At 44.5% G+C, this 144,179-nt stretch overlaps 1 protein-coding gene across 1 annotated transcript in view; it reads left to right on the top strand.

Annotated features, from left to right (window-relative positions):
- Nucleotides 1–4,270, top strand: part of Tshz1 (teashirt zinc finger homeobox 1) — a 74,252-nt gene extending 69,982 nt beyond the window's left edge. Inside the window, exon 2 of the mRNA XM_029471877.2 lies at nucleotides 1–4,270. This exon is cut by the window's left edge and continues 355 nt beyond it. Coding sequence (XP_029327737.1) covers nucleotides 1–2,866 — 2,866 coding nt within the window. The 3' untranslated portion in view covers nucleotides 2,867–4,270.
- The last annotated feature ends 139,909 nt before the right edge of the window (nucleotides 4,271–144,179 follow it).

The following is a 144,179-nucleotide window of genomic DNA, read 5'->3' as shown; positions in this document are numbered from 1 at the left end:
AGCATTGGATTTAAAAAAGTCCAGTTCTGCCACCAGCAACAATGATGCCAGCCAGAAGGAGAGTTCCACACCTACCCCCACGCCTCCTACTAGTACCGCCAGCACAGCCTGTACCACGGCCACCACGGCCATCACCAGCTGCAGCACCAGCACCAGCCATAGCAGCACCACCAGTAACAGCAGCAGCTCGGGGTATGACTGGCACCAGGCCGCCCTGGCCAAGACACTGCAGCAGACGTCGTCCTACGGACTGCTGCCTGAGCCCAGCCTGTTCAGCACCGTGCAGCTCTACCGACAGAATAACAAGCTGTATGGCTCCGTGTTCACGGGGGCCAGCAAGTTCAGGTGCAAAGACTGCAGCGCGGCCTACGACACGCTGGTGGAACTGACGGTGCACATGAACGAGACAGGCCACTACCGAGATGACAACAGAGACAAGGACTCTGAGAAGACCAAGCGGTGGTCCAAGCCCAGGAAGCGGTCCCTGATGGAGATGGAGGGGAAGGAGGATGCCCAGAAGGTGCTGAAGTGTATGTACTGCGGACACTCCTTCGAGTCCTTGCAAGACCTCAGTGTCCACATGATCAAAACAAAGCATTACCAGAAAGTGCCTCTGAAGGAGCCCGTGCCAGCCATCACCAAACTGGTCCCTTCCACCAAGAAGCGAGCACTCCAGGACCTGGCATCCCCTTGTTCCCCAGAGCCCACGGGCATGGCCACTGAGGTTGCACTGAGTGAGTCAGCCAAGGACCAGAAAACGGCCAACCCGTATGTGACTCCGAACAACCGTTATGGCTACCAGAATGGTGCTAGTTATACGTGGCAGTTTGAGGCCCGCAAAGCCCAGATACTCAAGTGCATGGAATGTGGCAGCTCCCATGATACCTTGCAGCAGCTCACAGCCCACATGATGGTCACTGGCCATTTCTTAAAGGTGACAACCTCTGCCTCCAAGAAAGGAAAGCAGCTGGTGTTGGACCCCGTGGTGGAGGAGAAGATCCAGTCCATCCCATTGCCCCCGACCACTCACACCCGGCTGCCTGCCTCTAGCATCAAGAAACAACCGGACTCTCCTGTGGGCTCTGTAGCCTCAGAAGAGAAGAAGGAGCCTGAGAAGGAGAGGGAGAAGGAGAAGGAGAAAGCCCCTCTGGCAGCTGGGGATGCAGAGAGAAAAATCAAAGAGGAGACTGAAGACTCCACTGAGAAGTTTGAGCCCACTGCCCTTTATCAGTACCTGCGTGAGGAAGACCTAGACGACAGCCCCAAGGGAGGAGTAGATATCCTAAAGTCACTGGAGAACACTGTGTCTACGGCCATCAGTAAAGCCCAGAATGGGGCACCCTCATGGGGTGGGTACCCCAGCATCCATGCAGCCTACCAGTTGCCAGGCACAGTGAAGCCGCTGCAGTCTGCTGTACAGAGCGTGCAAATACAGCCGTCTTACGCCAGCAGCGTGAAGTCACTGTCCTCCACAGAGCACAATGCCCTCCTACACTCCCCAGGGAGCCTCACGCCCCCACCCCATAAGAGCAATGTGTCTGCCATGGAGGAGTTAGTAGAGAAGGTCACGGGCAAGGTCAGCATCAAGAAGGAGGAGAGGCCTACTGAGAAGGAGAAGAGCTCCCCTGTCAAAGCCATCTCCCCTGTGGTGAAGGAGAATAAAGATCTTCCTAAGACAGAGGAGACTGGGAGCAAGCCACAGAAGAAGGGCTCGGATTCAGAAACTGGGAAGGCCAAAAAGGAGAGTACAGTGGACACTCACACCCCAAATGGTACAGAACCTCTTAAAGCCAAGGTCACCAATGGCTGCGGCCATCTGGGTATCATCACGGACCACTCTCCTGAGCCCTCTTTCATCAACCCTCTAAGCGCTCTGCAGTCCATCATGAACACCCACCTAGGAAAGGTGTCCAAGCCCGTAAGCCCCTCTCTGGATCCACTGGCGATGCTCTACAAGATCAGCAACAGCATGCTGGACAAGCCCGTCTACCCCACGACCCCTGCCAAGCAGGCTGACGCAATCGACCGCTACTACTATGAGAACAGCGACCAGCCCATTGATCTGACCAAGTCCAAGAACAAGCCACTGGTCTCGGGTGTGGCGGATGCTGTGTCCTCGCCTCTGCGGGAGAGCGCCCTCATGGATATCTCGGACATGGTGAAGAATCTCACAGGCCGTCTGACTCCCAAGTCCTCCACACCCTCCACGGTGTCAGAGAAGTCAGATGCAGATGGGAGCAGCTTCGAGGAGGCCCTGGACGAGCTGTCACCCGTTCACAAGAGAAAGGGGCGCCAGTCCAATTGGAACCCACAACACCTGCTCATCCTGCAGGCTCAGTTTGCCTCCAGCCTTCGAGAGACGGCAGAAGGGAAATATATCATGTCGGACCTGGGCCCTCAGGAGCGGGTGCACATCTCCAAGTTCACGGGCCTCTCCATGACCACCATCAGTCACTGGCTGGCCAATGTGAAGTACCAGCTGCGGAGGACAGGGGGAACCAAGTTCCTTAAGAACCTCGACACAGGGCATCCTGTTTTCTTTTGTAATGATTGTGCCTCTCAGTTCAGAACTGCCTCCACGTACGTCAGTCACCTGGAGACGCACCTGGGCTTCAGCTTGAAGGACCTCTCCAAGCTGCCACTCAGTCAGATCCAAGAGCAGCAGAGTGTCGCCTCCAAAGCCCTCACCAACAAGACTCTGGGCCCGCTGGGCTCCTCCGAGGAAGACCTGGGCTCCACATTCCAATGCAAGCTCTGCAACCGGACCTTTGCGAGCAAGCACGCAGTAAAACTGCACCTTAGTAAGACGCACGGCAAGTCGCCAGAGGACCACCTGATCTACGTGACAGAGCTGGAGAAGCAATAGTGTGCCGGTGTACGGGTGGCTGCAGAGTACTGTACTCCCTCTCTTGCTGCACTAGGCCTGGCCTGGCCTGAACCTCGGAAATCAGTCTCTCCTTTGTTGCTGACCTGCCTATCTGGACTTGGTTTTTCTCACACATATTTTGTAGTTATATTTATATGCTCTTTGTCTGATCTGTGCATGTTATTTTTCTTTTGTTTTTTTTTTTTTCTTTCTTTCCGTGAGTCAAAGTCTGACCTTTATTTTCAGCATCCGTTCTTGTTGTTAAGCTATCTTTTGTAGGAAATAGTGGGGGCACGCTTCGGAGACATTGTTTAGCAGTAAAGAAAAAGATACAAATAGCAGCGATAAAGAGACATCCTAAAATTACAAAGTTGCCATGACAATAAAGGTCACAGGACCTGGTAGTGTCAAGTTTAACCCTTTGAGGACTTTATCTCTGTGCCTTTCACTCAAAAATTAAAAAAAAAAAAAAAAAGAAATTTAAAAAAAGAAAGAAAAAAGGGGGGAAAGGCGCTTAAAGGCATTTCATTCAGATCAAAAGCTGTGTCAGACACAAAACTTATTTAATAATTAAAAAATGAGCTATTATATGCAGGACTGGTTTGTGACAAGACATGCATGCAGCGGTTGGAGACGGAAAGCTGTCTAGGACTCATGGGGTCAGGAAGCCACAACTTTATATGTTCAAAACAAAAACAATGAACACCCCAGTTGCCACTATGCCCAAACCCTCTGGATGCTGAAAAATGCCACTTTTGGCAAAAAAAAGTATGCAAGCTTATTATTTAAAAAAAAGTGTAAAAAATGCTATTTCTTTTTTTTCCTGTAATATACTGCAGTTTATAGTTATTTACAAATGTAAGCTTTGGTATCAGCTGACCTTTCTATAGCGTGATGCATTGGTAAATGAAAAAAAAAAAAAACCACAGAAAAAAAACCAAAAAAAAAAAAAATGGGGCAAATGTTGGATTCTTTCCTTGTAAACTGCCAGCATCAGCTTACACACGCCTGTACGTTACATATCATATCATTTTAATCTACCCAACTTTCTTTGTACCTTCTGGCTGTATGCTTTCTCTTTTAACTTTTTATATTGTCATTTTATATTAAATTTCTGTGTATATAATGTAAAACCACAATTTTTGGATAAAATTTAGTTCCTGCAGCTTGATTTAAATAGAGAAAAATTACCTGCCCTTGCATCTTCTCAGATGCATGTACTCAGAGGAACTATCAGACAAAAAAAATAAATAAACGGAAAAAAAAAACAGAGCAAGCAGTGCACTATTAATTATACATTTTGATGTCCTGTCATTAATATTGTACAGTCCGTTTTGGTTCACACAATTAAATCCACTGTTTTCTCAAATGTAAAATAAATCCACACGCAGTTCTTGATTTACAGAGATTGTCGTGGCTGTCGTTACTTTCCCTTCGAGATGTTATTTCACCCACAAGAGGTATTGCTTATGCGACCAACCAACAACAGTTCTATTCAGACGCATCATCCCTGATGTGTGTGCTGCTGGCGTGCTTCATTCAGATGAGAAGAATCGCAAGTTTAAAGGGGATAATGAACATGTTTACCTCCACTGGGTGTCGAGGATTCCCAGAGTTCAGTCCTTCCGTGGTGGCTGTTTGGTCCATTGATAGGCTGTGCTAGTTCTTTTAGAGGGTCCTTCCAGACTGTTAGAAATAGTTGCCTTTAGCTTCTTGTGTCCATCTGGGGACTTGCTGGCCAGGGAGCAGGCCAGGCCTCACGCAGCCCGGGCCCTGGGGATCTTGGACGTGTATGGCTGGCTTGTGAGTGTTTGGTTTACTGTCACCTGACAGTTTTTCCATTCCGTCACTGAGTGGAGTACTTGCTTTTGTCATTTCCAAGGCACATGAGGACTCCACCCTAAACAACCAGCACTGGTCTGAGGTGTCATATCTCAGCTCCTAGGTCCCTGAACTGGTTACCATGGCCTACTTTCAGCAGCTGAGGACACCAAGACCCCTGATCTCGTCCCTCAAAACACTTAGTAACATAAGGGTTTTTGTTTGTTTTTATTTGGTTTTTTGTTTGACCATTTGCTTAAGTCTCTATAGAATTATGTCCTCAGAAAAGTAAGAACTCACACTGTGTTCAGAAATGCCTATGCAGTTAGAATGTTTTGATGACTCCCTGGCTTGCTCTAAAGGTGAGGGTCCTTCCTGTTTCTGCTAATGGCTGAAGGAGGTGGCACAGGGCAGGCCTGGCCAGTCATGTTTGCATAAGGATGCTTGCTGACTTTTTCTAACTTTTTTTCATTGGTAAATAACTGTTTCAGCCATTTAGACACACCACTGGGAGACTAGAAACCTTGGGCTGAAGGTTGACACTGGAGCAGCAATCAGGCCTGTGGTGTGCAGGCGGACATGGGATCCTTGCAAAACCATGTCTGGGTGATGAATGTGTTTTTTAAACCGCAGATCTGCAAACATTTTGCCCCACGTAAGAAGAGCTGTGAAGCCACAGTTTAACGGGAGATGAGAGTTCTGAGAAAAAGCCTGCTGAGGGCAGTCCCAGAGTCAAGGTCACTTGCAGCTTGAGTTCTCAGCACTCAAGTGGAGAGGTACAGAACTCCAGCTTTCTTAGCGTTCTTCTTTGTCATTCCTCGCCTCATTGGTACATTGTCACCATTCTAGTTTCCCAGTTGGTGGGCAGATGTTTCCTCAACACCAGAGACCCTGACCCCAGTTAAGGTTACTGAGTCCCTCTAGAATAACAAGTCCTACTGTGTGCTCTGCATGTGTGAACTCATTCCTTGCTTACAGTCCTGTACCAGGTCCTGGACTGTCAGCCAGTCACAGCAAGGGGCAGTCATAACACGTGGCTTATGATGGACTGAAGTTGGACTTTGGACCCCGGAGTACTTACTGCAGTGGCCTTGCTTTGTATTCCCAGAGGACAAGCCCCCAGCGGGAACAAAGCTCTGATTTGGCCCCTGGAAGAGGCCAGGGAGGTTTTCTTTTACAGGGTGATAACATAGAACCTAGCTCTAGACAATGGAGTGCTGAGGTTCAGTCTGAGTTAGTAGGCAGCTACCAAAGGAGACACCTTACCAAGCTTCCAGCCACCTCCATATGTGGCTGCAGTAGGTCCCAAGCTTCAGTGACTTTATCTTCTGCTGGATCTGGAAATAAGTCAAAATGATGTCGGTTGTGAGTCTACAACTGGAGTTGCATAGAAGATGCCTGGTGAACCAGAACCTCAGCCAGGATAGACAGAAACAGATCCAGGGCTACAGAGCAAGCTCAGCTGGGAGAGTGTTTGCCTTGTTAGCAGAGTCCTAGAGTTGGATCCCCAGAGCCAGGTTAGAGAAGTCAGGTGTGGTAAGCTTAGCTTGTATGCAGAGCAGGAGAAGAGGGAAGGCGGGTCCTCTGGGCTCACTGGTCTACCTGCCTAGCCTGCTGCTGAGTTCCAACCAGGGGGAAGACCCCGTCTTATACAACAATGTGGATGTTGCAGAAGAATGGGGCCTGACCTCTGGTCCTCCACATGTACATACAGGTACCCACACAGGAGTATACATATATACACACATAGAATAACCTGAGGGATAAATCAAAGGCCCACAGTTCAAAGACTTAATGTGTCTGCTGCTTTCACTGTGCTGGGGCAAACATCCAGCATCTTTTATCTGGCCCAGGATACACACTTCTGTGTACCATGAGCCCCTGTCTCTCCCACCGTCTCCCTTAGTCCTGAGCAATGAATGGGCCCCAAGCGGTTGGAGGGTAGGTTGCTCGTACCCTTAGGATGTAGAGGGAAGCAGGAAAGACGGCAGGCAGCTACTCACTCAGTTCAGAGCTCTTCTTGGGTCAGGCTGGTGATTGTGCATTTAAAAAAAATATAATTGTGGTTTGCATTTTATTTGCAGTTTGACCATGAGGTTTAAGAACTCATTAAACACTTCCTGCCTTTGGAAGTGGGATGTTACAAATGTGAGCTGTTTCTCTGCATGTGGGTTTTGGTTATTTAGTCAGTATTTGAAGTGGGATCCAGCCTGTGAAATGATAGACAATAGTTTATATAGGAGAAACTAACATTTAGGTAGTGTGCAGAAAAAGGCGTGTTTAAACATTTCAAGATGTATGTCCCTAATGACTGGGAGATAGACGGGTCAAGCGCTTGTTGGAAAAGCATAAGGGCCACAGTAGCTCATCTCCAGAACCCATGTGAGAATGCCAGACATGTGGCCATGCCTGTGTAAATCCAGCCACTGGGGAGGCAGACACAGGCGGATCCCAGGGGCTCACTGTCCAGCCAGCCTCACCTTATCTATGAGTTCCAGGCCAAGGTGAGGCCACACCTAAAGGAGATTGATGGGATTTCTAAGGATAACACCCTTACTTATATACACATGTTCATATACAAACGCACACAGCAAACGTGCGCGCGCGCACACACACACACACAGTTTATGCCTTTTCATTTCTGTAACTGAAAATCTTTAAAAAGCTGTTGAACTGGCCGTTGTGGTACACATCTGGAATCCAGCCCCGAGGAGGCCAAAGCAGGTAGATGTCAGAGTCAGAGGCCAGCCTGGTCTACATAGCAAATTTGAGGCCAGAGTTACATGCAAAGACCCTGTCTCGTTTCTTTTTAAAAGTAAGCTCTCATTATCAGACAAATGCATATCTTAGCCAATTCCAAGAAACCAGCACACACAAATAATGGTCTGGGTATTTTTACTTAGGTAGAGATTTTTGTTGTTGTTATTTATTATAATTTCTTAGAAGACAGCAGATTCTATTGAATCTAATCATTGAACTAAACACACAAGAGACATGGGAGAGTAAAAAAAAAGACATTAGAAATTAAGAGAACTTGTGATTTTACTTAGCTTTGACGACAGTGATTGAAGTGACAGCTCACCACAGGAAGTGTGAACAACAAGAACACAGAGGGAAACAAAACCACCACCATTTGCAATTTAGAGATGATCATTGACATTTTAGGGCTAGCATCTTTCCCCCCAGTGTGTTTCCACAAAATAGAGGTCACACTGAACATAATTCCTTGTTTTTCTACCTCCACTGTTAATGGATTGATTCTTATCTTTCTGATTCTTTTAAATACTGATTATTTGATATCTTTTTGGGATATGAGGTAACACAAGCAAGTGCCTAATTGTTAAAAATTTTAAAAGCAACCCCTAGGCTCATTTTTAGACTTTCATCATTTCTCTTAATATTTTTGTAAATAGTTCTGGTCACCACCTTTAAGCCCAGTACTTGGAATTGAGATTTCCCTCGCAGCGCAGTGAAACGTGTGGTCAGATCATCCACAGGCGAGCTCATGAATCTACCCCGAAGACAGCCTGTCCTGATCCACTCCGCTTTCTACACAGGGGAGGGTTTAAAACACTATTTTGGGTATTTTCACTAATTGTCTAACAATGTTTTAACTGAGAGAGCTTTTCGGATGTATCGCCTATTGAAGCTATCTAAAGGAAATGCATAAACACACGTGGCTGTAGGCATGTTTTCAGGTGAGTTATAACTTTACTTAAATTCAGGCAATTTTCTTTACAAACACTTCAATAATGAGGAGAAGCATCCACAAATTACCTGGGACTGGGGCTAGCTTGTGGGCAGCTGTCTTAATCTCAGGCACCCATTTCTATTTTACCATAGCTCATTTGTTGGCAGAGTGCTAATCTAGCTTCCCCGAGCCCTGGGTTCCAACACCAGCCCTGCACAAACTGGGTGTGCTGGTATAGGTTTTCAACCCTAGCATATAGAAAGTACAGGCAGGAGGATGGAAGTTTAAGGACATCCTCCATTACAGAGTGAGGCAGGTGGCCTGGACAAGAAGATACTCTGTTTCAAATAAAACAATCAAACAGAGCACAAAATAGCAACACTAACAATCATTTAAAAACAAAGCAAACAAAATCTCCAGTCAACTGGGCTTGGTGGTGTAGGTTTATAATCCCAACTACATGGAAAACTGAAGCAAGATTGCAATTTTAAGGCTTTGTAAGCTCTAGAGTGAGTTCAAGGGAAACTTAGTAAAATGCTATCTAAAAATAAAAAAATAAAAAGTGGGCTTGGATTTTAGTTCATTGAAAGACTACTTGAGTAGCACACGTCAGACCCTAGGTTCAGTCCCTAGTACTAAAACACTAACAACCTATTCCAAACAACTCCCAGGCAATCAAGAGAGTACTTCTGGTCTACTTCCAAAAGCCCAACCTGCTCACAGAAAGTCAAGTTGAGAATCCTATGATTTACATGTAGTTAATTTTTAATGTTAGCAAAACAAACAAAAAAAATCAGAATCAAATGGTAAACTGAGACAGACCACTTATGGTTGGTGCCATCAAATGCAGTTCTTTTACAGTCATTAGCAGGCATGGGTCTTCCTGCAAAACCTTGTTGGTTATTTTTTCCCATAGCTGAATTACTTCCAGAGTTGAAGTTCAGGGGCACTGCTGAGGGCCTACCTTCATGACCAGGTGTTTCATGACCAGGCCCCAGGAGCTCACTGCAAGGTGAGCAGGACCTGGGAGGCTCATGGGTTACAATCAGGAGGCTCCTAAGCACATACAGATGGATGCTTTCCCATAAAGAGCAGGAGATGTTTCGGGGCCAACCCCATTTTTTGTCACGTGATTGACTTGAACCATCACCCCAGTCATCCCAGCATGACTGACTGCAGCAGAGGATGATGGGTCTCGGGACTTTTACTTAGAATAAAGAGTAGAAGTGATCCCACACATCTGACCACATTTTGTTACATGGCCTCCTGCACATTTAAACAGAAGCTTTAAAAAATAGGGAGTTTCTGCCTGGGAAGAGGCACATCTTGGAGGTAGATTTAGCATGTATTAAAGTATGAACATTATAAGCATTAAAGTATGACGCATTATAAACAAAACCACCATCCCAGGACAGTTTTCTTTGAAAACTTGCTTGACCAAAATGTCCATTATTAGCAAAGGACTAGGGACAGGAATATTGGGAGCACCAGTTTCTAAATAGGTAAACAAGAAGGAGACCCAGTTCTGCATAAATAGAATGGCCAATCATGTTCTAGTGACTCCAACTCAGCCGCTTTCCCAGCGGGCTGTCACAAAGTATCAATCAGGCCCAACAGGAAAACACTTTTTTTTTTTCATCAGTAAGTTTTCTCTTTTTAATACAATTGAACTCATTTTTCTTTTTTAGAGTGGTTTCTCAGGTTTTCACAGACTGGACATTAAGAGTTCTCTTTCCTCTTTAAAATACACCAAAAATATGTAGTGGACACTCTAGCACAGCAAAACCAAGGGGACTTTTAAATCTGTTATCCTCAGGATAGGTTAAAGCGATGCAGTGACTACTCTTTGTATGTGTTTGTGTGCACTGGTGCATGCATGTACACGTGTATGCTCACCCTTGTGGAGGGTAGAGGTCAAGGTCAACTGTCTTTTTCTATTCATTACTTTTCTCAAGACAAGGCATCTTACTGAACCTGGAGCTCACCAGTTTGGCTTGGCTGAGTTCCAGCCATCTACACGTATCCACCTCTCAGTATTGGGATAACAGTTGGGTACCGCTGTGGGTACCAGGCATCTAAACTCAGGTCCTAATGTGTGCATGGCAGCTACTTTCCTGGCTTATCCATCTCTGCATCCCTCTAAGGGACAGCTTTCTTTATATGTTTCATGATAGTCTGCCCAATTTATACCGATTAACTATCAATAAATCACTAACATCAAACTTTAAATCTTAAATATTAAAATAGCAGGTGTCAGATTCTGCAGTTATGTTCCGATCTGTTAACTAGAGAGAGACTAGTGCCACAACACCCTGTATGTCATCTGTAAAATGTTTACTGATAACACAGACCTAGTTTTCACTTTCAAAGCAGTGGATTGTCCTCTTGGCTCTTTCCCTGTGCCTGCTCCGTGAGAGACATGGAGTTCACAGGTCATCAGTGCGAATCAGCCAGGCCCACACATGTGCTCAGGCAGCTGTTACTGGCTAGGACTGGAAGCCCTTGCGAGGTGGATTGGTGGGACAAGTGACTACCCCTCATGCTGTGTCTGGCGCATTGGTTGGGAACTTGTTCGTTTTTTCTGCCATTCTTTTACCAACGATTAGAAACTGGTGGCATTAAAATCTGAAGTAATTTTCAAGAGGAAGTCAGAATGAAAGGACTGTGTTCATATGACAAAGGGTTAGAAAAAAATAATAAAAAAAAAAAAACCAAGGACATTTAAATAGTAGTTCTTCGAATGGTGAGGGCATTCCTAAACTCATGTGAATATTCCCCTTTAGTTCTGGGTAGATGGTTAGAACCTGGCAATAAATGATATCTTATTTGTTGTCATGGAAGCATTGTAATACCCTCCTCACAAAATCCTTCGAACAAAACAAAGAAGGCTGGCACAGGTGCAGTTTCCCAAATCTACGCTGCTCAAAGGAAAGCAATAGATTTATAAAAGAGATACCAAGAGACCTATCTCTTACTTTCCTTAAAATGTGCACCCATAAAAATGTCACCCCCCTGGTTTGGGGGGCACCTAGAGTTTTGAGTTCCACTGGACTGCTTTTAGCAGCTGTGTTGGAGAGTGGGGCCTGCCTGGAATATGGGAAGTGGGCTGTCTGCAAGCTGGGTTCGAAGTCCCCCCCGCCTTTGCTGAGGGTTTCCATGCTAGGAGAATGATCTCATTGCATTGTTTTGACATGAATAGATGCATGAACTTTTAAAAAAGTCTTTTCGGTGTGAAATTGGCAATAAGCTTGCTTGATGCAATTCTGGCAGATACTAGTGGGATGTGTTCATTTCTTCATGTTTCTCCCCAAGGGCACAGCTGGCCTCTCCTAAGCTTAATGCATTAAAGACAAAGTAAACTATTTATCCTGGTGCAGTAAGAACTGTCCTTAAAGGCTGCACCATCTAGGGTGCTTTGGATTAGGAAAAGAAAACACTTCTGTATTCTGGGGTTGGGGGCCAAGGGACGGGTGCTGTAGAGAGCAAGTACTTCATCAGCTGGCACCTCATGTGGGCCAAGTGTCTTCTGATGCCATGGTCAGCCCTTGCCATAGGAAGAGAGACACTGGCTCTGAATGTCAGATGGATCACTTGCTCTCTACAGCACCTGCCCCTCCTCCCCAACCCCAGAATGCAGAAGTGTTTCCTTTTCCTAATCCAAGGCACCCGAGATGGGGCAGCCTTTAAAGACAGCTCTTACTGCACCAGGACAAAGATGTTTACTTTGTTTTCAATGCATTAAGTTTAGGAAAGGGGTGGAGAGACTCTAAGAACCATAGGGTATCTGAGAGTTAGGAGAACAGAATTGTAGACAAGTCAGACAGCCTTGAGAGCTCTGGATTGTGGGGCAGCGTTCACCATGACCATTGTTATTTTTTCTTAAAGTTCATGGCAGCATTCTGTCAACTGCAGTGGAAGGAGAAAAGAAAAGTGAATGGTCACCAAGGCAAGAGAAGAAGAGAGAAAGAACAAAGCTAGAATCAAACCACCGATCCAGTGGAGCATCTGGTGAAAGCAACAGGTATAGCTATGCATCATGGCAAACATGACCAAGACTAGGCATGGGCATTGGCTTGGAGAAGGTGATGCTGGGTCTGAGACCATGAGGTCATACATGTTTGGTGGACAAGATACAAGTGATACGCCACAGATGGACAAAAACTAAACTAAGCAATTGGAAGGATTCAGACCTGACAGTTGTAGATGGTTCTGGTATGTCAGTTGGTAAAGAAAGCATCAGCGAAAGAGAATTGGAGCATGGCCTGTCTAGGGTTAAAGATCTTTAAGCTTTAGAGAGAATGTATAAAAGAAAACTCTTTCTGAAATAATTTATGGAAATGCCGTGCTCCCTTTGAAGGCTCCATGTCACTGTGTGGCACTACGCAGTGTTCTCTTTCTTCACCTGTCAGGCAAAGACCACCTCGAAGAGTCTCACTGCTGATTACTAGTTAATTGTCATTAATAAGTGACAACTGACATTATGGGGGCTTAATGCAGAGAGAACAGAAAAGAGCCGCAGATATTCTAATGAGCTGACTCCTACGTGCCCTCTATTGTTGTCGAAAATGAGGAGCTGTCGTCATTGTTCAGGAGATGGGCTTCGGCTGCTCTGGAAATATTCTCTCTAATTTCTTTATGCATAGATAATTCCTGGTGCTCTGTATCTCTCTCTCTCTCCGATCCCCCTCTCCTTTGAACACACGTTCACACACACATGGACACACATGGAGACACACATGGGCAAACATGAACACCCATATGGACATATATACACACACATTAGACCACATATACATACACACAAAGGCACACATGCACACACACATGGACATACATGTACACACATGTACACACAGGGGCAAATATACACACCCATATGGACACACATTCACAAATACACATGGGCACACATGCACATACACATAGGCACACATCTAAACATATATGTACACACATGCATGAACACACCTGGGCACACATGCATATACACATGGGCACAAACATGGGTAACATGCACATCCATATGGACACACATGAATACACACACGGGCACACATGGACACATGGGCATACATGCACACACACACACACATGGACACACACATGGGTAAACGTGCACACCCATATGGACACACATGAATACACACATGGTCACACATGTATACACATGGACACATGGGTACACATGCACACACACATGGGCACACATGCACACACACAAGGACATTCATATGTGTGCACATGGACATACATGCCCACATACAAGGGCGCACATGCACATACACATGGGCACACACATGGGTAAACATGCACACCCATATGGATACACATGCCCACATATAAGGGCACACATGCACACACACATGGGCACACATGCATGCAAACATACATGGCCACACATGTACCCACATGGACATGGATGCACATACACATGGACTCACATGCACTCCTTTTCAGCCTTTCCTTTGAGCACATTTTAAAAAGAAGAAAAGAAAGAAAGAGGAAGAAAGAAAGAAAGAGAGAGAGAGAGAGAAAGAGGGAGGGAGGGAGGAAGGGAGGAAGGAAGGAAGGAAGGAAGGAAGGAAGGAAGGAAGGAAGGAAGGAAGGAAGGAAGGAAGGAAGGAAGGAATGTAAGAACAGACGAGAGTTATTCCCGGACAAGGGATCAATATGCTCCAAAGTGCTTATCTGTATACAACAAGAAGATGGACAAGAGAAGCTGCTGCTTAGCATCAGCGTGCTCATTGATTGACATGGGAACGGAGGTTGAGAGGTCCAAGTGGAGAATGGAGGGTAGGAAGACAGAAGAAAGCAGGGATTAGCAAGCAGAGACAGGACAGTCATGGCTGCAGCACCAAGAGTGGTGATGGGGAACATATGAACATGTCACAGCCAACCTTCCAAAGAGATGCTACTCTTCCAGCCCTCTGAGCACACAACAAGAGCAATGAAAATCCCCACAGAGTCTTCCAGAAGAGAAGCCAGGGTTGCAGCAATTGTCATTCATTTTTGGTAAGCTTTATTCTCACAAAATTGGGCTATTAAATCCTTAGTCATAAGAACATCCAGAATTATTTTTGCCTGTGTGTGTGCATGCGCGCACGTGCATGTGTGTGTGTGTATCTGTATGTACATGCATCCATGCTATGTGATTTGGGGGAAGAAATTAGGTAAAAAGTCTACAGCAGACGCTCCCTCATTGTCTCTGCCCTCGTCCATTCTCCATCCTTCTACCTGTAGGAGTTTTAGCCTTTAGCTTCCACATGCGAGTTTTACATGGTCTCTCTGTGCCTGGCTTACGTTGCTTACCATAATGCTTTCAGACTTCATCTGGGTCTTCACAAATGACAGGATTTCTCACCTTAAAAAATCCAAGCAGTATTCCATTTTCTTCATATGCATATATGTACTCTGTGTGTGTGTGTGTGTGTGTGCGCACGTGTGCGTGTGCGCATGAAGTCTCTAGAGATAGCTCAATAGGCAAAATGCCTGCCATGCCCGTATGAGGACCGGAGTTGGATTCCCAGAACCTACATAAAATTGTTCATGATAGTGTGTACTTGTAATCCCAGTGCTGGAAAGGGGAGTGAAATAATCTGTAGGGCTTACTGGCCAGCCAGTCCAGCCTAATTAGTGAGTCCCAGATCCTAGTCTGTTTCAAAAAAACCAAAATGAACAGCCCACAGGGAACAACATCAGTGGTTAACTATGGCTCCACATGTGCATACGTGTGCGTACACACAAATGAGCGATATATGAATGTGTGCATATCTGTATACAGTAAACAGACAGGTGATGAATATGCTAGGTAACCTCATTTGCTCTCTCTACGATGCATACGTGCATCAGAGCATCACATTGCACCCTTAAATATATACAGTGATCATTTGTCAATTAAAAATAAGCGGAAACAAGAAGGTAAGCCCAGCAGAGCCTGTGCGACAGGAGGCTCTCACTGATTCTCAGTGTTGTGTGAGGAGAGGGCAGGTGTCAGGGTGCGTGTTGCGCTCACTATCAGTTCTAATTCTAAACGGGAGCATGGTATCTGGGTGAAGGCTCAGGCTGACACCAACAGGGAAGAGATGTGTTGTTTTCCGAGTGCCAACACCTCCTAACAACCATTTTCCGTGCTATCAGATCATTTCACACCCGCCGTCCCACCTTCTCTCAAGTCTCATCACACACAGGCAGTTCTGAGCCAGAACCTGAAGCCTGCGCTGGGAAGAGAAAGGCCCTGCTGTCTTAAGACTCAGTTGCTCTGTCCTCCCCATGTGCTCTCCCTGCCTTTGTCTCTTGTCCTGTGGTGGATTTGGAAGACCAGTGGCAGTGAGGTCTGCCTGTCTCTGCTTGCAGAACCATTCTTGGCTTGCTAATGAGCCAGGGCAGGCCAGAAAGTTATAGCTCAGGATGACCCTTCTTCTTACGGATCACTGGAGCTAGCCAGCTCCCTCTGCCCACACGCGTGTTCTGTTCTAGCTAATGAGTGTGGTGCTATGCATGTCTGATGCTTAGCACCATTGGACACCTATGTGCTCTGAGTGTGAAATGTTGCCTACTGGCTCATGTGTTTGAACACTTGGTCCACAGCTGGCGGTGCTATCTGGGGAGAGATTATGGAGCCTCTAGGAGGTTGATGGAGTCTTGCTGGAGAACATAGGTAACTGTGGGTAAGCCTTACTACTTTGTAGCCAGCTGTACCTCCTGCCTGCTCTTAACTTACAGATGAGGATTGCAGTGTGAGCAGCTGGGCAGGAGAGCTTGTGGAGGAAGTGTGCTGGTCAGGAGGACTTGCTGGCCTTTATAGACTCCAGCAGAAGCATTCTGCCCTTTACCAGGGATCCAGCTTTTGTCCTTAGGAGTGAGGAACTGACCATTTCTAAGGGGAGCCCACCAAAATAAACAGGGGAACTGGATTCTGCTCTATTTCCACCAAAGTCTCACCAAATCTTGTTAATTGTATCTGGCCCTGGTGTGAATTCAGGCTCCTCTCCATTGGGTTGGTATGGGCCAGGGCCAGGGCCAGGGAAGTCCGTGGCTCCCCCTGGCTTTGGGGGTGAAGCTAGTAGGTGGGAGAGTTGGCATCAGGCAGGGAAGACCATACACTGCCATGGTGCAGCTAGAGGACCTGAGCTGGTGAACCAGGGAAACGATGATCCCATTCTCCAAATGCATTGGTCGTTTCCACTGTGGTGTCTTGACGATGTTCTCCTTCTATTCCTGGAAGGTCCTCCATTGCATGTCTTTGCCACTCTGGCCTCACCTTTCTTTGCTCTTTAATTTTAATTCTTGAAATGTATTGGTTGTGCCTGTGTCTGATGTGCAAATCTCTCACCCTCTGCGTACCCCCCCTCAAGTGTGTGTGTGTGTGTTGTTCCTGAATGTAGGTGCAGGAGCACATTTGCCATATAGGGCATATAGAGGTTGGAGGACAGCCTTCTGGAGCGGGTTCTTCTTTGTTTGAGGTAGGGTCCATTGCTACTTTATAGCCAGGCTTCTGGAGACTGCCCTGTCTCTGTCTCCCATCTTCCCATTGGGTGCACAGGCATCACAGATACGGACATCACTGCATCCAGTTAGGTTTTCATGGTTTCTGAGGATCAGAGCTCATGTCAGCAGCCTTGTATGTCAAGGCTTCCAGCTGTTGAGCGGTCTCCCGAGCCCCCGGCCTCTCTGTCACTTGTCTGCAGTTGGGTGTCTCAGCTATTTGAGTCGTTTCTAATCTTGGCTTGTCATCTACTGTAGTTTTTGTCACTTTTTCTACAGTCTGCCACCTGGTCACCAAGGTCTGCTCATGAAAATCTTCTCATGCACTTTTTGTTCTTTAATTAGCATGAATATAGATTTAGTTCATTACAAAACAACCTTCAATGTCCATTCTCCATGGAGGGGATGTCACGCTCCAAACCACGCTGCTGTCACATCCAGCAATGGATGCTGAGAGCCACTTCCCGTGACAACAGAACCATAGTCTACAGCATCCTAACTTTGGATGTCACATCACTGCTTCACAGCAGAGTGAAGACTCCTCCTTCTTTCTGTTGCTCTTCTATGGTGTTTGCTTGGCACTAAGGCACACACAACCGCCACAGGCATAGCGGCGATCAATAGCCTTCTACTGACTACAGGTTTAGTAGGGTCTCTTTGCTCATAGGCTCAGCAGGTGCACCTACACCTCTGAAGCATATGATCTCAATGAGAGATCCTGTCTCAAAAAATAAGGAGGGTGGCATCTGAGGAATGACACCTGCGGTTGACCTCTTCCCTTCACACATATGTACATACACACATGCTCTTACATACAGGATACAGAGACACATGCATACACACACACACACACACACACACACACACACACACACACACAAGCACACACAGATAACTAAGGGGCTACTAAACATCCACTGTGAAGTTATTTCCAGACTTTAGATCTTACAAGTTACAGATGCCTCTTCCATGTTGGTAATTGTTGGTTTGCCAAACAGTTATAATTATAATATAACTATACTCCAGCTAAATAAATGAGAGACTGTTGAATCGTTAGCAGTCTAGGAATTCCTAGAATACTTTGATAGAAGCCATCTAGCTCATGTGATAACTCAGCGGTGGCGGTCTCAACTATATCTGTGGTGTTCCTTAACTGTGGCTTGGATGCTAGCGTGGCTAAGTCAGAGCTCATCATCCAGGGTTCTCCTGGTACCATATGTGCCGCCAAACCTGGGTGAGAGATTGTCTCACATGTCCCTGAAATGTCACATCCAAGTGTGACCCTCACCAGGATCTGACTGCTGCATCATCTAGAGGCCCCAAGCAGGGGGAGTTATTTGTTCGATGTTATTATTTCTGCCAGTGGAGGAAGGGAAGGGTAAGCTTTCCTTTGTGTAGACACTGATTTTTGTCAAGATATTTTAAAAGTGTTCATTTGGGGAGATGGGATTGCAGTGGGACCGGGAAGGAGGCAGGCGCGTGCCGGGCGGGCTGCGGGAACGTTTCAAAGCTCACCCTTCCCTTTCCTCTGCTCTTGGCCGGTGTTTTGATTAGTTTGTCCCTTAGGCTATCATTAGTGTCTTTTAGGGGAAAGTACTCAGTCCATAAATATGAAAATAAGCCCATAATTGACCCTTGGACCGAATTTGTTTCCATTAGGTTTTGCTGTTGAAAGAGGCGACTGTTGCAGAGCGACATGCTTGTGAAATAAGCGGACAGTGGGGTGCCTGGAGCAGCTGATGACAAAGGCACGGGAAGGAAGGGGGGAAAAGAGCCGGAGGAGATGGCGCGGAGGCATTGCTTCCAGCTGGAGGCATAATCCGGTACAAGTGAATGGAGCGTGCCTAGAGAACATCCTAACTAATTGGATGTCCATGGCAGAGCAACCATACGAGGCCAACATCATCGTCCACTCGTGTAAGTAGGATCCCATCTAGGTGCACCTGTAGAAGGCCAATGTAGCAATGAAGTTGCTCAGTGGAAGATGCAGGCTAATGGAAACACAGGAAGGCGGAGGGCAAAGGAAGCACCGGGCACAGGATTACCCGCCCCACTTTCAGGGTTTCCTGGGGACCCTCCTGGGATGAGATCAAGTTCTCTTCTCTCCAGGGACCAGGCACACTGTGGCATCTGTGTGGGCACCACAGGCTGGACTGCAATGCTCCAGTTGTTGCTTTGGTTCTGGGTCTGGCTGCAGAGTCCTGCTGCCCATTAGAAAGTGCATCTCCTCCCGTTATCTTTTTCTCTCCCAGGAATCCCTACTTCTGAATGAGAACACATGGCCTCACAGTTATGAATGACTGCAGCATTAGGGTGATGCTGAGCTCGCATGAGAACTCAGAAGGAAAGACACAATTGGCTCAGAGTACTGGGGGCAGAAAGTCTGGTATCTGAAGTCCATGCCCTTCCCAGAAAGATTCATGGTGGGTTTAGAATCCATGGGGAGGCTGGCTGGAGAGGGAACCCATCAGGAATCGGGCAGGGCCTCAGGGATGCTCTGCTAGGGAGACCAGCTGGAGTTCCTCCCCAGAGTCTGCCAGTTCCTCGCTCCCCAGACAGGCTCTGCTCAGCAGCTCTCAGGGATGCAGGGCACTGCTGACTGGGCTCTGTCATACGGATGATGTCTCCTACCTGTTGACGAGGGATGCAAGACAAAGGCAGAAGGTGTCCTCAGGACCAGAGGAGTCTTTCTTCTTCCCAAGCCCAACCCTCCCTCCTCCTGTTATTTTTTTTCTCTCTCTGCTCTTCAGAACCATCTTTATATAAAAGTATTTCATTGTGCTTCAAATCTGATGTGTTGCAGTAGGTGGTTAACGCTGCTCAAAATGCCCCAGAGGCCACGGAGAGAGTTCCTCGCTACTTGCCCCAGTGTTCTGGATTCCCAAATGAAACACACTTGCATACACACACACACACACACACACACACACACACACACACACACACACAGAATCTTATACTTAATATGCCTTAATCAGCTCAATGGTTGGGCCACCTCAAACATCCACATGTCTAACACTTCCCCTCCGATATTCCTGAGTTATTACTTATTAAAATTTATATTCCGTTCTTGTTGCCCTAGACCCAGTGTGGAGGTAGGGTGGGAGGTGGTGGTGGTGGTGGTGGTGGTGGTGGTGGTGGAGGTGGGGTGGGAGATGGTGGTGGTGGTGGTGGTTGGAACTGCTCTTCCCTGGCTCTTACATGATTGCTATGCTCTCTTTTCTGCACCCCACAGGCCTAGTCCTTCCTTTCCCAGAATGGTGATTCTCAATTCTCCTTCCTCTCTGTCCCCTGGCCCACAAGTTCTAAAGTCCCGCCTCTGTTTCCCTGCCCAACCATTGGCCGCTGACAACTTTATCTACCCATTGAAATCAACTGGGAGCAGAGACCTTCAGCATCTTACATGCAGATTCCTGCACAATCTTGAGGGACCCAAAATTAAGATCATACAAGTGTTAAGTCAAATCCACAGCACTGATTCCCTAAGGAATCTGGCTTGATGATCAAATCTCATCAAGGCAGTGTTTGAAACTGTGTTCCCCAGACCAGTCATTGCCCAAGGTGTGTGTGTGTGTGTGGGGGGGGGCTGGCAATACATAAGCCAGGAGACTGTTTTCTGGCCAAATGGCTTTAGGAATCACTAGGCTAAAGAGGCCTTCTTTGTAGCAGGCTTTCATGGTGACTTCTAAGTAAAGTCTATGAACTATCATACTTGGCTAAGGTTTTATTTATTTGTTTTGTGGCAAGATTTTTTATATGTAGTATAACCGTTATAGTTCCAATTCTGTTGATGTAATAAAATATGACAAAAGGCAACTTAAGAGAGAAAGGGTTTATTTTGGCTCACAAATCTAGGTTACGGCCCATCATAGCAGGGATTCGAGGTGGTAGAGACTCACAACGTTTAGTCAGATCATATTACAGCTAAGCAGAGAAGTGGATGCATGCACGCATGTATGCTTGCTTGCTTGTACTCAGATTGCTTTTACCACTCTTAAGAGAGTTATACATCTGCACACCGCCTAGGGAATGGAGTTGCCCACAGTGGGCTAGAGAAAAATCCATCCTCTAGCTATGTGCACAGGCAAATCAAATGCAGACAATCAATCGCTCACTAAGACTCCCCTCCCAGGTGATTCTAGTCAGGTTGTATCGACTTGCCAATCCAGAACAAGTATCACAGTAACACATAGCACTTAGTCATTTTAAAGCATGCAGTTCAATGACATCAAGTCTATGTATAGGGATATGTTATCATTACCACCTTCCAGTTTTGGAACCTCCCCAACTTCCTGAACAGACGCCTTCTACCTACCGAATACTAACTCCCTGTCAACTCGCACTTTACTTTTTATAGGAGTGATTTTGGCCATGCTAGGTGACTTATATATTGTTAGCTATAATGGAAGCATATAGCATTTGTTAATTGGGCTTGGCTTTTTCCACTTAGAATAATGTCCTAATGGTTCTTTTTTTTTTTTTTTTTTTTTTTTTTTTTTTTTTGGGTTTTCGAGACAGGGTTTCTCTGTGTAGCCCTGGCTGTCCTGGCACTCACTTTGTAGACCAGGCTGGCCTCGAACTCAGAAATCCGCCTGCCTCTGCCTCCCGAGTGCTGGGATTAAAGGCGTGCGCCACCACGCCCGGCCTAATGGTTCATTATGTTGTGGTATATAATAAAATTTCTACCTTTCTAGGACCAATTGACACATACAGTGTGCGTGTCACACACACACAGAGTGCCGTGTTTATTCATTCAGTGCAGATGTAGATTGCTCCTGTATTTTGGATAGTATGGCTAAAGCTTTTGTGAACATTGGTGTACACATGACTATTTGAGTTCTGATTTCTAATTTCTTTGGATATAAACTTAGAGTGGAACTTTTTGAGGAGCCAACAAAGCATTGTCCATCCTGGCTATATGTTCTGTGCAGTCCTGAGAATGATCTATGATGGATACACTTTTAGTTTTGAATGAGTGAGCGAGTTCCTTAGGTAGATAGGAAGCCAAAGTAAAAGAATATATAGTCAGTCAGTCAGTCAGACAGACAGACAGACAGCAAAATGTCATTATGTTCTTAAAATATTCAAGAGAAATTGGGGCTAGATAGACTGTCCAGTGGCTAGGAATACTTGTTGCTCTTGCAGAGAACCTAGGTTTGGTTCCCAGCACCAACACTGTGACTTATGATCATTTGCAACTCCAGTTTCATGGAGTCAGACTTCTCTATCAGTTTCCCAGGGCATAAAGTATGAATATGATGTACAGACATGCATGTAGGAAAAACACTCATAGATATAAATTATATCTGAAAAAAAATCCAGCAGAAACTGCCTCAGTTAGGGTTTTATTGCTGTGCACAGATACCATGACCAAGGCAACTCTTATGAGGACAACATTTAATTGGGGCTGGCTTATAGGTTCAGAGGTTCAGTCCATTATCATCAAGGCGAGAGACCATGGCAATATCCAGGCAGGCATAGTTCAGACAGAGATAAGAGTTCATCTGAAGGCTGCTAGTGGAAGACTGGCTTCCAGGCAGCTAGGATGGTTGTCTTAAAGTCCACACCCACAGTGACACACCTACTCTAACAGGGCCACACCTTCTAATGGTGCCACTTCCTTGGCAGAGCATAAACAAACTTCCACATTCCACTCCTTGTCCCCCATAGGCTTGTTCAAACATATGAGTCTATGGGGGGGCATACCTAAACATAGCATAATGCAAAACTACATTTAGTCCAACCTCAAAGGTCCCCATAGTCTATAGCAGTCTCAACAATGTTAAAAGTCGAAAGTTCAAAGTCTCTTCTGAGATTCATCCAATCACTTAACTGGAAGCCCCAAAGCAAGACAGGAAACCAGCTAGACAGACTCCAAACTCTGCATCTCCATGTCTGATGTCAAAGCAGTCTTCAGATCTTCACTCCTTTTTCATCTGCATTGACTGCAACAAACTTCTTTCTGATAGGATGGTTCCACTCCCTGTTAGCAGCTGTCTTCAGCAGATAGCCAATGGCTCTGGCATCATGAACATCTTGGGGTCTCCAAGGCAGCTTCTTGTTTCAATGTCTGGGATACAGACATGATCTTCTGTCTTACTCAGGGTTTGTATTCCTGCACAAAACATCATGACCAAGAATCAATTTGGGGAGGAAAGGATTTATTCAGCTTATACTTCCACACTGCTGTTCATCACCAAAGTAAGTCAGGACAGGAATTCATATAGGGCAGGAACCTGGAGGCAAGAGTTGTTGCAGAGGCCATGGAGGGATGCTGCTTACTGGCTTGCTCAGCTTGCTTTCTTATAGAAGCCAGTACTACCATCCCAGGGATGGCACCACCTACAATGGGCCCTCCCACCCTTGATAACCAATTGAGAAAATGCCTTACAGCTGGATCTCATGGAGGCATTTCCTCAAGGGAGGCTCCTTTCTTTGTGATAACTCCAGTTTGTGTCAAGTTGATACACAAAACCATTAAGCACAGAAACGGGCGAGGAAGCCCTGTGAAGGAGAGTCTGATATCCAGCAGACAGGGACTAGGGAAGCCTCATTCAAGCTGCCAGCTGGAGCCCTGATGAAGCTTCCTCCCCATGCTGAGCTCATCTTGGCTGGGCTTCCAGTTTTGCTTTCCCACTGCAGGCATGGTTTACCATCTAGCTGCTTTGACTCTTGCTATGTTTTGCTGTTCTCTTTCTTCAGTGTCATAGACTTTGGGGGTAGCCTATCTCTACACAGGAGGTCTTAGGGGATACCTAGGGTCTGCAATGAGGTAGCCAACCCCACTTCTGGAGTCAGTTATTCAGTGAGCTCAAACAAAATGTGATAATCTACCAATATAATTAATATCACACTATACCATCCACACTCATCAGTAGTCCACAGGAATTCCAACTTCTCCTTTTCTTCATGAACACCTGTGATTGTTCGTTGCTTTCTTCCGTTCATGGCTATGTAAGTGCGTAGGAGGCATAGCTCATGGTGGCTGTGCTTTCCCTTCCCTGAGGATTGATGATGCTGGCCACATTTTCATGCATCACTGATCATTACATTTTTCTCTCAGGAAATGTTTGCTCATGTCTTCTATCTAAGATCCACCGCCAGGTCCATTGTCTACAAACACTCTCTACAATTTTTCTTCTAAGAGTTCTGTAGTTTTTACTTTGATGTGTATGTGTGTGGCTCACCTTGAGTTAATTTCTATATGACGTATGGCAAAGGTTAATTTCTTCTAGACAGCACATGGCCTCCTACTGGTCTTATACCACACACTGGAGGAAGTGACCTATTATTCGCTTTGAGTGGGGTTGGAATCACTGTCAAAGTCTTCTGGGAATTGCATGAAACTTTATTCAAGTCCATTGATCAATATATTTGTCCCCATGGTAGTGCTACACGAGATCTCTATAGAAAATTTGGAATAAAAAAGGAGAACATTCCAACTGTGTCTTGATTTTTAAAATTAGCAAACACTCCCTGACCCTGGACTTATTGGCATCTCTTAGATAGCTTCTAAAATTCAACTTCAAGGGTATTTTTTTTCCGCTTAGCTATAATTTATTATTCAATAGTTTTAAAGAAAACCATTTATCTATTTCCATTCAGGTTTAACAGTTCAATATAATAAAATAGTAGTTGAGACAGTTTAAAATGTAGAAAATTGAAATTTTATGCTTGTCTCTGAAAACTCATTGCTATGTAAGAAGCAGAGTCCCCTTAGCTTCCTGAAATGAAATAATCGAACTCTCGTGTGCCTCACCTTTCCCCTCCCCAGTCACCAGGGTAGATGGCAGCCTGAGAAGGATGTTGTGACAGTTAGTGAAATGGAATCCCCAAAATGCTCGGATGAAAGAAAACTGTCGTCTGCATTCAAGTAAAAGCTCCGGGACAACTCCTGAACAGGTCCCACACAAGCGATCCAGATCACTCCATGGAGTATATGAAACGATACGTAGCCACCGTCTCTGGAACTTCTGAGATTATCTGAAACCCGAGACAAGCACCTCTGTCTTCAGTTGTGCATTACAACGCAGCTCACCTTGGCCGAGAGTGAAAGGAAACTCGGAACTGTCCATCAGTGGATGGATGGATAAAGCCTGTGGTACGCATATGGCACCGGGTGCCATTCACACACACACACACACACACACACACACACACACACACACAGAGAGAGAGAGAGAGAGAGAGAGAGAGAGAGAGAGAGAGAGAGAATGTCTATCCTGGCATGGTTGGAACTGGAGATAACTGTGCTTAAGGAAAGAAGCCAGTCCCAGATAATCAAGCATTGATTCAATCAACAGGCCATTGCAGTTACAGAGTCTGAGAAGGTTGACCTCACTGAAGTTGAGAGTCGAATGGTAGATACTGAAGGTTGGTATCAAAGAGAAAGGGGCTGGCGAAGGGTTGGTTGATGGGTATTAAGTTACAGTTAGAAAAGAGTAAGGCGTTCTAGAGTACTCCTGTACAGTAGGGTGATCGCTGTGGAGAACAGCAATGCACTGCACACGCTTCACAAAGGTAAAATAAAGGATTTGAAAGTTATCACCATAAAAATTACTTAAAGAGATAAATAGATTTGGCTTGATTTCAGTGGTTCAACATATAAAATCTTATATATGACCCTATAAATATATACTTTTTAACCTGTCAGTTTGAAAACAAATTTAAATTAAGCCAGGTATGTTGACACACTTGTAACCCTACTACTTTGAATGCTGAAGCTGAAAGACCTTGAAGTTCTGGGGCTCACTAGAGTGGGATGAGTGATTTGTTTGTTTGTTTGGTTGGTTTTTTTTGTACTCTGGGACTTCTGTGTGTGACATAGTCCGTTAGTTACATTTTTCTCGTTGCTCAGATCACTGTTCCTCTTTCAGTGTCTGGATGTGCGATATCCAAGAGAGGGGTGAGTGGTGAGAGGGTTTGTTTTATTTTATAGAATTGTCTTGAGGGCTACAGGTTCAATGCCTAAGCTTTTGACAGTGCACTACTATGTGTGTGAACAGACACGAGGCAAGGGTCAGCACATGCCTCGCTGGTCCTCTGAGTCTCTGCAGCCTTCTGGTCGCAGAGTCTAGTCATTGTACCTTAATGAGCTCTTATAGACTCAAGGTTAGGGATGATAACCCTTCGGAAGGTGAGCCTGGTGAGGTTCTTGGCTCCTTGTAGTTTATATACAGAAGAAGCTATGCTTTTTAAAGCACAAAATTCCATAGAGTTTATTATTTGTTTGTGCATGTGACATACATGTTCCTGTTGTCATTAGCATATGTTTGTATAGGTTTGCATGCACACATACTGGCAAAGGCGTGGTAGCCAGGTTGACTCCCATGGCAAGACTTATCAAAGCATGCTCCTTCCATACGTCAGGTGTTACGCATTAATTATAACATGTTCCTTGGGCCATGACCTGGCCTTGGGATTAAGAATTTCCCAGCTTTAACAGGATTGATCTAAAAACATATCATCAGTGGAAAGACAATGGAAAGATTGTTTGAGAAATAGACTTCTGCTTATGTTCAATGCCCCCTCCATGGGACCGTTGCCAAGTATTGGTGGTTAGAGACATTTAGGGTATGAACACCTGTGTGCATGCATGCATATGTGAGCACACACATACTCACATGTATGCACAAAGGCATGCACACACATAATTTATTCTCAACAAGGAGTTGCCAGTGGAAGGGGAGCATACAGCCTCTATTAACAATAATAAGAACTATGTGAGAAACTCCAATCCCAGTCTTGCAGTTCACCCCCAGGCCCACATCAATTTGAGTGGTTGACCATTTGAAATGTTCTTTTATAGGTAATAAAGGCAGAAACAAGCAGCAACATGTTTTCTAAACCTGGCCACCTACTGGGAGCTGTCTTCATAATTCTTCAGGTTTTCTTTCTTGAGTCCAAATGCAGTGTACACTTTGATGCCAAGGGGTAGTGATCTTCACAGCTCAGCCCCAGGTTCAGACAGTGCTACTAGGAATCCTCTTTCTAGATGCTTTGATTAGCAGTCCTCAAGCTGATCAATGAAGCTAATTCTATTCTCCATTTCTGTAACTTGTATAGCATTTATAGAATAGCATGTGAAAATGAGAATCCATGATGCAAATAGTCTTTTATCCAAACTCAATCCAACACTACCACTCACAGTGAGTTCACACATGCACTCACAGGTGTTCACGCACTCACAGGTGTTCATACTTGCACTCACAGGTGTTCACATATGCACTCACAGGTGTTCATACATGCACTCACAGGTGTTCACATATGCACTCACAGGTGTTCATACATGCACTCACAGGTGTTCACATATGCACTCACAGGTGTTCATACATGTACTCAAAGGTGTTCACACATGTACTCAAAGGTGTTCACACATGCACTCACAGGTGTTCACACTTGCACTCACAGGTGTTCACATATGCACTCACAGGTGTTCATACATGCACTCACAGGTGTTCACATATGCACTCACAGGTGTTCACATATGCACTCACAGGTGTTCACACATGTACTCAAAGGTGTTCACACATACACTCACAGGCATTTACACATGCACTCACAGGTGTTCACACATGCAGTCACAGGTGTTCACACATGTACTCACATGTGTGTTCACATGCAGGTGTTCTCACATGTGTTCACAGGATTTCACACAGGTACATACAGGTGTTCACACATGTATTCACAGGTATTCACAATGCACTCATAGGTGTTCACACATGCACACATTTGCATGTGCACTGGCAGACTCCTGCACTCTCATCTCTATGGATACATCTAATTATAAGAAGATGGTGGGTGGGCCTGTCCAGTAATATGCAGATTAGTTAATTAGTTGATTTCCCTTAAACAGCTCTATTGAAATATAGCTAACTAAGAAGACTACACATATTAAAAAGCTCTGGATATATTCATACACTTTGACATCATCACCAATACAGGTAAGACACAGGCCCATCCCAGAATTTTCTGTACGTTTAATATTTTTTTCTATGACAGAAACACTTAACATGAAATCAACCCTGTTAGCAAATTTTGAAGCACACAACTGTCTACATTATTAGCCTCTACCATGCCCTCAAGCACTTGGATTTAAAAAATATGTTTCTGGATCTTATTTATTTATTCACTCATTTATTTATTTCTCTATATTGCTGTGAGATATGTTCGGTTTTCATCAGTCATATAAATAATTTCTCAGTATCCCAGGGCAAAACAAACAAACTTGGCAGTCTGATTGAAGGTCTCACCTACAGGCCAGTGGCCTCGGTGTAGAGTACCCGGGTTCCCAGTGCAGCTTGTGCCGAGGGTCCTCCTCACAGGGCTATAGCGTGGAGCCAGTGGTCTGGGCTTTGGAGGAACTCACCATTCTCCTCCTGCTCAGCCTTTCGTTGGGAGGCAGAATAGTCTGCATCTCCATTGTCTTCAGTTTGGCCTTATCAGAATTGGGAGATTCCTCCATGTTCTGGCATATCTGTCTTTTTTCTGTGCCCGAACTCCCACTCAAACTACTGCAGCAAGAGACCCAGACTAGTTTTATAAATATCAGCAGGGCTAAGAAGAAGGATTAGTGGGGTTTATGGAGGGAAACGAGTCTTCTGATTTGTACCTCACTTCTTCAGTGCTTCCTAGAGGCGTCTCAGCTGGGGGAGTTCTCATACAGCTCGAACCAGCCTACTCCCTGTTCTCATTATCTCCCCTGTCTTCCCAACAGCCCACAGAACCAGTCCTCCCTCCTGCCTGTCCTCAGCTGAGAGCAATCATGGAGCAGGTGACGGGTGCTCTGCAGGCAAGAGGATGGTTTGAGAAAAGTAACAGGTCATGTGTGTCTGCTGATGTCTTCCTTGGTGCCAGGCCCTCTGCATAGAATGTGTGTGAACATGTATATTTCATGTTCACACACACACACACACATACACACACACACACGGGGAAGAGAGAAAAGCAGCAGAGGGCCAGCATCACTCTTCTCTGCTTCCTGTTGGCTGGCCATGAGGAGACCATGTTTCGTGATGCGTTTTTCATCATGAAGGACTTGGGTTTGAGGCCATGAACTAAAATAAACCTTTGCTCCCTTACGTTACATACCTCGAGTGTATTGATTGATAACAAAGAGTAATAGACCGCAGATAGACAATTGACATCCAGCAACACTTTTTCTGAAAGAAGTTATCTCAAACCAAGAGCCCTACGAGTCCCAATCTGCCCTGTGGGACAGCTAAGTGTCAAATCTGCTGATAAGGCACAGCACAGCAAACAGGAGCACATGAAGACAGAGCCAGTGTTCTAAGCATTGCTAGCACCCTTCCTCATTCTTAAAGCAAGCATTGCCTTTCTCGCAGCGGATGCTGCCTTCCAAAGTTCCCTCTGAAACTAGACAGATCTGAGAGCAGAGATGCACGCCACGGAGGCTTCTCCTTGTTGATTTGTTGATGTGATGCTCCACATTGCCTAAGCTTGCATCAAACTTTCTATAAAGCCGTTGATGACCATGAACCTCTGATCCCTTTGGCTCTCCTTTCCAAGTGCTGGGTGTACAGGTGTAAGCCTCCATGCCCAGTGTTTTACATAATGCTGCTCATCGAACCCAGCACATTGTAGGTGCTTGGGAAGCACTCTACCACGTAAGATACGGTCCAAAAGGGTTCTCAGTTTACCTGATTTTGTAATTTGAGGAGATGCTGTGTTTTATCACTATGGGTCTCTTTCTCCTCTCAACCATCTTCCCTTTGCACATCTCAGGTTCCATCACTCATTCAGTGGGCATTCCTTCCTGAGTTTCCAAGCAGGAAACCTGTTGTCATGTGCCTCTAGGATCCTTCTTTCTCCAAAGCAAGGATTGGTGATAATGACCCTATGCAACCATCAGTTTCAGGCAATGATGTCTGGCTAAATAATTCATGTGAAGTCTCCTAGACCTGTAAGCACATTGTCTCTTTCATGACATTCTTAGAACAGTCTACAGGGGGTATTTTTTAACCAATGTTGAGATCTGTAGGGAATATCTTGTTAGCTTCTGCATGCATCTGGTACCTCCAGGATTTAGTTATTTATCATGAAAACAAGTCAATATGATGTTGCTTGTATGATTCAGGCTTCTGTATGCACTCTAAAGACATATACACACATATGCATGTGTAGTCACGGCAACGCGTATACATTATACTAGTAGATAAACTTTTCTCCATCCCCAACATCTTGCCAACTAGGTGGATACTACCTCATTTCATAGATGTGAGGGATGAAGATTTACCTTCTCTGTGGTCACTTAGCCCTCTGGACTCTGTCCACTCTTGTGCCTGCAACATCTCCTGGCTCATGTCTCTACAACCGTTCTAATACAGCATCCTTCTGATGTGCCTGTATTTGTCTTCTCCTGTGTCTCTGTGTCTTCTATACTCATAAAGACATAGAACCTCATTCCAGTAGATCCTAGATTTACTAATTACAGTGGCAACAACTCTATTTTCAAATAAGGCCACAGAGTGAGTGTTGCTAGTAGGCCTTCAACAAATAGCTAAGAAGGGAATACTTCCACCTCCAGCAATGATTTCCAAGACATCTAGTTCTGCCAGCTAGTCCCTCACCAGAACAGCCCTTATAGAGCCCCAAGCTAAACACAGCATGAACAAGACCTGCCATTTTCAAAGCCACTGCGATCAACCAATGTAAATATCAATACACTTTCAGATTTATTTTTGGTTTGTAATTTATATGACATATACTGTACATTGTGTTAAATCCTGACAATTACCCATCAGCTATACTGTCTCTCCTGAGAAATATGAGGCAGCCCTACTGTAGTGTTGTTTCACCAATGAGGTATGGGGGGGAATGAAATTTCTGGGTATCATCCAGGAGAGGAACCCGATGTCCTTTCTTCCCCTTTTCCTTCACGGGAGCTGAGAGGGTAGCCAGATTCCTTCCAGCAAAGGAAAGCAGCACTGAAGCAAATGGTGGAGCCTGGAAGGGGCAGGGCCCTGCTTCCTGGAGTGCCAAGGGAACGCACAGCTGTCTACTATGCTGGACTATCCACCTGTCCTCTCACTGAGATGGGAACCAGTAGTTTTCCTGTTCAAGCCCTTGATGCCCTATGATACCTCATGGCAGCAGCCTCGCTTGCTCTTTAAGCAATGTGCTTTCCAGTTGGGAAGCAGAACCTGGTTTCTTCCAGCTTATCTCCTCCTTCCGGCATCTTCCCATTGTTGGGTGTTTCTGTTCTTGCTTTTGGTTTTTCTTACGGCTGCTTTTATGGCTTTAAATAAAAGGCAAAACTCCCCTCTACGCTGCCACTCTTCCTCCATCAACCTGAATGCCCGATTTGTAAGATGAATAGACGAAGGCTTCTATTTCGTCCTCACCATCCTGCTTTCTGTCAGCTGCAACGTCACAAGGTTGCTAACATTTACATTATATCCGACAACCACAAACAAATTTGTTCAGGTGGATTCCCAAAGTTTAAAAGGAAAAGGCTGTGTTTATTGCACTGTATAAATAGTGTTCACCGAGGGCCAAGTAGAACAAGAGAAACATTTCCTTCTTGGTGGTACAAAGAGTGTAAGGTGACACCTGGGCCACTTGAACCAGGGCAACATCAATTGGATTGTTCAGTGATGTCCGTTCCCTAAAATCCAGTGAACTTATTTGCTCACACACACTTAGTATGCGCCGATTTCAGATGCTGTGAACCACATTGGGAACCGAGTGGTAAATGGGATTGTTCTGAATCCCTGCCCAGCGAGGTCCCAGTTCACTAAGGAAAGATAGACAGAAACCCAACAAAGCCTGCAAGATGTTGATACAAACAGTAGGACAGGGAGAGCAGGGAGTCAGACGGTGTGTCCTTGCAAGTGTCCCAAGATTGCAGCCTCACAGTCAGAAAAGCCTCCTCGATCGGAGGGCAGAAGAATAAACCTCACAGCAAAGGTGAGCCTGTCAGCCTAGACGGTGCGAGGAGAAACTTCACAGAGGAAAGTTTTCCGGAGAAAATAGTCATTTCTGTGGCTATGATCAAATACCTTGACAAAAGGCAAATTGGGAAGGCAAGGTTTATTCTTGTGTGCAGTTTCAGAGAAACGGAGTCATGGTGGGGAAGATCCTGGCGGACCACATTTCACCTAGACTCATTGAAACAGCTAGTCAGGGCAAGAAGTCGGGTGAGGCTATCAACTCTCAAAGCCTAAGCTCAGTGACGCACTTCCTCTTGTATGGCCCCACCCCCTCGAAGCCTACGTCCCATGACATACTTCCCTCCCAATGAGGTACTTCCTCTTGCAGGGCTCCACCTCCGTAACCTTTCCAAACAGCACGACCAGCTAGGGAACCCATATTCAAGCACACAAGACTTTGGGGGATATCTATATTCAAATCACAACAGGAAGTCAGTGGAGTGTGAGGAGGATGGCAGATCATGAGTACAAGAGTCGTCTCTGGTCAATCGGTTGTAGGTCCTGAGTTATTGACCAGTTACTAGAACGATGGAGCAGAAAAGGTAGGTCTTACACCTGACCCTGGGCTGAAGAGGGGAATGGTCAAAAATAATCCACGAATTTAGAACCCATCACCGAGGCAGGGTAGGGACACAAGTCCATGGACGTGGGGAAAATGGTCACCAGAATAGTCCCTGTGGCTTTCTTAGGGCAACGCTGCTGTTCTGTTTGCAGTGACTGTCAATTTTTCACTTTTGCTTTCTTGTTTTTCCTCTGGTCTATAATTGCTTTCAATTTTAATCCAGAATCGATGTTCTTCTGACGGGCCTCAAGGGACCCTCTGGTGGAATAAAGACATCATATTTCTCTTTCTGGTTGACAAATATCCGTGGGATTCCTATCTGCACTGAACAGTCAGCCTTTACCAGTCATCTGTGTTTGTGCTCATTTCTATCACTTATTTAAGTGCTATGATTTAATCACCTGTTTTTAAGTTCACCACAGATTCAGTAAGGATGGCTGCCACCCAGTTTCACATGCTGCTGCCCAGCTAAGTGCCTGGAAATGATTGGCAAGACACGGGTGAGCCTGCAAGAATTCTATTTTCAGTTCACCAGAAAAAAGATATTTCCTATTTCTTCCCAGTGTAGCATGAGCTGTGTCATCATGAAGGGGAGTGGCTTTGATGACCTACAGAATACCTGGCTGTAATTGTGGTGCGTGATGGTGATAGCCATCTATGGTAACAGAGATGGGGCTGTTAACACTCCATGCAAGAAGGATACGGAAAGGGTCAGAAGGCCCTCATCTGAGGTTCTAGAAATCACTGTTGAGATGCATGTAGTCTAGGCAGAGTACAGTATACAGGCAGTAGAGCTGACGTGGGGGGTCTAGTGGTCCAACTTTCCTGAATCGAACCCATGCCTGGATGAAACATTTTGGTGGATGTGGGCTACCTGTGAGTCGTTCATGATTCTGTAAATGACTCAAATAATCCCATTGGCTCACCAAGCTGGACTGACACAGAACTGGGTCTTTTATATGTGTCATGTACTTCTAGATCTTTATTAATATTTCACAACCCCCGGGGATGACAACACTGAGCAGACCTCCTTTTCTCTCTCCCTCCTTCCTTGTCTCCTTATCCCCCATTTTCTATCCTTCCATTCCCCACCCCCTATTTCCCCCATCCTCCTATCCCCATCCTCCCATCCATCCTCCCATCTCCCATCCTCCCATCCCTCCATCCTCCCATCCTCCATCCTCCCATCCCCTCATTCTCCCATCCCTCCACCCTCCCATCTCCCATCCCTCCATCCTCCCATCTCCCATTCCTCCATTCTCCCATCCCCCATCCTCCCATCCCTCCATTTCTTCATCCTCCCATTCCCCATCCTCCCATCCCTCCATTTCTTCATCCTCCCATTCCCCTATCCTCCCATCCCCCATCCTCCCATCCCTCCATTTCTTCATCCTCCCATTCCCCTATCCTCCCATTCTCCCATCCCTCCCTCCCCCCCCCCCAGCCCTTCATTTTGCTCACTCTGCTTGGTTTTGCTCTTCTGTGCTTTGCCTTCTGGGACATCAGAAGAGATAGGAGATATAGCCACAAGAACCTGTCTTACCACTGGACCTGCAAGTCCTTTTTGCTATTTTATCATGTTCTTAATGACGTTGTTCCAACTGTGTCATCTCCCAGAACCCAGACATTGATTTTAAATGTAAGAGGGTCAGTTCTAAACTGCAAATAATAACCAACTCTGTTTGCTTGTCCAGTTTGGCGCTCCCCTGCCTGTCACTGCTGTTCTTCCTTCTTCCCTACAGGGTTTCACTCTCTAGTCTAAACTGGCCTGAAACCCACTGTACTGCTTAGGTTAGCCTTAAACTCAGAGCGATCCTTCTGCCTCACTCGCCCCCGGCTGCTATATTTAGAAAGTGTCAGGGAAGTGATCGGATCTGCCTTTCCCTCCTAACTCCTTAAAAAGAGAACGTATGTGTTCTTCTATGCTGAAAAGTATCAGACTGGGGCTCTGACGGAACATTTACAGTATTTTGATAACAGAATACTCATTAGCAATCAGTTGAGGGAACGGGTATCGATCACTTGTGTTGGTAAAAAGTTTTGTGAGTTAAGCGTGGTGGCTTAATCGACCTTTCCCGTTCTGATCGCCGTTCAAACCCACCAGAAACACCAGCAGACGGTTTCTAGAGCTATTTACTTTGTAATGGAGGTTATTGCTGCCTTAAAAACCGCAAAATGCGTTAGGGGGTAATTGCGAGACATTCGGGATGGGAGAAACTTATTCGGATGACTTTTAATGGCAAAATAGTCTCTCTTCCACTGGGTGCAGGTGTATTGTGTTAGTGATGCTGACTGTTCAAGCAGCCCTAAATGGCTTAAAAAAAATCCCTGGCAAACACTTGTCTAATACCTCCAAGCAGATGGACAAATTTCTAATTAAATCTAAATTTATTCCTTACGTCTCACTTCCTACAAAAAGAGGAAGATCTTGGTACACTTCGCCTCTGGGGTGAGCCCACCGTCCTCCGCTCATTCACGCCCCAGCAAAGCATCCACTCAAGGAGAGTCTCAAACTTCCTGTTCCGATTAGAAATTAAGCTGATCAGGAATGTTTGTCTTATCAAGTCCTGTATTAACTGCATACACTCATTTTATTAGGAGAGTTAGGTTTCTCATCTCTGGAATCAAACACTTGCCAGGACACATCACAGATGGAAGGATGTCTGCTGGCTCATGCTTCCGGAACACAGGCCTTTACAGTGAGGGACGCCATGGCTGCAAAGAAACAGAGAACTCGAACCCAGAGCCCGCCAGGCTTTAACTTTCAAGGCCTACATCTGGTTGCCCACACCAACCAGCCAAGTCCTGTTCTAAAGGTTCTACAACCTCCCAAACCAGCACCACCAGTTAGGGCCCACACGTTCAGACACGTAAGCCCGAGGGAGACATTTTACATTCAATCTGCACAGATAGCTGCTTTTTAAATTTTTTAAAATTTGTCAGTAACAAGAGTGATTGACATAGTTTTTCCTACTGTTCACTAATGTTGTTATTCTTTCTATTTTAAAAATTTATTTATTTATTTATTTATTTATTTATTTATATGTGTGTGTGTGTGTGTATTTGTGTGGGTGTTTGCACACACATGTGTGGGTCGATATACTTATGGAGGGGAGGCCAGACCAACCTGCGGGACTCAGTTCTCTCCCACTGCGGTGTGGGTCCTAGGCTTTGAACTCAGGGCATCAGGCTTGTTGGCAAGTACCTCCTCGCCTCTTTCTCCTCCCTCCCTCTCTCTTCCCATTCACCTCTGTCTCTGTCTCTCCCTGTGTGCCTCCCTTTATCTCTCTCTCCTCTCTCTTTCCTCTCTCTCCTCTCTTCCCTCCTCCCCTTTTCTCCTCGCTTTCTCCTCTCTCCCCCTGTGTATATGTTTGTGTGTGTCTATGTGTGTCTCTTTAAAACTATTTCAAGATTTTGTTTTACATTTCATTGTGAGTGATTTTATTCCCTGATTGCTGACCTTATTCTCTGTACTGAGAGGCACGTGAAGTTTGAGTTTTTATTGGGAGGCTTGTGATGGTTCATTATTCAAACAGTCAACTTGATATCTAGAGTCAGTTGGGAAGCAGAACTGGGGCCATGTCTGTGGGGGGACTGTCTTGATTGTGTTGACTGAAGGGAAGACCTGCCCACTGTGGGTGGCACCATCCTATAGGCAGGGGATTCTAAACCATGTAAGGGTGGAAAGAAAAGCTGAGGGCTTGCATACATGAATCCACTGCTCTCTGTTCTTAGCTGAAGCCAGGAAACTACTTTCTTCAAGTTCTTACTGCTTTGACTTACACACAGTAATGGCTTACACACAGTGATGGCTTACATACAGTAATGGCTTACACACAGTAAAGACTTACACACAGTAATGGCTTACACACAGTGATGGCTTACACACAGTAATGGCTTACACACAGTAATGGCTTACACACAGTAATGACTTACACACAGTAATGACTTACACACAGTAATGGCTTACACACAGTAATGGCTTACATACAGTGATGGCTTACACACAGTGATGGCTTACACACAGTGATGGCTTACACACAGTGATGGCTTACACACAGTAATGGCTTACACATAGTAATGACTTACACACAGTAATGGCTTACACACAGTAATGGGTTACACACAGTAATGGCATACACACAGTAATGGGCTATCGCTTGGAAATGGGCACCAACTGAACACTCTCTCTTTTAAGTTGTCCTTTTCAGGGCAGCCTAATTTTATTTTATTTTTTAAATTTAATTTAATTTTAATAAGTTAATTACTTTATCATAACAGGAAAGGAAGCGAATAGAAAGCTTTTTCTGAGAACTTTTCTCTGTAGTTTCTCTGATCTTACTTCCTCTGGCCTAACGGTCATGCACAGGAAATCCATCTCGTCTCATTTGGACACTGCAGATTTCGCTCTGAGCCAGGAAGAGATCTGGCCTGGTTCTGGTCAGGTGCTTTCTCTGTGTCTTCTCACCATTGGAGGGATGAAGCTCTCTGGGAATAAGTGAGTTCAACAGTCTCTGTGTGTGCTTGATGGAACCCTATCTTAGTTCTTAAAGTGGGGTGGTGTCCACCATCTTCCACACAATCTGGAGGCACTTCAGACACCTAGGAAGGGAATCATATACCTGTGAGTGGGAAGGAAGTCTCAGAAGAATTCAAAACACCTTGAACTAAGTGATGAGAATACAGCGTACAGACTATGTGGGGCACAGTGAATCATGCCGAGAGAGAGATTTACAACACCAAATTCATATACAAGAAAAGCGGAGAAGTATCAAATCAATTCTTAAAACCCTCATCTCAGAAACATGGCAGCCAGCGAAATAAATCCAAAACAAGCAAGAGGAAGGGAAGTAAGTGGAAAGGTAGAAACCTATAATGGTAAAAACAGAAAAGCAGTAGAGAAAAGGTATGAAATCAAATCCAGTTTTCTGTGAGCAGATCAATCAAAATGATAAAAAGAAAAAGAAAATACTGACATAAACAGGGATCAGGAATAAAATGAGAATCTACTAACTTATGGGAGTACAAAGCATAGTAGAAGAATCTTACTAACAGTTCATTAATGTAGCAATTATTCTAAAACACAAGTTGCCACAACATACTGGCCTGAGACAACAATTAAGCCCTGTGGTTAACTAGGAAAAATTAATTCCTGGTTTGTTTGTTTGTTTGTTTGTTTGTTTTTGAGTCAAGTTTCTAGTATCAGAAACATCTTTGGATTTTTTTTATCAAAATTTCAAAGAAAAATGGTGTCACTTCTATAAAGATCTATCCTAGAAAATTGAAGAGGGGTGTGTTGTAATGTTTTATGAAGCTTGTATGATACAGATGCCCACACAATGCAGCATAAAAATCACTACCGACCAGAACCCTTCATGACAGTAGATGTTAGAATTGTCATGTAGAGTCCAACCACATGAGAAGAATAGTGTGCCATGATCGATCAAGTTCCACGTGTATGAATCTGACTCAATGTTCAAGAATCAATTAATGTAATTTGCCACTTGAACAAAGGAAAACGGAGAGCACACACTCATATCAATCAATCAGAGGTAGCTTTGACAAAATCCAACAGCCGTTGATTAAAAAAAACAAAAACACCTAAAAATAATAAGGGTGAATAATAACATCTTGAACTGTAAAGGACCAAGAGCCAATGAATGTTGTGTTTAATGCTAAAGGAGTGGATATCCACTCTCTAAGGTTGAGAGCAAGGTAAGCACATCTCTCGTGTCCGAGTAATAAAATCATACTGAAACTATAAAAAACCCACTTCTCAAGGAATACGTGAGCTAGGCAAGGTGGTTCTATCCAAGAGGAACACACTAAAGTCAGCTATATTTCCTTTCAAAGCATTATATTTAGTGCAATTTTCAACCATATGTCCAAATAAAATACTTAGATGCAAATATCATTAAGTGTATTGGCATGCATATAAAATTATATAAAAATCAAATCATATACAAATGAAGGAAGAGACACCAAATTTATTTAACTTTTTAAAAATGCTACCCCACCAATATATATTCAAGGTTTTTTTAAAATCCTTACAGAAACCCCAGAAGTATTTTTGTAAATGTTTATTCATTACTGTGACATTAACATTGCATCGCAAAGAGACTAGAAGGTTTATTTATTTATTCATTCACGTATTTATTTTAAAGAAGAATAAAATTGGAAGGATCATTCCAGCCAGTTGTAAAACTGCTATAACTACAGTGATCTAGACTGTATGACTTTGGCGGAGGCAGGAAGCATAGATCAGTGAGACAGAATAGGGAATCGAGAATAAAGACGAGTGAAGCAAGGTATCCATAGACACACTCTGATGAAGGAAAGATGACCTTTTCTATATGGAGAGAAATACGACATCCATATGTCAGTAGGAGGACCTTTCACCTAAATGTCAGCACACATACAAAAATGTCATGTAAAACAGATCAAGGGTTTTAGTGTAAAATCTAAAATTCTGAAAATAAAATAATAGGGAAATTATTTGCAAATTTAGGGCCATCCGAAGAGTTCTTAGATCCTAAACCAAAAGTGCAACTCATAAAAGAAATCTGGGTGACTTGTATATACTGAGGATGAAAACCTGTTCTGTGAGAGATTCTCTCAAGGGAAAAGAAGATCCGTTTAGAGTGTGAGAGATTTGCAGAGCATGTAATGGAAGGACTAGTAGACAGACTCTATAAAGATCTTTCAAAGCCCAATACTAAGCAACCCAAGAGAATAAAAGAGAGACATTCACTCAAGAGGACGTATGGATGGCAAATAACAATAAGAAAAATTGTGCACAACATTATCAGCCACAACACTAATAACAGTTAACCATAACGAGTTATAAAACCATGGGAATGGTTAAAGCCAAAAATGATGATAGCATGTGCTACTAAGGGTGAGAATAAACTGGATCACTCAAGCTTACTGGGAGGGATGTGAAATGGTATAGAAACTTCAAAAATGAGCTTGGGTGTTTCTTAAAAAAAAAAATGAACCCTGCAGCTACCATATGACCTAATCATGTCACATTTAGGCATTGATCTCACCGACGAACTTACACACACACACACACACACACACACACACACACACACCTAGTACTTTTGATGACCACTTCCTAAGCTATAAACAAGGCAGAACAAAGACTGGTAAAGCAAGGTATCCACAGCATGGCCCAGGAGCCCCACCCAGCAACAGCAAGGAGAGAATCACCATCAGGGCAACAACTTGCACACTACCTCTTCCTGTCGCTGTGGGTAAGCATCGTGGCCAGAATGAAGGCTCCATCCCAGAAGGATGAGTCTATCATGGCTGGGAGACATCACAGCAGGTGGTAGGCATGGTGGCAGCAGGGTGCCAAAGGGATGTGAGGACTTCACCTCTCAAAGCCAGTCCCCAGTGACACATTTCTTCTGGAAAGACAAAAACCCCTAAGCATCTGCAAACAGTGCCACAAAGCAGGGACTGCTTGTTCACATACATGAGCCAATAGTGGGCATTTCTTCACCAGACCATCACAGCTCTGACAGAGCTCCAGGACTTCCACTATTCGTGAAAGCCCTTCTAGAAGGTTATATTCTGTGTGATTCCATTCACACAACTTCATTGAAATGATGAAATGATAGAAGCACAGGAGAGATCAGGGTTTGTGGGATTCGTGATGGGATGGGAGGGGAGGCAACTGGGGCAGGTGGATCTTGGACAGTACACATGTCAATGTCATAGGAAAACCCAGACACGTTGTAGTGCTGGGTTTAGTGCAAGAAGGGGACAATGTGAGCTTACAATGGCCTTTGCCCAGATGCGGACAAACATATTAGCTAAGCTCAGTGCTAAATCCAATTATTGCCTTTATAAGGAGGTTGCAGAGCCGAGTGCTGACCTAGCAGCGCCAAGGAGGGAAATGGTGGTACATGAAATGAATGACTGATAAACAGCCTATCGTCTTCCACACAGATGTCCCTGGGGCAGATACCACAGAATACAAAGGACTAGAAACATTACTCTGCTAACACTCACATGGATCCATCCCTACAGGACATATGGAAATCACAGAGTGAAAAGGGATGGGTTAAGCTTTGAGAGGGAGGCTGGAGAGATGAGTCAGTGGTTACAAGCACTTGGCTGCTCTTCCAGAGGACCCGAGTTTTATTTTCAGCATCCATGTTGGACATCTTACAACCACCCATAACTCTAGCTCCAGGGCCCCCTGTTGCTTCTTCTAGCTGCCATGAATATCTGCCTACAAAGACAAAGGACACACACACACAACATACACACACACACATATACATACATACATATACACACATAGATACATACAGCATACACACATACATACACACAAATAAATAAAATAAAATCAAAATTCACAGACACAAATATTAAGAAAATAAATGAAGAGAACCCCTGGTATTTATTTCATTATGTGCTTCCCCCACCCCCATCAGGCAAGGCAAGAAGGGTGCCTTCTTGTCCATCAGTCAATGATTTTATCTTTAAATTGATATATGTACTCATCTCTGTTTAATCCTGTGGATCTTAATACACCCATACAATTTCCCTTCTCTTTATTTACCTTTAAGTTTTCTTTTTGGTGTGAGCTCGTGTGTGGTCATGTATGTGCATATGAGGGTGCATGTATACTTGTGTGTGTGTACCTGTGTGTTGGCCAGAGAGCAGATTCAGGTGTGTTCCTTGGGTGCCGTATGCCTTGGCTTTTGAGACAGGCCTCTTGCTGGCCTGGAATCTGGCTAGCAGCCTAAGCCGACTGGCCGGGGAGCTCCAGGGATCCGTGGTGTCTTCTGCCCAGCTCTGGGGTTATAAATACTTGCAGAGGCCAGAGGGTATCGTGTGTCTTTCTCTATCTCTGGCCATCTTATTTTTGAGACAGAAACACCATTTTGTTGAGGCCGGCCAGCCAGTGAGCTCCCAGGATAGGGCTGTCTGTCGCCCAGTGTTGTCATTGTAGGCATGTAGGCATGCTCAACATTGACCTGTATGCTGGATCCAAAGCAGGTCCATTCATTCACATAGGAAGTAGTCTCCAGTCTCCCACAATGCTCCACGGTCCCAGCCCACATACATCTTCTCCTTTGTGAGTTCTGGGGTGGGTACCCGGGTCCTCACACATGCATGGCAAGAACTTTACCAGCTGAGCTGTTGTTTTGTTTTGTTTGTTTTGTTTTTCCAGCCCCGTTTCAGTGTTGAACAAAGAGCTTTCTTTGCTAGAGAACGCATGAAAGCTCTATGACCTGCCCTGGGTTTGCTTGGATGTCTCAGTCCCTGAACACCCTGTTACAGCCAACATCTACATACCCAGTCAACTTGTTTTTAAAACCCTCAGTTGCAGGGAACCCTCCCTGATTTATTGTCCTTTGCTTCTCTGCTTTCCTTCCTCTTCCTCTCCTTCTCCATCCAGCACCCCCCCCCCCCGTTTCCTCTTCCCTTTCCCCGGGAGACATGGATTTCTTTGTGGTTGGGGTGAGTGATTGAATTTTACCTGTGCTAAATTATAGTCGCGCGTTCTCGTAATTGCAGAGGGCCATGCGGAGGAGCAGAGCATTGCGTGCTGTTGTGCTGGGATTTCCCAGATGTATAATTTCAAATTGCTATGGAAAAAAAAAGCCTTGCAATGCATTAATAATAGCATAAAATGTAACTTGCTTGGCCGAGGGTGAGCAAGGGCTTTATTTTCTTAGCTGCAAAACAAGCTATGGACCTCGGGTGACTCGCATTTATTGTTAGAATGGGTTTTCTATTGCATACCTTCCCAGACACAAAATAAGAAAAGATTTATATCAAATCCCATCCTCCTTGGCAGCGCCCCGTGCCACACACCCAGAGAGCACGTGTAAGATGTTAAAGCACACAGTTGTTTTTATCCCCCCCCACCCCCTCTTACTCAGTCGCTCAAAAGCAGAGGGCTTTTCCCTGTAATTCAAAAGCACCCATCCACATCCAGAGGAAGAAGCAGGTCACCCGGGCTATTTCTTTTATATGGAGTCATTATTCTCTACCTAGCATCTGACAAACACTCCTCTCATGACTTAAAAAAAAAAAAAAAGGAAAAAATAAGGAAAAGGCAAAAAAAAAAAAAAACTCTGCAGGAAGCTGTATCGTTTTCTCAGCATCAGAAGGTACTGAGCTGTAAAGCTCACTTGGAGGCTTGTGAGCAGGCACACATGGACTTACTTGCCTGGCCTTCTGAGTACAGGCAAACATGGGTTCTGAATCAAGTCTGAGGGACAGGGATGCTGCTAGGTCTAACTATGTATGGTGCCCCAATCCAAGTGTGTTTTACACGTGGCCAGAGGCTGTATGTCTATGCCCTCTGTGTGTTCTTCGCTTGCGTGGTAGGCTAGGGGGAACCACTGCAGTTTTAATAGAACTGAGTGTAAGTTGAATTGGTTAAAACAGTGTATTTAGGAAATAGTTCACACCGGTCACTCCTCTGGCCTCTTCCAACAACTGAGAGTGGCTTTATGGTTCCTATGTCATGGAACAATAGACACACAGACATTGTAATGCTTAGGGAGAGGCAGGTGCTGGCCAAGGAGATGGGAATACCAGCTTCCAGAGTCTGGGGTCTCCCTCCTTGGTGGATTTGGAGACTCAGCAGCTCCGTGCGGTAGCCAGGCCTGCTTGGGACTGCCTCCAGGAAATAGGGAATCATGTACAACTTCTTGTCTTGACAGTGTGGTTGATTGGAGGGTGGGATCCTTGTTTTGTCTGTTATCCTGAACCTCAATGGGGCACGCAAGGAGGCCGCTGGAGGGCCCGAAGCACTTCCTGGTTTGCACATAGGCCATGGTTCATTCTCATGATTCATTGAGAACATTGACCAGATCCCCGAAGGACCTCCGTGTAGGTTGCAGGCTGCAGAGGATGAAATCTCTCTGCATTGCTAGAAAGACCATAGAAGCCCATCTCTATGGAGCTTTGTGTTGATAAAAATAGAAAAGACTTCAATCCCTTCTTAATGGTGATAATAGATCCCTGAAGCGTCTGAGTAGACATCCTGGTATGGCCCATGGTGCTGTGTTAAGGGTATAGGAGGTAGACTCAACCAGCAAAAGGAAGAAGTGTTCTGTTCCTCCTAGCAAGGAAAGGGTAAAAATGGATGAAGCCAATCTTTGTAATCCTTGAAAAGTGTCCTGTGGCCCTTTTTATAGAAAGACCTCCTTGGATGACTTGCCCGGTGTGACCAGCTTCCATGCCCCAAAGCTCTGGCAACTGTAATCTATTATTTTCTTCTCTGTTTATAGACCTTATCTGAACTTGAGTTCTGGACACCATGTGAAAGGAACCACAGAGCTGCTGAATACCAGCCCCAGTCTGAAAGGGTGTTGGCCACTCTGCTAATACCGGAAAGAATGTTCAGAGTCCTCTGCAAACTGTTGAAATTTACCTGCTGAGATTATCCCCAGCCACGCAGGCATTTTAACTCCTGGTCTTTCTTTAGACTTTACCTTAATGAATTCTTTAAGGGATTTGCTATGGATTGTATGTAGAATGTCACCCAGAGCCTTGTATGTTGATGGCTTGGTTCTCCAATGTAGCAATGTTCAGAGGCAGACCCACTGAGGGTAGTATAGGTTCATGTAGTCTCTGATGTCATGAGTCGGGCAATCAATTGATGAGTTCATAGTTTCATGGGCTATTGAGAGAATGAGAGATACTTAGGGGAAGTTGATTCTGTGTTAAGGTTTTGAAGGCTGCCTTCTGTCTACCATGAGGTGGCTCCACCAGGGATGTTCTCTGCTATGATGTCTCATGTCAGGCCAGAAACAACGGAGTCAAATGACCATGGTCTCGGAACTTCTGAGTCTGTGAGCCTTTTAAGTAGTTTACCTTGGGTATTTCGTCAAGGCAACAGAGAGCTAACTAACATGATGTTAAATGATGGAGTTGGAATTATTAGTGGTTAAGAAGTGCTCCATCAGTCACAGCTCTCTCCCCAGCTGAGATTGTGCTTCTCATTACCATGGCAACCTTGCTGGACCTCAGAAGAGGGACCATTGCCAGGTCTGTGGGAGGAGAGATCCAACCTCTCCTGCCTTGGGGCCCACAAAACAGCATCTGTGTGCTATTTGCTCAAGGGTGGCTTTTATTGATTTTATTCATTTACTCTTCCACACTCAACACCGAGAGCAGAAGAAATATGTGTCACCTACGTTTTCCTGATCATAGAGCAGAGTGAAATATCCTAGACAGGGCACACACGAGTTTCTCAAGAACAACCCTCTGGAGGTCTCTATGGAATGCTGAGGGGATCCGTAGCTCACATTAGTATTTTAATAATAATGCTGACCTGATGACGCTTTCTTTACCTCACGAGTGTGCTGGAGGTTCCATGACAGATGGCACGGTAGCAGACCAAATGCAGGAGATATGAGATTCTATTAAGCCAGACTTCTAGAAAGATTCAGAAAGATGAAATATGATGCTAGTCTCCTTACTTTTAAAAATAGTTATTTTTCATAAAAGACATGGTCTCGTGTAATGAGTTTTCTATGGCTCTCTTCGATGACTTAGCAATTAACTTTCTCAGCCTTAGTTTGTAACATGATAAATTTCAGCACTAAGTCCATGGGCAGGGTTGTTTGTCGTCCTCAACAGAAAGGTATAAGTGGTCGATGAGGCCATAATACCCCAGGGTTGCAGTGGGAGAAGAGTCTGGAAGGAGTGCTGATCACGTGGCCGCCTCCTTTTAGTCTTCACTGGCTGAGGCAATGTATCTGTGATTACCCACAGGTGGAGATACAGTTTTCTCCACTGTGGAAGATTCTGATACAAAAATCACCCAAGCCCACGGCCAAAGGCTCCAAGGAACTCCCCAAAGACACTGGCTCTAAAGTCTCCACCAGTGAGTAGCCCCCAGAGGCCCCAGCCGGTTACACAAGTGAAAACCGTGTCATGGTTCTATACAGGTTGTTTGCATTGTGGCGTATGTGTGTGAGCGCACGCGCATGCACGAGCACTGTTGACATGTCCTGGACAGTGGCCATGGTTCATATTATATCCAGTGACAAGTCTAGGTCTGCATCTTCAAGAACTCTGGGGACAGTGTGTACTCCAGCTGGCCTCGGGCTCCTAGGATTTCCCCATCATGGCGGACTATAACTTCAGACTTGGAGTCAGACTCAACCTTTTCTTTCTTCCTGGTATTCTGTCTGGACTCCACCCCCACAGTTACCTGGCAACAGCCAGGTATGCTCCTCCCCACAGTTACCTGGCAACAGCCAGGTAAGACGGGCCCACTATAAAAGGGGCTGTATGCCCCCTCTTCTCTCTCTTACCCTCTTGTTCTTACTCTCTTAATCTCCTGCTCGCCCTCCTGCGCCCCCTACCTCTTCCATGTTCTTCTCCCTCTCTCTGCCTTTATAATATATGCCTTAAAACCACGGACTGCCTCTTCTCAATCAGGATCCGCTGTGCTAGAGCAATGGAGCAGGTCATCCCGCAACGAGCTGTGTTTCTAATCTCCCACAGGGAGGCCTCCCTGCACCCCAGCCATGGTCCCCACCAAACCAAGCCACCCACCCGACCAAGCCAAGTACTCTAGTCCCGGAGGTAACCAGCTGGAGTTGTCTTCCTGCCCTTTTCCCTTCAGACCCAGGCCAGAGACCACTTGCGGTCCCACTCTGTTCTCAGCTCTTCTGCAGCATTCAGTGGCATCTATGGTGCCCAAGAGTGAGAACCTGCCGGTCTTGGTCAGTTCCTGTCCCTACCTCAAGGAACTGGGTCCTGCAGTTTCTCACAGCCCGATGCCTGCCCGGCAGTACTGTGGGGGTGTGCATAGTCAAACTTCCTTCCATGAGTGGTCCTAGTCCTGTGGCAGGCTGGACACAGGACCCCATTTTTACTCCACAGAGAGATTTTTGTTTTAAATAAAAATCTTCTTTAATTAAATAATAAGACAAAAGGCTTTCATCTAAAAATTGGGTTTGGAAGCAGGTTTTTGGTTAGTGGTGGCTGGAGACTACCTTCTCATTATTTTTTTATAAACTGTTATAGATTTCCTAGGGTGATGGGGTTTTATTCCCACTAACCTTTAACCTCAAATAAAAAGAAAATACCTGTCAACAAAGGTAAAGACACCCAATTTGTGAGGAGTTGCAAAACAAACGTTCTGTATACTCCCAAACTGGCACTATCAGAGAAGCCTTGACAAACTAGAACCCTCTCCTCTCTGACTGGGATCCTGCAGAGGGAGGCTGTTTCTGAGACTGGCAGCCAGACTCCAAGCTTGTCTGAGAGCTTTTCTCAATCTCTAATTTCTGTGATCCCCGTCCGAGCTCATTACCTAGAAAGGCACATTAAAAATAATGAGAAAAGCACTTCAATATCTCTCACAAATTATAACAGGCGGATGTAATTCAGATTAGATAAAGTATGTATTTATTTCATGGAACAAACATGCAGACAATAAAATTTTGTTTAACAGTGAGCATATTATTCAGGGACTTGGTGATAGAATTCTAATCTTCATTATAGAAAATCACTTCCTAGGTGGCGGGACTGAGCTGATGTAATCCCTCAGGTGTCTTCACAATGGCTTCCCTCCCCTCTAATCAGGAGCTGGCCATTCTATAAGGCTACTTACCAGTGTGGATGGGCTTAAGAATTCTAGAAGCCTCAGCCACGACCCAGGGCAACAAGCTTCTCTCTCTCAGCTCAGATTCAGGCCAGATTAAGCTAGCAGGAGGGCAGGCACTTGAGTTCACCTCTGGGTGATCTGTCTCTAAAACAACTTGGTGGAGCCAGGGACCAAGACAAGAATGTGCTTCACACAGGGTTCCAGTGGCACACAAGTTCACCATCTGGAAGTTTCCTGGCTCTAAGGGTCATCCCATTCTTCCCATCTTGAACCCTGATACACAGACCACAAAATGTTTATGTCCTTTATTAGAATGGAGAAATATGGATCCCTAACATTTATATGAAAGTTGAGTGTTGAGGGGTGTGGAGGCAGGAAGGTTCCCAGAGCTCATGGGCAGCCATTCTCTAATAGATGAGCTACCTATAAGTTCAGTGAGAGGCTCTGTCTCAAAAATATGTCAAAAGAGATAGAAGACTCTTAATGACAACCTCTAGCCCCTCCCACAAAGTCCCCACAAGCACACACCTCTCTCCCTCTTCCCTCTTCTCTCTCTCTCTCTCTCTCTCTCTCTCTCTCTCTCTCACACACACACACACACACACAGAGACTAACAAATGGAGACACTTTTCTTCCTGCTCAAGTTTTTGGACTGGAGAAAGTTGGATTGCTTATACTGTGTTTATAAGGAGAGAGAAAATGAAGGAAGGAAAAAAATTATAAGAACTAAAGTTTCAACTTTTTGGGCAGGTATCTTTCAGAAATCTTTGAATAAAGATTCCTAGGTCAAGAGGCCCTTTGTCTGGGACTGCCATTGAGCGGGTTTGATGAATGTGGTTTTACCAATTAGCTAAAGAAGGCAGGTCTAGGAAGAGACATCCCCTCCCCCAGATCACTCACGGGGAATCTGTAAATCCTCACGGGCACAGTATCTGTTTCCAGTCACGGGGCGTTACTCTTTATGACTTTTATGAAGCAGAGCTCCTGTCGCACACATGCTGGAACACTGCCTCCATCAGGAAGTGACTCTGCAGGGGGCCTGGTCCATTGCATGGCTGTGGATGTGTGCCTGTGGGTCAGAGCACATGCAGGGCGGCTAGCTCATGAGGGCAACCACAGGCTGACAAGAAAGTAAGACACAGGTAGATTTCTAAGTCCAGAAAAAGGTAACAGGCCCCCAACACACATACAGTAGAGGACTGCCGGGTCTGTGTTCATTCAGAGATGATGCACCTAACCCTCAAGGAACTGGAGGCCCCAGGGAGTTTAGAGGTCAGGTGGGGTGGGGGTGGGGACATCTACATGGAGAGCAGGGGTGTGGGCAGGAGGTATGGGATGTGGAAAAGTTGGAGGGTGGACTGGGGCGGGAGGGGAATAAAATATGGAGCGTAAAAAATTAATTAATTAATTAATTAATTAATAAGAAAAAATGGGAAAAAAGGTAACAGGCCCCTCTCTATAATTATATACCTATAACAATAATACAGTGGACACACAGGCAACAACAGTGTGCGTCCTCTTTGCTAATGTGCTGCTGGACATTACAGTAGGTCACAGGTTCCTTGGAAGCTCACTTGTCGGTTCCTTCCCACACAGACTTCCCGAGGTAGGTTTTCTGACAGCACAGACAGCATGGACAACTGCATACCACATCCTTCAGTCTGCATTCTGACCAGTCCTGACTGAATCCGTAGACCACTCACATCTCTTAACTGTTGCTACACAAAGCTGCTTAATCACCTTTCCCGCTAATGCTAATCGTGAACATGTTCACTATGAACTTTTCCAGGGTTCCTCAATGCAAGGGAGAAAAATATTCCTGTGTGGGACTTGTGTAGAAAATCCCAAATACTGCCTGTGCACCCCTGGCAGGGTGATTTGCTGTTGTATGTAGCTCTGTATGGAGATGACATTGGTACAGCGGTTTGTATTTCCCCATTGTGAGGTGTGTAACTCCTCTCTGTCCAGCAGCATGACAGATTGGCCAATATCCAAGCATAAGCACCTTGTATGTGGCCGACGGCTTCACGGTGTGTCGTGGCCTTTGAGATGTTAAGGCAAGAAATGACCTGGTACAAGCCATGCTTGCACCACAGCCAGTCTTCTCACTTGCTATTAGAAGTGTCCCCTGGGATTGGGATGGCTGAGGTTGGCTGCTTTCAAATTCACATTCTTGTAAGGCTTGTGACCACATTGTGAATCTAATCCAACTTAAAAAAAACCAACAAAACAATAAAAACCAAAACAAACAAACACAGAAAAAAAGGCCTGCAAACACTTGAGGAGTCGAAAATGATAACATGAACCTTGCTGGCTGCTCATTTTCTTCCCTTCTCTGTGTATGATTTCCTGCAGACTGGCCCACCATGGCTCCTGTGAGAGTTAAGGCAGGAGTCTTCTGGGAGATAGCCCCTCACAGCTTAGGCAGCGGTTGATGGAGGCTAGCCCATTGCCACCAAATCACTGATTTGGTAACAGAAATACACATTTTCATGAGGAAATGACTCCTCCGAAGGACCTTGATTTACCAAGCAAACATTTACAAATGAGAAACAGAAAAGCTATTCCCAAGAATGCAGACATGCCTGAAGGTGCCTGGGGGCTCGGGCCATGAACGTAAAGTGTTGTCTGCCACCTTCCTGGTGCCACATGGCATCCAGTTAACAATCTTACCATAGGAATTGGTTCCATTGGTGAGAAGATCAGGGGAAAGGTCTCCTTCTGGAAGGACCATTGACCTTAGGTACCAGACAGGACCAGAGTTCTGACTGGCTCCTTTGGCGGATGTGATACCCATCTTCATGGCCCGGAAGGTCTAAGGACCTGCTTATCTGTCAAGAAATAACGGTGAAAATGTTGATTCATGATGATCTCAACAAAACGTGTCTCCCAAGATGAGTTCTGCTGCTCGGAGACTTCCGGTTTCAGCTCTATTAATTTTGCTAAGCTGTCTTGGATTGCCTATCTGTTTAAAGGTTAACTGCCTTCACACTTATGAAATGGGTATTTCTGTTTTGGTTCCTACTTTGCTCATGTTAATGATTTATAAAGCACCTAGTGTAAAAGCTACTGAGCTTTAAATCCGTACCATGAAAACCTCTACCTGCCCATGACTTAAAGACATGTTGTGCTGGCCAAGTCGTTTCTGTTGATGGCTTGGAAATTCCGCCGGCTTCTGCCCTTTTGAATAAAGGGACGGGAAAGTAGCTGCCATGCAGGAGTGCGCTCCGTGGGAAGGAGGCCTGCGTTGGTGAAGGTGGCCGGCTGAGTGGGTGGACGTTGGGGTTTTGGAGGTCTCGACACCATCTCATACTTTCTTCAGGTAGAGCGTTATCCAAATAGATTCTTTTCGGAATTGGGGCATTATAACCATCTTACATGGTACTCTTTTACCTTCTTGAGCTTTTATTTCTTCATATTAAAAGGATAATTCTTCCTCTTGTGATTGTTTGGAACTATTATGACAACTTGCTTGACGAATTCAGTTTTTACGTCCACTGAGTTAAGATTCTGTGATTTCGGACAACCTCTCACTCACGTCTTTTCACAAGTCATGTTGAGTAGGGTTCACTCACAGCAGAAGCTGTTTGTATTTCTCTCGACACAAACTGTCCTGGTGAATTGGAATGAGCACCAGTCGTCACCCACCAAAGGTCCCAGCACCTGATGTGTGTGTCTTGTGCCGCGTGTGGTGAAGCTGTGGCAGTCACAGTGCCGTTGGCTGAAAACAGAGCAGAGCTCTCTCCACTGTTGCCTCCCTACTTCCCTGCTGGCTTGCCAACATTTTACCAAACACTGGCAAAGGATTAGTGTTACCCTTGTTCCCTGAGAGCAGCCCCACAGGGCTCGGCTCTGGCACTGGTCTTCCCATGCAAACTTTCTTTGGTTGCACAATCCTGCCAGAAGGAGATCTTTAAACACAGCCTTCTGTAGGTGTTTGTTATTTACAAAACAGGCATGAATGTTGAAATCAATTTTAGATGCATCAGGAAGCACGCATAATATAGAAGCAAAAATGGTTATGTTTGTGAAATAAAATATTTCAAACTATTTTACTTAATATAGTTTTCCTTTGCCTTGTAGATTGCTGTCTCCAAACCCTGTGCGCTGATCTTTAGGGTGTTGTTATTTATAATGCGTTTCTGAAATCATTAACTGATCTTTCAATCTGTGATGAGCTCAGGTGGGGTCTCTAACAGCAGGAGAACGAATGTTTCTCCTTTTCTTTTCTGTGTTTTGTCTCACACTATTTCACACTGTTGTCCGAGTTGGCCCAAAACTCTTTATGCAACTCAAGGTTGTCTCAAATGTGTGGTTGATCCTCCTGCCCTCAGCCTCCAGAAGTGCCAATATTATAGGCACCAATCTGGGCTGTTTTCTGCTCACCTTTTGTTATCTTCCTGAGTAGGGAGTAGTCCTCCTTGTGTTTTTGTCTCTAGCTTTTGCAAAGTTGTGTTGTCAAGTGCCACAGCTCTTAACCTCTTCCTAAGTCACCTTTCCCATTGGAGGGCTAAAACAGATCAAATCTCCAGGCGTACCCCAGCCAGCTGCAGGTAAGTGCAGCGGTTAGCTGATTTGCCCTCTGCTTTGGCTCTCCTGGCCCTGGGGGAGGGCCCCATTGGTGCAGGCCTTCTGCTTGAAGGTTGCCATTTCAGCCAAGAAACAGCATGCTTAAAAAGGCTCCATGTTAGCCTGGGTGCTCTCCCTGCCCGCAGAGCATAGTCAGTGCAGACAGAGCTCCAGGCTGAGGACTGTCATTTTCTGGAGCAGAGACCTCAGTTTCTCCCTCGGCAGCAGCGTCACAAGAGTTTCCACCTCTTCTCATTTGTGATGAATAAACAGGATGCCGCATCCAGAGGGAAGTTGGGCCAGGAAGGCTAGTGTCTGCCACTGTCCCCACATCGGTGCTAATGGTATCTTGCCCTTGGTGTTGAATCTACATTATGGTGACAGAATAAGACAGATTAGGACCCAAACCTTAGGTATTTAATTTAGAAAACTGATCTGAATTCTCACAAAATAAACAAGAATTCTTACGATTTATTTTTATTTTTAATTATGTGTGTTATGTGCATCTGTGAAGTGAAAGAGGGTGTTGGATCCCCTGGATCGGAGGTACAGTTGGATATCAGTTGCCTGATGCGAGTCTTGGGAACTGACCTGAAGTGCCCAGAAAGAGCAATGTATTCGTTTGCTTGTTTTTGTTTTTTGAGACAGAGTCTCACTAAGTAGCCCTGGATGGCTCAGTGCTTGCTCTACAGACCAGGCTGGCCTCAAACTCAGAGAGATCCACCTGCGTTGCCTATCAAGTGCTGGGTTTAAAAGTGTGAGCCATGGCACCCAGTCCTAGTATGCGTTCTTGAGTATTAGACCTTTTTTTTCCCCCGAGTTAAATTCTTTACAAAAATTATTTATGTTTTTATTTCTTTCCAGACAGGCTCTTGTTTATAGTGGACTGATTTTGAACTCACTATAGATCCAAGGATGACCTTGAACTCCGGATCCTCCTGCCTCTACCTCCCAAGGCTGGGATGATAGGCCTGCTGCATTGAGCCTGGTTCCAATATCCATTCGTTAACTATTTAAGCAAAAGACTCACTTTGAGCATTCCCTGTCCATGTCCTTAGTCCTCACCCAAGATCCCCGGCTGCTCCCTGACCTGTTTCATCCAGCACAATAGAACAGGGTCTTCCTTTGGCAAGCAGCTTATTATACCCAAGATCCAGCTGTATCCACAGGCATCTGCTTGATATTCTGGCTCCAATCTTTCATCCTTAAAACTCAGTAAGAAGATGCCAATACTGGAAGAATTTAAAAAAGACATCTCTCCCTTTGAATAAAGTTAAAGGTAGGATAATTTTTGGTTAACTGTGCAGACAACCTGGGACACTCTTCCGACTTAACTCACCAGTTTAACTGTGGCTTCACAGGGTGTGTAGCTGTTGGTGTGGTAATTAATAATGAGCCAGCTGAAGATGTCAGACTTCTCCAGACAACAGCGGCTGGTGGTTACTTCTCTCTCTCTCTCTCTCTCTCTCTCTCACTCTCTCTCTCTCTCTCTCTCTCTCTCTCTCTCTCTCTCTCTCTCTCTGTGTGTGTGTGTCTTTTTTTTTTTTTTTCTTTCTGGCTCTGTTCTTTAAAACTTGCCTCCTGCAAGCATTCTCCAGCTGTTGGGAAATTGTTTTTCATCTGGAGCCGACGATTGTTTTTAAGAGATTAATTCAGATGCAGAAGGAGTCCCAGGGACTGGTGTCTACATCTGCAACAATAATCATTAGATGCTAAAGCCGTGGCTACATGAGGCAAGAATTTCTAATGATGCTCTATTATTCTGGCCCATCTTTTTCTGTGTTTCCGCCAGAGCTGCTGAGTGCTGAAGCAATGGGGAGACCAGGAGATGCTGCCAGGGTAGGTCTGGTTCTAGTAGCCCCTGAGCTGGTATCTCCAGGAGGCATCTGAACCAACCTTAAATTTGTTTTGGTTCACCCGGTATCCTAAGGATAGAATCATCTCAAAGCATTAATAGTGACATGACCTATGTCTTCCTTTGCCTTTTTTTTTTTAACAGTTAGCAGAGCCAGGCTAGAGGTGGGAATAACACACTGTAGCTCCTTTCCCTGGGCTGGCCCTTGAGGTGGTCCCAGGGGCTGGGATTCCACAGTCCAGTCTGGTGGCTTTGTGAACGGCATTGACATAGTCAATGTGAGTGTCTAGAGGGAAAAACCCTCATCAGATTTGGTGATGTCTGAACCCTGTGGTCCAATGCTCCAGTATCACATGGCTGCCTGGGAGAATTGTATCGAATTAAGATGTAAAACAATTCATGTCATTGCTACAGAAACACGTTCCCTGTAAGTAAGACAAAATGAGCAGTGCACGTGAGCACGAACACGGTTTTAAAGGAGGTTTTGCGCCATGAACTTCCTAAATTAGGAAGAACGGCACAAACTGGCTCCTTCCCTCCCATTAAAGTGCATCCTGTTTCAGCTGAACAAAAAAGATGATCAAGGATGTGTTCCGAGGGGAAGATTTCCCTTGAGAGCAACAGAGAGGTTTGTGTTCACATGGTCTCGGATGGGGAAGAAACAGAGGCCCCTACAGTTTTAGTTCAGGTCACCACAAGTATCCCCCAGAGAGTGGAGTCAGTCTTGTGAATCAGGTTGGGGGGCAGGCTTCCTCAGGAGAGACAGGCAAGATTTAGTACCTACTCCTGCCTCCCCCCATGGAGGCAGCAGAGTCCTGCAAGCAGGCTGGGGAGGCTGAGATTTGCATGGGTGTCTTGTGGTCCTGTCCCTCCGTTTGCCTAGGGAATGGCAGAAAAAGGATATGGTGGATAAGAGGAGACAGAGATTATGCCATGAGCCATGAGTCCTGTACTGAGGAAAATGGCTAGCAGGTCAGAAGTGTGCTTTCCACCCTGTCTGTCCTCTGCCCTCTGCCCTTAACACATGGCCACACCCAGACTGCCAAGTGTTTGGTATTCAGCCATATTAGTTTTGTAAAGAGGCCGAGGTGAAGGTCTGTGGTTAGAGGCGTCTCACACCCTCTATAGAAACACAAAGAGGTTCTGTGCTTATTCCTGGTTCTCATCAGCCTCTTACCTTTGGCTGCTGTGATACATGTACTTTGGCTTTGTCCCTGCCAGGACATCAGGGTCAACTGCTTACTGCTCTTCTCCATGCCCCGACTGTGGAGCTGTGACTCAAGGCCCAGGTTACACTTTGTGCAGCTGCAATCTTCTCAGGCCATAGCATCCTTCCTTAGTTAATATACAGATCCAGGGATAAGGGTAGACCACTATTGGTAGAATGCTTACTTACCAGGCTTAAAGCCCTGGGTTTGATCCCCAGTACCAACCCCATGTCAGAACTGTAATTCCAGCACTCGGGAAGTAGAGGGAAAAGAACTGGGAGTTCAAGGTTATCCTTGATTACATTTAAAGTTTGAAGCAGGTTTGGCCTACATGAAACTGTCTCTAAACAAACAAACAAACAAACAAACAAACAATCAGCAATTCCACAAACCACTACCACCCAGCTAGCCAACTGTGTCAGTGTAAAAAGGCCAAACTACAAAGTATCTGCTGAGATATGTGGGGCTTGCAGTTCACAGAGATAACACTGTTGCTCCCCTGAGCTGCTCAGGCACCGCAGGTTCACCTTCCTCAGGGCTCCTCCCAGAATCCCCTTCACTGCATCTCTAGCTTCAGTGACCCAGCTTTTTAAACCCATTGTTGACATGACTGTCTTAGTACAAATAACTCTAAGAAACTATTTTTGAAAGAACTAAACATTAAAAAGAAGGAAAGCAAGATCTGCCAGACAGAAAGCAGCAGGGCGGCCTGGTGGATGCACGCACGCGCGCACACCCACTCACCCACCCACCCACACACACACACACACACACACTCACACACACACACACACATACGCACGGCATTACCAAAGACTTTATAGACTTCAACCATAGGCAAGAAATGATTACCTGGGAAATTAATTCTAGAAAAGTCCCTCATTTAATTTGGTTGAAGATCAAGGGTCTCTTATTCTTCTCTGTTCTGACAAAGATACATGAAATTTGGGGTCCAGGATGGGAGCTGCCTACAAGGGAAGAGAAATAATAAACCGACTGCTAGAGATATGTGCTCCTTCAGTGTACCACAGACAAGAGTCAACAATATCAAGTATGTAGGAATTTAGAATGAAGCACAATTGTTTTCCTGATTGGCAAAACGCCCATCGCTTTGGTTTCTAACATACACGTTCAAGAAATACCCGATGGGGCTTTGCACACTCAGGGTGTGGCTCTGAGTCTAGGACCATTACAAAAGATGTATAATTCAGGAATTATTTATGCATTGCTTGTGACATTACAGTGGCTGCTGGGATCGGTAATTACAACACCCAGGGAGTGGGAACCTGACATCCTGCTATCAGAGTGGCCAGGCAGCCTTTCCCAAGCTGGGTGACAAGACCCATGATTTCCTTCTCTGTTTCCTACGCAGACCCAGGGCGGCAGCACTGGCTGGCCTGTTACAGAAGGACCCGATGTGGCATCTGCTGCATCCGGCATCCTTATGCAACCTTCAAGGTTGCTCGTCTCATTTGCTTTTAAAATAGGAGAACTCTAAAATAAAAGATAAATAAAACAAAACGGTCCAAGTCCCTCTTAAAATTCCTTTGCAAGTAGGCGAGGTGCAAAGATTTTCAAACCCATTTTAACCCAATTCCAGAAAGCATGGAAGGTTTTTTTTTTGCTTGTGGAGAGTTATTGTGTGGGGAAATTTGTAAATAGTAGGTGGCGTTTCAAAAACAAAAAATGGTGGATGAGATTGTGTCAAGTTTTAATTTATCCATCTTATCATGGTTAAGTTATTTTCTGCAATATATATATATATATATACAAACATATATGTGTATATATATACACATACATATGTGTGTATATATATGTATATATAAAATAAGGAAAACAGACTTCTTTAAAAATTAAGCAAATTAATGCTGTAATGTGTTGTCAGGCTTGGTGGGTGACTTCAATATGTGGGCATTTCTTCTTTTTTTCAATATTGGGCCAGATCAGACCTTCTTTTGTCTCAAACGAATGTATGCATTGCAAAGGCCACAGGCAGGAGATTGGTGGTTTTCTCCAGCCCCTTCTGGGAAATGCTGATTCTGCAGGTCAAGGACCAGCTTTGCAATGGCCTTTTTTTTTTTTTACCTTTGGATGCTTTGGACCATGTCTGGGATTCTTCTGTGAACAGGAGAGTCTTAATTATGGGGAACCATGAATCCTCTCAGCAATGGCCATTCAGCCTGGCGAGGAAGGGGTTGGGTCGCCATATGAAGACCAAGATGGCCACAGAGGGGCTGGGGAGTGAGCCTTTGTTTAACTGTTCACAAATACTTGCAGTGGAATATCTAAACACAGAGTAGAAAGAAATGTAGGGAACTATGTATATCAGATACCTAGCTTCAACTGTGGCCAAATATTTGTAGTCCCCTCCCTCTCCAGATGGACAACTGAGAAACAAATCCCAGATCTTACCGTGTTTCATGCCGAGGGTTTACTAGAAGGGCCCTTAAGAAAACCAAAACCTTACACACCTGTCACTATCACCTGTCCCTTATCACTTCTTCCATTGCTCTGGCTTGTACAGGTGTGTGTTCTTTGTGTATGTGTGGGTGTGGTGTCCCTGCATGGATATGTGTTCCCGAATGAGTGCATGTGTGTGCAAGTCCACATGGGACCAGAGTCTGATGCTGAGTGCCATCCTCAATTGCTCTTGACTTAATTTGTTGAGGCAGGGTTTCTTGCTGAGCACAGAGCTTACTGATTCATTTATTGAGGCAGGGTTTCTTGCTGAGCACAGAGCTCACTGATTCAGCCAGTTTAGCTATCCAGCTTGCTCTGTGGGGTGCCTGTCTGTGTCTCCTGGGGCTGGGATTACAGGAGGGTGTCCTGATTCTCAAGCTTACTATATACGTGCTTTACACACTGAGCCAACTCCTTAGCTCTTAGCCATGCTTTCTTAAAGGCACAGGTTGTGGATCCTGTGTTGTCTTGGTTTGTTTCCAGCGTACTTTTCTGCCATCCTTTCAAACCCACACCTCAGTGAGGCCCACACATTACACATGGTGGCAACACCTATTCAAGTCTTCATCTGTAGGCTTCCCCTCTGTGTGTTACTGACATCTTGGTGAATGGAACATTTGTTTTGTAGAACATTCCCAGCCTGCATGTTGTCAGTGGCCTCTCTATGTTCATCTCTCAGCTGTTCATCCCTTGAAATTTCTCGAAGTGGTGGTTAGTTTAGTTTTCATTCATTCATTCATTCATTCATACATACATTCGGGTTTCATTCATTCAATTCACTATCTTTTTCTGTCAAGAATAATTTGTAGTTCCGTGACATTGGATAAAGAAAACTTACACTTAAGCAGTATTTGAAACTATTTTAAAAAATGCTTCTGCTTCTTATTTAAAATACAGCACTTTCATGCATTTTTGCTGTGCTCCAAAAATATGAGCATTCCTACTTTGGTGCGCTCGCTGATCTTCTGCCCAGCACTGGGTTTCTTCTGAAAGGACTGTACTTTTATTTTACCCAGACAGTGGCTAAAGGAACCCAGAACTTGGTGAAGCTTTTGACTGGCACCTACCAATCAGCTCTGCACTGGGAGGTCAGGTCAGCTGCTCTCATTTCTCTATAGCAAAGGATATTCAGGTGTGGCAGTTTTCCAAGAAAGAAAGTGATTAACATGAAAGTGGTAAAGATGCAGGCACACTGGAGCAGATACAATCTTCAGCAACTAAAAAATGCATCCGTTGGTCATCTAGACGTCTTGCGTAGTGCATTTCCATTTCTTTAAAAAACAAAACTAAATTATCTATTTGCTGACTCACAAAAGAAGAGGCAGCCAAGTCATCGGGTGAGGATTGCTTGGAGATAAATGTGCCAGCGGCCACACCCATCTCTAATTTACACGCCTAACACCTGTTTACACACGTTCATTAAACCCATTTTATCGCTTTCCTTAAAGTCCATTTGTATTAATCCAGAGTGCATAGATTGATTAAGCAGGCCTGTGGGCATAGATCGATTAAGCATGGCTGCCTTGGAGAAGATTCTTAGTTGGACCATAGGATGGCTCATTGTCCCTTCCTACACCCTAGTATAAGTTGGAGTTGATAATGTGGGCACATTTTCCCACTGGGTAATGGGAAAATGTGCTCCTACTCTGAAATGCCACATTTCCTAAGACTCCACAGCACACAGTAGAGGCCATTTAAAATATGGGCTCTTTGCTACAAGACAGAACACAGTGTGAAATAAGGTCTATAAGAAGGAGAAGCCTCGGTTTGCAGACAGGTGTTTCTGACCCGAGGGAATGGAGGCCAGCCTCTTAAGGCCCCATTGCTCTATGAACTGTGTCCAGAATAGTCAGTCCTTTGCATTTTATGTTCAATCTGAGTTCCGTGATAGGGCTGATTGTGTATGTGGGTGTGTGGGGTGGAGTGGGGCAGGAGGGGAGGAGGTTGAGCTCACAGGTCTCTACAGGAAAATCCCTCATCAGCTCTTCCATGTTGTGAGCCCTGTTTTGCACTGAGGCAGGCGTTCAAATTCAAAGCCACATTTCAAGAGACTTGCTACCCTTGTTAATTTTCCATCTCACACCCTGTGATCCTTGTAAGGATGAGTCTGTTGGGTTGCACACATCTTAGGAACATTTGCTCCTTAGCGATACTGATCTAGTCATTTGGTCCAGTAGTGGAGGAAGGGATAAGAGGGTCACTCCAGGACACCTCCGTCTTCTGGGTCCATACGATTTGTTTCTCCATATGCAGTGTTGACTTGCACTTGAAACTCCTTTAATTAATCTTCTGAGGGAGGGAGATGTTTGAGAGTGAGACAGGCAATCATGAGAAAGATAATGGATGGATGGTTAGCATGTGAGGGAGCCCAGCATGTTCATCCCAGCGAGGCAGAGTTTGTTGTACATGAATTGGGTAGGAGCAAGCCCTCCAGGACCAAAAAACCTAAGAGGCATTTGACTGGAACACTTAGCAATCAGAAAACCAAGACAGAGGTTAAATTGTTTTGAGCAAGAGAAATTAATACATTAAAGGTTACATTTCCAACTGTGAGGCAGTGAGTTGGGCTCTTCTGTGGTGTCAGAATTACATAAGGCAGGAGAAATGGCTCTGAAATGATTGTGGAATCATTATGGCAAGGCAAGGCAGAGCAAGACACTTCCCAGCAGGAGGGTGCGAGGAAGAATAAAGACGTGGAGCGAGCTCATTAAGAATGAATTGCAGACCATAAACATTTGGAGGCAGAGAGTGTGGAGTTCTATCTGTTATCTAATGACTCGGAGATTAGAAAACTAGCAATGACTTTCAGAAACGGAGCTGACTTTGGGGGGAGATTGTTTGCCGTTCCGGAAAAAGAAGGAGGGTTTGGTTCGGTTTTGTTTTTGAGTTAGGGAAAAGTCTCTTATCTCTGTAAATCAGCACAATTTAAGCAACTTCAGCCACCCTCTGACAGTTTCTTTCTGCTGTATAATTACACACTGCCTCCGATTCTGTTATAAGGATGTGAAGAGGGCCTCAGTGGGTGGGGGAGGGGAACAGGTAGGGAGGAGAGGCAGGAGGACACAAACGTCCAATTTCACCATCGTCTTCAGAAAGACCTACAAACCTGTACCCAAGAGGCCTTGTCGGCAAGTCCTTTTAAGGGGACTCTGTTCTGTTTTGGTCGAGGGCTCTCCATTTGGACGGCTGCTAATTGCATGGTTTGATGGGCAGAGTCAGGACAGCTGGAATGAGATAATCCATCTTTGGTGCTGACTCGCTCACCTCCCCCCCCCCCTGCACACCCTCCTCTCCACCATAAGAAGCAATGATTTAAGACTCCAAACTCTGGCCATGTGGAAACTCCTTAATCTTCCAGAATATTCAGTGCCCTTTACTTTGCGATTAACCCTAGTCAGAGATGGTGGAAAAGCATCAACTTACATGACTGGGCAGTACACCCGGGTCTTGAAATCACCTCTTTGGAAAATAGTTAGGGGTCTGGTAATGTGCTGTCCTCCTCCGGGAAGAGTTCAGCAACGCTCTGGAAACCCAGTGAGCACTTTCCTAATGGCTTCTTAGAAGCAAAGGCTTTCTTCCATTGGGTAGCCTGATGCCAGCACTACATCGCTCAGAGGGGAGGGATGGGTGTGGGCAGCCCTGGTGACCCCTGGTATGCAACGTCTCCTCTTTATGAGACATGCAGGAGTGGCCAGAGCCTATTGGACTCTCTCTAAATGACTCCTGGTTTTAGTTACCATTGCTTTTATTAATGTGGATTTGTAGAAACAATCATCTACACAGTGTGGGAGGCAAGGGTGGGAGAGGAGAGGTAGGCATTGCAGGAATTCCTTGTTGGTCACAGAACTTTAGGTTCATGCCATTATGAAGTTCATACCCTACCCCCACACCAGAAACGGTTGTTAAAATCCTTGGGTCACTTCTTAAGAACAATGTTGTTCCTTCTGGTTCTAGATGGATCGCAGTCAGTTCCCAACGCTGTCATCAGTTTGATGCTGGGTATGGACACTCCCACAATGGCCTTACTCAGCAGGTGCTACAACCTCCTCCCTTCAATGCTGGGCTTGGCCCAGTCAATGTCTAGATCCAGAAGTGGAGGCCTCCTGCTGGCTGTCCTTCAAGGCCCATGGCTGCATGAGGCCAGCTTCCTTGTCTTTTGTCAGCAGCCAGCTAGTGGGATGAGTATCAGAAGGAACCATGAGACGTTTGAATGATGGTTCATGTTAAGATTATTCCCAATGTGATCACTATGAAAGTCGCTCACCACAGGACAGGAAACACCCTTCTTTGGGATGCCTACTGCTCTGTTTTTCAATATTCCAGTTGTAGAACGAAGAACTCTCAGGATGGCAGAGGCTGTGTAGGTGAGGTAAGGAAAGGATCCCACCCCAATTGGTTTTTGTTGCTTCTCCTTGTTGTTACCATCCTTGTTAGCAGAATCATTACACACACGCTTACAAACCACTGGTTTAAAATTGTGCATTCTTTCAAAAGCGTTTGTCTACAGAGCCATGCACATCTTCATTATGCACCATTAAAATACCACATGATTAATGCCACACAATCTCACCAGAAAAAAAAATTTGTTTTGTGAAGTTGTCAATGTCATGATATTCAGTCTGTTATAAATTCTTAAAAAATTATTTATTACTATAATTTTGTGTGTGTGTGCATGTGATGAGTGTGCATACATGTGTGCATGCATGTGTGTGCATGAAAGCATGCATGCATTTGCATGTGTACGCATGTGTGGTGTGTGGCATGTCTGTATGTGTGTGGCATATGCCATGGAGCTCATGTGAAGATCACAAAACAGTTTTGTGAATTTGGTTCTCTGGCCCTACTTTTATGTGGGGTTTTGGATATTGAACTTAGGCAGAAGTCTTACATGGCAAGTGTCTTTAGCCACTGAGCCACCTCACAGCCTCTATTTTTACAAATACTATATTTTTCTCTAGAGATTGAAGTTTTTCCTTGTCAATAGTTATTGTCAGTTATTTTCTCTGTAGTTACAGGCTTACTTTGTTTCCTGTGGGAAAACGTTTGCCAAATTCCTACGGGCGAATAACCACAGTTGTTCTTTTGAGGTAATGAAATGGTGTTCCATGAGAAAGCCTCTCATTCTGGTCCTGACCCAACAGTAGCACAAATGCTGGTCCTGGGGTGCCATCTTCTTTTGTGGCAAGGGTTCCCACTTCATCACGCAGAATTGTGACGAGAGCACTGAAGATCAAGACTCAACAAAGTGGTAATCCTTAGGGCTTCATCAAGAAGTGAGATTGGCTTTCTTTTTTTCAATGTGGGTGTGTCATAATACACACAGTGACCTCCAGGATGGCTGTGCTCTGGTGCCCATTGTCTCCATCACTGAGGATTTCAAAACCCCAGAACAACTGCCAAAATAGGGGGAAAGGCAAACTAAATGTTCTCTGTTAGAATAAAAACTAGTTTTGTCCTCAGGACCGACTAAGTGGGCACTGGGAACCCTACAAATATCAAGTCACATGTCAATAGCCACGTAATTTAAAGCACTATTGATGCTAGAGCACATCGATAGTGAGAAAAATACATTAATTAAAATTTTTACCTGTATGCCTGTGATCACAGAAATGAGGAGAGTGAGGCAGAAGAATTTTTATGAGTTCATGGCCAGCTTGGGTTGTTTGGTATGTTCCAGGCTAGCTTGTGATACACAGTGACACCCTGCCTAAAAAATGAAGAAATAAAAAGAAAAAACAAAATAAATAAATCAAGTAAATAAAAAATTGAAAACTCCTACAGTTATTTTTGGTAGGCACCACTAGAAGCTGAGTGGTAGAAGGGACTCTGGGTGCTCCTGTTCTGGAAGAAGTCTCTGGAGGCATCTTCATTTCTGAGAGTCCATAAGTGAGGCCTGGGATTCACCGGAGTTGAATGAAACTTCCCATAGGGAATGGCGCTAATTGAGCAGCTGAGAGATCACCTCTAGTTAGGGAATACAGAGTCTCCACAGCAGCCTCTGCCTTAAGTCCTCGGGTCTGGAATCTGGGATCGCCCAGTCTGCCTGTTGTCCAAGTGCACGACTTCCAAAGCCCTGCAGACCGCTTATTCCTTAAGGGTCCTGTTTCCTTCCTGTCCTCCCCATTTCCTGAAGTCCTCCTGCTTCTCTGTGTTCTTCTTCTACCACCTAAGACCTTGTAATTACTGCACATTTATATTCTGTCCCTTTAGCCCTTTGGCATTCTCATGACCCTCAAGGTAAAATCCCATCTGGTAGATCAGCATTTTCCCTGCCCTCTTGGTCACTCCTTCCCTAGGGTATACCCTGCCATGTTCCCCGTCAGATGCCACAGTGCAGTGCATGTGGTGAACTCCATCCTCACACATGCCATTCACTCTTTCACATCGATTCACCCTCACTCCGCTCACACTCACTCCCCAGCCCGCACTGAATCTTGTAAGAGTCAGTCCACATGCTATCTCCTCTCAGGAGATCTATCCCATTTAACTTGGGATTCCTGCTTTGGTTTTACCACTTATTGTCTGTAGAACTTAGTCACTGTATGCTCTTTCCTAGTCTCAGACTCCTCATCTATGAAAGGCTCTTGTTGCTTATCGTGGGCATGGAAAAAGATTCATGTATAAAGTACCCATGATACCTGCTGGGAAGACCAAGGGTGTGACCAGCAGTAGCACCTTAATTTTTATTCCATCTTTCTTCTTTACGTCATTAGAATAGTGCTACAAAAATGTTCAGAGTCCACTCCAATGCCAGTTAAATTAATGACACTGAGACATCAGAAGGAAGCATGAGAAATTGTACCATCATGTGTGGGGCCACTATCCACACATGGCTTTGTAGTTTTAGATTTGAATACACATGCATTAAGTCAAACTAAAAATCAGCTCCTTGCTGTAATGCCAATGTTTAAAGTGCTCAGAAGTTACTTTTGCCTGGTGGCTATCCCAGGGTGCTACATAGCTTTTGGGGAATTTCTATCCTTGAGGAAGTTTCTAGAGGATAGAGTGGTCAATAGTGTTTCCCAGCCAGTACTGGGGTGAGTTACAACTGTAACTCTAAGATGAAAGGCTTGCATGCAAATGCCTTCGATAGGGAGAGGTAGTAACTGTACTTACGTGATAAGATGTACTTAACACGAAGAGTCGGAGCGTTTCTTGACAATGCCCTCGCATCTGCATGGTGAGTCAGACTGAAGATCTCAAGACCTGTCGGCTCACCCCAACTGAGGAAGCTTGTCTGGGTTCATGTGTGACAGACACGCCTGAGCAGCTCTGAATCAGACCTGTTGTGGAGACAGGAAACCCTCTTGACCGTAGGTATAAGCAGGAACACTCATGCATTGCACTTCTCAGCTACTATGGAGAACACTAGCCAGACAAAAGGCATCTAATAGCTGTGATGTTAGTCAACCTGATACCACTCGAGAACCACTTGGGAAGAGAGTTTTAAATGAGGGACTGTCCCTATTAGGATGGCCTATGGGGATTATGTTAATTGAAGTAGAAAGTTAATTGTCCACTGTGGGTGGCACCATTCTCTGAATAGGGGATCCTGGCTGTATAATAGTGGAGAAAAGTGAGCTGAGCACTAGGCTGCATACATTAATTTTGTAATGCTGTCCGCTCTTGATTGTGGATGTCCTGAGACATCCTGCTCTGAGCTCCTGCTATCTTCACTTCTCTGCAATGGTAGGATGTAATCTGGAAGAGTGAGCCTTTCTCTTTGGAGATGCTTCTGTCAGGGTTTTGTTTTGTTTTTTTAAATCAGAGCAACAGGAACAAAACTAAGATAATGGCTTTGGGGGAAAATGCTGGATTGTAGTTCACAGGGATCATTGCTGTTGATATGCCATCGTTTCCTTGGAAGCCACACCAGGTTCTTTTCCAAGTGACCTTCCTCATGTCTCTGTGGGCTGCTGTCTATCCCTACCAGCATGTCCACTGTTGTCATGAGGATACTGAAATGACTGACTGTGACTCAGGAACTCATTATTGATAACCTTGTACTTGGAATTAGGTAGAGCAATATGTCTGCACTCAAAAATTTCCAGGAGCTAACTGTGAAGTTCAGGGCCCATGGTTGGGGATGGTAAGAACAAGCCATGGCTTCACCAGCTTCTCTCTTAGTTTACATCTTCGTCACATGCCCATACCAGATTGGCTTTCTGCATCCCATGTTCCAGGGCCTTGGATGACAGTGCCTTGTTTGACTGCAGCCTGCCAAGGCAACAGAAGTCAGGGATGGCTGTCAAGGTTTCAGTGCCAACAGAGGCTTTGGTGGCAAGTAGGGCTTCCCTAGCTCTGAAGTGTACTCGACCTAGGTTTGCATAATGAGTAATAGCCTGCCACACGGTGCTTATGGGGAACCGTGACTCACACAGGCCCTGGCAGAGTTGTTGGCCCAGGAGAAAGGTGTCTCCCAATTAGGAGCACCATCTCATGCCAGGTCTGAATCATGAGATGTGGAGATGGCAGAGATATTAGAGGTCACCTCAGCTCATGTCTAACTAAGGTTATAGATGATGAGAAAAGAATCTGGCAGGGCAGATGGGCTTCCCCAGGCACAGAACCAGAGCCAGAACTGAATTCTTTTGGCTTCTAGTCCCGTGTTCTAGGGTTGCTTAGACTTCTTATCAGATCGATCTGTTCTGTTCAGATGTTTTATCTTCACAGCTGAACTATAATCCTTACGTGTATAAAGACGTCGATGGTTAGCTTTAAATGTCGGTTTGACATGACCTAGAATCTCCTGGGAAGACAGGATTGTCTACACTGGGTTGGATGGTAGGCATGTCTGTGGGAGTCTGTCTTGATTAAATTGACTAATTAATATTGGAAGATCCAGCTTAATGTGACTGGTGCCATTTCCCTAAGCCAGTGGTTCTCAAACTTCCTAACGCTGTGACCCTTCAATCCAGTTCCTCATGTTGTGGTGAGCCCGCAATCATAACATTTTGTTGCTACTTCATAACTGTAGTTATGTCACTGTTATGACTAGTAATGCAGATATCTGATATGTGACCCTTAAAGGGGCCATAACCCACAGGTTGAGAATGGCTGCCCTAGGCAGTGGGGTGTCTTAAACTGTATCAAGAGTTGATAAATCAAGCAGAGCATAAGCAAGAACAAGCAAATGAGTGTGTGCACATTCATTTCTCTCTGCTCTTGATTATGCATGTGATGTGAATAGCGGTTTGGTAGAAAAGTTCCTAGCAGTGTGACTCACTTGCTAGGATGGACTGCAACCTGGAATTGAGAGCTAATATAAGCCCTTCGTCCACTAAGTTGCTTAGGTCTTTTAGCATAGCCAGAGAGATGAAACCAGAATATGGATTCTATTTTAGCCTTGTGCAGCACCATTTAGAAATACACAATCTAGCTAGGGAATATAAAAGAAACCCATATGACGTCACAGGGAGTTATTGTATAGTGAACTGAGGCTAGTTAGAATGAGAAGTTGGTCAGTGAAAGGTGTTGGTATAGGCTGGAAGTCTTGATAAGTCATCCCAGAAGCCAAGTCTTATGGCACAAGTCAGCAGTTCCAAGTAGGAGGTAGACAACAAGTTCAAGATTTGCCCTAGGATACAGAGTGATTTCAACGACTATCTAGGCAACTTAGTGAGACCCTGTCCCAAAAAAAAAAAAAAAAAAAAAAAAGTAAAAAGAAGACTGGGTATGTAGCTCAATGGTGGTGGATTTCCTGCTGGTATTGTGTTCAGCACACAGCATGGAGGTAGAAAAGAAAACAAAGCAAAAATTCTCCCTACAATCTAAGCTGTGTTTTTACAAGCAGAAGGGAGGAAGTGTTCCAGGACTGTCTTAGTCAGGGTTTTCTATTCCTACACAAACATCATGACCAAGATGCAAGTTGGGGAGGAAAGGGTTTATTCAGCTTACACTTCCAAATTGCTGTTCATCACCAAAGGAGGTCAGGACTGGAACTCAAGCAGGCCAGGAAGCAGGAGCTGATGCAGAGGCCATGGAGGGATGTTACTTACAGGCTTGCTTCCTTCACCTTGCTCAGCATACTTTCTTATAGAATCCAGGACTACCAGCCTAGGGATGGCACCACCCACAATGGGCCCTCCCTCCTTGATCATTAATCGAGAAAATGCCTTACAGCTGGATCTCATGGAGGCAGTTCCTCAACGGAAGCTCCTCTCTCTGTGATAACTCTAGCTTGAGTCAAGCTGACACACAAAACCAGCTAGTATAAGGACCTAAGCAACAAGACTTCTGGAGAGGCAGCGGTAAGCCTGTGGTTGGAACAAGGGCTGTCTGAGGGAGTGCTAGAGGCTAGATGGGAGTGGGCAGCTCAGGTTACTAACGGTTATGACAGCTAGCTTCAGGGTTCCTGTCCATCTGGTAGCACTTGTGGTTTTGAACTAGGGTGACATAGTGACCTCCCTACTAAAGGCTGCATCTATGGGATGGGGTTGTGGGAAAGGGACATGTGAGTGCTGCTACATCTTGATGCTTCTTTGAATGGAGTCTTAGTGGAGCAACAGGAATAGCTAGGAAGATGATTACCTGAGCCTTTCCTCATAGGTAGCCTGTGTTGACTCTGTTAATTTTCTATAAAAGTAACTTTGACTTCCTCTGAGAATTTGTCCTCTGGGAAGATGACTGCTGAACAAGCTCACCCTTCCTAGTTCTTCTGAACTCTGGCTGGCTGGCTCAACTCAGCTGTTCTCCAAGCTGACTGATTCAAGCTGGCTTTTCTCAGCTTCTGACTGACTGAATTGCTGTGCTTGGCCTCAAACGAACTCTGGCAATCTGTTCTAATCTTCTGGCTCCTTCTTATTCTCTAACTTCAACTGCCTCTGCTGACCTGCACTGCGTGGATGGAACTCATAAATGACCTCAGCTGAACTCAACTGCACTGGGCCAACTGACTCAACCCTGACTCACTCTTCCTCTCCCTCCTGTGCTGTTCTTGTGAGAGTTGGACGTGTCTTATCTCTGACTCACTCTGTCAACTTTTTTCCCTGATTTATCAGTTTGTCTGCCCCCACCCCAAATTAGACATCACTTTCAAACATGAGTGCTTCCTTCTTCAAGCCAACTTTACCTTCACTTCTTGGGGCTAAAGGTGTGTACTAAAGGCAAGTCTGTATTCCAGCCAGAGGGATTAGAGGCGTGTCATTCTTGTCAGATCACACAGACCTAGAAGGTCTTTGCATGATGTCCCTTGCCAGAGCAGCCATGTTGCTGGATTAAAATTCCTTTCCAGTTTCCTTATGTTAATTATAACAAAATATTTCAACTCAATATCTAAAAACAACATACATTTATTGTGCCATATTTATGGACACTAGAAGATATCCCCAGTGAGTGGGAACCAGAGTGTGAGCAGGGCTGACTCTTAAGTGTTTCAGAAGAGAAGAAACTGCCAATGTTTGGTACTGTTCTAATTCCTCAGCTTCTAATCACAGCCTCCATCTTCCAAGTAGCCAACAGCTGGTCATTTCTCCCCCCCACCCCCCATGTTCTACCACATGGCCACCTTCTCTCATCAAATCCCCTCTGGCTTCCTTATGAGAACGCTTGTGATTACATCCAAGGCCTCTGAGCTGTCAGGAATAAGCGTTTGCATCATCCTCACAGAGCTTCCTAGTTTCCCAGAACTGCAGTTAACAAGGTCACACAGACTGTGGCAGAAACAAGGGAATTCATGACAGACAGCTTTGAAGGCCAGATACCAGAAATCAAGATATGCCTGGTACACCCAGGGTATATGGTGGAGGCAGGATTTGCTCCAGGGGTCAGTGGAGGCTGTAGTGGAGGAGACAGAGAAGCAAAGGTAGAGGAAGCAGAGGGTAGGGAGAAGCTATGAGTAGACGAGTGTGTGTGCCTTTATAGCATGTATGTTTGCATGTGTATGTCTATAAGTGAAGCTGTGACGGGTTGTGAGGTGGATATGCAGGGATGTGGGAGGGGTGACATCAGAAAGTCTCAGACAGGTATCCCCACTTCACCTGAACAGAAGAATCCCCTGAGGGGATATTCCTCACAGTACGAATAAAGGTTGATGGGTGTGGTGGCTTCAAATGAGAAATGTCTCCCATAGACTCATGTATTTGAATACTTGCTCTTTGGTTGGTGGCCATACTGTTTGGGAAGGTCTTGGGAATTTAGAGCCTCCCTGGGAGGATGTGTGTCAGTGGAAGTGGGCCTTGGTTTTCTCACACTCTGTTCACCCTGTGTGTCACATATGTAGATGGAATGTGGTCATCTTATTTCCTGCCACCACACTTCCCATGACTATTGCCATGCCTCCGGGGACACGACGACCAGAGTAAACCTTTTCTTCTCTAAGTTATGTTGTTTCATGGAACCAACAGATACCTTCCTGCCCCATGATCTGTAGGCACATGTGCAGCTTCTACCCCAGGAACCCAGTCCTTCAGCCAAGAGCAGTAACTGCAGCTACCACGAACACTCTAGAACAGTCCACAAATTAATGGCAAAAATATTTAAGAACAGCTAAATACTAGCCCCTATGAGGAGCCATGCACACTTAGTAAAGAGGAAAAGCATGCTAGGAGCGACCATTCCTGACATACAGTCACAGCAGACAAATCAGATGGGAGCAGGGAATCCCAGAGACACTGGGGAATCTGGTGCACAGCCTTGTGTTTCACCTCTGTGCTACAGAAAGACCCAGTGAGATGAGGGGGGTATGCCACCGAGATGCTACCTGGTTACACACAGAAGCAAAGGCTAGGCTGACCTGGTAAACTTAGCACCGTAGAGCAGATGAGAACCAAGTCAATCCAGCGTGGACTCTGGTGTATAAAACACATCCCGGCTTATTTATCGCTACATAAGCTTCATACACTCATCTTATACAAACATATACTGCGAACACAAAACCCTGTTCATGAAAGATGCCCGGGATGAGGGATAAAACAGAATTTGAGCAGTGGGCCCTGAGAAGCAGAAACAAAAGGGTATTTACCTCTGATTTAAAAACCAAACTTATCAGAACTGGAGAGATGATGCCTCAGTCTGTAAAGTGATTGACACACAAGCAGCCAAAATCAGATTCATAACAGGACCCACATAGAAAAGCCAGGAAGGTGTGCATTTGTAATCTCAGTGCAGGGGAGGCAGATAGATGAATCCCTGGGGCTTGCTGGCCAGCCAGCCTAGCCTACTTTGTGACTTCCACTCCAGATACAGATGCTCTCAAAAAACTATCCAGCTGCTAAGCAATGGCATTGACCTCAATATGTGGGGACACACGATTATGTATGAAGGTGCCTGCCCACACATGCGCATCTACACACATAAACACATACCTGCTCACACACACGCTCATGCACACACACACACATGTACAGACATATACACACACATACACACACGTGTACATACATACACACACACATACACATACATACATATACACACACATGCTCGTGCACACACACACATACACACACATACACACACAAACACATACACACACACAAACACATACACACACACACACACACACACACACATACACACATACACACACCCTAAATAACATCAGCAACAACAAAGAAAATTTGAAGGTATCTTTTCCAGTAGGAACTCCTGTCTCTATTCTGCCTATTTGGGAGAAAATAAAAATTTGTTGGGATCCTGAAGTGAAAATTCCTTTCTCGTCAACCCAGACATCTGCCGCAGAAGCTCTTTATCTGGTGCTTTGTATACATATTTTTAATCCTATACAAAAATGATAGGGTGTCAAGAAGGATCTATAATAACACCATTTTTTTTATTTCACTTCAAAGACTTGGCCATTTCTATCCATGTGACATTCACGCTCCTTCAGGGTCAAACAACATCTTGCAGCCTTCATAAAATGATTAAATATTTTAAACAGCTCCTGCTTATACCTCCGCCGCCCCTGGAGACTGATACTGTTATCGTTTTTGTCAAAGCCAGTTTCCATCCGCATTTGTCATTCCTGCTTGCATTTATGAGTTATCAATCGCCACGTCAAAATGCAAAATAACTGATGTTCTTTGGGCGGTATTGGATGGTCTATCTGGGGCTTTTAATCAATGCTGATTCTTATTTTCCATACCCATACATAAATCTCTACTATTCCAGGCCACATATAATGCGTTTGTACAAAATGCGGTGACAGAAGCAGCAGCTACATTATCAAACATTACACCTCGGGGCTAACTGAGTACCGAGGGCTTTCAAAAAGGAACACTGGGAATTATTGTGCAGGAGACACAACCATTGTGGAGACATAAGGAATCGCTTGTTGCCATTTATAAATCAACACCCTGCTAGCTAATCCCCACTTACACGCCGTCCAAAATCCTGCCCCGATCTTTTGCAACTTATTCATTTTTTTTTAAAGAAAAGGCAAAGTTTGCATAATCTACACAAATAATAATGAACTGTGTTTTCTGATTTCTTCAACTTTTCCCCAGGGCATAAATTCAAATAGCAGCATGTGACTTATTCAGGAGCAGCGTCTTGTTTCTAACCTACCCTGGGGTTTTCCATGTTATATTTCAACCCCCTGTTGCTCTAGAAGAGAATTTGTTTTGCCCTTTAACAGGGCATTGCCCAGAGAACAGCAATCAGTGTAGAAATCATTCAATGGTACACACATGCCCGTGGACTCCAGCACATGCAGACACCCAAGGCCATGGGAAACCACGAGGGTACCTTTGAAACGAAGAGGCAAGGTACAGAAATAACCCCAGAGCAGAGCAGAGCACAAGTGTGTAGTCGGCAGAGTTCCAGAGTCCACAGTTACGCTCGACTCCTCCAAAAGAGTACACGCAGAGCAGTCTCTAAAGTGCTCTCTTTGTGAGCATCATCGTGTCCTCCTGGATCTCAGGAGAGCCTAATTGGTCTTTCTTCCTCACCACCACCCCCATCCTTGCAAGGCTGAGTAACTGCTGTCAGTTAGCAACCACGGCAGCTGAGCTGTTGACAGGGCTACACGTGTGCTGCAAGGGACTCCGTCTTAATGAATACTTTGGGATTTACAACAGAAATCAAGTACCAGAAAGATTGAGGCTGCAGCAAACTTGGATTCCACAAAGGTACTGCAGTGGTAAAGATAACCTCCCTGCATCTGGAACAGGAAACCACCTACAGAGTAAATACGTATAAGCGGAGCTGGAGGGTGAATAATGGTCAAAACCCACTGAGAAATCTCAGATGTGCTCAGAAATGAATGTCCCCCCTGAAAGGCCGTTTTAACAACTTTTAAACAGTGAATTCAGAACTGAGCCATTGTGAGAAAATGGCGCCGTCTGTACCACGCATGAAGAGTGCTCAAGTGCTTTACCAGTGCGGCGAGTAGCCTGCCTCGTTTAGCACGATATGTCTGAGACCAGCTTCTTGTTCTGTCCTCAAGCACTGTTGAGATGGTGGAGTGTGAGCCTCTGGTGTTTGATACATCTGTTTGGCACATCTTGGAAATTGAAAATAGCTCTCCTCCATGACTTTCAGGCTGTCCTTCCTGGGATAGACAGCGTGTTTCCTCATCATCCCATCTTTCCCTTCCCACACACATTCTTACAGATCTCCTCACCTATAGGCTACCTGTAACTACCATGGTCACCATTTGCAGTGAGACGAGTGTCACAGAAAAACAGCATTACGAAGAGGCTAGTGAGATAACTCAGTTGGTAAAGTGCTTGCTTGCCTCACAAACATGCAGACCTGAGCCTGAGTCCCAGAACCCATGTAAAAAGGCCAGGCGTGAGGCTATTTGCTTGGAGTTCAGATACTAGGCAGATGGAGACAGATGGAGCCCTGCAGTTCACTGCTCAATTCACCTAACCTAATTGGTCAGTTCCAAGCCAACGAGAGACCCTGCTTCAAAGGAGCATTTCTGAAGATGATGCCCAAGGCCATCCTCTGGCCTCCACATTCATAGTCACACACACAAGTGAAGTTCTCTCCCTCTATGCATGTGGGCATGAGTACACACACTAGTGTACACACACACACACATGAGTGCATTACATTCATGTATAAACATACAAACCAAACCAAACCAGGGTATTATGGCTACCACCATTCAAAAAAACTGCTCTCTTATTCCCTTCGCCCAATATTATCTATTTGCTCTAGATATACAACCATCCTTCTGTAATCTTGGGGAATTGGTTCTAGGACCTCTGAGGATACCAAGATCTGTGATCCTCAAGTCTCTTATCTCTGCATGTGCCTTTGTGCACACTACGCATATGTTAAGGCATTCTTAGGTTACTTATAATGCCGATTGCAGTATAAATGCTGTATAGTTATAGTGTATTATTTTGAGAATAATGACAAGAAAAGAGGTATATACATGTTTAGTACAGTTAGTTTATTTTGTTTTTTGTCTTGTTTTGTTTGTTTGTTTGTTTGTTTTTGAGATAAGGTCTCCTATAACCCAGGCTGGCTTTGAACTCACTATGAGCCCCAGACGTCTTAGGAGTTTAAATTCTCTTGCCTTCAGTTTCTAAGAGCTAGAATTACAATCACGCACTGCTTTATAGTACTGAAGATTGATCCCAGAGACTGACACATGCTAGGCAAGCATTATGCCGACCGAGCTATCCCCTACCCCTTTCATTCTAGCTGTTTGTACTCTGTTAGTTGAGTGGATGGATGTAGGACTTATGGATGTAGAGAGCTGACTGAACAAACACAGTGCCTACTGCGTCTCTGGAAGATGCGATCACAGGACAAAGGTGATCCCCTTGTTATAGCATCCCTGGTACACACAGAGTTAGCATGAGGGTGGTCAGATCTTGGTGGCAAGATTGGCCTTGTGTGTTTTTTCTTGGAGAATAAAAAAATACATTATTTAACACACATAATCATGCTAAGGTAAACCACTACTATGTTAGGGATTGATTCTTCTTAGCCCAAAGATTGCTTGGCTGCTATTGATTGCAATACGTTGGCTGATTCCACTGAGAGAGGGTTCTTGTGTCTTTCATTTAGTGCAGGTCAGTCTGGAGCAGATCTTTGAAAAGCAGAGAGAGGAGCAGTAGTATCAGACTGGCATGGAACTGGGGAAGGAGATAGGATCACGGCACACGAATTCCCCCAGGAGCTGGGCCTGCGAGGAGCAGAGATGTGGAATGTGCTGGACAATTTATTATCTGTGCCACCCTCCTGTTTGCCTACAGAATTATTGTTTCAATGTGGCTTGAGTCCAAGACCAGCATTCAGTCTTTCAGCTTCACGACAGAAAGAACTTAGACATGTGGTGCCATCTATTATGGTGCTTAAAACTTTCCCAAGAAGCATTGGTAGTATCTGGAGATGTGTTTTGTGGGTTGAGTGGATTATCCACCAGCATCCAGCGATAGGATGTCCCCAAGGCTGCTACACAGCTTGGGACTCACAGGGTAGCACAGAAGGATCTATCACTAAACGTCAGCAGTGTCAAGGTTGGGAGATCCAGATGAACACATGGCTAAGCTTAAGAAACCTTGATTGACGTATGACCAGGCCTTCCCAGAGTGCATGCAAAAAAGGAAGAGGAGAGAAAGTATGAAGCAGTGTGTAATGTGTATTTATATATTTCAGTCGGAGCTCAGTGAGATGGTTTCATGAGTAAAAGCATAAGCCCAAAGGCCCCAAGCTCCACCTCTTGAACTCTCATAAAGATAGGGGAGAATGGCTCTTAAAAGTTGTCTTAAAAGTGACTGTACATGTGTGCAACCTGCCCATGTGCACCATGCTGTGTGCACCCTGCCCGTGTGCACCATGCTGTGTGCACACCTACACTCACATATCATACTCCCACACATAAATGCCTAGTAATTAAAAATAAAATACAATATTATCCCACATATAAGTGCCCAGTAATTATAAATAAAATAAAATTTTATTCCAGATAGTATAAGATAAAACTATAGGTTCCCCACTTCTGTTTGATAAGAACTAATACATGTTTATTAATTTTTGCATTGCTGAAGTCTATGCTGTGTACACATCTCTCCTACAAAGCCCATGAAGTATGGATATAGTTGTCATTATGACATATTTAAATATCCAAATTACACTTGTATTGAAATGACTTGCTTTAGAAAATAAAGCAATGTTTTTCATATTAATTTTAAATTTTAGATGAATTACAGCCAAATGCAGTTAAATTTAATTTCTGGATTCACGAAAAACTACGCACAATGACTGTTTTGCCTTGTCACAACAGCATATGTGTCAATATTTCTGGGTGAAATCAAAGACAAATTCCAAATGACAATTTTGCAAATGATTCCAAAAACAGAAAGCACTGAGAGTTTTGGCAAAGGGACCATGCTCTCTCTGTCTATAACCTTGGGATAAAGCCTTGATATCTGCAAATTGCGAGCTTTTCAGTATAAGGTAAATATTCTGGACAGCAGGGGCTCTTGGGGCCGACAAGCCTGCAGCTGATTCACAGTCCTCCAGCCCAGTGGTCTGACCTTCACCGAGTCATTTTAACCCACTGGTCTCTTCGTTTCCTGTCTTGAAAAGCAGAATTAACAACGGCTGCATTTACTTCCTGGGAGTTGCTGCAGCATTGTAGAAAACCAGGATCCAGAGGAAAGGTTCATTGCTATTTTACTATTCTACCTATGTTAGTAATAACAATGGAGGGTAGACTATTGGCAAGAGCAAGCCATGGGTGTCTTTGTCCTGAGTGTGTTAGTATCTGTGTGTCCTGTAATAAAGACCACATACTGCGGCATACAACAACAAAGATTTGCCTCACAGGCCTCTCTAATCAAGGTGTTGGCAGGACCACCTCAGAATGTGTTAGGGGCGTGAGCTCCATGCCTCAGTCCTGTCTGGCCGTATCAGCAACTCTGGGTTTCTCTTGAGTTGTGGTAGAGTAGTGATCCTTGCCTCTGTTATCACGTATTTTGTGTTTATCTAGGTCTTTTCTTCTCTTCTCATAAGGGTACCAGTCATATTGGATTATAGCCCACGTTCATCCAATGTGACCCCATCTTAATGTACTACATCAGCAAAGCCCCTATTACCAAGTAAGTTTGCCTTCATAGATGTGGGCTGAGCAAGCAGATGGAGGTAGCGTTTTGGAAAGGAATATTGACTCTAGTACCAAGATTCAAAACAAAACTCCCAATAGGCTGGCTTTGTTGACTTTTATTGAAAGAAGAAGAATAGCTCAAGCATACCCAAGTATCTTGGCTTGTTAGCTGCCACATGAGGACATGAAGTCACTGAGGTCCCCATGCGCTGAGGACCTATTGAAATACAGTGTGGGATGAGGGATGAGACACACATATGTGGTAAATTCCATAAAGGAATGACCCTAAAGACTCAGCCTTGCAGAATTTGCTGGCAGCACCTGTGGTGTGTTCAAGAAGGGTTCGTGGTGTTAGCGGGCTGGGCTTGTGTGTTCCCACCCATGTTGCATGCAGTAAGTTACAAGAAAACTCCTCATTCTGGAAACCTGGGTGACGTGCTTAGAAGTGAACCCATCTCATCTGGGTGAAATGGCCTGTCTGGTAAAAACTTTGACCCATGTCTGCAGCTGCCTTGGGGCTGACTGTATTTGGGCTTTCTGAGGTTCTCTCCCCGGACATTCACAACAGCTCAACAGTAAATTGTGACTAAATCCTTATCAAAAAGGTTTTTGTTTCTGTTTGAAGTCTTAACCCCCTTGTATCTCAGAACATGAAGCTCTTTGGCAACAATATGTTTAAGGGACCATATGTGTAAAACTGAGGCACTGTGGAAAACCTCTAATACAGAAGAACTAACTGTTCTAAAGACAGACTCACGGGGAGGGGTCAGGAGGTACAGATGTTACTTCTCGATGCCACAGCTGGACAAGTGGTCTTGAATGTCTAGCCTTCAAACTGAGGGCCAACCCGTTTCTGCTGTTTTCCCAGTCAGCGAGGTTGATGGCAGGCCTGGTAAACTAACTTGGTGACAATTTTGAAGGTCAAGGAGGAGATGAGTTTCCTGTGCTGAGAGAGGCCCAGTATCAAGTAGTGCCTGAGGTAGTTGTTCTTTGGACACGATCTATTCACCTTTTTGCTTTGATAGGTCTGGCAACTGGGAATTCACTGTCCCAATTTTGAGACAGTTTAATTATTGAGGCATTCTTCCTCTACGTTAGTCTGCTCACTCCAGTCATAACCCCGCCCTCTGTAATTAGACCACTTCCTCTTCCTCTTGGCCACAAGGAGGACTTGAGAAGAGCAACTGAGTCTCTTCTTTATTATCTAGCCAAGTGTTAACACTTTTGGAAACCAATGTTGCAGAGTCAAGTACCTGGTGCTGCTGGCGGCGGTGGGGGCGTGGCGCTTTCCCTCGATCTCTGCCTTCCTGCATCCAAGAAGTCTCATGACCCATGGCTTCCTACAGTGCAGGTGCTCAACGCTAGGCTCTGACTGCCTAGGGGGTATATTCGCGTATTTGCTTGGTGATCTGAGCTACATAATAGGGACTTAGCATTTTCTGAGACAAATCTGGAAAAAATATTTTAGAGTTCTTGGCAGTCAGGAAGAAAGCCTGTCTTGGGAAAAAAAAATCTTCCCCATGTGTGAGAAGCTGGAAATGACAGAAAAACCTCCTTTGTCTCACATAGATATGGCTGGTCAGAAACACTGTTAGCTTAGGTGGTCTTTGTAACAGGAATCTGATGCAAATGGATGCCTGTCCTCATTACAGGGGTAAGTATGTCCATGATGGGGGGGGCGCATGAGGGATCAGAACACTGCCTTTCTGTTGTCACCTGCTCCTATCCCTGGGACTCTGTCACTATGTTCAATCATACTACAGGTTTGTTTCATGTCATATAAAAGAAACCTCAGAGACCAAGAGGAGTCCGTGAGGCTCTACTCCGGGGAGACCTGTTCTGGAGACAGACTGTGTCTTGAAAGTCAGGCCATTCTGTCCTTCTCTTCATTGGCTTCTTAGTTCCCTGGCTCCTCGATTCTCTTAGCCCTTCTCCGACGAAAAGGTTTTGATTAAAGGCATAACCACTCACATGTGTTTTGCATCCCTGTTAGTAAGGCTAGACCTCTACCTGACATAGTGGAAGATGCCTGCAATCCTAGCCCTTGGGAGACTGAGGCATGAGGACCATGAGTTTGAGCTGAGTCTGGGATGTACACAGAGATCCCGTCTTAAAACTTCTTAAGCAAAAACACAACACAGGACAATAAATCCCGGTGCGCTAATACCCAAGAGTTTTTCACCAGAAGAACTAAGTGGGGTTATTTTTTGGAGCTTTTCCCTTCTTAGAGTGGCTCTCTTACAGTAAGCAAGGATGTATGTCCTCATTCAACGTTGGTCAAGAGATCTAAACAACACTTACCATATAATCATTTCTCTGTGAAACGGTGACACACCACTGCCTGTCATGTGTCCAATCCACTAAACAAGCCACTCACGTTCTGACGGCCCATCATCTCTTCAGATGCTGAAACACAGCAAAGGAAATCGCAGTCACGTGATACCTGTAGTTTCAAAGATGGAGATGCTGAGAAGGCCGGTGGAGTCTTCAACACTCCGTATTGACAAGTGTTAGCGCAGGTACAGAGCCAAAAGCAGTTTCCAAACTCAGCCTCCATAGGAGGGAAGTCTTCCTTTGAGGTCAAGGTTAACGGGAGTTCCTGAGGCCCCACTGATTGGCTCAGGGACGAAGCTAAGTTCCTTGGCGATCTCTGAGCCTCCAGGAAGCTGGCAGCCGCATTCTTTTTCCATCTCACCTCTTTGGTTTATCCTTTCTTCTTGGCCCGTCCCTCCTCTCCTCCTACTCACTGCAAGGGGACTGGATGGCTGCAGCCACAGCAAAGCAGGGCTCTTTGCCTCCCACTTCTGCCTGCCCAGGTTCGTCCTACACATAGCCAGCAGGATCAACTTCCAACAGTGCTATTTTCATCAAGGTACTCCCCTGCTCCGAAGCCAGCAATAGCTCTGCATTATCTTTTCTCAGCCCACTTCTTTCTTCTCTGACCTTGCCTTCCCCCTGACCCTGGAAGCCCTCTCCTCTGCTGCTGTGACGGTTCCACAGTCTTCTGCACGGAGATTGCTGCTACAGTGTTTGTCCCTGTGCCTTGAGAAGGCCTGAGATACAAATTGCCCTTTGCCTCCTCTTTCCCTTCTGTCTGCAGGTCACTTTTCACAGACGTTTCCCACCTCCTACAAGCCTATGTGAATGCAAGGCACACGCAGCACCCTATGACTCTACACCCTACATTGCCATGCCAGGAGTCGGCCTAGCTGGGTCCTGAAAGTGATTTGCTTCTAGGATAGTAGTATGAGATGTCCAGTTCCTTTTTATTTCTTTAAAGAGACTTATTTATTTTATTTATATGAGTATACTGTAGCTGTCTGCAGACACACCAGAAGAGGTCATCAAATCCCATTAGAGATGGTTGCGAGGCACCATGTAGGTGCTGGGAATTGAACTCAGGACCTTTGGAAGAACAATCAGTGATCTTAACTGCTGAGCCAGGCCTTATTCGATTAAGTCCTCTACTAGTGACTTTAACATAAGGACTGAAAACCTGTTCTGAAGTCTCACACAGCTCAAATTCTGGCTCTGCCATTAACATCCTAAGTGGCCTTGAATAAGTTGCTCTAGGCCTTAGTTTCCACAGCTGTATAACTTGCTACCTCCGGGGTAAATAAGAATGTGTCAACCACATTCCTCATGGAAGTGGAAAGGTACTCTTTTGTTTGTTTCTTTGTTTTTTTCGAGACAGGGTTTCTCTGTGTAGCCCTGGCTGTCCTGGAACTCACTCTGTAGCCCAGGCTGGCCTCGAACTCAGAAATCCGCCTGCCTCTGCCTCCCGAGTGCTGGGATTAAAGGCATGCACCACCACGCCCGGCAGAAAGGTACTCTTAACATCCTTGCCACTTGTGCCGGACACTCTGATTACAAGACTCACGTGCTTGTGAGGACGAAGAGAAAACATCTGGTTTTCTAAGATTGTATGATTGCATGTTGCTTAATTTATTTTCTATTTGTTTGTTTACGTTTTTAAAAATTATAATTGTGCGTGGGGATGCGCCCAAGTTACGGCATTCCTGTGTAGGTCAGAGAGCAACTTTGTGGGAGTTGGGGCTCTCCTTCTATCATGTGGGTTCTGGGGATTGAACTCAGGTCCTCAGACTTGGTGGCAAGCACCCTTACCCACTGAGCCACAGCACTAGCCCTATGTGTTTGTTCGTAGAATGCTAGGGGTGGTGCCTAAGTGCTCTCTCTAACCATACCTACGCTCCAGCTCTGACCAAACTCCTTTTTTTTTTTTTTTTTTTTTGCATTGCTTAAATCTCTTGAAGTTGGATTTCCACTTGCTGCTTCTGGATGTCCCTGGCTTCTACTGGATAATGTGTGCTATGAGTCCCCTCAGTCCATTCCACCAGTGGGTGATGCCCACTGGACAGTTGCCTATTAGATAGCAACTCAGCCATGCTTCCTGTATTGCGTTATCTTCGTCGGGTAGCGAGGCATGTCTAAACCAATGAGTTCAATCAATTGCATGTTATCTAGCTTATCGTTCTTTAGATTGGACCGAAACAAGCAGTTCTGACCACAGTGTGCTCATTCCTTCTTATGCTACCTACTGCCTGGAGGACCAGTACAGGCTGGTTAGTGCGGGCTTTTAAAAGTGTCTTTTATTTTGAATTATTTTTATTATTACCTATTTTTAATTTCTCTTAATTTTCTTTAATTTCTCTTAATTTTGGAGATTATAATACAATTACATCATTTCCCTCTTTCTTTCATTCTTCCAAATCCTCCCACCTATAGCTACTTGCTCTCTTTAAAATGCATGGTCTCCTTTTCCATTAATAGTTGTTCCACAAGCATGCATACATATCATGTGTATGTATACATACATACATATACATATACATACATATATATTCATAAACATAACCTTAGTCTGTATGATGTTACTTGTATGTTTTTAAAGCTGATGATTTCGTATTGGATAAAAAAGTTGGTGTGCTCTTCCCTGTTGAAGAAAATTTCCACCCTCAGTATTTCTTAGGTACCTGTGGTTCCTGTGCGGGGTTGGGGTCTCTTGGGGTTCCCCCTGTCCATGTTTGCATGTTAGCTAACTTTCTCATGTTAGCAAGACGATTACTGTTGTCCTTGCTCAGCTCATGGGTAAGCAGTTATGTTTGTGAGACATTATTGGTGTAGCTTCTGACATTACTAGATGGCACAATCTCACGGCAAACTCCTGAGTCCTCTTACCATCTTCCTGCCCCCTGACCCCTTTCCATAATATTCCCTAAGCCTTAGAGAGTGTTTTGTAGATGTATCTGTTAGCACTGGCTCCACAACTCTGCATTTTGATTGGTTATGGTTTTTGCAATGGTCTCTGTTGCAAAAAGATATTCGTCCATGAGGGGTGAGGCCTACACTTAGCACTTGGTAGAGGGACCACTATTTAGAACACAGTTAGGACTTACAATGGTTTAGTTGAATGGCGGGTTTTGCCTCGCCTCCAAGATCCATGACTTTGCCAGCTCTGAGTGGTTGGCTGGGTTTCCAGTCGTAGACTCGATTTCCTCTTGTGGGACGTGCCTATCGGATGCTGCTTCCAAAAGAGCTACTGTGGATGAAGAAGGCATATCTTCTGTCCCGGTAGGAACAAGGAGCCAGGGACACCCTGTCATCCACCCATATGTTTACTCATATCAACTGTGTCAGGGTGTGGCAAATTTATTCTTCCAAGGGTCACACAGCAAATGTTTGCAGAAGTCCATCGTTACCATGTCTGCTTCCTCACCAGGATGGTAGATCACAGCATCTGATGGACGTGTCCCAGCAGCAAGTTTGGACAGATAGTTGGTTAGCTGCCCACGTCCTATAGTTTGATGACCCCTGACCTAGTTAAATCAATATGTGTCCTTTAGCTTTCTTCCTAAGGATCAGATACCAGGGTTCTGATGGCAAAACCCAAGTGTCAGTTGTATCCATTATAATCATTCTTCCTAATTATTACTCTTGCCTGGGTTTTCTAGACTGCTTGTCAGAAGGAATGGCAGAAGTGTCCTCCCTGGGTGTCTGTCCTGGTGAAGCCAATGGTCCCTGCTTTGTCCTGACTATGTAGGACCCTCAAGGCCAAACAATGTCACCTGCCTTTTAAAAGATGATGTGGTGTCTGTGGAAACTACTCCAGGCAACTTCCCGAAATATCATCACAAAAGAATATTGCCAATAAAATAAAAATCGGGAGCACATTAAATCATATCATGTTCTTGCTCTGAAGCAAGGCCTCCTTCAGAGGAGTCTCTAGGCTGGATAGATCAGCACAGCACTGAAGAATTGACAACCTCGAGTGAATCTGAATCAGGAGCGAGTGCAGAAGCCTGTTACCAGACACAGCAGTGTGTGGCGCTTCCCCAGATCCTTGTCTGTCACGCGCAGCGCTGTTCTTAGAATGGCACAGTCTGTTCTACATTTGCTCCTCAGAATCAGCAAATTGCATTGGCAGAGCAAAGCTGTCACATTGGGTGGCATTTGTTACATCCATTATTTTACTTAAGTTTAGACATCTATTTGCAAAATCAGATCCTACTTTAAAAAATTGCAGTGTTTCGCAACATTAAACAAAATGACAAGCTGTAAAAAAAATAAAGTTGATTAGTAAGCAATGCATGGAGGAAACTCTCCTTCGGGTTCCCAAATGAAGGCTTAAGTTGAACAGCGCAATCATCATTCTCACAAGCAGGAAGGTGGTTTGGAGTTTGCAATGAGAGAGCCCAACTGTCTGTCAGTCCTCTCTCTTCCACATGATCAGATGGAGCCTCGATGGGCATCTTACCATCACATGACAGTCTTGGACCTTCATTCACACTATCTCATTCACCCAGTTGCAGTGTTTCCCTTGTGTCTACACAGTCTATGTCACCTACCAAGACCCTGGGATCCCTTGCACAGCTTCATGTAGTTCCAACTGACATGTAAGATCAACTTCTAAGAAGAAATGAGAACACTTGCTTAGCCTGTGCACTGGTCAGAGTTCTTCAGAGAAACAGAGCCAATAGGATATACGCTCTTACTGGCTTGGTGTGATGATTTATCAGTGTCACAAATGTACAAAAGTGAAAGTTAGCAGAAGCCATGCATTGAGTTTTGATCTTTTCCCAGTATATTAGCAAGTGACTTTTCTGTGATAAAAACCATGACAAAGGACACTTATAGAGGAAATGGTTAATTGAGACCTCCAAAGGGAGGGGGAGGGGGAGGGGTGGGGGAGAGGGAGGGGGATGGGGAGGAGAGAGGGGAAGGGGGAGGGGGAGAGGGAGAAGGAGAGGGAGAGGGAGTCCATCACTATCAGGTCAGAGAACACAGTAGCAAGCAGGCAGGCAGGCTGGCACTGACACAGCAGCTGAGAGCTCCCATCCCATTCTACAAGCAGGAATCAGAGAGTGCCTTGGAAATGGCATGAGTCTTCTGAAGCTGTGAAGCCACCCCAGGGACACATTTCCTTCAACAAAGCCACATCTCCCAATTTACCCCAAACAATTCCATAATCCAGGAACCCTGAGAGTTATTTACATTCAAACTACCAGACCCAACATGGTGATAAGCGGTATGGTACAGTCTCATGGTGATGGATGGTAAGCAGCCAGCTCATAAGAGCGAAGAACAGATACACTACAGTATTCCATGTTGCTAAGCTATGGTGTAGGGTAGACTTGGTATATCACACATGTTTGACTTACATTGTTTGTAATAGGCTTTTGGGAACATGTCACAGTAGCCAGGAAGCATCTGTAAGTCTCTTTGTCACACAGAGAGGAGGTAGAGAGGGAAAGAGGGAGGGGGAGGGAGGGAGAGGGAGAGAGAGAGAGAGGGAGAGAGTTAGTTGACTGGTTCATTTGATTATGGATCACAGTAAATCCCACAAAATACCACTTGCAACTTGAAAAACCAAGAAATTTCAGTGGGTGAATCTAGTCCAGCTATGAGGTCCCATTAATCTGGAGTGCTGGAGTTTAAAGACCAGGGAAGAGATGCCAAGTACAGAGAATGAATCTGTTCTTCATGACTCCTTTATTGTACAGGGAATCTCAGCAAGTTGTGTGGTCCCCACCCAAATGGAGCAGGCCATCTGCTTTCCGTGGTCTTCTGATCCAAGCGTGGGTCTCCTCCAGGAATACCATCACAGACATCCCCAGAATTATCATTTCGCCAGCTATGCCAGCGCCTCTTGGCTCCATCAAAGTAGCATGGAAATTAACCATCAACTTTTAGGTCTTTCTCTTTTTTCTTTTCATAGTGAAAGTAGAGTGCAAAGATATGCACCTTACAGATGGTAATAGGCTGCCTGTGTCTCAAGGCTTGTCTCCTCTATGGGCAGACGCTTCTGTTTCCACAACTGTCCTAACCAGATTATCTCTAAGCAACTGCAGATTTCTGCCTTCAAGCAGCTCTCCAACTTTCTCCCCAGGTTCCCAGCCTTGGAGCCCGTGGATAGGTTCAAGACACAAGTCCCCTCTGGTTCCCCCTCTAGTGAGATTACTTCTACTCTCTCTCCTTCTCCTCAAGCCCTCACTCCCAGGCTCTGTGAAGATGGTGGGCTCTAAATAGGGCTGTGATGCTATGGTGTCTAAAACCTTCATCCTGGAGCTAGTGATGGGAAGAACATGTTAGCTTCCCCTGGATTGGGTGGGGGAATAGTTGCAGCGATGGGATTTGGGGTGTGGTTTAAAGACAGTAATTTTCCGTGAAGAAGAGGCATCCTGGATAAAGCTAGGGGACACCGTTGTGTGTTTGATCTTTGCTTTGGGGCCTCACAGTCTCACAATCACTCAGATTTGCCTCTATGGTGTGGAAGTGGCAATGAATGACACATAAAAGGAACGTGACTGCAGAGACAACTCTGTCTGTAAGCTCTGGATGGCGACTGAATGGCCATTCATGAGGTCTGGCCATTGAAGGTGTGGGTGAGACATGGAAGAGCAATAGGAAGAGCAAGACTAGTGTACGGTTCCCCTCTCTACCTAGGCAGCAGGTCTTCTCCGTGTATGACCCTCTCCATGACTTCCAGATTCTAGGCATACTATCTCTCTAAACCATTAGCCAATTAATTAATTACAAGGTCTCAAAATGTTGCTCAGATTATTCCTAAACCTTTAGTTCTTGTGCCTCAGACTCACAAAGATTGTTTGTGCCCAGGCCCATTCTGACTCGCTCTGCTTGGACACGTGAGGCCCTTAGCACATATCCCACGTTTGGCTCTAAGCATTTCCCTTGCAGCGGTCTGGCTACTTTCTGCATTTGAGTCAGTGTTGGACTCTGCTTGATCCCAGGTCTGAAGTGGTCTCATTTATTTATAAACACTGAGCACATTATCTCTTTGGGGTACCACTTCAGAAAAGGCTTATATTTCAACCCAGATGGGTTGATGGCAGCTTCTCTTCTGTACTCGGACTAGAAATCACTGTGCAGCAAGACTCCTCCACCCTGGGTGTGCACTGAGACTCCTCCACCCTGGGGCAGCCAGCCACATCCTGGATCTGGGACCAAGTGAGTTGGCTATAAACTACAGTGACCTTTCCAAATGTCACAGGGCCATGCCCTTGGGCATCTCACGGTAATTGACTATGGGTTTTGCAGTCAATTAAGAATATTTTAAACACCTTGTTTCTTGCTAAGAATTAAGAATTTTAAGGCTATTGTTAAGAAAATGACTATATAAATAATTGCATTTTCATAACTATTCCCCTTCTTGTTTTAATCCTCATTTTATTTTTCTCTTGCACAAAGGATGGGGAAACTTTCTAGATTGTGATTCAGACGACCACACATTGTCCAAATTGCCTTTGCCCTAGTTTTCCTCTGTAATTTCTGTGAATTCAAGATGGAAATTCCAATTTAAGAGAAACCAGGATCCCAAGGTTCCGGAATGTGCGACACGACTCATCTCAGCCTTTCTGTGATTCTGAACATGTGAAGTCCACGGGGAAGCCTCTCTCGGGCCCATAATTATTGATCCCTAGGGCCTCAGACTTCTTCAGCAGGAATAAGGCAGACAACAGACACGGTGTGGGCAACCCTGTCATTTTAATGAAACCCACGCTTGTAGTACAGAATGGAAAATCCCAGAGTGAAAGACATGTGGACAAGGTTCTTTTCTCTAAAGGTGGCTTTATGGCTGAGCTTGTGTGTACACATGTCCAGGGCATGAGGCTGTGTATGTTTGTGTATGTGTTTGTGTGTGTGTGTGTGTTCATTCCTGTTTATTCCTTACTGAGCAGAAAGAAGAGAGAGAGAGAGAGAGAGAGAGAGAGAGAGACAGAAAGAGACAGAAAAAGAGACAAAGACAGAGACAGAGGAGAGAGAGAAAAAGGAAATCGCTGTGGTGGGGCACAGGACCATTCTTTTTTCTCTTTTCTTTTTTTTTTTGTCTTTCTTGAGAAAGTGAATAATGTCATCGTTGATTTAATTAGCAGATTCTAGATGTGCTGACAAAGGAGCTTTTCTGGGGAGATGCACTGGGTTGTGTCAGTGGTCTGAGTGATTAGGCAGAGCTGAGTTCCTGGTAATAACAGACGAACAACACAACTCGCCAAACCTCAAACAGTGCATAAATCAATTTGCTGGGAATTAACCACTCGCTTCAAAATTAGGGGTTACTTGACAGGGTTTCAGTAGTTGGGTTGTCACAGGCTTGTATTTCTCGATGGATCTTATCTACTATCGATACCCAAGTATCCCGGGAGTGTAGACTGATTCCAGGGAAGCAGAAGATTCCTAGCGGGAAGGAGAGCTCTGGGGATGAACAAGGGAAAACCGTTTGCTTTTCCAGCTTTCTGTCATGGTGCCAGATGCGTGTGATGTTAGCGGGGGCACTGTGAATGAGGGGCTGTGTTTTCAGTCTTTAGAGGTCACATGACCCCTCTCCTAAAGAGCTTAACAATTTGTTAAATGCAACGCCTGAGAGTGAACCCTGGCCCCGATAAATTAATGGAAAGCAGAAAGGCATCTCGAGGTCACTCAGCTGGGGACCGAATCCATCACCTCCTCTGGGCCTGGTGCTGTGAGCCTGCAGGCTAAACGCTGGGACCAGACACTCCCAGGGCACAATGCTGTGAGCCTGCAGGATAAATGCTGGCACCAGACACTCCCAGAGCTTTCTGCTCTAAGGAAGGAGGAGTGGAGAGCTTCAAAGACCAGACAATTTCCATAGTAGCTGGGAAGCTAAAATTAAAGCTAGCTTTCGATCCAGCTATACCACTCCTGGGCATATACCCAAAGGAGTCTATTTCCGGCTATGGAGATACATGGTCATCCATGTTCATTACTACTTTATTCACAATAGGTTGGGAATGGAAGCAACCTAGATGTCCATCAGCAATGCAGTACATGTGAGGCCAGGAGGCTGGGGAGGAGTTTAGCTACCTGGGACTGGACTTGGTTTTCCTGCATCCTTCCTTCCTCCTTCTAAGGATGCACTTGCACTTAGCTCCTTCACATGCACACACGATGCATGCATACACCCCTCTTGGAATAATATACCCAGCAGACTTCAAACTTACCCCTCTCTGAAAAATAAGATTTGTTTCCGGTCCCCTAACTTCCATTAAACTCAGTTTCCATTCAAATATATTCCCAAAGCCAGTCCGAACCTGTTCTAGTGCATATACAGTAAGACACACTCTGTCCCGAATTTACCATCCGACGCCTCCTCTTTTGTTTAGGATTTCTGAAAAGATTGTTACTCTGTTTCCATATTTGCCTCAGTTTACCTTCTGATCATCTATCTCCTGGGCTGCATATGTAGAGGTGATAGAACTTTTCCCTGGAAGAATCCCAGATGTCTATCCAGTTCCTAGGTGGCCAGTATAAAAGTTTTGAGGTCAGCTTAAATGCCATGAGTCTACCTTGCCAGTTGCTAGAGTAACTGGGGCCTTTTCAACCACTAGGCAGCTCCCATAGCATTAATCTCTGTAGTCTCATTTTCTCTCTTCTCCAGCCCATGCCCCACCGCTAACCAGGAAACTCCTGTTTCACTGAGGACACAGATTTCTTATTCTGATGTGTTCACATGGAAAAAACACTGTTGATAATCAGTTATAAACCAGAACAGACACACCCATTGTTTCAGAGCTTCCCCTGGCCTTCTCAAAAGACTACTTTAATCATAGCTATGGTCTTCTTGGGGAAACTATCTCAAAAATCTCTAACCAGTTAAAAGCACAACTTTATTAGTACACAATTTACACACAGTAGAACAATCACCTGTTTGATTACACATCAGTTCATTTAGTAAATTTACATAATTCCACAGTTACCACCCAAATCCAACTCTAGGAGATTTCTATGACCTCAGAAGACACTGGTGGTCATTCCCCTGTCCCCAGCCCTAGGCAGTCACTACTCTGATTTCTCCTTTTGTAAGATGTGCCATTCCGAGTATTGTGTGCACAGGGACTCCCACAGTGTGTGGTTGCTTGTGACTAGCTTCCTTCACTCAGCAGACTGTTGGAGGCTCATCTGCATACTTGTATTAATGCCCTGTTACTTTTGATAGCTCAGTAGAACTTTATCCTGTGGCTATACTGCATTCTGCTTCCTTGTCAGCAGCGATAAGTCATACTTTCACAAAGATGCTTGCTTGCTCCCTCAGGAACAAGTCTAATATCTGGTTTCTTTGTTCTCTGATAGAAACCATGAAGCTTGTGTATAGTAGGCTACCCACAGGTTCTCAGAATAATATACAAGTACCCTTGTACTATTTGACTTCTTGATCTGAATTTGGTCAGAATGAAATCAAAATAATTGGTACATGGCAGCCCAGACAACCCCATTCTCAAGTTCCACCTCCAACTCCCTCCTGCTTCCTCTTGCCAGTTTCTCTGACCAGTGAGCATGTAGACCTTAATTTTGTATTTGTATGTGTGAAAGATCTCTCTCTCTCTCTCTCTCTCTTTCTCTCTCTCTCTCTCCCTCTCTCTCTGTGTGTGTGTGTGTGTGAGTGAGTGAGATCATACTGTGTGCGGGTGTGTGAGCAGGGTCTGCGTGAGGCAGAGGCCAGAGTACAATGTTAAGTGTCCCACTTTACCACTCTTGCCTTACTCCTTTCATTCAGGATTGAGTTAGGCTGGCAGCTAGGAAGCCCCAGTGAGCCTTGTTTCCAGCACCGTAATGCTGGGGTTACAGGGATACGCATGGCCACAGCTGACATTTTATGTGGGTGCTGGCGTCCAGCTGTAGGTCCTCATGCTTGAGCAGTGCCCACTCTTAAACACTGAGCTACCTTCCCAACCCGACGTGGGTTCTGCGCTTAATTCCGACTGCAAATGCCTCTCTAAAAGCACAAGCTTCTATATTAGCCATCTTCCTAGCCACCTGTTAATTAGTGGTCCTACCGTGTTGCTTTTGGAGTCAGCCCCGCCAGAGCTGCTGCATCCATTTCTAACCACGCTGTTTTCCTCTGCACAATTTTACTTCCAAATCACCAATTTGTTCCCCTTCAGAGATTTCTAGAGTCTAGAACATTCCTTATGTCACAGATGGAAGCAATGTGAAGAATGGTCACTGAAGACAAAGGTCTCTTGTCATCTGCACACAATCACATCGGCTTCACACAAATCACAGCTGAGCTGGTGAGTGGGTCCTGGTGCTGACCACAATGCCCAGTGACTTGGATCCCAAGGATCCACATGAAGAGAGGAGAGAAACGACTCCTCAAGTTGTTCTCTGATATACACACATACACACACACCACATACCACACACACTCACACACACACACACCACACACCACACACACACATACACACACACCACACACACACACACACACACACACACACCACACACACACCACACACACACACACCACACACACCACACCACACACCACACACACACACACACACGTACACACACACATACATGCATGTATACACAGGCACACATGCACACACATGTGCACACATACACATGCATACACACATGCACACACTATACACATGCACATGAACACATAGGCACACACATGCACACACACCATGCACACACATGCGCACACACGCACGCATACACATACATTCACACACCACAGCACACACACACATGTATACACACAGTGGCACCTGTGTAGGCACATGCACAAATGCATAAAATAAATAAATCATTTTTAAAAACCACAGTGGGAAATTGTTCACAGGAATGAATCCAGAGTGTCCCACCTCTGTCCTTGTGGATGCTCTCAGGAGGACATAAGGCTCTGGAGATGCCTCCAAGGCCGCACCCACCCCTCCACAGAGATCCCTCTTTCACAGCTTAAATAGTCATTAGAACAAACAGGGCTTCCAGCGAAGGGAGTGAGGACCCACAAAAGGCACAAAACCCATCTATTTACATGGCAAAGCTGAGATTCTAATGAGGGCAAGAAAAACATTCTGAAATTTATCAATTCTTGTGACAACTTTGAGACAGCCAGGAAAGTGGCTGAGTGTCTGCAGCCAGCTCACTGTCCAACAGACAGCGGAACACAACACGGGAGAACAGCAGCTCGTTCATCTCCCTGCTGACAACCCAGAGGCTGGAAGGAGAGCAGAAAAGGTTACACAATTAACCCATTCCTGTCAGAAATAATCCTAAGAGGGTAGCCTCTGAATGACTTTTAAAAATGACCCCAGCAAGGTGAGCTGAGCAGCCACTTCAGACTTCTGTGGACGATGAGATTCTGATGAGACTACAGCTGTTGGTCATGTTTATCGTCTTCCCCTCCCTTCCTCTCCCCCTCTATTCCTCTCCCCCTCCTCTCTCCTCCCTCCTTCCCACCACTTCACTCTATCCTCTCCCCTGCCCCTCGTCTCCCCTCCCTCACCCTTCCCCTCCTGTCCCCTCTTCTCCTCTTCCCCCTACTTCCTCTTCCTTCCTTCCCTCTCCTCTATCCCCTCCCCAGTCTCTTCTCCTCCTCTGTTCCTCTTCTCCGACTCCTCCCTTCCTCCCCCTCTTTCTCCTTCCCTCTTCCCTCCTCTCCCCTTCCCTCCAGTCTCTTTCCCTCCTCTACCTCTCCTTCCCTTCACTCTATCCCCTCCCTTCCAGCTTCCTCTCCTTCCCTACTGCTCTCCTCCTTAACCCCTCTCCTCATCTTCTCCCTCACTCTCCCCCCTCTTGCCCTGCCCTCCCCTCCTCATCTTTCCATTTTTGCTTACCCTGATACTGACGTTTGAATCTAGAGTCTCATGCACTAGAGCAGTGTCCCGCCAGTCAGCTGTCTCCTGATACACTTTTTATTTGAGACAGGATCTCATTAAGTTTCTAAGCCAAACTTTGAACTCATTCAGCAGCATTGGGGACACTGAACAGTCCTTGAATTCACTCTATAGCCCAGGCAGACCCTCAACTTGAGAACTTGACATAGCATTCCTCTCACTCATAGCTGGGATCACAGGCCTGTGGCACCCGGCTTTGTGTTTCTCTATGACAAATGAAATTTAATTCATGCTGACCTTAAGGAGTAGGCAACGGGGCAGCCCTTCTAGATCACCTTTATTTAAGGATTTTTAAAGCACTCTGTCTATCTGCATGTCTTAAAGAATGTATTACTCATGAGGATAGAGGTGAGCTTTGTGTGGGACACAAGCTTTCATTCTAGAGGCATCCATAAGGTGACAAGTGGGGAAGACAGCAGCCAGCATTAACTGGGTGACTGGAGTGTGCTACTTAGAAAAAATATGGTTTGGAAGCTTGGATTACTGAGCTGACCTCTGTCCCCCACGTAGCTTCCCAGGCCAGTGTGACTTCCCAGAAATCTCAGAGATGCCACTAAAGGAGAGACCCCCTCAGCACACAATGCATAGGCCCTGAAGAGTGTCTGGGTGACTTGGAATTCCCTGGCTACAGCCACTGTTCAGACACAGGACTCAGAGGGGCTGGGATATCAGAGATGATTAACTCTGTCATTTCTGACCAAGCTTAAGGTAATGCAGCAAAGTTATAGGGGTGTAACCTGTTCTGAGCACTGGCGGCGGGGAGGGGGGGGGGGGAAGGGGTCTGGGGGGGGGGGGGGAGGGTGTCGAACGCCTGGATTAGTGACTCCAGTCACAGCTCTACCTGTTGATTCCATCCTTGATGTTCCTTAAGGGCAGGCAGTGGACGGCCAAGTGCAAGTGGCCACTCAGGCTCCGTGGCATCTGATAACTGTTGATGCATGGCTGTTGCTAAAGACTTGGTAAGGGTAGCCCCCACCTGAACTGGGAACCTTGAAGACAAGAGATGATGGCCAGTCCTGGGTAAGTATTGGTTTTCTTGGTGTGAGGTGTGAGATGGGTGTGTCTTAGCTTGAGGTAGCAAGGAATGTTTTGTGTTTGTTTAGAGTAGGCTGTCTTCCTTATTATCGAATTCCCCAAGCAACTGGATGCTAACCTGAGCTATACTAATTTTTCTTTTGCTAGAGTCCACGTTTTTCCCATTTTTTTCACTTCTAGGGTTTTTAACAGAGCTCAGGGAATTAGGTCTGTATTGTAAGATTCTGCCAGAAGGCGCCAAGTCTTCTGTTTTTCATCCTTGTCCTGGGTTGGTACCAGGACGCTATGAGAGGTTGGTACCAGGACGCTATGAGAGGACCATGTGACTATTTCACACCTGTCTCCACAGGCCTCTCTCCGGACTTCTCTTTGTGGCCCATTGGCCTGAAAGGTCTATTTTCAGGCAAGTTTGAGGTTGAGAGGGTAACTGCACAATATAGAGTAACTCAGGAGGGTTGTTTTTAGGTTTAAGGTGAATTTTGTTGTATGACAAGTTTTCATGAGTCTGTGTTTTATTTGTACAATTCTACATGGCCCAGGAGCCAGGAAATTGGATATGAGGTTGGGGATTTTTGGATCAATGTCAGCAAGCAGGCAGAGGTTGAAGGAATTTAAGGTGATGAAGGGGGGCATGTTCCAGCAGGGAACCTCCACTCAGGGTCCAACGGAGGCAAGAGGCTAATGGTTTGGGTAAATTGGGAGACGCTGAATGATAGATTGGTAAGGACAAAGTTTTTCCTTGTTGGTCAGGGTTAGGAGAGAGATGCAGGCATGAATAGAAAGGAAAGAGGTAGGGGAGAGAGGGGGAAGGGAGAGAATGAGAGAGACAGAGGGAAGGAGGGAAGGGAAAGTGGAGAGGGGGGAGGGGGGAAGGGGGAAGGACAGAGAGAGAGAGAGAGAGAGAGAGAGAGAGAGAGAGAGAGAGAGAGAGAGAGAGAGAGAATAAGGAGAGCTAAAGTGAGAGAACAGAGAAATATGGACACACACAGCGAGAAGTCAGACTATCACCACAAGGTGCAGACTGCCCCTCAGGCATGCCTGTCACTCTCTTTGGCCTCTTCCAGCTCTCCTGTGAGTGCAGAAGTGTTACCTCATTCCTCCTCACAGCACATCTGTGAGATAGCTAGGGTTGTTGCAAAGCTCAGATTTATTTATCAGGTGAACGTAAGGCCCCCAGTGGCCTCTCATCCATTCAGAGTCACTAGGCAAGTAAGAGCCAGGCCCCAAATTAATTTAAGCCCCAGATTCAACCGGGAAACTCCATGTAAAGATCCTGTTTCATTCAGCACGCCATAAGCGTTCGATGACATGGCTTCTCTATGGCCACCGGCTTCTCTACACACTCACAGGTCACACAGATACACAGAGTCAATTTGCATCCAAACATACGAATGCTTCGTGCCTTAGGCTGATCAACAACGTTTGGCTCCGTAAAGGGCTCTTAATACGTGGGATTATTAATTATTGTTAATCCTAATTATTTTGATTCCTAAAAAGGATTCTGGTTCTTTTTTTTTTTTTAAATACACTATCTTGTTGGTATACACCGAATCAGATGGCAAAAACACGCATCTTGCTTCAGACCTGAACCCCACCCTGTAGGAGAAGGGACCGTTCTATTGCAGGCTGGCAATTCAACCTTCCTCCATCTCTTCCGTGAAGATATTCAGTCAGAGGGCAGTGGTGTTCTGAAGAGTGACCAGAAGGTGGTTCTTGTTTTGTTTTTCTTTTTCTTTTTCTTTTTGCTTCTGTAAGGAGGTGTATACTGTCTTAGAAATTGTGGCATAAAACATGTTGTCACATCTATGTCCAGTAGGTTTTCTGGGTAATGTATTGTCAAGATGGTTTTGCCACACACCGGAGAGGGCCCACATGCTAGAAAATGCCTAGTAGGTAGGTAACATTCAATAAACTGTCAGGAAACCTTTAGTTCACATCCATCCACTGTGTCTGACTTGGCAAAAGCCTCACTCAGGTGTGGTGAGAGGAGAGGGTCAGGAGGGGAGAGAGGAGAATCAGGAAGGGAGAGAGGAGCAAATTGCTTCCTTGCGGAGGATACTGGTTTATGAGACAGGTCAAGTTTGCAGAGCTGGTAGAGAGAGACACATGGTATAATGTGGTGGGAAAAGAAATGGTCTATGAGCCTTAGAGCAGCTGACCTTGAGCGAGGATAGTGTAGAGTCCTGAAAGCTAAGAGGAAAGAAGTCTTCTAATGATGCAGAGCAAAGGCAGCAGTCACATGACACTGTATATATACCTTCTTAGTGGTATACTCCTGGGTCTTTGATAGCATCAGACACATACATTCACAACCCTATCAGACATACGTTACGCCTTACATTCAGAATAGCTTGCACTTCCAGAGGCACAGGGTTGCAGACCATTACTGGTTCCAGCTGTAGAAACAGTGAGGAGCCCAATGGTAAATGATAAGATGCAGCAATGCCTATTTTAAACCCTTCTAATAAATAATCAAGCTTGCTCATCGTGGAGAGGATTTAGGCTGTCCCTTCGACTGAGTGACACAGGTGATTGTGGTGTGTGTGGTGTGTTCTGAGGCAGGTAAAGTGCACGAACAGTGAACCACTTAAGGCAATGTCTAGAAGTCTTCAGTTCACCCCATGTGGGTGAGCAACTTTTGCAAGAGTGTTCCTGCCTCACCTGGAGGTGTTTGAGACCTACCTCCAATTGCATCCTAATGACGGAAGGCCTATCAGAATCTTTGAGTCTCCCCTTATAAAAAAAATATGCCCCAGAAACTAGTGTTAAGGAAATGATTGTTTCAAGTTTAGATTTGGCATAGAATCCTGTATTTTCTGAATGGTACCGGGGGCCCATGGTTCAGATAGTGCATTTACCACAATCTTAGTTTCCATGATTAAAAATAGCATCTACCGTTTTCTCATCTTTAACTAGAAGGGGATGTCATACACATTAATACTCAAGATGGACTAAATCTTCCATGGAGTCCACAGAATGATGAACAAATGAACTTTTGCCTTCGGATTTCTGCCACACATTTTTTTTTTCCTTAAGGAAAAAAAGCCCAACCCATTGTTAAAATCTCGTTTGCTCCATATGCCTCTTCCTAATGTGTTTTGAGAGTGTCCGTTCTTAGACGAGAAGTTATAGGAGCTGTTCTGATGGAAACAAACTAGTGTTGATTGCTGATCAGCCAACTGGAAAGGAGGCCACCTCGGGAAGGATGCGAGCTAATGAAAAAATGGGCTTGATTTGGGAGTGTGATGGGCTCCCTGCCAGCGGCTGGCATGAGCACTGTGAGATTACAGCAGCGCATGGAGAGCCAGATTGAGAATAAGTGACTTATGTCTTAAAGATTAAGCTGAAAATTTGTTATTAAGTGTGAGAGACGGGAAATGGAAAGACGGCCTGGAGGATGTTTGTGGGGCACTACATCCTCAGCAGGCAGTGTAGGCACCTGGTCCCACTGTCAACAGCTCACTCTTCGTGTGCTGGCTCCGTTGTTTCTCAGCCCATCATGTTGACCGATGACTAGTAGAGAGCTGGGGCTCTGGACACCCAGGAACCCATATGGCACCTGCCTGGAACCTTTATTTCCCATTGAACTTCAGACCTGGGAAATGATATTGATGAAGCCGTTTGGTGTCCCTAAAAGCCAAAGCCAATGGACAACTTTCCAGCTCTCTCTCTCTCTCTCTCTCTCTCTCTCTCTCTGTGTGTGTGTGTGTGTGTCTTGTGTTTACATCTCTGATTCTACTTTTTAGTTTAGTCCAGGCTTAGCCAGTAGTGTTACATTTTCGCTGCCTTTAGCTCAAAACTCAGCTTGACAGACAATGGCTGTGGAGGCAGGTATGGATCTCCTATCTCCCTGTCTCCCTTTCCTCAGCCATGGTGGGGTCTGTGCCCCTTGCATTTGGTGGAATGCTTGGCCCAACACCCTACCTAGACATACCTTATTGGTTTTGTGATGCTGTTGGGAGCTTGGTCTATGTGCACTGAGGATGCTCCCAGGAAACATTAGCTGGCATCCTGGAGTTCCTCCCAGGCAATGTTAGTTCAACCAACAGGTAAGTAAGTGGGCAGTGAATAAATGAATGAGAGAGTGGGTGCCCTCATAATGGCCTGTCATCCATTCCTTGTCCTGAATCTGACTTGCCACTAGAATTCTGACTTCAGGGACTCCACACAGGACTGCACATATATATATATATATATATCCATGTTTTCATGTGGTCATGTGGACCGTCATGGAGAAGATGGGCTGGGCTTGCGCTGCGGGGTACTTTATTCTGCCAGACAACATCATTTTATGTGCTCGGGTTACTTGCTGAGGTGACAGTCAGTGGAAGAAGATGGCACTGTCTTTCAGATTGGACGTGCGCCATGAACTCCTTTTTATTTATTTTATTTTTCCTTTAAAAAACTGCTCTCCCTGTTACTCTGTGGCCAGGATAAGCTACCATGCCCAGCAGCCTTGGGGTGCTGCTCTCCTGACAGGCCTAGCATCTATGCCAGATGACACGATAGCTTTGTGATGACGACAGTGTCAACAGGGATCAGAGCGAGAGACCCAAGCTCATTTTCACTTTTGACCCAAGCAGGACTCATTCCCAGATTTTCAGATGTGAAAAGCTCACGCACTAATTAGCACCGTCTCCTGCCCTCAGCATCAATTTTGAAAGTCACCAGTTCAAACTGCAAACCCAGAAACTTGGCAATATCATCCAGAAGAAATCCAAACAGCTTTCAAATTAATCAGCTTAGGAATCCAATTTGCTAGCTATAATAAGACTTTATATTTACATGACACTTTTTTACATTATCATTCTTACCCGCTAATAATGCTGGGATAAATATTGATTGAATATTGTTCAGCACACAACAAAGATGGGGCTGCTACCCTGCGGATTGGGAAGCTTCAGGCTTTCATCTGCTTAATTATCCGAGCCTCCCCTGAAGCTCAGGCCTTCTCTCTCCATCTCTCTAACGTTGCTAACCTCTCAGGACTACATTTGTGGATGTTACCAATGTAGATGTCAGGTAACTCCCAGCACCCCAAAAGTCTCTTGTGCTGAATTCTAGCTGATACCCAGTGGTGCTACTAAGACTATTGGATCAGAAGCACTCTACCTCCAATGCCTTAATCTCTAAAGGCATTTGTAGGCAGCTGACAGCATTTTTGGGAAGTGGTAGGGAGTAGAAGGCAGGGTCTGGTTGAAGAAAATAATTTCCTTGAGGAATGCTCTCTGCGAAAGCTTTCCCTTGCTGTCCCCCTCTGCTTGCTGGTTACCACAATATGAGCAAAGCTGCTCTCCCATATCCCTGTGCCTTTGTCACTGGCTCTGCCACATCACAGCCCAGAAACAATGGAGCCCATCACCTGTGGACCGAAATCCCTGAAGCCATGAGCCAAAATGGCTACTTCCTCCTGTTGGCTGTTTTCTCAAGGTGACCAGAAGCTGACAAACAGCATTCCTCACATGAAGTCTCTTCCGTTTGGCCTTCTTCCCCACTGATGACTTTCATGTCACTCATGCTGGGCCTTTCCTGTTGGCCCATCCCACCACAGTCCTTTCTGTGATATGCAAGACCCTTTGGGCTTTTAAAATTTCCCCAATTCTCACCACAATGCCCCCCCCCTCGGTTTCTGGCTCACCTTTATCCAGGTTCTTTTTGCTGCTAGTCCACGGAGTTCAGTTTTTGGAGTTTCTCTAGTTCAGCAGTTAATGACCTTGGATGTGTGGGCTGTCATCCTCTCTGTGCAAGAATTTTAGTCTGCTTTTTCTATGGCCTAGCCTGGGAGAGAAAAGGACCCATTTTGTGTATGCTAGATGCAGGGTCAAGTTTTCTTGTGGTGGGGATGGGCTTTGTTTCTTCAGTGGTTTTAGCTGATTTCATGTATATAGTTTGTTTTGCTCGAATTAAACCCCTGGTATAGACTCTTTCCTTATACCACTACACATGGCTGTGGCCAGCGTCTGAAACGGGAGTCTGGGTTTTAGGGTTCTCTCACTGTGCTGGGAGGAGTTGTGGATTTCATCCCACTGTTTGTAGAATCAGGAAGGGCTTGGAGTAGTACCAAAATGATGATTAAAAAAGATACATCTGCTCCGAATGTACAAATGCCAAAGCTCTGATTAGCGTTGCTCCTGCCCCAGCTTGGAAAGACTCTTTCACATGTTCAGAAACACCACCACTTCCTTCTATACCTCCCAATACACACAGAACTGTGAATTGCACACACATATGTGCACACACAGAGAGAAAGGAAAGGCAAGAGAGAGCAGGAAGCACACATAAGTATGCACAGGCACACACAGGCATGTGCACACACACACACACATAAGCATGCACACACGGGCACACATGAATGCTCTCACACATGTATAAATACACACACTTCAGAATAGGCTACATCCCCCTTTAAACTACAGTAGTGGGACTGACATATGTCTCAGTTTTTAAAGTGCTGGTCTAGCATACATGAAGCCCTAAATTCAATCTTCAATACTTCATAGAGCACAGAAACTAGCTTGGCAGGTCGAGGCAGGAGGGATCAGAAACTTAAGGTCATCCTTGCCTACGGAGCACATTAAGATCAGTTAGAGCTGTGTAGTCACACTTCTTGAAAGAAAAACAAGCAAATAACCAACAAACAAAACAATAAAAAGATCGAAAAAGTCAAAAAATGGCTTCCATGGGGGCTGGCTTACCTACCGTCCTGTTGGCTTATCTTACCTCACACTGTTGCAAGCCCTGGGAGACCACAAACAGCCTTCATCTTATAACTGGGCCCAGTCACTCCAATACTCCCTGTGTTCTTGGACCCAGGAAGGTTGGAGACTGGCCTACTTCCCAAGAGAGGTGGGGAAGGATGGACAAGAGATTCTTCCCAGCTTTAGACTTCAAGGAAGAGATTCCACTGTAGAGAAATGGTTATCCAAGTGCTTATGAGAACAATAAGAACAGAAACAGCCCAAAATGTTGCTATGGAGCCTCTGCTGTGACCTGTAGCCTCCCTGTAGCCTGGCCTTCTCATAGCTGCCTTTTCCTGTCTATAGGCTCAGGAAACAGCCCTAGACATGTACTGACCCTCACAGTCAGCGAGGAAGCTCACATGCATGCTCCTGACTGCACTCATTGCTCTTCATGTTTCCCAAAGCAGCTGCAGACCCCTGTCTACTCCTGTGCCTTAAATCTAATCTCGCCTCCACCACCTTCCACCCAGAGCAGAAAATAGGTACAAGGTGCTGTTTTTCCTCAGGCCCAAGATGCTAAACAGTCTCGAGGTTCATTTCAATATCTGAAGCCAAAGGCAGCAAAGACCCTACGTATTATTTTCATATATATATATATATATATATATATATATACTTTCACAGCAGACAATCCTTGCCCTTAAGGTACAGGTTGGTAAAGTCATGGAAAATATCTGGCTGGGAGCCACTGAGGATACAAAGCTTGTCATTGTGGGCTGTAAAGTGCTTCCCGCAATAGAAACAACTAATGCATACACAGGACCCATACTTCTCAGACTCAACACCTCTGGCCCCTGGTGTGGTGTTCTTTGGAAAACAGAATTAGATTTTTACCCCCACATTTAAGGCTCCTCTCACCCTGGTGTCTGATGGAGCCCTGTCCTGGTGGCAGCCCTCAGAGCTGTGTCATAGGCAAGTCCAGTCTGATCTCTTGCTGCTTCCCTGGGGAGCAGATCTCACCATTGTCCTTGTGTCTCAGCTGCTTGCTGACCTTCAGAAAAGTGTTTACTTGGGTGCTACTAACTTTGGCCTGACACAAAGGGCCTGCACGAGTGTCTTAGATGAGCAGCATCAGAGGCAGGAGGGCCCCTGTCAATGTTACTTTCAATATAAATGTAAGCAGTAAATTCATACAGTGGCTGTATTTCTTTATCCTAGCGAGTTCCCAACAAAACACAAAGAGACCAAAGTCTATTTTCAAGTATACACTCAATAGTTGGGCAGTTAAATGATCTCTCTTAACTCCTTAAGCTAATCTTGCTTCCTCCCAGCCAATATCCCCATAACACTTGCACTTAGGGACTTCTGTGTTCCAACTGGACTCTCTGAACTCTTTCTTCCTTCCTCTTTGTGGTAGATCTGAATCTCTCTTCCTCTCTCTCTCCCTCCCCTGGGTGGCAGAAGTCCCGCCCTGTTCTCTCTTCTGCCTAGCCATTGGGTGGTCAGCATTTATTGACAAGCCAGAGAATAAACGGTAAGAATCGTTCACACAAATTTGAGACTAGAGATTTTTGGTGTTGAGCACTGAAATGTCATGTCTGGATTGAAACAAATATGAGGGCAAAGAAATCAACATTTGAATAATACAAGATAACCTTCACACAGTGCACCAAGCCGTTGTGCCTACAGGCCTCTGCTTCCATTGCTCCAGTGACAAAATGAAAGATAATAACCAGTGTTGATGGCAGCAGAGGCCACGGCCCCAGGACTACTGTCAGGAGGGACAGGGAAACGCTCTACCTTCCCCTGGCACATAAGAAGCACTCTACGAAGACTGCGATCATTTCTGCTCTTATCTCTAGGGTAACTGCTGGATTGAATCTCAGGACCTTGGCCTCTGTGGACTTCAGGGTACCCTGCTCACATTTTAGGCTCTGTGCTTTGGATACAGACTTTCTGGCTTGCTGCACATGTGCTAAATAACTGTGTCTGCATCACTCTGCTGTTAGTGGCCACTCCTCTAGGGCCCTACTCTCTGCACACACAAGTCTTTAGTCTTCAACACAGGGTATGTGTGTTTGTGAGTGTATATGTGGGGTGGGGGGCTGTGGGGGTTCAGGGATTCTGCTTCCTCTTCTACCATCCCTTCCCTAGTACGTGATCAGCTGGCTTCCAAAATGGAAGCAAGAGAACATTGTATTTCAATCGAGTCCAGTTTGACTTCCAAATGACCTTTCAGTAAGCATGCTGGAGGCTTGGCTTCTAGCCAATGCTCTTTTCCACATGATCCCTAAGTCATCAGATCTGCTTTCTTCTAACTTGGTATCTGACAGGCACATATATTTTTATTATTCACTGGGTTATTGATCAAGTTGAATGTTTTTATGTGCATGTAGTTTAATGTGATTTGAATCTGTTGACTTTATTGTGCCAAGAGCCCTTCCCTTCCTGTAATGCCACCACTAGGGTCAGGGCCTACAGTGTTTTTGTCTGAGAGTTAGTCATGTGCCCAGGACTGTAAGAAGGACCTCTGGGAGAGGAAGAAGTAGAAGGACCAATGTCCGACCCCATCCAGAGGCTACTGGGCTTTTGCCACTCTCTTAGTGGGTGGAGTTGGGCTGCCTAGTGTCTCTGGAAGCAGTTTCTCCATCCTGTCTTGTGTACATCTCCTGGGTATGCATTTCATTTGTTCTTGGAGCCGTTTGCCGTCTGGGACTCTTCTCATTATTCCACAAAACCCACTGTCAGTCAACAGCCATCAATCACAAGAAACTCATGCGTTCCTTGGATCTGTCAGGGAATCAAAAGACTGTTAGGGTTGTTGTGATTACCCATTCATGAGCCATTTTGACTGGAAACTTCACAGACCTTCCTGTTGCTACAAAAGAGAGGGAAGCATTTAAATCAATCATTGGAACAATATGCCAGTGAGGAACTCAATTTCTTGCCACAAGGAAACCACTGGTGCCCGGCCTTTGGCTTTGGCAAACACTCCTTGCCTTATGCACTGACAGGTTGGGTATCAGCCTATGGCTGGCTTTATTTCTAGAGATGGAAGATCTTCAGTGATGCCCTAATGGCAGTTGACTACTGGTTGTTTGCAGGGGACTGGTGCTTTGCTACTTCTGACAGGTCTGGAGAGGAAGAAGATAGGGAGGGACTGCTGGGGTCACTCCCTTTCAAGAAGAGGAAAGCCCCTGGTTACTGGGGTGATGATTTGGTGGTTGAGTGGCAGACATCCCACTCTCAGAAGCGTGCCCCCACAACTTGCCTTTCATCAGGCAGGTGGTCGTGGAGTGCTGCTGATCAGCTTGGCACCCAGCACTACCTGCAGCAGAGCGGGCATCTTCCCTTCTTCAGCCTCCCTGCTGGTCTCAATGTGTTTGGCTATCTCCAACCAACACTGATAAATTAACTTTCCTCTAGTTCACCATCGCTTTGTGTGTTGTTCTTTCTCATCTTTGAAGCAAGCAGACTCAGACATTCTTTCAGAGAGCAATGTCAGCCAGTCATCCTGGAATGGCCACACGGAGCCCTTCTGACATTCAGGGTGACAAATGGTGAAAGGTTGAAGGACCTGGCTGGCACTGTGTGTGGCCCAGTTCTGTCCTGCTGCCACTGATGGTGCACAGGCAAAGTGGCCAAGCACACAGAAGGAGCGATGAGATGTCAAGGCCCCAGAAACATGTCCATTTCTCAAAGACAAGCCTAACTGGCAACTGACTCATCCAGCTAACCTCATGGAGGGGAGCCCAGAAGAGGGAAAAAAATAAGAAAAATAAACCCAAGACCATCAGCCAACCAATTATCTAGGTATTACTTACAGAAGAGCCAGAATTACTGAGGTTAGAAAACGTATCAGAGAAAATGGAAATACTGCCAATTCCAATTTTAAAAAAATTATATACATATATCAGAAGCAACTTGGGAACTTGACCATGTAAGATCTTTAAGACCTGGAGGTGAGACACTGGTGTTGGTCAGTGGTTTCTAACAACTTGGGATGAATGCAGATCTCCTAGTATCAAAGGCTTCCATCCTCACAGAGCTATTTGATTGCTATTTTATGATTATACATGACCACTGATGATAATGAAGAATATAGTGTTGACAAGTGTGCTGGGCTCCTCTCTGTTGCCTCTTGATAGCTGCTGCAGTTACCTGATATCTCATCAAGGAAGGGAAGTGGAGTCTATGCCCTCCCTGGGGTGATACTACACCGCACCTTGTCACCTTCCTCATTCTTGTCCCTGTGGATCTGCTCTGATTACTGCAGCTGATTTTAGCTGAGTGTCTTCCACACCTGCAGCTTGTCAATGGCCATGTGCCAGCAAAGATTCTAACCTTCTTTCTATCAGCAATGAATCTCGGAGTGGAGGGAGGGGCCACCAAGGACACTGCAGTCATTCTGTCTCCTGCTATCATATGACCTACCTGACATGCTGTTGCTGTTGCGAGCCCTGTGTGCAACCTGAGATGCTTGTGTGTATCTTAAATTAAGAAGGAGGAGGAAAAGGAGAAGAAAAGGAGGAGGGGGAAGAATAGAAAAAAGAGGAGGGAGAAGAGGAGGAGAATGAGGAAGAGGAGGAGAAAAAGGAGGAGGAAGAGAAAAGGAAGAGGAAAGGGAGGAAGAGGAGGAAGAAGAGGGGAAGGGGAGGGGAGGGGGAAAGGAGAGGAAGAAGAAGTTGTTCTAGACCAGAGGACAACCTTGGCTGTTGTTTCTCGAGTGCTGTCCACCTTGTTTATTGACACAAGAGTTTTCACTGGCCTGGAACTCACCAACCAGGCTAGGAGGCCATGCAGATCTGTCCATTTCTGCCTTCCCAGAATGCTGGGATTACCCCATGGGGCTTTGGAGATGTGAATTCTAGGGAACAAACTCAGTCAGGGACTCATGCTTATAAGGCAAGCACTGTCCTTACTGATCGGTCTCCCAGCACAGAAAGGGACTTCTTCCCTATGGCCCATCAGCTGTCTTACCGTTCATCAAGTGAGGGCAAGATGGGGACTGGAAGGAAGGCCGATCATTGGGCTCACTCTATCCTGGAGCTCCATGTCTTCATCGGTCAGCACTTTGGGGAAGCAACCATTTCAACTGCCAACTATGAGAGAGACATCTAAACACACAAAAGAAAATGCTTGTGTTCAAAAGGCCCCAGGACAGAACAGGAGCCCCAGCCCCTAGCTGGAGCGCGGTTTTATGGTCCTGAGGCTCTGTGTGAGACGTCTCCGGCACTGAGAATACAGATCTGAAGCAGAATGCTCTGACCCCCATCCATGACGCTCCTATATGTTGAACTATGCCAAACTCTCAAGTGGCCAGCTGTGCCTACATGATACAAAAGGCGCCCCATACCCTTGCTCATTCAAGGACAAGTTCAGATAGCACTGGTCTATTTCTTTTTATTTAAAGAATATTTAGGAATGGATTGGGTCTTAGAGCAAGCAAGCCTGTAGATGGATATTGGTCTCACAATGCACAAGGGGTCTAATTGCTATATGCGATTCTTCTATTTAGATCCAATCGTAGAAATGTCATGTTTACTCATGGTACAGAAACAATGATGTCATTAGCATGTGCTGAGCAGTCTGTCTCTATGATTTTCGTAATGGTTAGTGTGTTCCTCCCTCTCGCAGTCTCGGAGACAGACATCGAGCTGACTCTTCTCATTTCCCTTTTGTGTTTTGAGTATTCCCATCCAGCCAATTAATTCATCAGCCACCATTTTTGGGGGCTTTGTGTGTTGAAAAGCTTATTATTTCAGAGGAAGTACACTGAGCAAGGAAAAAAAAACCCAATTATTATAATTAGCTAGCTGGGATGAAGAGAGGCGTCCTGCCTTCCATTGTGTACAATCTGGAGATGCTACTTGAAGAACTTTGAAGGGAAGATGTTTATTTATTTATTTATTTATTTATTTATTTATTTATTTAAAGTTAGGGCCTCACTGGAGCCCAGGATGACTCAGAACTCACTATCCAGCCCATGCTGGATGACAACTCATGGCAGTCTTCTGGGTGTACAGAGGTAAGCCGTGACTCCCGATCTGAAAGATTACTTTCCATGATGGCTGTCAGTAGTGGTGATCATGTATCAAATACAGACATTGAATTGTGCTTTTAGATGAGGGTGGCTATGTGAGTGCTGTGGTTGTGGGTTAGGACTCTTAGGGAAGCATCCCAAGCATGTGAAACCACTGAAAGGAGCTGAGTTTGAGGAGACAAACCCACCGAGTCATTCTGATCAATCAGACTGTGAACATTTCTCTTCCTTGCCATTCATAACAGTTGTAGCTGAGTTCTCTGCTGTAGGAGAACAGAGATACACTGGTAGCTGGGCTCCCTCTCCAGCATCCAGCAGGGTCTGAAATCTGTTGGTGGATGCAGCTAAGACAGAATGCAGAGACTCTTTCAACAGCCCAAGAGGATTTCTGGTGGGGCAACCTAAGAGTTTTCTGCTCTCGATTTCTGATCTTTAAGCAATTAGTCTGAGTCAAGTGTAGATGATATTTTTAATTTTTAAAAATGAGCAGAGTGAAACCTTGCCACTCAGAAGAGAACATTGCTTTTCAAACCTCTACGTTTGCTTATGAGTAAGGTGCTCTGGAACCTGTGGTTGTGTTGCAGGAAAGCTCTAGACGGATGCCAGGGCTGCTGGTATGAACACACCCTCTTGATAGCAAGGAACTCAAGGAGTCACAGGGTCTCAGTTTCTTTCCTGTTGTTATTATAAATATCCTGACACAAGCACTGAATGATGAAAAGGTTACTGGGGGCTCACAGTTCAAGGCACCATCTGTCACTGGGGGAAGGAAAGCCAAGGATGAAGGACCTTGAAACATCTGATCACATAGATCCTATTTCAAAAAGAGAGCAATGAATGAATGCATGCAGGCTAGGTTGTTCTCCCTACATATACAGGCTAGGATCAACAAGTCTAGGGAATGGTGCCACCCACAGTGACTGGGACGTACCACATTGATTAATGTAATGAAGATAATCTCTAATAGATGTTCTCAGAGGCCCTTCTCCATGGTGATTCTAGATTGTGTTAAACTGGCAACCAAAACCAACTAACCATCACAACAAATTTTCAAATCGTTATCAACCTTTGAATGAAGTGACTGGCATGAGAGGGCTGCACTTGAGCGGTTGAGACTCATCACTGAGAGCTTGTTTGCTTGCTTTCTACAGTGTTCCACCTCAGAGTATTAGACTCATCACTGAGAGCTTGTTTGCTTGCTTTCTACAGTGTTCCACCTCAGAGTATTAGACTCATCACTGAGAGCTTGTTTGCTTGCTTTCTACAGTGTTCCACCTCAGAGTATTAGGTTAAGAAGACTGAATTTGGAACTTGAATGACTGGGAATAGCTTTTTAAAAAATCTCATAAACCTCTTCTTTAACATAAATACTATTTATATTACTCATTTGCATAGAAAACCTGCTTTGCATAGCTAATATTGCTATAAATTCTACCACCAAGAAAATCCTCCAAAAATTATCTCTTAAAGATACCATTTACTAGGAAATGATGTATTTTGTGTCCCAGTCAATGACAGGCAAAACTTCTAGACAGGACCTACCAACACTGGGTCACAGCTTGTCCTGGCAAGAGTCCTAAACAAGATATACTAACCAGCTCCTAGAACAACTCCCTTCTCCTGCAAGTTGGAAAGTGGTAAGTAGCCATGGAGTCTGCTTATGTATAACAAAGAAAACAGATCTGGTTTTCTTCCCAAGATGGGGAGCTTCTGTCTTTTCCAAGGATTTTAAAAGCTGAAATAGCTCTAATTCTGCATTTACATTTTAAACGATGTATTTGTATTCAAATTCAAAGAGGAGGAACTCAAATACTTGTTTTGAATATCTTTACTCTTCTATCAGCTTCTAAAATCTTTGAAACATTTTAGCTCAAGTATTCTTGCAGTACGTGAAACCATTAAGGTTTTTTTTTTTTTCTTTTTCCGTTTCCATTAAGTATTCTTTAGCCAGGCAGTGACACTAAAGATTCTAGCTGGACAGCAAACCATGCTCACATTTCTAGCCAACGCCTGGAAAGGAGTTCACTTGCTCTGAAAAGGACACAGACATACCTACATCAGAGGACATAGAAATGGATGGCTTTCTAGTCTTTTGTTTTCCTTAAACACTATTACAAGTTATGAGAGTTCTAAATCACTGGATTACACAAATGAAAACGGTGTCTATGCAGACTGACTCTGTCATTGTGTGTGTATGTGCACGTGTGTGTGTGTGTGTGTGCATGTGTATGTGTGTGTGTATGTGCATGTGAGTGTGTGTTAAAAATTCTCTTTCATAGGTCAATGCTTCCGCAAGTATTTGACCAAGCTCTTTCCACAGGGGAACTGTCAGGCATGGAAAGACACATTCAGTAGGGATTTATTGTCCACCGTAAGCCAAGAACTGCATCCTACAATCTGTGTTATCAACTCTCATGGCAGTAATAATTTTGAAGGTTAAAGGTCAGTTATTTTTGTAGACCATCTTTCAATTTGAGTTCGTCTGATTTTTCTTCATAATGGCAATTTCACTTGGTCTGAAGCAGGGGGCTGGGTTCTCACTGAGCCTCCCAGGTGCCACAGGATGAAGCTTGCACAGCTGGCGTCCCCTTTGCCAAACCCCTCACAAGAAGCTCCCCTGTACCCAACCTGCTGCTCCTACACATCCCTGATATCCTCCTAGATGGCAGCTGGCCACCTGCTCTGGCTGCCGCTCCCTGCACTTACTGAGCAGCAGCCTAATAGAATTGTCTGAAAGGAAAGCAGAAGAGGAGAAGGAGAAAGGTTGAAAAGAAAATGGAAGGCTAGGAAGCAGACATTTTCAGAATATCCAATCTCGGGATAGCCTGCTTCTCAAGTCACTCCAGGCAGGTGGAAATAGCTTATTTTATATTGTTGTTATTTCTGCTGACCAAGAAAAAAAAATCACCTGTCTTCTGACAGGTGCTGAAATATTTAAATTCTAAAAGGAGCATCTGAGAAGGGAGGTAGCTGGTGATGGGCATAGCTATGTTATTTGTGGGTCTGTGCCCAGGAGTGCCCATGCGTGTCTTGAAAAAATGGAAGCAGCAGGTGTTTAAGACACTACAACGTAACTCTTCCCAGAACACGCTTCTCTCAATACAGATTAAATATACAATTTGAAGCCTGACCTTTCCAAGTAATCAAAGATTTCTACTTTATGGTTTTTATAGATGCAGTTTGGTAGAGACAAGAAGACGCACGTAGTGATTAAGGTAGACACTGTGGAAGCTTTCTGCTGCATGGATTTAAAAGGCAATGTCTGGCTGAGTTCTGTCTCCGCAGCAGGTCCTGATGTGCATACCATGAATGAAACTGGGATACCATCCTGCTTACAGGAAAGAGACCTCATGGATCCTCAACTGGTGGCTGGATTGCATAGTTTAAGGCTAAGATGGTCCAGGCCAAAGCCCCGACGGTTCATGTGTGGCTCACACTGGTGCTTGTAAGATGAGTGGCGAGAAGGCCAGTGAAGGATGGCTTCTCTCCAGAGGTCAGGTTCCAGCTCTGAAACGCCCTCACTCTTTGTCTTTTCCTTTAATACTTAGGTTGAGCAGAACACATGACAACCTTCATAGAATATCTGACTCTCAAGTAATAGGCAACTGAGCCAGAGCAAAAGATATAGAGGATGCCACCAGGAGATCATAGAGGACCATAGCGCTCAGTGTGTGTTTCCTACCTGAGACCTCAGTTTCTAGATCCATAAACAAAATGATTGGATGAAACCAATCCAGGGCCTCTGCAGCTTTGGTCACCTAGGATGTAAAGTGCTATTGAGGACGACTGTGGATTGGAATTCAACTTGTGCCACCAAGGAGGATAGGTTTTGTAAAGGAAACATACAATCATCTTGAGGGTGGAGAGAGAGATGGTGGAATCATATAGTTAGCCACTATGTGTGATGGGGGATGGGTATTGACCTTCCAGACCCTTCTAGTTCAGCCATGGCTCCTCTATAAGCACCGCCCACTGTAGCCAGAACCCCAAGGTGTCCAAATCTCCTTACAGACTAGGTGCTCAGTTCCAGGGTACCCAGACCTCCTTACATATGAGGCACTCAGTATGTTACCCATGTGACTCAGGGCCAGGTTCACCGTTTCCTCCTTTGGTAGCAACTCTGTGACTGTTGGCTTGGTTTCTGTTTTTCGAGGGTTTCTCTGAATAGCCGTGGCTATTCTAGAACTTTCTCTGTTCTAGAACTAGCTCTAGACCAGGCTGGCTTCAAACTTAGAGAGCCACTTATTTGCCTTTGCCTCCTGAGTGCTGGGTTTCAAGGTATGTACCACATCCCTTCAGACTCCTGTTATCCATGAAGAGGGACAGCAGCGAGAGGCTAGTCTGTAGGGAGTGGGTGATCACATCAAGGGTCAACACCTTTGAAGTTGTGTCAGTTTGGACTTCATTGTCTCCTGAGACCATTCTCTACCTTCCCTGTTTACTGCTCAAATGGTTCTATATCTCCTCCACATCAAACAAGTTTTACCAGGTATAGAAAACAATGGGTTGCCCTACTGTGCAAAGTGGGGGTCAAATTGTGTTACTTCTGACTATATCTCACTGTAAACATGAAGTTCTTTGTTTAAGGAAGAGACTTCACTCTTTTTTTTTCAACACCTAGTATTTTATTCAGACAGCAGTCCCGTTACACACGGTCCAAGAACATTCAAATAAGAACTCAAATTGGAAGTGAAAGATTGGTTTTCAAACATCATAGCCAACAATGCCACGTTTGCCTATGATCTCTCCGATATAAAACCACATCCACACCTCAGTGGCCACCAAACCATTCAGCACAGCTTCCTTAACTACGGTAAGGTGTTTGAAGCTACCAGTTTTAGGACTTGACTCTTGTAGACAAATCTCAAGCAGACCGGAGAAGTGTTGTAGAAGTGACTCTGCTGATCTTGAAGGAGGTAGAGATTATATGCCTAACTTCTTTCTTTGATGTAAGTGCCAATAGGGTATTCTATGGTATAAGATATAGGAAAAGCAAAAGAACCACCCAAATGTCCAGATCTGTAGCTCCACGGGATTTCCACAACTCTCTCGGGCACATCATTCTAGAACTCTCCAGAGCTCATCTCCCTAGACTCTGTTCATGAAAGGGATACTGTGTTCAAGGACATACAGAGCTGGAGACACGAGATGGATGGTTGAAACTTGACACTTGCTTGGCCAAATCTTGCCATTACTGGTATTTATGATGACAAGGGCCACACTTGGAAAGAATTCTGAGCATATTCTAGAAACGAGCTTCCTCTCCACTAGCAGTTCACAAAGTGAACTTCAGGAAGTTCATTGCAACCTTCATTTTAAATTTCTCATTCCCCTGTCACCTGCACCAAGGTGCTGTTTTCATGAGCCGGCTACTTCTTTGATCTGAACATTAGTATACATTTTTATCTTGACATTGCCCTCCAGGTCAGTTTTCTAGAACAATCATCTAGGCAAATCTGATTTACTACTTCACAGAGAAATACAGCCTGTAAATGAGGCAAATAAGAGATAATTTTGGACCTAGTTGATTTGCATACAAACCAAAGGGGAAATGCTGAATGAAATGCCACCTTGTCATAGTTTTCTATTAAACTCGAATCAAGTTTTTCTCAAAGAGAGGTGACCACCTGTCTTGGACTCCCACCAGGCCTGTTGCACTTCTCTGACTTCCCAACCTCTCTATCTCCTTCAGGATCTTTCACAGTGAAAGGGATTGCTTCTCTGTTTCTCAGGCTCAAATCCATTGATCCTTTAGCTGCCACTGACCCTATTTGCAGGCTCATTATTTCAAAAATCCATTACTATTAACGTTAACTAATAGTTAATTACCACAAGATTCCTATGGAAGTGCATAAGAGAGCTGTATGAATGTCAAACGAGTACATTAATGATAGCTGCTACCACAGTGACTAGAAAATGATTTCATAATGACAGGGGAGGTAATATATAATAAAGGAGACTGCTTCTGCTTCTATGTATCCATCACAGAGTTTAAACACATTCTTGGCCTCCAGAACCTGAGAGCCTGTCATGGAAGGTTGCCGAGGAGCCAATGAATGGCACGTCCTCAGTCAAAATCCAGACAGTGCTGGCCATCATTGTGCTGAGCTCTGAGGATTGGTGTTGTTTCAATTCTTCTTTCCAAGGGTCCTCAAAATGCTACACAACTGCCTTAAGTGAATTTGGTTCCTTAATATAACCACTCAAAATGTAAATATTTATCAGACACGTATGAAGACAGTGTCATGGTGCTAGAAACGAGAGGCACAAGGAGAATACAAACTTTTAACGTCAAGAGAAGACAAGTGGAAGAAGACATGTGAAACTCAATTAGAATGATTTGTTTCCCAGGCAAAAGAAGAAAAGGAACATTTGGGAGCTGCACCTTTCTGGGGCTTTGTGGGTAAGGGTCTTAGGCAGACATTCTGTCTATACTTCAGTGCACGGGTAATACAATAACTTGCTGATAAAGGGATCACAGAATGGCCATTTCTAGTTCACAGCAGAAGCACAGAAAGGTGAAAATTATGCATCATATCTGGATAAAGGCAAGCAGGAGAACTGGAACAAGATGAGTGGAACCAAAACCCATGTATGAGTGAAGCCTAAAGTATTTTCTGCGACATGCTAGAGAACACGGGCTTCCTTTTTATCTGAACTTATGTGCAAAACATCAACATGCAAATCTAAGAAATCTATAAAAAGATAATATCAAAGATAATTATACCTTAGCATATAACATTCAAACTTCTGAAACATAAGCTAGAAGGGAACTATGGAGAACAGGTAGAAGAAAATGAGGATTGCAGTCTAAGATCAGTGATCTAAATAACACTCAACTTTCATCAGTGGCCAGGAGGATCCCAAATAATGGAGTATTGTAAACGACCAGAAGAAAACAAACTACTGACAACCTTCTATAGCTAGCAAAACTATCCCTCAAGAAAAAAAAAGTGATTCAAGACATTTCAAATAAATGAATAAAGAGAATTTGTAGTACAAGCGAAATCATTCTTCACAAAGGATGAAAACTCATGTCTAGGAAGGATGTTAATGAGTGGTAGCTATCTCTCAATACATGGGAAGAATATGTTTAAAGCAAATATAAGATGCTCTACAGACCTTCTATATTGATGGCTATTTGTGACAAGAGTTGTACAGATGGTGGACAGGGCAGTTCTTAAACTGTGGGTCGTGACCTCTTATTTGGTTTTGTAACCCAATATAGTGTGAAGGTGGCAAAAACTGCTCAAACTATAAAAGGCTTTCTGATCATGCAATTTGAAATCAAATGTTCACCAGCCTGGGGTGCTGCAGGCAGCTCTCCCCCACATAGCTTGCATAGCTTTGCCACAGCCTTCCTTTTGAAGGCACAGGCTGTTCACTTAGCACTGCACATGCCATCACAACTTACAACGTGAGTAAATACTGTGGGAAACACCTCAGCTCAGCTCGGATCCTACTGTGGGCTGTGAAGCACAGTGCTCACACTGGTCACGTGGTTTCCTGATCTTCTGGAAGCAGAGGCTTAGCATCATCTTACCTTCATTCTCCAGCATGTCAGCTTCAAACCAGCGCACGTGGGGTTGTGCTGCCAGAAGGTTTTGATTTTAGACACTGCTGCTTGAGTTACCCACTTACACGTTCAACAAACTTTGGCCTGAGATTAGGACAACATTTACAACTTCTGAAACTGGCCTAAACACACTACTATTTTCTATTATGTAATCACGCAAGGCAACTTTTCAGCATTCATGATTTTAAAACAGAAATATTCATCAATGTTAAGAAGTGTTGAAGATGTTCTATGTCCTATGCTGTCAGATACTCAGTCAAGATTTGATCATTTTCTGTGGTGTTGTCTGTGAGTGTCTATAACACTCTGCGTGTAGTGTATGCACAGCTGTATGTGTAAGTACGTGCATAAGATTAGGCCTGGGGAAAACATCAGGTCTTACCTTACCTTAGTTTTTGAGGTTGCCTGTCTGGCCATGGAGCCCCATGGCTCCAGCTGAGCCTGTCTCTAAGTGCTGCAAGCTCCTGACACTATCTCCAGCATTTTCATATAGGTGCCAGGGATCTGAACTCTGATCCTCACACCTTACCAAGACGTAGGTCTCTGTGTAAAAATAAATAAATAAATCCACCTCATTTGTAAGTAAATTTGCTTTCTTTCTAATTAAAACTATGAGCCAAACAAATGATCATTTTAAAGTATATTTCTTTATGATTTATTATAATGAAAACATCAACTTTGTGTATTTATTTTAGATATCTATATATCCAAGGTTCTTTAAGAAATTGTATGCAGGAAAAGAGTCTCCAGTGACAGCAGTCTAAGGATCCCTGAGACAGGGCACCAAACGGAGACACACCCCTGCCGTTCGCAGTGCTGTGTTTTGAACGGTGACATTTTCCTTCGAAGTAGATGTTAGTTAAAGCTCTATATGTAACCACTAGAACAATCCTTAAAAACAACGCTTCACAAACACCCATGTGAGACTTAAAATATCTGCTTAATGTGCCGCAGACAAGAGAGGAAGGCACGAAAGAGGCACCCAAAGGCACAGACAATAGAACTCAAACAACAAATTATAGGGATAGGATCTAGAATTACCATGGCAACGAATCTTTGGGCACCTCAGCGAGGGATTGTTTAGATTAGGTTAACCAAGGTAGGAAAACACACTCTATATGTGGGTGCACCCTTCCATGGGATGGCTAGCACCCCTTATGACTATAAAGGAGAAGCGGGCTGGGTTACAGCATTCTCCCTGTTTCTTAACTGGGTGCAATGTGATCAGGTGCTGCATGCTCCTGCTACTAAGCCTCCTCCAGCATCACTGTCCCCTGGAACTGTGAGCTAAGATAAACCCTTCAAACCTTGTGTTGGAGCTTTTAGTGGTGACAATAAGACATGTAAACAGTATACAATAGATGCAATAGTTAACCTTGTCACGGGTGCTGGTGGCCTCCCGCGCTCTGTCTCTGAATTACATCATCATCGCCACCTTTTGTGTTCCCACTTGGTGGTTAATTCTTTGCAGTAAATACCCTGTGCTTAACATATTACAGTGGGTGCCAGGGAATTGCTCAGTGGTTAGAGCACTCGCTTGTCTGAAATTTGCAGAGCTTCTGTGGGGGAAATTGGAGGCAGTGGGAGGAGACTCCCCAGAGTCTCTCAGGCTGGGCAAACTTGTGTTTGCAATGGAAAACCAACAGAGGTAAAAGGTGAGGACCAGTATCCAAGATTGACCTCTGAGAGCCACATGCCAAATTTGTACACACAAACGTCAGTGTGCACACATATGTGCACCTATATGAAGTCACATACGTCAGACGTGCTCAGAAATGATTAAAATAAAACAGATGTGTTGTGCGCTACAACGTTTTGGTTTTTTGTTTTTTTCCTATTCATATACGCAAGACTATGGGATTCTTTGATGGAGCAGCTATCTGCTCATAAAATAGAAGACCACACAGCGAACAAAGAAGCACCATGAGACTCGTGTGGGCAACAAAACAATCTGCCAGTCGGCAGCCACTTCTCATAGCCACCTCCATATCAACCTTAGTTATGGATGTGAACACGGAAGTCATTTTTGTCCTCACCTTTGGGGTCTCTCTATACTGATATCTTTGTGAAACTGAATCAGATGTATAGTTAGAAAACGAGAAAGTCGGAAAAGGAAACTGGTAAAGACTGGGATCTAAGGCAATCATAGAAGAGACGAAGAGAAACCCAGAGGCTCTGGCGAATTCTCAGAGTGGAGCTGAAATGCCCACGATGAACTGGACCGTGAAGCAACAAGATAGGATTGTGGTGATACCCATCTAGAAGACTTACACCCCCTCAGTGATGAGCAGGGCAGGTACTGAAGAGTCAACAGGCCAATAGTTCATGCTGGCCTCAGACTCAGTGCACACAGCTAGGGCCCAAGTTGGACACGTGCTTCTCGAATTCTAGAGAAAAGTTAGGACAGAGATACAAATTTCAAAGTTAGTGGCTATACTGGCTGGTTTTGTGTGTCAACTTGACACAAGCTGGAGTTATCATAGAGAAAGGAGTCTCCCTTGAGGAAATGCCTCCATGAGATCCGGCTGTAAGGCATTTTCTCAATTAGTGATCAAGGACTGTGGGTGGTGCCATCCCTGGACTGGTTGTCCTGGGTCCTGTAAGAAAGCAGGCTAGGCAATCAAGGGGAAGCAAGCCAGTCAGCAGTGCCTCTCCATGGCCTCTGCATCAGCTCCTGCCTCCAAGTTCCTGCCCTGTGTGAATTCCTGACCTCACTTCCTTTAGTGATGAACAGCAATATGGAAGTATAAGCTGAATAAACCCTTTCCCCCTCAACTTGCTTCTTGCTTGTGATGTTTTGTGCAAGAATAGAAACTCTGACTAAGACAGTGGCATTCAGGAATATCAGTTAAAGCCAGAAGAGTGAGCAGATCATCCAGGCCCAAGAGATTAAAGTGAGATAGGCAGAAGGGCAAGAGGAAAGCCAGGATGTAGCAGTGATCAGGAAGCTAAGAAAAATGTTGCAAAAATGAAGCATTGTCAGCAATATAAATCACTGAGGAGAGACTCTGTACTTTATATTCCTAGGGGTTTGCGAATTAGAAAAGTACTGGAAACGTTGTAGCAAGCTACTCCAGGAGCTAGGAGGGCAAAATTGTTTTGTGATGGGGTAAATGGAGTTCTACTAAGGATGTATTTCCCTCTGGAAGGGAGACATAAAGAGAACCACTGGGGTGCTTTTTGTATTTCCTGGCATTATTATTTTTTTAAATGTCTTGTTTATCTATTTTTATTTTTAGTTTATCTTGAGCATTGTAAGTTAATTAATATATTAAATATAATTAAGAAATTCTATTTGAGATTTCAAATAGATACACAGTGTATTTCGATCATATCTATGCCCCCATTTCCCCTTCTAGACTCCTCACAATCACCTGTCCCTAAGTTCAGGCCCTCTTTGAGCATGCTCACAGGTCGAAGAAGCCAATGGAAAGGACAGATCAAGTGTATCTTCGGGGGTGGTGGGGATGGGGCAGAGCATAGTAGCCTAGTTGGATCTGAAGAATGGAAGAGCTTCATTTTTGCTAAGAGAAATGCAAGGACAGGCAGGGCAAGCATGGAGACTGCAGACATTTCCTATCTGATAGCTTACTTCTCCATGGAAAGCAGGGAATCCTTTCTGCTCAGAACAACAGGCGATGGTAGGGAGAATCTGAGTGTGCTTGAAGCCGGGTGAGCTGACAAATGCCCACAAGCCCAGCACTCCAGAGCTGAGTCCTCTGTCACCCCAGTGGCTTTATGTTGCTTTCTTGGTGGGTGGCAAACACAGTCAGTAAGATATGGGTTGGAGGAATGGGGCTGGGGAAGGGCAGTCTATGGGTGGGTGGGGTGGCTCTTGGTCCTCTGAAGTTCTGGAAAAGACTCCTGTCTCACTCACACCTCTAGCACTTCTTCATCTACCCACCACAAAACAATTTTGCCCTCCTAGCTCCTGGAGTATCTTGCCACAACGTTTCCAGTACTTTTCTAATTCCCAAACCCCTAGGAGTATGAAGTACATCGTCTCTCCTCAGTGATTTATATTGTTGACAGTGCTCACGAGTAACTTCTCTTTCAAGATTTGTAGCTCAAGTGACAATGTCCATGTTCTCTGGATGTAGAAGTATGGAGGGAGATGGGCAGTGTTAAATTCCTTCCAGGTGCAGGCTAATGGAGGCCAGAGCAAACACCAGGATGTCTGGGCAAGCCATGTGGCTGCTTTTGTCTATGGCTGGCAGCAAAAGCCCACACTCAGCTGTGTGTCTACAATGCAGCAGGAATTGTGTTGCTTGGCTCCCTGTGGAAGAGGGCATCCAAGGATGGCCAGGGAGGCTATGGTGCCATCCTAGAGGACTTCAGATAACAAGACCTTCTTGTGCTACCACAGTTCAGCCTCTCCCAGATCTGATGAGCTTGGGTCTTTCTGTTCAACAGGCAGAGGGACACTCACTTGCAGGACCTGATTCTTAGGATTTTTTTTAAATGTTATTTTGGAAGACAGAACTAATCCCACAACAAACAAACAAACAAGCAAAACCAAAATAGTAAAACATAAAAAACAAAACAAAGCAAAACTCAACCCTGCCATCAAGAGTGGCTGGGTACTGCAATGAGTGTTTTCAGGTTCTTGGTGCCTTATTTAGGGACTTGAAGTAAGGGCAGCTACAGACTAGAAAGTAGGTCAGATTACTCCAAGAGAGGGAGATGCTACTGGAGTGGGAATGCCCTTAAGAGTCCCAGTTACTGGTTAGGGTTATCTTTGATGGAGCTAAAAGGAGGAAGAATTTGGTTGGTACGGGGTATATCAGGGTAGCTCTGTGTTTTGAATGGTAGGCTTTCATTATGTAAGCCTTTGGTACCTTCTTCCCATAATACATCTGATCTTAATTCTATGCACTCATAATTCCACATTTTCATGATGATGAATAGGAAGTTTTCCCAGAAAGTTTGCTCAAAGGCCAGTTTGCTTTACTGCACATGCATTCCAAACGAGTCTAGGCTGGATTCCCCTCCTGTATCCCATTCACAGATAGATTTGAATAGGAGCTGTCCAATAAAGGGGGGTCTTTGATGTCTAAGGAGGAAAACAGTATTGATTCTGTTGTTTGGAGTGGGATATATGTGTGCAGCCTGATGCAGGTGAGGGTTCTATGCCTCCAAGTCTATTGTTCAAAGAGGAGTGGTTATTGCCCCTGATGACTAAAGTCTCAGGTTGCAGAGCTATACAATATGCTTGGTTGCCTTTGTACCTGTGTTTGTCTCTAGGGTGGGGTTATCAAAAGTTCTCATCTTTGTGGTCATTTTCATTGATCTATTCTTTAAAATCATTGTGGAAACATTCTGCATTGTACCACCATGGTAAACAGAAGATGAACAGCTCATGGAATGCTGTTTAGAACGGTATCCAGCCAGGAGCAGGCAAACCCTAAGGACAGGTCTTTACTTGTAAATTGCCCTGGAGTGTGTTGGCAGAACCTTGGAGCATGGCTCTGCAGGACATCCTTCAGGATTCAAGAATTTCTAGACTTTTCTAGGAAGCAAGTCACTCTTGGTTCCATGCTTCCCGAGTCAGGTTCTGCTGCCCATAAACATCATGCCTAATGGAACACAGCTGAACTGGCCAGACAGACTCACGGCTATCACAGTCCCACCGGTGAGTCAGGTCCACAGCTTCCTCTCAGAAGCTCTGTCTCAGGGTTATAGATCTCCTGGAAACTGGCCCCAAAAGTGGACACCAGAAATCAGCCTGGAAAGACAGCCAGAAAATCAGTCTCCAGAAGGAGGGCTCACAGTTCATTCAGAAATGCTTGCCTTGCATGCAAGAGTTTAGCCATGATCAGAGCAAGGCTTTTAAATCACACTGCTTCACACAGCTATGGTTCACCATATGATGCGGAAGTTTGATTCACAGGAAACAAATCTGGGTGCTGGATGAGACTAATTTTTCTGCATATCTAGAGGACAGAACAACCCAGGTACAGAGAAAAGCTGTTTCTCATGTATGTCCTGGGAGCCAGCTCATGCATTTATTCTAGAGTCAAGAAACAGAAGATGAAGAAAATTGGAGCAATTTTAAACAGCAGGAATGTCTACGTGGGCTGCCATGTCTCCTCCAGAGGAGGTAAGGAGGACAAGTAGTCCCCCTTCCGTAGTCCAGCACCGGAGTGGAGGGACCAGAGAGCCATCAAGGTGAGTAGTAGTCACAGCGCCCCCAGTGGCCAGGAAGAGGAGGCAAGCTGGTGTTATGCTCATTGTGGCCCTTGCATTTCACACAAAGGATTCTGCCTTAATCCTGTTTGGAAACAAAATAAAACAAAACAAAACAAAACAAGCAAACAAACAAACAAACCAATGGTACCACAGAGGCAGGGGAGTAAGGGCAAAGTAATCTAAATTGTCCCCCTTACTAGAGACTATTCTGTGGCCGTGTACCAGCTGAGCGCATCAGCTGCTATGGCTGTAAGTTAATAAAGCGCCTATTTTATAGAATGGTGACTATAGACTGCTTTAAATGGCTTGGAAAAAAAAAAAGAGAAACCCTTGCCTGCAGTTTTCCCTTGAGTGAGACTCAGGACAATATTAAATCCAATGAATCACAGCCTTCAGGAGGGCAGGGTGGCTGCAGAACAGCACCGAGTGATGGCTGGACCAGGCGTCCCTGGTGGCAGTGCGGACCGGAGCAGGCACAGGCACTCATTCAAAGAAGAATTGGTTACTGAAGGCGACATTGTGTCACATGCCCCCCTCTTAATGGAGATTCTGGGAGTCGTGTAACTCTCATGTGCCGCCTTCAGTCTAGGAAGGAGCCTGCTGGCTGGTGTTTGCTCTATTCACACAACACCTGGTTAAGCAATGGCCTCACAGTTTGTACAAGTGCCATTGATTTGGGAATCATTTCTGATGACAATCTCTGGCTCTCAGATTTGACTAACACTGAGGGAGTCACACACACACACACACACACACACACACACACACACACACACATCCACAGGCCTGGCTGGATTTCCTTTGTGTTGTTCTTTCCAGGATTTGATGGGAGTTTATCCCCCACCACTGGCGCTTTCTATTTCTTGTCACCTATTGGTCTTTTTATTGTGGGTGGGTGGGGTTGGAATGAGCATCCTCTTCAGAGAGTGCCTTAATGAATGGGCTAGTGAAGTGGTCTGGTCCCCCAAATTCTTTCCAGAGGTCTCTGACTCCACCACCTCCTTTAGGATAGTAAACAGCCCTCAGAGCTTAAATTATATTTTTAGAGCTTGGTACATCTGAATGAAGCTTCCCGGAGAACAAAATGCTAAACCTTTGCTATTTCGAGATGTTCCAAAGATGGGCTAAGTCAGAGACTTGGAGTCTGAGGCTTGTTAGAGCTATATAATCTCTGGTCCCACCCATATCCTTGTTTGTCCTTAAGGAGATGAGTCCTAAGCACACCTAACTTTGTGGAGTGCAGCTTTTGGAAACTCATCTCAAGTTGATGGCTCTGACTCATGGTGTGTCATTACATGGGACTCCTCCAATACACAGATCACAGCCCACCCCAGCCCTTTCTTAAAAGCCCAGTTGTCCAAACACTGTCCCAGCTGTGACTCACTTGTGTGTCAAGTCTTTAGCGATGAGTCGATCCTTTGTGAACCCTTCCTGAGGTGTGTCAGCACCTTCTGATGCTGCCACCTGCAGTGCTCATGGGAGCGACTTGTCAGAGATGGGAAAGACTAATCCCACACAGCCTTTCGTGAGTAGAACATGAGCTGGCTTCATGGAACCTTGTGTTAAGAAAGCCAGTCTCTCAGGCTAATGTGCCTATGAAGTGGTGCAGTGGGCAGAGATATTCTCTGAGGAAGCATCCTCCAGGAGGAGCCCAGGGTTTCAGAGGAAGATGGGGAAATGAGAACCCCAAGCCTACATCCTTTGCTTCATTGCCTACTTCCTGGGCACTTCTGTGACACTGAGAGCTTGCTTACCCAGGGTGCTCATCTTCTCAGGCAAAGATGCTACTCGGCTTTGCTCTGGAGTTCTTGCCACTTTACCCTGTATAAGGGGAAGGACATTATAGGGAAAGATGAAGTAAAAACTGGTTTTTGGAAATTTGATATAAAAGCCAGAGATGTCTGTCTACAAACTGGCTTATCTTGAGCTATTGTTTATTTAAGTGTCTCTACTTGTAATGCTGGACAGTACCACTGGGTATGACTCTAGATGATCAACAAAGACAATCCCCTTAGTGGCAAGAATTTTATAGGATTTGATTTCAACCTTCAACACATACACACACACACACATACACTACATATATGCATATTATATCTAGGTGTGTATATAATATATGTGTGTATATAATATATATGTGTCTATATAGCATATGTGTATATAATATATATGTGTACGAATATATGTATATATATCTGTATATCGAATATATGTTTCTATATCATATGTATGTATATATAATATGTATGTGTGTATACTATATATTTGTGTATATAATATATATGTATATTATATATGTATATAATATATGTGTGTATATATGTATATAATATATAATATAGGTGTATAATGCATATCTATATGTATATGTATATATGTGTGTGTATATGTATGCATATTGTGTAGATATATATACATAGATAGATAGATATACATACACACACACACATATATATACATACATACACACACACACACAATCTCAGCTACACAAATGTGGGAAGTAGAATAAGAATTCTGCCTTGGCTTTCCCTGTCCCTTGTACTGGGAAGCCTGGCCATCTGCAGACAGGTCCCCCAGCTGTGCTGTGACCTCTGAATTGCTGCCTCTCCCAACTGGATTCTTCTATACACAGCTGCCACAAGCAGCCTGGCCAAAGCCAGCCAGGCGGGCAGAGCCAGGGCTCGCTCATCAAGGACTTCACACCTGCCTTCACTTTGGATCTCCTTGCTCCTGTCAGGAGGTGCCGTGACCTTCCATGGAGCTCTTGTTGGTGTTAATTATTTCCTTTCCATTTCCAGCTGGCTCAGAGCTTTAGCACCTTAAGTTGCTCGTTTGATCTCCTGCTCAAGAACAAGGTAATTAAGTCAACCACAATTTAAGAAAACGGATCTGCCTCGACTTGTTGCCTGTCTTCAGACACCGTTCCATCCTAAATCACTTGATAATGTAGGAGGCTCTGCTCAGCTCTCTACTTGACTGAGGGTTGGTTCATTAGGTCACAATCAGTAATTGATTCGCAGTGTGTCTCGGCTGGTTTTATTACAGTAATGAGGACTCTCTCTCTTTCTCTCTCTCTCTCCCTTTTTCATCTCCTCTAATATGTTACCCAAACCCTCAGCTTCTCAGTTTGGTGTGAGAATGACATTGACAGGTTGTTAGCAACTATATGATGTATGGAACATCACAGAAACGTCTCAAACTGTGTTGCTGTGTTCACTTGGAGCCTTAGGTGGTCCTGAAGTCAGTGAAAGCCCTTGCAAAGGAGGAGTTACGGCACTGATTGAAAATATGACCACAGGCTTGATGTCCTAATGAAGACGCCCTTTGCGGCAATGCATCTGTTTGGACTCGAAGGGCTGGGTGGCATCTAAAACTCTCTTCCCGAATATTCCTGAGTTCTAAAGGGGACTCATGGAACTTGTGAGCCAAGCAGACACGGATTCATCAAAGGTTACTCTTTTTTCGTGGAGCCACTTTTTTTGTTTTGTTTTGTTTTAAGTGAGCAGTAGTTTGCTGATCCCTCTAGAATCTGACTTCTTCTTAAGTCCTTTTCATCCTGAGAAAGGGAAATGGATCACATGAAGGCCACGAGACATGAGTGTGCTGTTATTTATTGTATGTCTACTGTCTTAAGAGAAGTGCTCACACTTTTCCTATAAAAGATAAAAGAGGAACAAAGACATAGTCTGGTTTTGATGGATATAATAAAAATGCTAGAATAAAATTTAATGTTTACTTTTATCCAAGAACACCTTTTAAAATTTAAATTTCCTTCAAGATTTTGGGGGACTTCAGAGGGTAGGCCCAGGAGTTAGACTTGTCTAGTGTGAGGGATTTGAGTTCAGCAAAGCTAGGAGTCTTGAAATAACTTTCTGAGTGGGAACAGATAAGTATCCTACAGTGGACGGACTTCTACAAGCCCTTGTCGGCCCATGACCAAGACGACAGAGAGGCCAGATATATTTATACCAGGGAATAAATTATGCCGTGAATGTGAACAGCGTGAAAATCTGCAGTGTTGTAGACCAATCAGTGTTCACCTTGCAAACGTTAAGTCATAAAGCCATGGAGCAAAGGCTAGGAGACCAAGGCTTAATACCAGGGGTGACTTTCATTACACAGGGAAGTGAGCTAAATGTGTTCCGATGTCACAGATATGTTCCTTGGGAAATGCTGTATGTGGGATGTGCTTCAGTGTAGATTCAAGGGCCCTAAGAAAGTCACTTTTCCCATTCATGATTGCCGATGCAGAGCCAGCCAGCCTGCAGCCAGGTGAGGGCAGACCATTGTCAGCCAGCTGCAGTGAGATGCACTCAGGACAGTCTGTTCAGTCCTTGTTTACAGCCTGAGATTACGGAAAGCTTTATCAATGGTAAAAATAATATTTAGCAAGCCTCATTGATCCTTTCTCAAATAAAGCACCCATTTCAGGTGAGTTAGCTGCTTTATTCATAGGATTAATTCCATCCTACAGACTACTCTGTAATGCCTGACAAAAGATCTTTTTATAAATTCGACATTGGAAAATAAGCCATAATCCTGTTGGCTCTCTCCATTTCTTTCCACTGTGAAGAAGGTATTCAGCAACACAAGGTCTGCTGCAGACCGAGGCAGGTGGAACAGAGATTAATAAATCACCGGGAAATACACAGATGAAAGTGACAGAGGCCATAAGAAATCAAATTATTCCAGTTGTTGAGCTGCCATGCACAGAGTGAATAGTTCTTAGTCTAGAGCTTAGACCCCAAGACAACTGGACTTCTAAATGTCCCCCTAGGCTTCCTGAGGGTTCGAGTTCAGCACTGTTCTGATTCCCAAAAAACCAAATCTTAGAAAGACAGCATGGGTATGCCATGTGCAGTGGAATTTAGAAGGTCTCTAAGTATTCCTCTTCCGAGTGTCTGCAGGGTTGGGAGTGGAGGAAGAGAGAGAGAGAGAATTGAACACAATGGATCATCAAACTGCTGTGTAGACCCCCAGTGGTCACAGGAGTTCTTGTTTTCCAGTCCTTCACTGTGCCGTGAGATGGGACCCTCATGTCCTGTGCTCAGAATGTTTTGCAGGATCGTCCTTGCTTCTGGAGACCGTGTTAAGAGCTGGTGATTTTGCCACTGAATTAAGAGAATTGACTGCCATTGAAGGAGCTACAAGGCATCTGGGGCACTCAGACATGTAGTAGCCCACATAAGTCATTTTGACATCCAAGGACAACAAGGAATTTTGGCTTACGTGTTCTTTGGGAGCGTCTGGGGAGTGTTGTCTGTGAGTTAAGAGTCTATGCTCTGAATGCTGACACTCAGCAACATCAATGCCAGGTTGACAGAACTCTTAATACCATGAAAATACTTCATTGAATCCATGTTACAAACCCCGGGGGCATGTATTCCCTGGTTAGCTTTGGCTTTTCTTGTCTTTTTCTCTCTCTCCAGGATTCTTGTTGTTGTCCCCACCTGGACTATCCACTTGCCTGTGCTGTGTGAGTCCACACTGTAACGTGAAACCTGTGCTGTATAGGCAGTCTCCTCTCCTCATGGGCCGCTCTGTACTCTGACTGTGAGCCATATTCTGAGACTTCCTGGTGGCGAAGGGTCCCGATGCGGTTTGTCATTTGCCCCTGGATTTCAGGACTCCAGCACAGAACCCAGGAGACCTCACCCTGGAGATGTTTCTTCTCCAATCATTGTAGCTTGAATCCCAGCCCATCTAACCACCTGGTTGCCATCACTCCTGTTTCTATATCCAACCCCATCTGTTTTCAAGTACCACCACTGCTACCTCTACACATCTTTGCTTCTGTCTGCCCTTTGACCATCTTAAATTTGTTTGTAGTTTGTATCTGTGGATGATAATGAGCATCTTGCCTCTAACATTGCCTTCTTTAGTAATCTTACATTTTGCTGCCCCGTGATCTGTCAGAGCAGAGATCTAGTGTTTCTCGTACACATCAAATCCTCAAAAATTAGTTCTCTAGTGTCTCTGGGTGGAAGAGGACAAGTAAGTTAGCGATAGTCCGCTATGGTGTGCCTATCTCACAAACCATTTCCCAGCCTCCCTTGTTTCCCTCCTTCATCCTTCACCTTGAAGTATACTTTCCCCTAGACAGAAGAGGTTCTACCTCTCAGTGTTTAGAAGATGTCAGACTCCTTCTGCTCTAGGCTCTTTTGTTGAGGTTTGATCTTTTGCTATGTATTGTAATGCTAAATCCTGACCCCCAGGTCTGGTTGTCCCCAGGGATGAGAGAATTTACTTACATCTTGCTCCTTAATTTAAAACCATTGGTTGAATAAAGATTCGGACAACCTACAGCTGGGTAGAAGAGAGGTAGATGTTGTTTCAGTTCCTGGGCTTAGGGATCTGAGGCAGGACCACAAGGAGGAGAAGAGAAAGGTGAAGAGAGGAGAAGATGCCATAGGGTAGATGAGTCATGAAAACATGGCCATGAGGCTGGCCAGTCAGAGTGGGAGTAGCTCAGGTGGGGTGTGGCAAGTCATACCTTGGGTTATTGGCAGGAAAATAGACATAATAACACAGAGGGTAGATATCTGCCCTACTCTAGTGCATTAAAGGCTTATTATAAATATAAGGATTGCATGTCTTAAAAAGGCCACCAACAGATTGGGAAAGGATTTTTACCAATCCTAAATCTGATAGGGGAATAATATCCAATATATATAAAGAGCTCAAGAAGCTGGACTCCAAAAATTCAAATAACCCCACTATAAAATGGGGTTCAGAGCTAAACAAAGAATTGTCAACTGAGGAATACCAAATGGCTGAGAAGCACCTGAAAAAATGTTCAACATCCTTAATCATCAGGGAAATGCAAATCAAAACAATCCCAAGATTCCACCTCACACCAGCCAGAATGGCTATATCAAAAATTCAGGTGACAGCAGATGCTGGCAAGGATGTGGAGAAAGAGGAACACTCCTCCACTGCTAGTGGGATTGCAAGCTTGTACAACCACTCTGGAAGTCAGTCTGGAGGTTCCTCAGAAAATTGGACATGGTACTACCGGAGGATCCAGCAATACCTCTCCTGGGCATATACCCAGAAGAAGTTCCAACTGGTAATAAGAACACATGCTCTACTATGTTCATAGCAGCCTTATTTATAATAGCCAGAAGCTGGAAAGAACCCAGATGTCCCTCAACAGAAGAATGGATACAGAAAATGTGGTACATTTACACAATGGAGTACTACTCAGCAATTAAAAACAATGGATTTATGAAATTCTTGGAAAAATGGATGTATCTGGAAGATATCATCCTTAGTGAGGTAACCCAATCACAAAAGAAGTCATTAGATATGCACTCACTGATAAGTGGAGATTAGCCCAGAAACATAGAACACCCAAGATACAATTTGCAAAACACAAGAAAATCAAGAAGAGGGAAGACCAATGGGTGGATACTTCATTCTTCTTTAGATTGGGAACAAAATACCCATGAAAGGAGTTACAGAGACAAAGTTTGGAGCTAAGATGAAAGGATGGACTATCCAGAGACTACCCTACCCTGGGATCCATCCCATAATCAGCCACCAAACCCAGACACTATTGCACAATGCCAGAAAGATTTTGCTGAAGGGACCCTGTTATAGCTATCCTGTATGAGGCTATGCCAGTGCCTGGCAAATACAGAAGTGTATGCTCACAGTCATCTAAAAGATGGAACACAGGGCCCCCGATGGAGAAGCTAGAGAAAGCACCCAAGGAGCTGAAGGGGTCTGCAACCCTATAGATGGAACAACAATATGAACTAACCAGTACCCCCAAGAGTTCGTATCTCTAGCTGCATAAGTAGCAGAAGATGGCCTAGTTGGCCATCACTGGGAAGAGAGGCCCCTTAGTATTGCAAACTTTATATACCCCAGTACAGGGGAATGCCAGGGCCAAGAAGCAGGAGTGGGTGGGTGGGGGAGCAGGGCGGAGGGAGGGTATAGGGAACTTTCGGGATAGCATTTGAAATGTATATAATGAAAATATCTAATAAAAAATGGATTGTGTGTCTTTTACCTGGGAACTGAATGATAAAAGGCAGAGTAGAAACCCCCCAATTGAGATTAAGTATTTACTACAACCCTCTTTACAAAGCCCATCCATGTCCAGAGTATCTTTTTTCTCTTGGTTCTATGGGAACAGATAAACCTTGTCTACTTCAGTATGGGATGGGTATCATCTCAGACAGCAATGAATGCAATGCAGACAACTCAGATGCATTTAAGAATTAGCAAAGTAAGTCTGGCATCCAGACATTCAAATGAGTGCGGTGTCCTTCATGGTATTTGCTTTGGGAAACAACAGAAAAACAACAAAAACTGTCCAAAAATTTGCTTAGATAAATCTTCTTAGGATGACAATTTCTAAGATTCTCTGTCTCTGTGTGTGTGTCTCTTTCTGTCTCTGTCTCTCTGTCTCTGTCTCTGTCTCTGTCTCTCTCTCTCTCTCACACACACACACACACACAAGACATTGCTATCTATACTTATTATTTGTTCACTCCAATGACAGGTTCTAAATTACTACTGATCACAGAAATAAAACATATTAAAGAATCAAATTTTTTGCAACAGGGCAATGTAAAGAACGTGCCTTGATTTAAAATTTGTTTTAAATGTTACGTTGCATTTGTTCATTTCGGTGTGTAGGGGACGTGCGTGCAGAGGGAAGAGGAATAATTGTGGGCACTGGTTTTCTCCTTCTATCTTATGGCTTCTGGGGATCAGACTTAGGTTATCAGGCATCATGGAAAACACCTTTATCCACTGAACCCTCTCATTTGCTCTCCAAAATTCTTTTTATGCACATAAAAAGGTTCTCCTATTTATTAGGCATGTGTGTGTGCTAAGTGCTAGAAGGACGCTTGGACTCAATATTGGGTTGCAAGAAAAATATATTAAATATGTACATATATACATATATATAACATAACACACACATATATATCATATATAACATATAGAGAGCTTGTATGACATGCTTTTTGCTGCACAGAATGCTTCTCAGATATCAGAGGAGAGAGAAGGAAGGACTCAGCAAGAGGAGGACTCTAGGGCTGTCCCTGAGACCAAGGAACTTTCTGGAGAGCTGAAGTGGCTCCTGAGTGTGTCTAGCTTGCTGCTCATGTAGTGCGGATGAAGCCCCTCCCCCATGGGCCTAAGTCACCTCTTGGTTCTTCAACACTCACCAAGAAGGTGGAGGGTATATTTGTTGTTGTTTTTTTTTTTTCTTCCTGTCTTTGAAGGGTTAGGATGGGAAGAGCAGAAGAGACTGGGCACTTGAGACACACAGATGCAGAGTTCTGACACTTTAAAATCCTGACCTAACCTGTCCCCTCAACCCCTCCCATTTGGGGACCCTGCACTGTAGTAGCTTTAGTATTTGCATCCATGCTCAGGGGTAGTGATGTCAGATGAAAGAGGAGCAAGAGTTAATCTTGATCAGAATCACAGCAGAATTCAGAAAGAAACATAAATCAGTCAGGTTGTAAAAATATATTTATTGCAGTGGCCCATAAGTCAGAGCCATGTACCCACTCTTGGCATTGTGAGCATGGGGTTTTCAGCTTTCATGGAACTATGTGGGTAAGGACACACAGACCCTGCATGGACCATGTGGGTAAGGGACACACAGACCTTGCATGGAACTGGGTGGTAAGGGATACACAGACCCTGCATGGACGATGTGGATAAGCGACATACAGACTCTACAGTTTCCAGATATATGGGATACTGTCCCCTGCTTCTGATTCTCTGTACCACCACCTCACATGGCTTAAGGAATCTGAGCCATGAGGTTTTTCTTTCTCATACCCTTTGGATTCAGAGACTTTAGGGCAGGGAGACCCATGGTTCCACAGTGCTTCTTGTGATCAAACACATCAAGAGAGGTGAAAGAACTTGTAAAGCAAGAGAAGGACTGAAGGAATCTGAAGGGTCCCACAGGATCCTTGCTTCAGGGACTAGATCTCTCTTCAATGACTGTAGGAATGTCTTGGCCTAAGATGAAACCAGTAGGCATATGTACACAACACAAACACTCCTACATTCATTCCCATAGCATCTCTACCACATACAGAAACACACACCAACCACACATGCATGCTACCACATAAACAGACAAAATGCATACACTAGAACACACACAAACACACACACACACACACACACACACACACACACACACCACACCACACACAGATACTGCTTCCAGACTCACTGAAGGTATTTTTTCCTTCCATTGATATATACACAAACTCCATAAAAAGTTAAATAGGACTCATATATCCCATATTCTATCAATAACCTATCTATCCATCTGTATCATATACTGTTTGTATACAACTTATTTTATCCACTTGCTGGGGAACAGATGTCTTCTCATCTTTTTGAGTGTGACTCTATCTCATTCTTTTTAGTAGCTGCCTAATATTCAATTTAAGGGTGACACAATTTATTTAACTATTCCCCCATTGATGGAAATTTGGTTGTTCACAGATTTTAATGAGACTATGACATTCTATTTTGTGATTCTATCATAATTTATTAAAGCATCCTACTATTGATAGATACTTAGGCTCTTGGCAGGGTATTCTATTATACAGTACTCAGTCAACAGCCCTGAACATATATCTTTATAATGTTTTTATCCTTTTGATAGATTCATAAAAGTGAGATTGCTTGAGCAAAGGATATGCAAATGTATTTGATTAGATAATGCCAAATAGTTCCCCCAAATTTTGTATTCATGTTTGCTCCTGACAATAGCCACGGCATGATCTACTTTCTTTACACCCTCAGCCACAGCCGACAACAGCAATCCATTCTCAAGAACAGTCAGATTTGGAAAACCTGTTCCATTATTATTTACTTCTGTATTCCTTTAATCAATAGTGCAGTTGAACATTTTTTGGTGGATTTATTTGTCTTTGAACTTCTTGTCTGTAGCTAGTCATCAACTCTTTTGGGAATCACTTGCTATGGTTTTTGATGAGTTGGCTTTCTCCAAATATGGGATATTAATATTTAGTCTGTTGTGAATACGACCGTCCCTAGCGTGCTGTGTGTCTTTTAGTTTTCTTTAGTCTGCTTTTCACTAGAAATAAATTTGTAATGTTTTGTAACCGAACACATCATTTCCCCCCTCCCTTTTTCTCTTTCTTTCCCTCCCCATCCCTTTCTCTCCTAGGATCTCAAGTAGCCAAGGGTGACCTTGAACTCCCTATGTAGTTAATACTGACCTTGAACTTTTGAAACTCCAGCTTCTACTTCAAGAAAATTGGGATTACAGGAGGGCACCACCAGGCCAGATTCATGTACTGTCTAGGTTTGAATCTAGATCTTTGTGTGTGCCAGATAAGCACTTTACCCACTAGGCCACATTCCCAGCTCCTCTTCCTCTCCTCCCCCTTTCTCCCCCCCCCCCTCTGTCCTCCTCCTCTTACTCTTTCTCACTTTGTGTGTTCCCACTGAACGATGTGAGCATGACCCCTTATGTGTTCCTCTGTGGTGCCTCTGCAGTTTGCTTTCGTCCATCTTTATTGTCTGGAGGTGGCTGCGGGCCTCTCACAGGCGCTCTGCCACTCAGCTCTTACCTTAAGTCGTGCTTTTTACCATTGTTTCTAAAAGTTATGTCTTTGATTTAAGAGGGACTTGTTGTTTGGGATACCAGGACTATCTTGCTTTAATTTCTCTAAGTGAATTAGTCTATTGTTTTCATTCTACATACTTAAAGGAATGAACTACCCCCCTCCCATGCTAATTTGACATGCCACTTTTACCATGGACTGTACACACACACACACACACACACACACACATACTTAGATTGGTTTTTAAGCTACCATCACCCCCAAACCCGTCTATATGGTGCTAGGATCACATTTATATCATTCTTGTAAATTGGGGGTCTTGGAGACAAAATGATGAGTTACATTCTTAAGGTTACAGGTATTGGGGGAGTGTCATGGAGAGCAGAAGGTGGTGCAGAGATGGGGAGAGACTCTACTAAAAGTCTTTGTTCAAAAATATTACAGTGATATCGAATATTTAATAAATAAATGCACACCTCTACTTACAAGCAGACAAAACACATTGTTGGACGGACATGATGCTTTTGTTAGGTGATGATTTAGATTTTCACACATTCAGGAACAGATCATCATACTAGTTAACTAGAGCTCAAGGTCATAAAATCCCTTCCAATGGGGCAGAGTGCCTTTCAGAAAACTTAAAGTCTTCTTTAAGTGCAATGGGCTCCTCATTTGCATTCACAGGCCGATAGCACTATCCTGGGGTAGCAGGGAGAGAGGTCCCTGCCTAGGGTTGGCATCCCCTCAGGTTGGGCTCTGGAGCTTGTTCTGTGATTATCTGTGGGGGATGGGGTGAGGGTGGGGAGGGCAGGGGAGCTCTTGCCTGCCTTTCTGCTCCCCTTAAATCTTCAGACCTTGCAGGGCAGTGGGAAACTTCCCTTTTTCCCAGCAGGAGAGCAGAGACTGCATAGGTGTAAATCTTAGGCAGCTGATTGCTGGAGCCACAAGCTCTGCCTTGTAAATAATTCACTTCCATGCTGGAAATCTGCATATGAGGATGAAATGTCATTTATAACTCATAGGATATTGGCTTGGCTGAGAGCAGCTTTCTATCCTTCCACTCATTAAGGAAGAGAGGACATAAGCTATGTAGGATAAGTTCTTCCCAGTTAGCCCAGCTCTGGTCCAGGCTGCCTAGCAAAACTTAATGGGAAACAGGACTTGGGTTAGAGGGTTAGCCTGGCCTCCCCCTCATTATCCCAAATGCTTCCTGGTCTCCTTTTCACTGAACTCTGAATGAGCCAGAAACAGTTTTGGCCATGGAGTCTTCACACTGTGATGTGAACTCTTCGGTTGCAGAGAGAATACATAATGTCCAATTAGGGACTTATTTCCCCCAAGTGCTGGGATCCACAGAGAGGACTTGGGCAGAGACAAGCCGGTCTTTGTAATGGGCCACTTTCCTCTCCATATTAAATATTGATTGGGTGTAGAAGAAATTCAACATCCAAATACAGTATAAACTTGGCCCAGGGACTTTGGTAGTAAGGCCTTCACTTGTTTGCTCCAGTGTGTGTGTGTGTGTGTGTGTGTGTGTGTTGTGAAAGTGTGAATTTCTAGACAAACTCTTTCACTGTCCTGAACCTCTTCAAGTAGGCTAGGCTGGCCCCAGTGAGTCTCTGGGAATCCTTCTGTCTCAGACTCCCCAGTCCTAGGATTGCAAGTGCATGCTGCCATCCAAGCCTTTAAAACACACACACACACACACACACACACACACACACACACACACACCGAGCTATGGGTTCTGGAGGTCAGCGTTTGCAGGAGGAACACTTGATGTGAAGATCGTGAACATCCTTAGAGCAAGAAACAGATACAGGGTCTTCTTGTCCTTGGTGCTATGGACTGTGAAGCTCTCAGTGGGAAAACAGGAGGGGCTTTTAACCTGTGAAGGGAAGAAAAATTAATATGACCTCTGGCTTGATGACAAGTCTCTGGAAATATCACAGCTCATAGTCTGACTTCTGTTCCACTGAGGCCTTAATTAAGCGCAGCTGTAATCACCCTATAACTGAACCCAGATAGGCTGAGCTTTTGTGGACTGCTTCCTTGGAGACTTCCTGCTAGGCAAACCTGGAGGTCTTCTTGATGACGTCCTCCTGTTACATCAGAAGGTGTCACCAGCTTTAGGAGGAGTTGGAGTTCTGACATTCTAGCTGATGCACACCTGTTCTGCCTCTCGGAGAGAGCTGGTGATGGCAGCTGCTGCTGTGTTGGTCATCTTGCTCATCTGCACGGGTTAGACTCCCTCATGGATGCGTTGTAATGTGGACTGTCTTCCAGCCCAATTTCATTCTACACAGTAACATGGTTGCTACCTGGTGTCTATACTCTCATAGGTGACTACAAATTGATTGCTCAATAAATGTTCTAGTGTCATTTTGAAACCACTAAGGTGACCATTTACCCCCATCTCAAAATATTCCACATTTGCCCTTTTCCCAGTCTCTAGAGACCCCTCTGGTCCTGTTGTAATTTCTTAATAGCACCAGCCATGTAGGAAAGCACCAGCAGTGTGGAAAAAAGAGAAATATGGTGTTCATTTTCATAACCAAAAAGGATTAATTATAATTATAGTTTACAACATCAGTCTTTTTTTACCTTTACAAATAAGCATATATAGGTAAATATTCTAAAATAAATTAAATGTGCTTTTTTAGATAGTGCAAATATACATTCTTGTTATATGTCTGAAATAGGTAAAAAGAGAATCATAATTTCATTGAGTTATCTAAAACAACTCTTTAAATGATTTATTTTACTTCTCTCTCTTTCTCTCTCCCCCTCTTTCTTTGTGTGTGTGTGTGTGTGTGTGTGTGTGTGTGTGTGTGTATGTGTGAATGAAGATGTCCGAGGAGGCCAGAAGAAGGTATCACCAGGTCCCTGAGTTATACGTGTTATGAGCTGATGAGCTGCCTGGCCTGGGTGCTGGGTATTGAATTCAGGTCTTCTGGAAGAGCAGCAAGTAATTTTAACCACCAGGCAATTTCTCCAACCCCCAGAATAAGATATCTGACTTGCAAGGTTTTAATTATTCTAAATTATAAGTATATCAATGGAATACTCCAAGAAACAGGGTTCCATATTATTCTGAGGGCACTAGATTGAACTATTTTCTCAGGTTTTCTTTTTAAAATATAACAAGTCAAAGTTAAACGAATTGTAAAAGAGACCTTTGACTAATGTAGTTTTAGTGTTCTGTTAAGATTTGAATATATAGATTACTTTTTGACTTAAAATTACTATAGATAAATTTATATGACACAGGGCAGTTTTCTCAGATCCTCTCATGTATCATTATGTAATAAGAGGGCGCAACTCACGAGCAATAAGTGTTGTGTTCTTTATTCTGAATTTCAGTCTCCTGAGGGAGCAGATCGACTGACAGTTGGCTGAAGGGTGATAAACAAAAGCTTTCCATGACTAAAATCAGGAACAAAACAAGAAAGTCCACTCTCCTGACTTGTTTTAATATAGTACGTGAAGTCTTAGTTGGAGTAATAAGACAAGTAAGGTAAAGAAAGGGATGTAAGAGGAAAGAAAGGACTCAAACTATCCTCATTTGTGAATGATATGATTCTGTCTATACATAAAAACCCCACAGAACGCAGAAGAAATCCCCTACACCTGATAAACAAGTTCAGCAAGTTGTAGGATACAAAGCTAACATGGAAAAAGGAGCCTTTCTCTATACCAACAATTAATTTACCAAGAAAGAAATCAGGGGATAATACCATTTACAATAGCCATAAGTCTTGGAATCTAGAAAGTGGAAGACTTCTACAACAACAACTTCAAGATACTGTATAAAGAAATAAAGAAGATACCAAAAGATGGAAGAGACCTCTACTAACATCCACAAATGTATAGGACTAATACTGTAAAAATAGTCACACTGCTAAAAGCAACCTACAAATTCTTTACAATATCCATTAAAATTCAAATTCAATTCTTAATGGAAAAGTAATCTTAAATTTCACTTGGAAACATTAAAAAAAAAAAAAGAACAAAAACCCCAGGATAACCAAAAACTATCCTGAAAAACAAGCAAGCAAGCAAGCAAACAAGCTACTTGCTGGAATTAATAGCACCCTGGATTTTAAGTTACACTCCAGAGCTACAGCATAAAGGCAATAGGGTACTGGGTACTGGCTTAAACACAAACACACTGATCAACAGAAAAGAACTGAAGACCCATTAAAATAAGATCACATTCCAACAGTCTCCTGATTTTTGACAAAGAGACCAACAATTTATATTACAGGAAAGACAGCATCTTCAACAAATATTGCTGGTCAAACTACATATAGAATAACAAAACTTGATCCTTATCTTTTGTCTTACACAAAACTCAGCTCCAAATACATCAAGGCCATCCACAAAGAACTTTAAATTGATAGAGGAGAAAGTAAGGAATTTGTTCGAGCTCATTGTCACAGGAAAGGATTTCTTAATGGGAAACCCGAGAACAAAGGTGCTAAGAGCAAGAATGAAAAGGTGGGATCTGATGAAACCAAGTAGCTTTTGTACAGCAAAGGACAACTTCATCTGAGTGAAGAGCCAGCCTGAAGAATGGGGAGGGTCTTCATGAGATGCACATCTGACAGAGGAATGAAATTTAAAGAAAAGAAAACAAAACTAGACATTAAGGAAGTAAGCCCTCAATTAGAAATGGATCATGGGACTAAGGGGAGAGGAAAGATGAAATGCATACGACCGAGAAACGACTTTAAATCCTGTTCAATGTAGGGAAAACAAATTAAAATTACTTTGCTTTGGGTTCTCCTTTGCTTCAGTCAAAATGTCTAGAATTAAAAATAAAGTAAGTAAGCAAACAACAAAAGAACAATCGTATAACATATGCTGGTGTGGATGTGGGGAAAGAGAAACATTTAGTCACTGTTAGTGAAAGAAGTACAAACTGGTACAGACACTAAAGAAGTGTAGCTTTCCCAAAGATGAAAATGGATCCCCCACAACCTATGACTCTTGGGCGTATACCCAAAGGACTCCATATTTACTGTGGCAATACCCGTTCATCAGTATCAATTGCTGCTCAAGATTTTTAATAGCCAATAAATAGAAACAGCCTAGAAATACATCAAGTGATGAATAGACAACAAAATGTAGTATGTTTAGACAATAGAAAAATATCCAGTCATTAAGAAAAAAATTATGAAACTAAAGATAAATGGATGGAGCTGGATACAGTTACTCTGAGTGAGGTATCCCAGATGCAGAAAGGCAAATGCCACGTTTTCTTTTATCTGTGAATGTTAGCTTTGAATCTTCAGCTATGTGTGTTTCATTTGGAATACCCACAGAGGTCAGATAATTAATAAGTGACCGTGGAGAAGGGGTGGATTTAAGGAAAATAATATAGACTGAACTGCGTTAAAAAGAATAGCAAAACAGGCAGGGCTAAATGAGTTGAGAAATGGAAGGGCATAGGAAAGAAAGAGCTATATGGAGGGATAAAGATTCTTTAAAAAAATAAAGGCTTGTGGAATCTTACTACTGGAGAAGTTTTCTAAAACATATACAAATTAAAAGAGTTTAAATGCAGTCACTCTGTGGTGATTTGAATGAGAGTGGTCCCATAGGCTCATATTGTGGAATATTTGGTTCCCAGTGGGTGGAACTGTTTGGGAAGGATTAGGAGTGTAGCTTTGTTGGAGTAGGTGTGTCCCTGGGCGTAAAGGACAAACCATTCTCAGTCTCCCCCTCCCCCTCCCCCTCCCCCTCCCCTCCCCCTCCCCCTCCCCCTCCCCCTCCCCTCCCCCTCCCCCTCCCCTCTCCCTTTCCCCACCCCTCTCCCCCCTCCCTCTCCCTCTCCCCCCTTCCTCTCCCTCTCCCCCCTCCCTCTCCCTTTCCCTCTCCCTCTCTTTCCTCCTCTCTCTCCTTGCCCCCCCCCCACTCATGGGGTTGTTCTTAAGATATGAGTTTTTCTTTTTCTTTTTTTTTTTTTTTTGATAATAGGTTTTATTTTCTTATTTGAAAGCTAAAGTAAGTTTCCATGGAGATGGTTTTAGAAAGTAACTTAAGGATAAGATGAATTCATTTCTTTTTTTTTTTTCCTGGTCATTTGCTTTTATTCCCAGTAAGCTTCACATACAGAAATTATTTGATAACACTTTCTTACAAAACTATTTTGGTAACAGTTTCTTTTTTTTATTTTAATTTTTAATATTTTTTATTACATATTTTCCTCAATTACATTTCCAATGCTATCCCAAAAGTCCCCCATACCGCCCCCCACTTCCCTACCCACCCATTCCCATTCTTTTGGCCCTGGCATTCCCCTATATTGGGGCATATAAAGTTTGCAAGTCCAATGGGCCTCTCTTTCCAGTGATGGCCAACTAGGCCATCTTTCGATACATATGCAGCTAGAGACAAGAGCTCCGGGGTTCTGGTTAGTACATCATGTTGTTCCAACTATAGGGTTGTAGATCCCTTTAGCTCCTTGGGTACTTTCTCTAGCTTCTCCATTGGGAGCCCTGTGATACATCCAATAGCTGACTGTGAGCATCCACTCCTGTGTTTGCTAGGCCCCGGCATAGTCTCACAAGAGACAGCTATATTTGGGTCCTTTCAGCAAAATCTTGCTAGTGTATGCAATGGTGTCAGCGTTTGGAAGCTGATTATGGGATGGATCCCTGGATACGGCAGTCTCTAGATGGTCCATCCTTTCATCACAGCTCGAAACTTTGTCTCTGTAACTCCTTCCATGGGTGTTTTGTTCCCAATTCTAAGAAGGGGCATATTGTCCACATTTTGGTCTTCATTCTTCTTGAGTTTCATGCATTTATCAAATTGTATCTTATATCTTGGGTATCCTAAGTTTTGGGCTAATATCCACTTATCAGTGAATACATATTGTGTGAGTTCCTTTGTGATTGTGTTACCTCACTCAAGATGATGCCCTCCAGGTCCATCCATTTGGCTAGGAATTTCATAAATTCATTCTTTTTAATAGCTGAGTAGTACTCCATTGTGTAAATGTACCATAATTTCTGTATCCATTCCTCTGTTGAGGGACATCTGGGTTCTTTCCAGCTTCTGGCTATTATAAATAGGGCTGCTATGAACATAGTGGAGCATGTGTCCTTCTTACCAGTTGGGACATCTTCTGGATATATGCCCAGGAGAGGTATTGCTGGATCCTCCGGTAGTACTATGTCCAATTTTCTGAGGAACCGCCAGACTGATTTCCAGAGTGGTTGTACAAGCTTGTAATCCCACCAACAATGGAGGAGTGTTCCTCTTTCTCCACATCCTCGCCAGCATCTGCTGTCACCTGAATTTTTGATCTTAGCCATTCTGACTGGTGTGAGGTGGAATCTCAGGGTTGTTTTGATTTGCATTTCCCTGATGATTAAGGATGTTGAACATTTTTTCAGGTGCTTCTCTGCCATTCGGTATTCCTCAGGTGAGAATTCTTTGTTCAGTTCTGAGCCCCATTTTTTAATGGGGTTATTTGACTTTCTGGAGTCCACCTTCTTGAGTTCTTTATATATATTGGATATTAGTCCCTTATCTGATTTAGGGTAGGTAAAGATCCTTTCCCAATCTGTTGGTGGTTTTTTTGTCTTATTGATGGTGTCTTTTGCCTTGCAGAAGCTTTGCAGTTTCATGAGGTCTCACTTGTCAATTCTCAATCTTACAGCACAAGCCATTGCTGTTCTATTCAAGAATTTTTCCCCTGTGCCTATATCTTCAAGGCTTTTCCCCACTTTCTCCTCTATAAGTTTCAGTGTCTCTGGTTTTATGTAAAGTTCCTTGATCCACTTAGACTTGACCTTAGTACAAGAAGATAGGAATGGATCGATTCCCATTCTTCTACATGATAACAACCAGTTGTGCCAGCACCATTTGTTGAAAATGCTGTCTTTCTTCCACTGGATGGTTTTAGCTCCCTTGTCGAAGATCAAGTGACCGTAGGTGTGTGGGTTCATTTCTGGGTCTTCAATTCTATTCCATTGGTCTATTTGTCTGTCACTATACCAGTACCACGCCGTTTTTATCACAATTGCTCTGTAGTAAAGCTTTAGGTCCGGCATGGTGATTCCACCAGAGGTTCTTTTATCCTTGAGAAGAGTTTTTGCTATCCTAGGTTTTTTGTTATTCCAGATGAATTTGCAGATTGCACTTTCTAATTCGTTGAAGAATTGAGTTGGAATTTTGATGGGGATTGCATTGAATCTGTAGATTGCTTTTGGCAAGATAGCCATTTTTACAATGTTGATCCTGCCAATCCATGAGCATGAGAGATCTTTCCATCTTCTGAGATCTTCTAGAATTTCTTTCTTCAGAGACTTGAAGTTTTTATTATACAGATCTTTCACTTCCTTAGTTAGAGTCACGCCAAGATATTTTATATTATTTGTGACTATTGAGAAGGGTGTTGTTTCCTTAATTTCTTTCTCAGCCTGTTTATTCTTTGTGTAGAGAAAGGCCATTGATTTGTTTGAGTTAATTTTATATCCAGCTACTTCACCGAAGCTGTTTATCAGGTTTAGGAGTTCTCTGGTGGAATTTTTAGGGTCACTTATATATACTATCATATCATCTGCAAAAAGTGATATTTTGACTTCATCTTTTCCAATTTGTATCCCTTTGATCTCCTTTTGTTGTCGAATTGCTCTGGCTAGGACTTCAAGTACAATGTTGAATAGGTATGGAGAAAGTGGACAGCCTTGTCTAGTCCCTGATTTTAGAGGGATTGCTTCAAGCTTCTCACCATTTACTTTGATGTTGGCTACTGGTTTGCTGTAGATTGCTTTTATCATGTTTAGGTATGGGCCTTGAATTCCTGATCTTTCCAAGACTTTTATCATGAATGGGTGTTGGATCTTGTCTCCCTTTCCCTCTCCCTCTCTTTCCTCCTCTCTCTCCTTGCCCCCCCCCACTCATGGGGTTGTTCTTAAGATATGAGTTTTTCAACTGCTGCTTCAGTGCCATATCTGCCTGCCATATTTCACAACACTAAGTTCATGAACTCTAAATCTCTGAAACAGTAAGACCCAAATTTTATGTGTTTTTTTGTTTGTTTGTTTGTTTGTTTGTTTTTTTACAACTTACCTTGGTCATAATGTTTTACCAGAATGATAGATAAGTAACTAGGACCTACTATAGCAGGGGCAACAATGTCCCAACTCATCACTATACAGCTATAAATAAAAATCGAAGGACAAACAGGGGTTAGCTCATTTAGAGTTGTTGGCCAGTGAGATCCCACAGGCCCTAAACATTATAGGCTATTGCCAATGCTCTTAGATACGCTCCAGAACTTGACAGTAAGACTCTATTGCTGAAGACGTCACATATGTTAGACACAGAGCACAGAGAAATCAAGCTGTAGTGGCCTGGACGCCTCATCCCTGCTGGTTAGTTCTTGTAGTGCTTGAAGATTCTGTGCATGCCAGGGGAGGAGATAAACAACCGCCAGTCTCACTGTCTTGGTGAGTTTTTTGTGTCCACTTGGCATAAGCTAGAGTCATTTTGGAAGAGGAAATGTCAATTGAGAGACTATTCCTACCAGATTGGTCTGTGGATAAATCTGTAGTACATTTTAAAAGTTAGTAATAGATGGGAGAGTGAGGGTACGGCTCATGGTGGACAGTACTACCCCTGTGCTGGTAGAACCAGCTCTGTAAGGAAGCAGGTTGAGCAAGCTATGGGAGCACTCTAGTAAGCAGCCCTCCTCCATGACCTCTACATCAACTTTTGTTTCTAGTTTCTGCCCTGTTTGAGTTCCTGCCCTGGCTCTCTTCAGTAGACTATAGTCCAGGATATATAAGCCAAATAAACCCTTCCTCCTCCAGCTTTTTTTTTGGGGGGGGGGTGTCATGGATTTTTATTAAAGAGAATCCTAAGTAAGGCACTCACCCAGCTGTGAACTGTACAAGCTACAATAATTGCCAGCCTGGCAAGATATGCCCACTGGCATAATAATGGCACCAATGTTTAGGGAGTAACCAATCACTTTCCGATTGAGCTTAAGACCTACTGAAAATTGAATTCCACATAAGGCACTATTATTGGTGTCAAGAACATGTGCCCAGATAGGTCATAGGCCCCAGTGGAGGGCCTACAGTTACTTTGCTAAATGAGCATAGTGGTAAATCAAATCCTAATAACTTATTGTTATATCCACAGATTAATACACCTCTTAGTCCTCATCAAAGAAGCTTTTTTTGCAGTAGCTGGCATAGAGATCCATAATTGGTGAAGGTGCCAAGAATACAAGAGTGTGGAGTAAAAGCGACATCTATATCACACCCTGTCCTCACTAGGCTCAGGGCTCATCCTTGAAGAGGAGACAGAAATGCTAAGACTCAGAGGTGCCCACAGGAAAACAGTGTTTTCTGAATACACTCTGCCAGTTGTACATACGAACTCATAGTAGTCATGGCAGCATCCACAAGATCCATGCAAGCTCAAGCCAGACACAAAGACCTCAGTGAGGAAAGCCCCAGCTAAGGAGCAATTGGCAGTTGACAGCTGTGAGGAGGTGTGACCCTGGGGTGTTTGACCACACTCTAGTGAAAGCCATACAAGGGTATGTGGGCAGCACAAACTGTACTTGCTGGGTCAGAATAAAACGGACACACTTGCGTGGGTAGGGGAGCAGGGTGGAGCTGGAGAACGGTGAATATGATCAAAATATATTGTATACGATTCTCAAAGAAATAATGAAAAAATGAGACAACTCCCCTTAAACACAGACACACAGACACACAGACACACAGACACACAGACACACAGACACACACACACACACACACACACACACATACACACCATCAACAGTAGCCGGTTCAGGACATAACCTTGATAATGAGAGAAGTCAAATTTCACAGCAAGGTAGGAAGACACATGTAGCAAAGCAGATATGACATCCCCATTTAAGCATCCCTAAGACCTCTCTGATACTGTTTCAACAAATGGAAAAATAAACCCCTATGACTTCTTTAAAAGAAACTGATGAGTGAAAACTTTGGGATGGCTCTTGTGTGACCTAAGTGACCATTTTAGGTTCAGAACCCAGCTGGTTCCGAGAGGAGCTGGATCAGCTGCCTCACCCGAGAATTAAGCTGAGGTGCAAGACATGCTCAGCTACTCTTCTCTCTCAGAGCTGCTCCCCTGATACACATTAGCATTTTAATAGTCTACCTGCTAATAGGCTTCTAGCCTTGAGACACTCAAGTATTGAGGCAAAAGGGGAAAGATATGATTGCCTAATGTAGCAGAAGCCTTGATTCTGATTCTGTTGTGAATAGGTGGGGTTAATGGTTTTAATTATTGTCGGAATACCTGGAGTTGCCTCTGCACTCCCAAGGCAAGCTCTCGGCACTGTCTTAAACGCCAGTCTTCAGCATACAACTTACAACTTTGGCTATGAGTGTTTTATTCTGTATACCATTCACAGATGAGTAAGACTTTTTAAACATTCAATTAAAATAAACTACACTCAGTAAGATCTGTGGGGTTTGATTTGGTCATGCTTTAATATTATGGAAGAGTCATCAAAGAAGATTTGTAGGGTTGGAAGCTGAGGCGGGTTTCATACCAGGCTGAGGAGAACATGGTAAAAGACAGTGTCTGGAGTTATGGGTGTAATTTATTCTTTCTTTTACTTTGCCCTATGTTTGTGTTTAGAGGTGTTTAGAGGCTGCTATCCAGTGATTAATTAAAGTAAAATTGAGTTGGGGATGATGGTGCAGAAAGAGATATTGGGGTCTATCTCAGACCCTATGGTTGTAGATCTCCAGGATCTGCCTGTTCTAATACAGTACACCAGTGGTTGCAAGATGCTACAGGAGGGTTAGAAGACAACTCAAGAGGCATCTTAAAAGCATCCCAAGGGCAGGAAGGATCCTAGCTCCCTCCACAGGGTTTTGGGATGCTCTGGAGGTTCTTGGGCTCTTTCCCACACGGTGAGCTCGGAGAATCTCTCACTCTACATATGTTGAGCAGGAAGCATCTTGTTTTCAAATGTGGCTAGCTTAAGTACAATTAAAAACAAAACTCTAAGAAAAGCAAAGCAACACACAAACAAAAGCAACCTTAGGCCCCACAAAGAACCTGCAGAAATATTACATACAGTTGCCAATGTCCACGTCCTGCAGCATTGTGTGATTGTAGAGTTCCAGAGAGATGTGTTGCTGGCTTTCATGTAAACTTGACACATAGGCGACAGTCATTTTGGAAGACAGAACCTCAATGGAGAAAATGCCCCTGCTGGATTGGCCTGCAAGCAAGCCTGTGGTACATTTTTTTTTTTTTTAATTAGTGATTGATGTGGGAGTACCTAGTTCACTGTGGGTGAGGCCACTCCTTGGCAGATGGTCCTGATGTGTATAAAAAGAGCAGGCAGAGGAAGCTCTGAGGAGAAAGCCAGTAAGCAACATTCCTCCTGGACTCCCCCATCAGTTCCTGATTCCAGGTTCCCGCAGCGAGTTCCTGCCCGACTTCCTTGGTGATGCACTGTGCCGTGGAGATGTAAGCAAAAGAAACCGCTTTCTTCCCCAGTCGCTTTTGGTCAGGGTGTTAATCACTGTAGTAGAAATTTAACCAAGACAGAAGCTGTCTTTCAGAAAGGAGGTTTCATTAACTTGGTAAACAGCAGATGAAACCTGATGCACAATGGTACATTGGGGGATTCGCCTCTGGGGTTCCACGTTGCTGGCTGTGCATAGATCGCCACCCCAGTCATGCTGTCAGCGTCTGGGGTGGTGACACTGGGCTGTGGGATCTCTGTGGTCCATAAGAAGGCCAGCTCACTCTCTGGCATGAGTTCATGAGGAAGGTGAGATCAAACAGCTTTGTTCTTGTTTTACTCTCTGTCAGCTCAAGGTCAGGCTAGGACTCGAGAGGAATGACAAGATGGGTCTAAATCACTTCAAGCAAGGTCTTTTGAGCTAGATGCCCAGTTTCACACAGGCTGTAGGTCATCAGAGAAGCCTTAGAGCCAGCCATCCACCATGTCTAGGAGAGACCAACCTTGTATCAAGCCTGGTATCCATCGCATGTTTACAAACTTCTTTAGTGCTGGGCCTTATTTTCCAGCTTTATTTCATCTGCTTCAATGGTTAATCTTGTGAAATAGCAAACGTCTTGCAGGATCTGGACAGTCCCCCTCAGGCAACACTAACATTTTAGTGTTTTTATGCAAGTTCCATGAACTCCCGAATGTATCTTAGGAACCAGTGATGTTCCCTAGGGTACCCTTTGACTTCTACTCTTTGACCTCTGCTCTGACAGTGGTGGCCATGGAAATAAAGAAACCACAGTGGTAGAGCTCAATAACAAAAATCAAAGAGCTCAGACCAGGTTTCCTGGTGAGGCACAGAAGTGCCTAGGTAACCAGCTAGAACTGCCCACACATTAGGGCCAAAAGAGATCATCAGGATACTTGAATAGGACAAGCTGATAAGCATCTATAGGAAGTTCTAGGATCTCAGTTTCAGAATATCAATTTAAAATAGTTATCTTGGCTCTTGATTGCAGAGGTTTTAGTCTGGTTTGCGGTTGGCTGGCTCCATCTTTGGGCATGGGGAAGAAGAACATTATGGTGATCATGTTGGTGGGGATGTATGGAGGTATGGTGGGGCAGAGGTTGCTCAACTCATGGTGGCCAGAGCCAGAAAGGAGGGAGGGATGTAGGAATGGATAGATAGATAGATAGATAGATAGATAGATAGATAGATAGATAGATGATAGATAGATAGAGGAGATGAAGGTGAAGGAGGAAGCAGAAAGATAGAAAATAGAGGAGG

Source organism: Mus caroli, unplaced genomic scaffold (genome assembly GCF_978045245.1).
Source record: "Mus caroli unplaced genomic scaffold, Mus_caroli_1 scaffold_19, whole genome shotgun sequence".
In the NCBI taxonomy this organism is placed as follows: Eukaryota; Metazoa; Chordata; class Mammalia; order Rodentia; family Muridae; genus Mus; species Mus caroli.
This window is presented reverse-complemented; position numbering and strand designations above follow the sequence as displayed.